Source organism: Raphanus sativus, chromosome 4, assembly GCF_000801105.2.
Source record: "Raphanus sativus cultivar WK10039 chromosome 4, ASM80110v3, whole genome shotgun sequence".
NCBI classification, from domain to species: domain Eukaryota; kingdom Viridiplantae; phylum Streptophyta; class Magnoliopsida; order Brassicales; family Brassicaceae; genus Raphanus; species Raphanus sativus.
The window spans coordinates 46941393-47081926 of record NC_079514.1 but is presented as its reverse complement, the minus strand read 5'-3'; the positions used below and the strand labels follow the sequence as shown (position 1 = coordinate 47081926).

At 31.5% G+C, this 140534-nt stretch overlaps 18 protein-coding genes, 3 long non-coding RNA genes and 2 other non-coding genes across 44 annotated transcripts in view; 6 read left to right on the top strand and 17 right to left on the bottom strand.

Annotated features, from left to right (window-relative positions):
- The window catches only part of LOC108851203 (uncharacterized), a 3643-nt gene extending 317 nt beyond the window's left edge, over positions 1-3326 (bottom strand). Inside the window, exons 1-8 of the mRNA XM_057008367.1 lie at positions 2412-3326; positions 1874-2310; positions 1736-1775; positions 1478-1591; positions 974-1099; positions 568-911; positions 383-464; positions 1-301 (exon numbers count right to left, since the gene is read on the bottom strand). The exon at positions 1-301 is cut by the window's left edge and continues 317 nt beyond it. Of these exons, the coding sequence (XP_056864347.1) occupies positions 1-301; positions 383-464; positions 568-911; positions 974-1099; positions 1478-1591; positions 1736-1775; positions 1874-2310; positions 2412-3326 (2359 nt within the window). The remainder of the gene's footprint in view (positions 302-382; positions 465-567; positions 912-973; positions 1100-1477; positions 1592-1735; positions 1776-1873; positions 2311-2411) is intronic.
- Positions 3327-9794: 6468 nt separating this feature from the next.
- Positions 9795-12943, top strand: LOC108851201 (uncharacterized). Its single transcript, XM_018624612.2, has 9 exons — positions 9795-9931; positions 10093-10296; positions 10371-10661; positions 10762-10938; positions 11072-11362; positions 11455-11652; positions 11750-12088; positions 12193-12396; positions 12491-12943. Exons 1-9 carry the CDS (start codon positions 9886-9888, stop codon positions 12781-12783), a joined length of 2043 nt encoding a protein of 680 aa, XP_018480114.2. The 5' UTR covers positions 9795-9885; the 3' UTR covers positions 12784-12943.
- Positions 12944-13525: 582 nt separating this feature from the next.
- Positions 13526-16875, top strand: LOC108849180 (protein LONG AFTER FAR-RED 3). Of its 3 annotated transcripts, XM_018622696.2 has the most exons (14): positions 13526-13685; positions 13768-13931; positions 14070-14171; positions 14275-14347; positions 14616-14722; positions 14801-14924; positions 15012-15206; positions 15285-15370; positions 15469-15672; positions 15763-15861; positions 15933-16007; positions 16098-16229; positions 16305-16420; positions 16534-16875. In XM_018622696.2, the coding sequence occupies exons 1-14, from the start codon at positions 13607-13609 to the stop codon at positions 16706-16708; spliced, it is 1731 nt and encodes a 576-aa protein (XP_018478198.2). In that variant the 5' UTR covers positions 13526-13606; the 3' UTR covers positions 16709-16875. The 3 variants fall into 3 exon arrangements, with proteins under 3 accessions (XP_018478198.2, XP_056866021.1, XP_056866020.1); XM_057010041.1 differs by lacking the exon at positions 16534-16875 and having other exon boundaries at positions 16102-16229; XM_057010040.1 differs by lacking the exon at positions 16534-16875 and having other exon boundaries at positions 16084-16229.
- A 71-nt stretch (positions 16876-16946) lies between these two features.
- LOC108851200 (putative F-box protein At1g47730) lies at positions 16947-18161 on the bottom strand. The gene has a single exon (XM_018624611.2). The coding sequence runs from the start codon at positions 18159-18161 to the stop codon at positions 16947-16949; it is 1215 nt and encodes a 404-aa protein (XP_018480113.2).
- Positions 18162-25087: 6926 nt separating this feature from the next.
- LOC108835405 (uncharacterized) lies at positions 25088-31412 on the bottom strand. Of its 7 annotated transcripts, none has more exons than XR_008945447.1 (10): positions 31173-31412; positions 30966-31000; positions 28225-30695; positions 28056-28156; positions 27925-27975; positions 26198-27847; positions 26065-26115; positions 25714-25989; positions 25601-25645; positions 25088-25515 (listed from the first exon to the last, which is right to left on the bottom strand). It is a non-coding gene; the product is annotated as an uncharacterized LOC108835405 (long non-coding RNA). The 7 variants fall into 7 exon arrangements; XR_008945448.1 differs by having other exon boundaries at positions 25601-25726; positions 25796-25989; XR_008945444.1 differs by having other exon boundaries at positions 25601-25989; positions 26198-27338; positions 27424-27847.
- A 440-nt stretch (positions 31413-31852) lies between these two features.
- On the bottom strand, positions 31853-37767 carry LOC108836715 (sedoheptulose-1,7-bisphosphatase, chloroplastic-like). Its single transcript, XM_057009227.1, has 7 exons — positions 37612-37767; positions 33416-33481; positions 33147-33331; positions 32769-33072; positions 32595-32695; positions 32437-32508; positions 31853-32228 (listed from the first exon to the last, which is right to left on the bottom strand). Exons 3-7 carry the CDS (start codon positions 33171-33173, stop codon positions 31968-31970), a joined length of 765 nt encoding a protein of 254 aa, XP_056865207.1. The 5' UTR covers positions 33174-33331; positions 33416-33481; positions 37612-37767; the 3' UTR covers positions 31853-31967.
- Positions 35411-42351, bottom strand: LOC130511730 (uncharacterized). The gene is made up of 2 exons (XM_057009221.1): positions 42296-42351; positions 35411-42223 (listed from the first exon to the last, which is right to left on the bottom strand). The coding sequence occupies exon 2, from the start codon at positions 40626-40628 to the stop codon at positions 37800-37802; it is 2829 nt and encodes a 942-aa protein (XP_056865201.1). The 5' UTR covers positions 40629-42223; positions 42296-42351; the 3' UTR covers positions 35411-37799.
- Positions 39913-40019, top strand: LOC130512074 (small nucleolar RNA R71). Its single transcript, XR_008945635.1, has one exon. It is a non-coding gene; the product is annotated as a small nucleolar RNA R71 (small nucleolar RNA).
- A 779-nt stretch (positions 42352-43130) lies between the features above and the next one.
- LOC108855255 (uncharacterized) lies at positions 43131-51868 on the bottom strand. Of its 8 annotated transcripts, none has more exons than XM_057009224.1 (13): positions 51658-51861; positions 51339-51516; positions 50018-50107; positions 47352-49655; positions 46948-47271; positions 46152-46860; positions 45932-46069; positions 45648-45775; positions 44402-44640; positions 44103-44306; positions 43939-44031; positions 43753-43854; positions 43131-43435 (listed from the first exon to the last, which is right to left on the bottom strand). In XM_057009224.1, the coding sequence occupies exons 8-13, from the start codon at positions 45703-45705 to the stop codon at positions 43262-43264; spliced, it is 870 nt and encodes a 289-aa protein (XP_056865204.1). In that variant the 5' UTR covers positions 45706-45775; positions 45932-46069; positions 46152-46860; positions 46948-47271; positions 47352-49655; positions 50018-50107; positions 51339-51516; positions 51658-51861; the 3' UTR covers positions 43131-43261. The 8 variants fall into 8 exon arrangements, 7 of the variants coding, with proteins under 7 accessions (XP_056865204.1, XP_056865205.1, XP_056865203.1 ...); XM_057009225.1 differs by having other exon boundaries at positions 45991-46069; XM_057009223.1 differs by having other exon boundaries at positions 45914-46069; positions 51658-51860.
- Positions 48162-52265, bottom strand: LOC108851199 (uncharacterized). Its single transcript, XM_057008366.1, has 4 exons — positions 52257-52265; positions 51658-51777; positions 51397-51516; positions 48162-49655 (listed from the first exon to the last, which is right to left on the bottom strand). Exons 1-4 carry the CDS (start codon positions 52263-52265, stop codon positions 48162-48164), a joined length of 1743 nt encoding a protein of 580 aa, XP_056864346.1.
- On the bottom strand, positions 52082-52153 carry TRNAM-CAU (transfer RNA methionine (anticodon CAU)). The gene has a single exon. It is a non-coding gene; the product is annotated as a tRNA-Met (tRNA).
- A 153-nt stretch (positions 52266-52418) lies between the features above and the next one.
- Positions 52419-54361, bottom strand: LOC108855767 (LIM domain-containing protein WLIM2b). 4 transcript variants are annotated; one of them, XM_018629663.2, is made up of 7 exons: positions 54242-54361; positions 54097-54140; positions 53766-53936; positions 53547-53646; positions 53414-53448; positions 53238-53327; positions 52419-52850 (listed from the first exon to the last, which is right to left on the bottom strand). In XM_018629663.2, the coding sequence occupies exons 3-7, from the start codon at positions 53901-53903 to the stop codon at positions 52611-52613; spliced, it is 603 nt and encodes a 200-aa protein (XP_018485165.1). In that variant the 5' UTR covers positions 53904-53936; positions 54097-54140; positions 54242-54361; the 3' UTR covers positions 52419-52610. The 4 variants fall into 4 exon arrangements, with proteins under 4 accessions (XP_018485165.1, XP_018485163.1, XP_018485164.1 ...); XM_018629661.2 differs by having other exon boundaries at positions 54092-54140; positions 54242-54360; XM_018629662.2 differs by having other exon boundaries at positions 53766-53942; positions 54242-54360.
- A 391-nt stretch (positions 54362-54752) lies between these two features.
- On the bottom strand, positions 54753-55946 carry LOC108855768 (60S ribosomal protein L35a-1). Its single transcript, XM_018629664.2, has 5 exons — positions 55814-55946; positions 55674-55709; positions 55313-55541; positions 55195-55239; positions 54753-54926 (listed from the first exon to the last, which is right to left on the bottom strand). Exons 1-4 carry the CDS (start codon positions 55840-55842, stop codon positions 55198-55200), a joined length of 336 nt encoding a protein of 111 aa, XP_018485166.1. The 5' UTR covers positions 55843-55946; the 3' UTR covers positions 54753-54926; positions 55195-55197.
- Positions 55947-56892: 946 nt separating this feature from the next.
- Positions 56893-59570, bottom strand: LOC108849337 (proline transporter 2). The gene is made up of 6 exons (XM_018622879.2): positions 59202-59570; positions 58462-58781; positions 58182-58371; positions 57962-58086; positions 57664-57879; positions 56893-57370 (listed from the first exon to the last, which is right to left on the bottom strand). The coding sequence occupies exons 1-6, from the start codon at positions 59290-59292 to the stop codon at positions 56993-56995; spliced, it is 1320 nt and encodes a 439-aa protein (XP_018478381.1). The 5' UTR covers positions 59293-59570; the 3' UTR covers positions 56893-56992.
- Positions 59571-66927: 7357 nt separating this feature from the next.
- Positions 66928-70730, bottom strand: LOC130510853 (uncharacterized). The gene is made up of 2 exons (XR_008944646.1): positions 70346-70730; positions 66928-67507 (listed from the first exon to the last, which is right to left on the bottom strand). It is a non-coding gene; the product is annotated as an uncharacterized LOC130510853 (long non-coding RNA).
- A 7155-nt stretch (positions 70731-77885) lies between these two features.
- LOC130511399 (uncharacterized) lies at positions 77886-79971 on the top strand. Its single transcript, XM_057008365.1, has 2 exons — positions 77886-77990; positions 79054-79971. The coding sequence occupies exons 1-2, from the start codon at positions 77886-77888 to the stop codon at positions 79789-79791; spliced, it is 843 nt and encodes a 280-aa protein (XP_056864345.1). The 3' UTR covers positions 79792-79971.
- A 12558-nt stretch (positions 79972-92529) lies between these two features.
- LOC108853255 (uncharacterized) lies at positions 92530-94419 on the bottom strand. The gene is made up of 2 exons (XM_018626692.2): positions 94039-94419; positions 92530-93713 (listed from the first exon to the last, which is right to left on the bottom strand). Exons 1-2 carry the CDS (start codon positions 94342-94344, stop codon positions 92709-92711), a joined length of 1311 nt encoding a protein of 436 aa, XP_018482194.1. The 5' UTR covers positions 94345-94419; the 3' UTR covers positions 92530-92708.
- A 9297-nt stretch (positions 94420-103716) lies between these two features.
- Positions 103717-105278, bottom strand: LOC108851658 (uncharacterized). Its single transcript, XM_018625116.2, has 3 exons — positions 104959-105278; positions 104409-104892; positions 103717-104297 (listed from the first exon to the last, which is right to left on the bottom strand). The coding sequence occupies exons 1-3, from the start codon at positions 105220-105222 to the stop codon at positions 104101-104103; spliced, it is 945 nt and encodes a 314-aa protein (XP_018480618.1). The 5' UTR covers positions 105223-105278; the 3' UTR covers positions 103717-104100.
- A 4943-nt stretch (positions 105279-110221) lies between these two features.
- LOC108852086 (uncharacterized) lies at positions 110222-112543 on the bottom strand. 4 transcript variants are annotated; one of them, XM_018625574.2, is made up of 7 exons: positions 112448-112543; positions 111840-112056; positions 111628-111691; positions 111152-111333; positions 110979-111039; positions 110800-110855; positions 110222-110499 (listed from the first exon to the last, which is right to left on the bottom strand). In XM_018625574.2, exons 2-6 carry the CDS (start codon positions 111975-111977, stop codon positions 110839-110841), a joined length of 462 nt encoding a protein of 153 aa, XP_018481076.1. In that variant the 5' UTR covers positions 111978-112056; positions 112448-112543; the 3' UTR covers positions 110222-110499; positions 110800-110838. The 4 variants fall into 4 exon arrangements, with proteins under 4 accessions (XP_018481076.1, XP_018481077.1, XP_056866019.1 ...); XM_018625575.2 differs by lacking the exon at positions 112448-112543 and having other exon boundaries at positions 110795-110855; positions 111840-112305; XM_057010039.1 differs by lacking the exon at positions 112448-112543 and having other exon boundaries at positions 110795-110855; positions 111191-111333; positions 111840-112288.
- A 5440-nt stretch (positions 112544-117983) lies between these two features.
- Positions 117984-120071, bottom strand: LOC108849080 (eukaryotic translation initiation factor 6-2). The gene is made up of 8 exons (XM_018622583.2): positions 119924-120071; positions 119663-119708; positions 119483-119579; positions 119299-119384; positions 119164-119208; positions 118821-118951; positions 118496-118606; positions 117984-118404 (listed from the first exon to the last, which is right to left on the bottom strand). Exons 2-8 carry the CDS (start codon positions 119670-119672, stop codon positions 118147-118149), a joined length of 738 nt encoding a protein of 245 aa, XP_018478085.1. The 5' UTR covers positions 119673-119708; positions 119924-120071; the 3' UTR covers positions 117984-118146.
- A 3911-nt stretch (positions 120072-123982) lies between these two features.
- LOC130510727 (uncharacterized) lies at positions 123983-124691 on the top strand. Its single transcript, XR_008944467.1, has 2 exons — positions 123983-124391; positions 124538-124691. It is a non-coding gene; the product is annotated as an uncharacterized LOC130510727 (long non-coding RNA).
- Positions 124692-135071: 10380 nt separating this feature from the next.
- On the top strand, positions 135072-139622 carry LOC108855262 (delta-1-pyrroline-5-carboxylate synthase B-like). Its single transcript, XM_018629032.2, has 20 exons — positions 135072-135234; positions 135455-135526; positions 135801-135904; positions 136018-136120; positions 136209-136370; positions 136434-136711; positions 136796-136946; positions 137027-137191; positions 137268-137345; positions 137428-137517; positions 137591-137677; positions 137763-137849; positions 137939-138035; positions 138117-138220; positions 138306-138381; positions 138536-138686; positions 138822-138890; positions 138982-139048; positions 139136-139206; positions 139304-139622. Exons 1-20 carry the CDS (start codon positions 135175-135177, stop codon positions 139410-139412), a joined length of 2181 nt encoding a protein of 726 aa, XP_018484534.1. The 5' UTR covers positions 135072-135174; the 3' UTR covers positions 139413-139622.
- LOC108855260 (uncharacterized protein At2g39795, mitochondrial) overlaps positions 139547-140534 on the bottom strand; it is a 1621-nt gene continuing 633 nt past the window's right edge. Inside the window, exons 2-3 of the mRNA XM_018629030.2 lie at positions 139984-140348; positions 139547-139910 (exon numbers count right to left, since the gene is read on the bottom strand). Of these exons, the coding sequence (XP_018484532.1) occupies positions 139751-139910; positions 139984-140348 (525 nt within the window). The 3' untranslated portion in view covers positions 139547-139750. The remainder of the gene's footprint in view (positions 139911-139983; positions 140349-140534) is intronic.

Here is a 140534-nt window from a genome sequence, read left to right as displayed (position 1 = left end):
GAACAGTTAACTTCCACGCTTTCAGGTCGAAACACACAACAACCCAGTCTTTGTTCCCTAGATCAAACGGAAAGTAGTGATGAGTGAAAGGTGCCATTGTCGGCTCGTCCTGACCAAGATAGTGAACAAGATCTTTGGGAAAATTATATGACTCTTGTGATCTTGAACGCTCAAACTTTGGATAATGCTTCAACAACAACACAACATATCTGGTGTCAAGAAAGTTGGGACTTCTCTCACGGCTACAATTCGGTGCACTGTTGTATGTGGTCCGTACAAACCTCACCAAGATATCAATAATCTGTATATTTAAAAACAAAACAGGATTCAAAATGTATATCCACGATTGTAGCTGAGAAAACTGAATATAAAGAAGACATACCCTAGCTGGTAAGGAACGGCTGAGTTCTACGATTCCCGTGATGTCCTTGGAAGTTACTGCCAGCCCGGCAACATTTATAACACTTATATATTCAAACAAAAACATATTTAACAATAGCGTATTAGATATCCAGGTTTTCAAATTATTACAAAATATATAATATAAGAGGCATTGAGGTAACTTACAAGTTGTTGCTTAGTTTACCAACGAGCTTTGTGTATTTGGACATTACCAAATCAGGGCAGGAGTATGCAGTAAAAAAAGGGTCGGCTTCACGAGCTCGGGCAAGTGTATCATCCCCACTTTCAATCTCTTGTACATGTTCACCTGGAACCACCTTACTGCGTTTGCTTTTAGGACTTAGTGGAGGATGTGACGGGTCGTCTGTTGCTTCTTCTTCCCTATGTTCTGGAACTGTGTCAATCATATCTTCTGTGGCTACCGGAAGCGATGGATATGGAGATGGAGCCTGTAAAATGGCGGTTGTTGTGATTTCTTCTGTGGCTACCGGAAGCGATGGAGATGGAGCCTGTAAAATGGCGTAGGTCATACCACATTCATGCTTATTATATTGACAATGAATTAACATACCACAGTTTTCGAGCCACCAAAGTTAGTCTCAATATTGTCTGAACCATAGTGGACATTATGAGATCCTTCTGACAGCTCTCCAATGATCTTACGTGAAACATTGGCCCCATTCACCTCTGCTCTTGACTGTAAATTGACACACAACATATTTAAATTGATTAACATATTTAATAACTGAGGACAAACATACATAATGAAATTTATTGGCTAAATATCCCCAGATAATAACCTTGGTATCGAATTTGGTTTTTGCACGGTTAACTGAGATATCAAATTATCAAGATAGCAGGTTGATACATTGATTATCGAGTTTTTAAATATTATTTACAAATTTAAATTCTCATAACCGGCACAATAACAAGTCAACATGTTCGAAATCACTTATTACCCCTAACATATTAATTAATTTTCATGTTTGAAATCACTTATACGAAAAACATAGTAAATCCATTTATTGTGGTTAAAATCACTTATACCACTAAAAAATTAATTCATTATACATACCGAGACCATAGAAGATTCTTTGGTGTGGCTATTGGCTGATAAGAAGTCAGCCTCGAAGCCCTGATCATTGTTATTCAAGCGTGAAGTAGAATTAGCTACCCTCCCATGAGACCCCTGTCAATCAACCCCAATCCAAAAACAAAAATATATTGTTATACATATCCGGTTTTACCATCATATGATGGTTGATACCAGTTACTATATATTGGTATCGGATATTACAATCGCAAACGGCAAGTTCTAGTATTTTTCAATTACCTCCAACACTGATGTTGATCTTCTGTCGCCATTGGGTTGACTGTTGTCACCATTTTCTTCCTCATTTACCTCAGTGTTTAGGTTCCCCCCAGGTTCTGTGTTCTGAGGTTTGGGTTGGCCTCACCGTCCATGGAAGACCGCATGATATCATCCTTGAAGGTTTGAAGCTGATTATTGACTGAAACCATGATAGTGGTCTCCAAGGAGTCCACTTGAACAGCCGTTTTTTCGGCAACTGATACAGCTTTGGCCACATTCGCATCAACTCTTTGGAGCTCCGTTTTGAGAATAGACATCACAATGCCTGCAATACGGTTGTCGTCGTCCGTTTCCTTGTGTGTAACCGGGTTATTTTTCCGCTTCTTCTTACCCACCTCCTTTGCTATGTCACGCAATCTCTCAACGTCAAGTTTGGTAGCGCCACCTTTGAACATCGTAGCCGTGAAAGAGTAACCTTCTGCTAGAAGCTTCAGAAGATTATCTACTTTAACGTCGCACACCTCGTCTGCCCATACAAGTATAACGTTATCTATTGGTCTATCCGGATCATCAGGGATAATGCTTCTAACCAAAACCTGAAATATTAAAGCTTAACTGTTAACCAACAACACAAATTTAACAAAAATATCGAGTGTTTGTTATTACTAAAACGGAGGACTCAAAAACATCAACTTACATCAGTTTTTTTGTCCTCTTTGCGAGCATGCCCGGGGCTCAGTGTCTTTTGTTTGTTCCTCTTCTTCACGATATCATCTCCATCGTCGCTGCTATCGGAATCAGAAGATGCACAAGTCTCCAAGACAACTTCGGTTAGAGATGGTACAGCCTCTACCATAACCAGTTGTAGTGCCAATGCAAACCCTTTCAGTGCTATTGTATCATTGGAGAAGGCGACCTCGTCTCTTTGCTTTATACTACCCATAAGCATTTCAAAAGCTAGGCGACCCCACGGATACGAAAAGAACTGGTCGAGATCTTTTGTTGCCTCAGCATGTTCTTTCATCATCTTCATTTTGAGGTTTGTGGAGAGGAGGACCGAAGAGACTATCGCGAGACAAGCCACCTTAATCCTTATGTCTGAATCGGTTATCGTTTTTTTCCTTAGCATCTTTAGGGCCGTCGAAACCCGAATCTCCTCTCTGTTCCCAAATAGCTCGGCCCAATAAGGTTTCTCCTTCATCTTCGACTTTGACTTCACCTTCGTCTTCTTCGGGTATTCACCGCAGTGGAGACCGGTTACAATCGCGAACTCGCGAAGAGAAAATTTTATCGGTTTCCCCGCAAACCGAAACCAAGCCTCATATTTTTTCTCCACCTTCAACTGTCTAGACAACATGTATCTAGCAAATCTACCCGAGAAACCCGGTTTCTCCGCGATGTCAACAATCTTACCAAAGGGAGACAAGCGCAATCTCTGGATCTCATCTTCTTCCAGGGAATCTAGTATGTGATTGATAGCCGTAGAGGATTGGTAGGTAAGAACTCTGACACCTACCGGTTCATCGCCCGCCGCAAACATCATCTCCGGAATGGGAAGGGGAGGTTCCGCAGGATCGCGAACTGGTTCATCGCGGTTGGGAGATTCGTCCATTTTCTGGACTTTTTTTCTTTTGGTGAACTTCAAAGTTTGAAGGTGAGAGAGTAATGAGAAGATGTGAGAGATGGCGTTATGTTCTATGGGAAACTCAAAAGGTTTTAGCATCTTTTGAAACAAAACCCTTCGTAATAATTACAGTCTCCTGCATTAAACTGACAACACGTAAAGTTCAGAGGCTGCTGCAATAGGCTGACCAGGAATAATTAAATAATGCGATTATTTACATTTTTATAACATTAGGATATTGCAGTTCGATCAAAGGTTCTCTAAAATATAATCAGGCCCACTTAACAATTTAAAAGCCCGTAGTATATAACCGTTACACGGCCCATGCTTAATTTGTGAGCATACGATGGCCCATTACTGAATTTGTGATCATTATTTTGAAAATAATGATCTCATCTTCAAAAATATCTTCTTCTCTCCTTTCTTAAAAATATCTTATCATCTGCGAAAATATCTTTTTGTTAATAAAATATTATAAAAGCACTAAAATATCTTCCTCTCTTCTCTTATGTTCATCACTTCACATCGCCAAAAATAACCGGTTTTCAATCTCTGTTGACTTTTTCAATAACCTGTTATATCGTCAAAACTGCCGGTTGCAGGTTACTCAATTTTGCCATACACGTGACTTCTCAAGGACAGAATCGTGAAGCCGTGCGTTAAGTTACATGGTTCTCCAATTAATAAAAAATTTGCACACTTCTGCAAATACCATCCAAAATTTTGATATTGAGCTAAATAGGCCTTATATATAATATATTTCAAAATAAAATGAATCATTCACAACTTGAGATTTAGTTTTAGAGTCTCTCCAAATTATCTAAGAATTTCTTAAATATTTATCTTGTTTCCTCTCTTATTTTTTTTTTTGGTAATCCTCTCTTATTTTATTTGCTTTCTTGATTTTTTATTTTTCACGAAAAAACTTAATAAAAACTTAAAGTGATACTCCCATTATATAAAAATTCTTTACAGAAACCAAATAAAAGTAAATATCACGTGGAGGAGACTTGGATTCCTTGTTTATGAACAAAAAATTCAGTCTTACCTTGTTTTTGAACAAAAATTCCGTCTTCCTTCCTTTTTCAAAAAAAAAAAAAGATTCCGTCTTCCTTATTTTTGAACAAAGATTTCGTCTTTTTTTTTTTGAACTTTTGATGAAAGTACGTGCATGCATCTCTGTACTTCTTCTTTTCAGTCTTTTTAATTAAAGTTGATGGGATTGGCGAAGCCACGTCGCCCATCAATTTAAATCAACACGTGCCTCTATTAATGGAAATAGAAAAAGTCAAAAATCAGGAAAAAACAATTCCAACGACGTGTTCACTAGTATTCACATATTTCAAACGTTCTGAAACCAAAACGTCTACTAAGTCAAACAATAATGTTGTCCATTTTTTCTCTTCTCGTTTTGGGTAATTTTACCACGTATAATTGCTTCCTTTCAAAAGAATCGTTAAAGCTTCAGTTTGACCTATAATCTATATGTACTATTTGACCAAAAAAATAATCTATATGTACTAATGAATAATTCATCTGCATATATTAGTTGCATATATCCTATTTTCTCAAAAGCCCCGCCCATATTTTAAACAAATAATAATAATTTTCTAAATTATATTATATTTTAAAATAAAGAAGTAAAAATAAATAAAAAATAATAGTAATTTCCAAAAACAAATTATTTTAATATTTTAACACCGTCAGCGAAACACTAAACCTTAAACACTAAATCTTAAACGTTATACTCTAAACCTTTGGGTAAACCATAAACCATATGGTTTAGGATTTGTCCACGCGTTTAGAATTTAGGATTAAATATTTAATTTTTTAAGATTTAGTGTTTAGTGTTTATTATTTAAGATTATGATTTATCAAAAGGTTTAAAGTTTATCTAAAAATATAGGGTTTAGTATTTAGTATTTAAAATTTAGTATTTAAGATTTATGGTTTAGTGTTTTTCTGGCAACCATTACTATTTTTATTCATTTTATTTTTATTTTTTATTTTAAAATCATAATATAATTTGACAAATATTTTATTTCATTTTTAAAAATATTAAATATAAAATAATAAAATATTATTAGTTGATGAATCTATGGTTTAGCCTAGAGAGTGAACACAAGAAAAACTCTTTTAAACATATATAAATAGAGTGTGTTAAAATACCTTTAAATGATTTAATTTATATAATTTATCCATCCCAAAGTATTGGATACAAATACAATAAATTTACTACATTTTGTTAGCTTAGTAACCAATGCAGATCATATATATATATATAGATATATTAAGAAGATAACTATATCCAAAACATTGAGATTTATGAAATCAATCATTTTTGACATAAATATTAATGAATATCTTTTTTTAATAATCTGAAGATGAAAAGATATGCATATTATTATAGTAGTTAAAGTCTAGAAAACAAAACAAATGTTTCCAGACTAGTTATGACCTCGGGTGTGGTTGGCACCATTGGTCAGATTATCAGAAAACTAGTCGATTGGATCTCGATACTTCTGGATTATAAAAAAATAAACTTGTTTTGACCTTTTCTCGAAAAAACTAGTTTTGACCATATCTCATAATCGTTGTATCAGTTGGCATTTGGTTCAACGTCAGTAAATTGATGGTGTTGATAAAAAATATATCAAATTTCAATGACTACAAACGGAATATTAGTTTGAGGATAACATCGAGATAGTGAGGTTATTTTGCAGGTGAATATTCAATATCTCGCATTATTTGCATTGATATGTTTATTAACATACGTTGAACATTTTCTTACTGGTTAGATGCTAAGCAATTCGGTATATAAAAGCATAGAGCACAGAGTGATCGTGAACCCTGCAAAAGAGAGGTTGTCATTGGCGTTTTTCTACAACCCAAAGGGTAATGTTCCGATCGAGCCACTGAAGGAAATAGTGACCGTAGATTCACCAGCTCTCTACACCTCCACGACCTACGATCAATACCGTCAATTCATTCGTACGCAGGGTCCACGTAGCAAATCACATATCGAAGAACTTAGATCCCCTCGATAGTGGAATGTGCTTAGGCAAAATCTATATAATGAATTGATGTCTTTTTGTCTATATAATGAAGCCCGCTTTTCTTTTTGTGTTAAATAATGAACTATTTATTGTGTTGTTATGTACTTATGTGATAATGGTTACAATATACCTGAATAATTAAATGTTATTTTCTTATAATAGTAAACTACGTACGCTCTTATTTTTTATCTTCCTCTTTTATCAATTTTCTATATATTAAAAGATAAGCATTTGTAATTAATGTGTTTACAGTATATTTTTTGAATATGCTGATGTATCGCCTTCACAATCATTTGACATTTAATGCGTTCACACACTAAGTTTTTTAACAATACTCGAGACAATTTAATGAGTTCGCATTCTATTTTTCCAATAAACTTTTTTGGTTCATACATTTAACATTTGTAATACTGAATTGAAATTATTTAAAATTCTCTGTATACAACTACTGAAAAATATCATTTAAAAAAAATCATTAAGTTTCGCATCAACTAAAATACCGTCGACATTTTCTGCACTGTTATTTTTTATCGCTCACTTACCAAACACTTCTTATTGTACCGTCAAATTTGTTTTCATCTCTCTACAGAAACTAATTTCATTAAACCTTAAGATTTTAAGTACACACTACCAGTAAAGCTTTAAAGGTTTCCAGATACCTCAATATTCGAAGTTTCTTTTTGTTGGTAGCTAGAGTGGAATTCACACCTTTTGATATATTTCATAAATTGGAGAACGGAAAAGATAACTTGGAATTGTGGTAATTTAAATATTTACTTTTACATTATTTAATTATTAATGTCTTATATTATTATTTTTTAGATTTTGAGAATTTAAATATATTTGAATTTTTGTTAAATAAATATATAATTAATATGTATCCAAACTCGAATCCGAACTGGACCCACAATAATTCAAACCAAATCTAAACCAAAATATAAAAATATGAATATAATTTAAATTTTTAACTCTAAAAACCCAAAATCCAAATAGAACAACTGAATCCTAACGGATATGTAAATGTATATCCCCAAAAAAGCTATACAGCAATATTTTAATATAACATCAATAAATAATTTAATAAATTATTTCATTCTATGCACATCGCGGATTGTTACCTACAATTTTTGTATTTGGTGATTGGAGTTAACTTTCATATTTTGTCCATACGGAGACAGAGTTTCCATGTTGATTAAAAAAGGTTTAATCAAATTTATTTATGTTGGTGTCAAAAAAAACTATATTTCCAGCTAACAAAAAAAATTCATGAAAGGATAGGTAGAACAAGAAGATAACATTAAAATTTTATTTTAATTTTCTACTGTTTGTGTTGTTTGATTTGTTTACGTTTTTAGGAACTAAAATTAGTACGCAAAAATCACACAATTTTCAAAGTCATCTTCCTCCATCCCTTTAACTCAGTAAAGACATCGCATAATAAGTAGATTTCTTTATCAAAGTCTTTTTTATAGTTTCTCACTATATATAATAATATTATAGCATTGCTAGTGGGAGTATTTTCCCCCCAATAATAATAATTAACATAAATTAAATAAATATAATTAAAACAAAAATATATTTAAACCAGTTACTAAATAACACATAAGCACAAAGTTTCTCATGGTTTTCTGACAAAGTTTCTTAACAAAGAACTGATTCTCTTTTCTTCTCTTTATTTTTCTTGCATTTTATATTTTTCTGTTTTTAATAGATGAGAGGTTGGGTAATAAACCATAACTACTCATGCTCTGAGTATACCAAATAAATAAATTTTAAATAAAAGTATAAATCAACTTTCTTGATTCCCCAAAGAACAAAGTCTCATATTCTTATCTGTCACCTTTTTTTTAAGAGAGAGTGTTCTCATATGTCACATTATTTTCTATTTTTATTGTTTTTCGAGTATTGGGGGGGGGGGGGGGGTGTTGGGGTATTGAATCTGAAATTTGAAATTTTGAAATGATTTGATTTTTAATGAGTTTGTAGATGATTGTAGGAGAATTAAAAAAATTTGATTTGATTTTTGTTAAAACATTCTAGAATCTCATTTAAACAGTGAGATTTGAATTTTTATTTTTATAACTAAGAAACTCTCCTTAAACACTCTAGAAACAATTAAAACTACTATAAAATCTCCAACTTCAATTTTGTTCAATAACAGTGGATTTCATAATGTTATAAAATATCAAGTTTAATAACACTGGATTTTAAAATAATTTTTAAAATTCACGTTTGAATAACAGTGGATTTATCATTTTAATACAAATCACTTAAACTCCTAATTGATTTGGTGTTTAGACATTCTCTCTTACAAATGTTAGCACCTTTGATAGAGGTGTCTAAGTTACAAATGTTAGCACCTTCGATAGAGGTGTCTAAGTAAAAGTATTTTCACAAATTAATAATTAAAGAATTAAAAAGTAGGAAAGAGGGATTAGAACTTGTATCTTAAATAACATGTTTTAAGAATTTCTTTTAATCCTAATAAGACACATGTCATGCTTTATATAATTCATTTTGTTGCAAAAACTAAAATTTAAATACAAAATATCTAAATATTATACAAAATAAAGCTGTTTTAAATTTTGAAAACTAGTCATAAAAATTAGAAAACTGTTTTAAACTTGAACGGCAATCTGTCATTTTTTAAAATTGATATAATATATTTTATAAATAAAAAATCATGTTTATTTAATTATTTAGTTGTTGTTTTATGTGTCTAAAATTATTAAATAATTAACTAATTTTTATTAATAGTAAATATTATCTATTTGTATTTATTAATTAGTAAAAACTATTTACTGACTTTTTATTACTAGTAAATATTATCTATATAGATTTATTAGTAAGTTTATCTTATAGAACTAAAACAAAATAAATTATTTCATATTATTATTATTAAAATGATATCTTCCATACAAAATTTCTAAAAGATTTTCTTATATCTATTAATTAATTAAAATGTACTAATTTCTTCCCAAAAAAACTTTTATGTGATTTCTTATATTTATTAATTAAATTTCGTTTTTATTAAAAATCCACAAAAACTTGGGGTTTTTTTTTCATAAATTGATTAAAATTTTACTTTTGGTTGGTGACCTTACTGAAAATGAACAAAAATAATGAAAAGATCATTTGAAGTTTGAATAAAAATGTATTTGAATTTCTGTTCAATGTATTCCTCATCAAAATTGGAGGATATAGATTTTTTATTCATAAATAAATCAACAAAGAAGGTACAAAATCTGAAGACCGAATAATTCACATTATGTTTTTCCTAAAATGTGGTTAACCAAAAGAAGGTTTACTAAAAATCTTGATTGACAAATAAAGTGATTTTAAAGAACAAAATTTAAATATAAATCTTGATTGTGTTTTTCTAAAATCAAAAATCAAAATCCATTTTAGAATCTGCAAATAATCAACACCAGTCTTGTAGTTTGCCAGTGCTCTCGTCTCCATAATATCCCTAATTTTTCTTCTTCTTTCTGATGGAACCCAAATATTCCTTGGAAATTATGACCAAAGCACACATCAGTATGATATCTGTCTTGCTCGAAACTGAAGCTTGTTTGATATTTATTTCCTCTTGTTTAACAATCTAGATCGGGATGAATGTTAACAGTAATTTTTTCCTATTGTTTTGTTTCTCTCTCTATATATTGTTTGTTCTTATTGCTTTTGTGAAACATTGGCAGGGGCTAATATAGGAGTCTTCTGGAACTTGGACGACAGTCCCATCCCTGACGGTCTCGATCCTACTACTCTTTTGGAGTATATCAAATCGGCTTTGGAAAATATTGGCTACCTTGGTAGACTTATTCAGTTTAGGGCTTATAGCAAGGATAGGTCTGAACTTGATTCGTTCTGTGAAGCTGCCGGAATACATTTACGAGACCGAGGTGAATTACATTTTTTTTCTTTCTCTGGTTTATATATATATATATCTTAATACAAATCTTTTTTTGATATATAGTGTCCAAAGTTGGATATGCTGAAGTTGACCATATGTTGGTGGACCTCCATACCTGGGGACTGTACAATCCGGCACCCTCAAACTTGATGGTAATCTCAAAAAACATCTCAGAAGGAGCGGAGCTATTTGGCGTGCTTGAAGATTTGAAATCGTTGAATTACAATATTCTTGTTTCATCTATTGGTGACGCACCAGAAGACATGGTTTGTTTGTCCACGCACCCGTTTGGTGGAGGAAAGCCTGTCGACCAAAGCATAAGCTTACATGGTGTCTCCAACAAGCTGGCACATGGTAAGCTAGTCGATCTTGTTTGCTTCTGTCTCTTTTATTTTTCTTCTTCTTCTTCTTGATGATATTTGGTGATTTGATTTTTTGCGATCTCTGTTGGCAGTGGCGAACACAGGCGTCTTCTGGAACTTGGATGACTGCGAAATCCCTGATGATGTTGATATCTATCAGAATGTCAAATCAGCTCTTGCAAATCAAGGTTGCCATGGTCAAATGTCAATGTGGGCTTATTGTGAGGAGGCCAAGGAGCCCATCCCTGGTATCACCCTTGTATCCCCAGGTGAGTTTCGTCTTGGTCCTTTGGTTTTAGAAAGCAATAGACTATATTTGTCTTTATTTCATTTTTTTTTTAGCAACGTCTTTATTTCATTTTATATTTATGTATGTAAGCTAAGAGATCTATGTGGTTTTAGGCGATGAAACTGCGAGATTCAAGAAAATGCTTAGGGACATTCTTGTCTGGACGTTGCAAAATCCTATCCAACGTCCGAGAACAACAGTACCCAGCTTGATGGTTATCTCAAAAATCTCAAGGAACATTGAATTTGCCCGCGTTCTTAATATGTTGAGTGCGAGAGATTACAATGTGCTCCTTACGGTTCCTGATGAGAAAGAATATCTATGCTCCGTATGGCTCTATCCACGTCTACTACAATACCTAACAAAGTTTCCCATTTGTACAAGATCGGACAAGAGCTTGCACGGTAAGATCTTATCTCCCTCCCTTTTTCTAACATTTTCTAGACTTTGTATTGTAATTTGTTTACGTGTTCTGTGTGTTTGTGCAACTTCGCAGATATCAAAACATGCATCTTTTGGAACATTACGGGCTGCACAATCCCCAATGATATTCGTCTCGATGAGATAAACCAGAACATCAAATTAGCTATTAAAAATCAAGGTCATCATGGTGAAGTGTCGATCAAGGCTTATTGGCATGGGACAAGTGGCTTATACCAATGGCTCCACGGAACCATCAACTTAGAAAAGAGATGTGAGTTTCTTTATCAAAGTCGCTAACCTGTTTTCGCTTCTTTCTCTTTGATAATGTCTATATATGTAAAAAAAAAGCGTGTTTTTCGTTGATGTAGTGTCAGGTGATCATTTTATGAAACTTGATGCAATGTTTGTGGACATCCTTTTATGGGCAGTGGACAATCCTGCACCATCAAATTTGATGGTAATCTCCGAAACCATCTCACAAGCAACTGAGCTCTCAAGTCTTCTTCGACATTTGGAATCAAAAGGCTACAATATTTTAGTTGCACATGCTGAAGAAGCTGCTTCACCAGTGCTACCTCCTGCATGCTTGGAATGGCGTTTGGATACCATATTTGCTGGAGGGAACCCTATCAACCGTACTAACTACTCACGAGATGTCCTCAATATGATTCAGAATGATCTCTCCTTTCGGAGGAATGACTGCCATGGTAAACTAGTCGTTTTATTGTTCATATGCCATAGTTATTTATTTTGTGGTTTATTAATCTAAATCCATTCTTTATGCGTGTTCAACTTTTTGTGAAACCTGTAGAGGCTAATACAGCCATCTTCTGGGACATCGAGGACTGCCCAATACCTGGTGGTCTGGATCCTCTTATGTTTCTTCAGAATATTAAATCAGCTCTGAATCATGGTTGTCGTGGTAAACTGTCAATTATGGTTTATTGTGACAATAATAGGAGCCTTGATGACTTCTCCCTTAGTGATACCTCACCCATCACCTTGGTACACACAGGTGAATATTCCTTCAATCCCTTAGCACTGTTGTCTTTTATTTTATTTTTATATGTTAGTAGTCGACAAGTAATCTAAACACCTATGTTATTCAGGCGATAAATATGCGAGGATTAAGAAAATGTTTACGGATATTTTTTTATGGACATTGGAAAATCCCCAAACATCAAGCGTGATGCTGATCACGAAAAGCCTCTCGTGGCACATTTCAGATGTTCTTTCTGATGCTTTTGAGTCAAGAAATTACAATCTTATATTCGCAGATCCTTATGCCGTTGGATATGTAGACTCTGTATGGCTTTCGACAAGCTTATTTGGTGGAGGCAAACCTATCGACCTAAAGGAAAGAAAGAATCATAGGTCCCCCATAATGCTTTCATCAGTCTGATGCCTGCTTTTGAAGAATTGCTTATGTGGGTAGTGGAAGGTTACAACTACCAAGGGAGACTGTATAGCTGATGCATGGTTCGACCATAATGCTTTTATATCAGTCTCACTTTGTTTTATGTCCAAAGTCTTTTGAGTTTATGTATGGATATTGACGTGACAATATCAAGTTATAGGATATATATATATATATATGATATGGTCAGCTTTTCCTATCGGTTATTCTTTTTATCCACTATTAGCAAAACATACTTTCATTTGCGCCTTATATTAGAAATCGAATCATTATTTCCAAGAATCATCAAACGTAAACATGTACCTAATATTCAATGATAAAGTTGATAAGTAGACTATAAAACCTATCAAACTAAGCTATCGCATTCGGGTACTAAATATACTTATGATCAGAACCATAGAAAGACAATATAAGCTAAGGTCGAAGACACGTAGATTTTAAAAGAAATCTGAGAAGAAAATGATAGATGCTTAAGCATCATCTGAATGATGCAATTAATCATTAAATTCGTGAAATTTGTTGGAAAACGAAGTCATTGATGTCATGTTGACCCTCAATATTTTACCTGTGGCAAACAAAAATACAGAATAAATATGAACATAGGGATTAAACCTCTGTTTATGTAATAACTTTGTAATGTAATTTGCTTGGTAAAAAAAAATCGAGAAAGGTCTCGCGCAGTTCAAGAACAGATTATAACCAAACCGAATCACTTATTCCGGTTATATTCGGTTAAGAGTTTATTAGTTTCCCCCCACCCATTCCTCGCTGCCGTAACCGTTTAAGAAAAAACTAACACCGGCGACAAATGAACCGCTTCGTCGTCGTTTCAGCTGCCGTCTTCCTCCTCATCTCCGTCGCGTATCTTCCTCTCCTCAACGAACTATGTAATAATAACCCTCGTCGTTAAAATCACAACAATTTGACTTTGATTACGAAAGTTCCCAACTTTGATTGTTTTTTCAACAGATTGGTCAACTCTAACATCTCTTATACCACCGGTTCGAGTCGTCGCCGACTTGCTAGTCACGAATGGAACAATCTTCACCAGCGACAAATCTTTACCCTTTGCCGATTCCATGGCCATTCGCAACGGCAGGATACTCAAAGTTGGAACCTTTACCTCTCTCAAGGTTCACTTCACTCTGTTTCTGACTCTGTTCTTTAGTGTTCAAGTGGTTAATGAACTTGTTTTCTGCTGCTTTACTTTACTAGCGTGAATCTTGAAGTTTGATTAGAATGTTATATACTCATGATTTGGTGAAAGGCAGGAACTTTTAGGAGATGGGACTGTGGAGGTGAATCTGGAAGGGAAGGTCGTAGTGCCTGGACTTATTGATTCACATGTTCATTTGATCTCTGGGGGGCTTCAGGTGACAGCACATACTTGTATATATATATATACGGCCAAGTAAAGACATTGTTGATCACTAACAGTGTACTCTTTTTTTTTTATGTTATTTTGATTGAGCAAAGATGGCACAAGTTGGACTCAGAGGAGTGAGTCAAAAAGAAGAGTTTTGCAATATGGTGAAAGAAGCAGTGCAGAGTAATCTCGTTGATCTTATTGTAATGGTTGTATCTTAAATCCCGAGTTTTCGGTTTTTTTCGGTTCTAGAGATTTAGGACCTGTTCGGTTATTTCAGTTTTTGGTTTGGTGTTGGCAGTAAATTTGTTCACAAAAATAATTTGGCTCCAAAATTTCGGTTCGGTTTTTCGGTTTTTGAGAGCCTAGTGGGTACATTCATTTCATTATTGTTTGTTTTATTAGTAGTGTGAGATTGGTTTGTTCATTAATTATGCTGATTTTTATTCAGATGCAAAAGAAGGCTCATGGATTCTTGGTGGTGGATGGAACAATGATTTCTGGGGAGGAGAGTTGCCCTCTGCGTCATGGATTGATGAAATCTCACCTCATAATCCTGTAAGAGATGAAAAATATGCTGTCAATATAGTTAAACATCACTGCCTTATATTAACTTGTTTCCCTGTTGTTATGTAGGTTTGGTTGGTTAGGATGGATGGTCATATGGCTTTGGCGAATTCTCTCACGCTTAAGATTGCTGGTGTTACCAGTTTAACCGAAGATCCAGTTGGTGGAACTATAATGAGACTGCCTAGTGGCGGTAATGATTTGAATTGTACAGAAGCTTTCTGTGTTGTGGTTTGTATACTAAAATCAAATGGTATTTGCTTTTTATGAATGACCACAGAGCCTACAGGTCTTTTGATAGATTCTGCGATGGAGCTTGTGACTTCCTTTGTTAAAGAAGTCTCGGTGGATGAACGTAGAGAAGCACTTCTTAGAGCTAGCAAGTATGCTTTGACTAGAGGCGTGACAACTGTTGTTGATGTTGGAAGATACTATCCTGGCACTACAGATGAGCTCTCCTGGAATGACTTTCAAGGTGCAGTGGAATTGAATGACTACTCGCTTGCTTACTTTGGTTTTGTCCAAACTCTTTACCTTTTTTTCTATGGTGCAGATGTCTATCTATGGGCTGATTCAGCGAAGAAGATGATGATAAGGACTTGCTTGTTTTTCCCAATCACCACATGGTCACGTTTATCGGTATATGATTTTTTCTTCTTCAAAAGCTTATGATAAATGGAATGAGTATGTGTACAAGCAGTCTTGTGCTCAATCTTCGTTGAACTTCATAATTTTAGGATCTGAAGCTTGAGAAGGGAGCTGTACTGAGTGAATGGTTGTACCTCGGTGGCGTCAAAGCCTTTATTGATGGCTCTCTAGGTTCCAACAGTGCACTTTTCTACGAGGAATATATTGACACACCTAACAATCATGGGTTAGAAGTGATGGATCCTGAGATACTTTCAAACCTCACAATGTCAGCAGACAAGTCAGGGCTTCAGGTGTTTCCATATGTTTACTTCTGTCCCCTTGCATTCCAACAAATTATATAGGTTTTGCTTATTGTCTTTGTCTTTGTATTGTTGATAAAGGTTGCTATCCATGCTATAGGAGACAAAGCAAATGACATGATTCTAGACATGTACGAATCCGTTGCTGCAGCCAATGGAGAACGAGATAGAAGATTTAGGGTGAATATTATTGATCTTTAAATAGTTTCTTTCTATTTACTTAACATCTCTGAGATTACTGCTACTTACAGATTGAGCATGCTCAACATTTAGCACCAGGATCTTCTGCTCGGTTTGGTCAACATCACATTGTAGCCTCAGTGCAAGTAAGTCACTTCCCACCCAGCATCATCAGGGCATTTAGACTTCAGAATTATATACTTAAATCTTAATATATTTAAGGCTCTCTTGAACAGCCAGATCATTTGCTTGACGATGCTGATACTGCTCCTAAGAAACTGGGTTTTGATAGAGCTGAAAAGGAGTCTTATCTATTTCAATCTCTCTTAAACGGGAATGCACTTGTGGCATTTGGTTCAGACTGGCCTGTACGTTTCAAATAACCTCTGCGATATGTTTTCAAACTAAGAACTAAAAGCTTACCTCGTTTGTCTTTGCTTTAGGTGGCAGACATTAACCCGTTGCACAGTATCAGAACCGCGGTGAAAAGAATAGCTCCCAAGTGGGATCACGCTTGGATACCATCCGAATGCATCTCTTTTACCGATGCCTTGACTGCGTAACTGCATTTTCCTCTTCTCTGCCCTTGTTTGAAGTCTTTTTTTTTCCACTTAATTAAGTAACTGCATTTTCGTCAATCATTGAATCTTCATATCATATGCAAAATGGCAGGCATACGATATCAGCAGCAAGAGCAGCCTTTCTTGATCATCACTTGGGGTCTTTATCTCCAGGGAAGCTTGCGGATTTTGTAATATTGTCGACAAGTTCGTGGGACGTGTTCTCCAAAGACGGCTCTGCTTCGGTTTTGGCAACGTATGTAGGAGGCAAGCAAGTGCATCCATGAAGTGATGAATGAGATCTCTGTGACATTAAACAAGGTTTTGTAAAACTAAGTATCTGACAAGTTAGCTCTCTGTTTTGTCTCTGATCCTTGTGAATATATATGTATGGGATATTTAAATAATGTTGGTAATAATAAAAACGACTGGGCACAATCATTTTAAGCAATAACCTCTTACTTCAAAATTGCATAAACTAAAAATGTAATTAGCTATATAGAAAAAGATGAAAAAAACAATTAATCAGTAAGACAAAAGAGTTTCAATGTGATTGGGGAAAACTTGGAGCCCACGCATACGCCCCTCTCCAAGTCCATGGAGTTTCCTAAATTCATCATCCACAATTCCTCTATATTCAACCTTCCTAAACGTCTTTCTCTTCGGATGAATATATATGACATGAAAAGATTCGAATAGCTTGGTCTGCACGTAAATCAACTCACCGGACTCATCACTGCTACCCATCAGTTTAAAGTTTACCCCCAAAACCTGATCATAGTGAGAAAGAGGTAAAAAGATATGATTCGACCATTTGAGCTTCTCTGCATCCTCCAAAACCCACATTGAAATACTATTCCCAATGGAACCAACACAAGCAAACCTTCTTTCATAAGTTATTATCCTCATCTCCCAATATCCATCCCATGGAAGTCTTATCACATACAGCTTTTCAGATCTTACATCAAACCTCATGATTGCTCGTCCTGAGCCAGAACCACCACCAAGTTGGGCTTGATAGTATAGAACACCGTCGATACACTGTCCATAAACAAAAGGCCGATGAGTACAATTGGTTCTTATCCTTCTCCATGAGTAGTTTTTGTTGGATGATCCCAACGTCAAAACCCTACACTCATCCGATGCTTCCTCACCCAAAGGCATGCACACTACTTTGTGTACACAATCTATTGGATCGTATCCTAAAAAGGCGATTATACCCTTCTTCCAGCTCGTGTCTGGTCTAGGTAGATACAAAAACTTCCTCACGTTAGGGTTAGGGTTCCACACTATGGGTTTTGCTGATTTCTGAAAGCAGATCAAGCCATGAACCGACTCAGTTTTTTGTTTAGAGATGAAGGAAATATGTTTTGGGTAGTCCATATGGTAGCTATGAATAGGCTGATCAGAAGAGTAATAGGAATAGGACTCGTTAGGAATATTCTGATCATTATGTTGAGAAAGCGAGAAGACAAAGAGCTTATCACCACGTCCTTTGAAATATAGTAGGAGCCTCGGTTGAGTTTCGAAATTGCTGATGAAATATGGGTCGGTGGTGATTGTGGACCAAAGCTTCGAAACAGAACGAGACCTAGCGACAGCTTTTGCAGGCAGCTTTAAGAATATCTGGGAGATTAGATCGAGAGGTAAGGACGGTGTTGGTTTTACCGACGGTGAAGATTGTCGTCTTCTTCTTCTTTTTCTCGTATTTTTTGGGGCCTTCTCTACTTGTCGCTTCATCCTTTCCCCAAAACCCTTATTTGTTTTGCTACTTCTCTTCACGATGTTGTTCCTCGCACTTTTATGTCTCTCATTTTTTTCTTCCTTTTTTCAAATATGTGAATTCCATTAAAAGTAAGAAAGGTTTGTAAATTTTACAAAAAGGTTTTAACATGCTGGGGTTGAGTACCTTGGCAAAAAAGTTAACATGCTTGGATTTATCAGACAACTTGAGTGGTTCCAACACATATGACGAAGTGTTTAGATCAATTAATGAAGAAACATGCATTTTACTATACAATTTTCAAATAGATGTTTAATTTAGTTTTTCCATTTTTGATATTATATATTTACTTTTTTTAAAAAAATCTTATATTATAGATTTATTTATTTAATTACATTTTTTACTTTTATATCAAATGATATATTACATTAGATTTTTAATGTAATGGTTCTGTTTCTTATATTATATTTACTTATTGTTTAGCTTTTTTTTAATATTGTATATTTACTTATTCCATTATTACGATAGATGTTAAATATATTATTTCTATTTCTAATAATGTATATTTACTTATCATTAATTTTTATACATTTTTCAGAAAGATATTTAATTTAGTTTTTTTTTTCATTTCTTAATTGTATATTTACTTATTGTTTATTTTTTCTTATATTGTATATTTATTTATTCTAATTTTTTATATTAACTAATAATATTATGATTGATGTTTAATGTAGTTTTTCATTTCTTATATTATTTATTTATTATTTTTTATATTGTATATTTACATATTCTAATATTACGACAGATGTTTAATTTAATATTTTTTGTTATATTGTATATTTATTTATTATTATTTTTATATACTGTATATTTAATTATAAAAATATTTGGAAATAATAAAAATGTAAAACTATATATTTCACATATATGTTTAATGTAGTTTTTCAATTTCTTATATTGTATATTTAGTTATTATTTATTTTTGTTATAATGCATATTTAATTATTCTAATTATTTTGTTTTATATAAAATTTTAATATTACGATATATATTTAATGTAATTTTTATTTCATATATTTTATATTTACTTATTATTTATTATTTATTCTGATATTAAAATATATTTAATGTAACATTTATATTTATTATATCCTACATTTACTTATTATTTATTTTACTATACATTTTCAGATAGATGTTTAATTTATCTTTTCCATTTTTGATATTGTATATTTTTATTATTTCTTATATTGTATATCTACTTATTCTAATTCCTTTTCACTTTCATATCAAATGATAATATTATGTTAGATATTTAAGGTAATATTTTTGTTTCTTATATTATATTTTATTATTTTATTATTTTTCATATATTGTATATTTTCTAATATTACGATAGATGTTTAATATAATATTTCTATATTATATTGTACATTTAGTTATTATTAATTTTACTATAATTTTCAAAAAGATGTTTAATGTAATATTTATATTTCTTATATTGTATGTTTTTTGTTATATTTTATTTACTTATAAAAATATTTGGAAATAATAAACATGTAAGACTATAAATTTTTCAGATAGATGTTTAATTTTTCTTTTTCATTTCGTATATTTTATATTTACATATTACTCTCTCAAGTTCATAATATATAATGTTTTGACGTAGTGCATAAAGATTAAGAAGTTTACTTTTATATAAAAAGATACTTCGAAATATATAGTTTAAATCATGAAACAATCATAGAAAAAACTGTATATTTAATTGGTAAAACAGTTTCCACTAAATTTTAAGTTAATTTTAAAACTTCAAAACGGTTTATATTGTGAAACAACATAAACCTTCTAAGACATCATATAATTTGAAACGGATGGAGTATTAGTTTTTTTTTAATTGTTTATTTACTTATTCTAATATTACGGTAAATGTCTGATGTAATCTATTTTTATTTCTCATATTGTATATTTTATATTTGCTTATAAAAATATTTGGAAATAATAAAAATGTAAAACTATATAATTTCAAATATATGTTTAATGTATTTTTCAATTTCTTATATTGTATATTTACCTATTCTTTATGTTTCTTATATTTATATTTACTTTTTCTATTCATTTATATTTTATATCAAACTAGATATGAGTCCGTTGCGTTGCAACGGTTTTGTTTGATGTTTTAATTTAATAGAAAATATAAAATAATAATCATTTTATTATAGTTTTATGATTGATTTGCATATGTTGTGTGAGATTTATTTTATAACTAAAAATAATTTTCATACATAAGTTCAAGTTAAAATTTGTATTTTATAATAATGGTATATAGATGAATTGTTATCAACTTTCTACTTGGATTAGAAAAAACATTATACTTAAATTTTTGAATTGAACCCAACCTAAAATAAAAATTGATTGAAAAATAAGAAAAACTGAAAGTCGAATAGCGCCAATCAAGTAAATGATAACATTATACATTTTCTTATGTATTAATCTAATGTTTTATTAAATAATTTTTAAAATTTTTATTTTGTTAGAATTTTTTTAAAAAAGGAAAAAATATTCTATTTTATAAATATCCTTTTATTTACAATAAAAACAATATTAAATACTCCTTTACATTTTTTATTAGGATTTTAGAAATAGAAAATTACTGTTATATACAATTATCTTGTCTTTAGAAATTTAGAAATAAATAAATTGGTATAAAATAATTATTTCTAGTTACTAATAACTAGTTTTAAAATTACTCTTTTTACAATTTCTATCAATACTAATTTTACACTTCTTTTTTAAATTAATAATTTTTAGTATAACTCTTCAGAGGATAGGTTTAGTCCGACTACGAACATCTGATTTCTGCATGTTCTTGATATATCCGATCATATCTGTAACAAAAGCATGTTATATAATAGGATTATTTCAAGGAAAATTAATTAAAAATAGGCAATAAGTTGAAAGAAAGAACAAGATATATAAAGAAATAGTGACCAAAAGAATCTTACCATATAAATCGTATGTTGAGTCTTTCACCTGATCTAAATCTTCATAATTTCGCAATCGAAAATTTTCAGGCGGTATCTGAGGTATTTGTTGAATCTCACATGCAACTGATGTTCTCTCAGTCAATCTTATTTGAAATTTATGATCTGAAACTCTATAGTTACTATTGCAATCTTGCACATTAAAATTGCAGATTTCAATGACTGCTCCTTCACGTAATCCTTCTCCAAACTTTTCAATAAGAGAATGATGCACATAACCTTGAATAGTATTTTTCTATTTAACAAACAAATTATTTTTAATAATAAAATTATATAAGATTTTTAAACTAAAAAAGTTTAAAAAATTAACCTTCTCATCGAGTAGGAGAAAATTCATTCCCACAAGCTCATTATTCTTATTTAAATTTCTGGCCTCCCACTTTCTAGATTTAAATAACTTGCTAGCCATTGTTTTTTGAAAATTCCTGGTAAATAGTCATAATAAATAAGCATAGTTGAAACACAGAAATAATAAGCATAACATCGTCACCCAACACAGCATAAATAAACGTATTATATAACCATAATCACAACTAAAAGTCATAAAAATAGGACAAACACAACAATAACCATAATCACAACTAAACGTACTAAAGAAGGACATGCCAAGTTCGGGATATAAATCCTAACCTTGTATATTTCTTGAAGCAACGCGTATTTTTGGTTGTCTGAACAAATATAAGAGAGCTTAGTTCTATATATAGATGTGAATAATCATTGTTCCTCTTGGTTTATAATCTTTTTAATTAGGGTTTATATTAAGTAAAATTAACATTAAAAACTCTTTGAGTTTAAAAAAAAAGGAAATTTAGCATTTGATATTTCTTTACAGTTGTTTTTTATTTCTTTTATATTTATCTTTACTTTTTATTTACTTTTACTTTTTAAATCATTTTTATATGTAAATATTTTTTTTGGGTTATGAGCTTCTTAATTAGAATTTGAATACAGAAAAATTAGCATTAAAAAGTCTTTTACATTTTTTCTTTTCTATATAATAATATATTTTTTTGGTTTATGACCTTTTAACTAAGATTTGAATAAAAGAAAATTAGCATTAATCAGCTTTTTACATTTTTTGGTTTAATAAAAATTGTTTTTTAAATCGTTTTTAAATGACAATTTTTTTTGGTTATGACCTTTTAAATTAGGATTTGAATAAAGGAAAATTAGCATTATTTAATATTTCTTAACAGTTGTTTTTTATTTCTTTCATAGTTATCTTTACTTTTTATTTACTTTTACTTTTTAAATCGTTTTATATGTAAATAATTTTTTTGGGTTATGAACTTCTTAATTACGATTTGAATACATGAAAATTAGCATTAAAAAGTCTTTTACATTTTTCTTTTTTATATAATAAGATTTGTTTGTCAAAATTAAAATTAAACGATATTTATAAATCTGTAGATATATATAAGAAACTAATGATTTTACGATTTAATTTGATTATATGATTTAATTTTTATAATTTTCTAAAAATATGTATATATTTTTGAAATATTTTTAATTTAAATGATATTTCGAAATTTGAAATGCCATAATTGAATATATACTTATTTTAATGATAATTTATGAGTTATTTCCAATTTTTTAAAAGTCCAAAATATAAATTGACAATAAATGTAATATATGAGTTATTACCATATTTTAAAATGTTTACCAAAAATATAAATTATATTTAATTTTTTATTAATATTATAAATTTTCTTTCTTCTTATCAATATTTTAATATAAATTTGATTTAACTGAACATTAAAATTAAGATAAAAATAATTTTTTATTTTGAATTATATTTAAGAATGTGCATGTATATATTTAAAATTATAATCTTAGGTATATTTTTCTATCTATTTATTTTAATTAAATATATTAAATAAATATGTAAAATTAAAATTAAATAATATTTATAAAATCTGTAGATATATATAAGAAACTAATGATTTTACGATTTAATTTTATTTTATGATTTAATTTTTATAATTTTCTAAAAATATGTATATATTTTTGAAATATTTTTAATTTAGATGATATTTCAAAATTTGAAATGCATAATTGAATATATTTATTTTAATGATGATTTATGATTTATTACCATATTTTAAAAAAGTCCAAAAATATAAATCGACAATAAATATAACATATGAATTATTACCATATTTTAAAATGTTTACCAAAAATATAAATTAACATTAAATATAATTGTTCATGTCATATTAATCTATAAGACATGTTATCAATTTTAGTAGTCATGTCACAATTATTAATCTAGGTATTTTCCTGCACCATGTGTAGTGATAAATTTTTTAAAAGTTAAATTTTATATTTTAAAATATAATTTATTAATATTATATATTTTATTATTTTGAACAATAATTAATATAAATATAATCAATTTTAGTAGCCATGTCACTTCTCAAATAATGTCTAGGGGATATATTTTCAGATAGATGTTTAATGTATTTTTCTATTTCTTATATTGTATATTTCCTTATTATTTTACTTTTTTGATATTTTATATTATGTATTATAATATTATAATAGATGTTTAATGTAATATTTTTATTTCTTGTACTGTATATTTACTTACTTTTTATTTTACTATACATCTTAAGATAGATGTTTAGTTTAGTTTTTCTATTTTTGTATATTTAATTTTTATATTTTTTTTTCTTATATTGTATATTTAATTATTCTTTTTTTTTTTTTTTATATCAAATGATAATTTTATGTTAGATTTTTAATATAATATTTATATTTCTTATATTAAATATTTACTTATTGTTTAGTTTTTATATTGTATATTTACTTATTCTATTATTGCGATAAAAAATTTAATATAATATTTATATTTATATTTTTATATTACATATTACTTATTTTTTATTTTAAATATATTTTAGATAGATGTTTAGTTTAGTTATTTTTTATTTTTTAATTATATATTTACTTATTGTTTTGTATTGTATATTTACTTATTCTAATTTTTTGTATTTGTATCAAATGACAATAGATGTTTAATGCAATATTTATATTTCTTAGATTGTATATTTATTTATTTTTTCTTATGTCGTATATTTACTTATTAATTATTTTCTTTTTTTAATAATAATATCATGTGTGGCATATTTACTTATTAATATTTACTTATTAATTATTTGGGTCATGCTTTTAGTCCTTTTTATCAGTATAGATTGTATTAGAAAGTCCTCTATCTCTATAGATATTTGTGTGATGTCTTAGTTTTTGTTGGAGACATGTTATGATGATATTTTTTTCTTGTATTTTAATGTACTGTTGCTACTCTTAAGTAAGAGAATGATAAAGTTCTTCTCTTAGCCTTAACCATTTGCAGAGAATTCAATTAATTTTAAGTTCTGAAGCAATTTGTTAAAAAGAAATAGAAAAAGATTCAAAGTTTCAACCAACAAACAAGAAAACGTAAGGAAATGTCTTATTATCGTGTTTTACTGTATTTTTGATGATTTTTTTTTTTTGCTTTTAATGATGTCTTAATATGTGAGTTGTGCGAATCTAGAACTGTAAATATGTGAGTTTCCTTTCGTGAATTTCATCCGTGCATTCTTCTAGGTACATTCAATAATTCCTTCTCTTATAAACTACGATAGAAACTATTGGGTTTCATCAAGCATAACCCAAAACAGAGAACATTCAAAATTCAAGGAAACAACTCACACAATCTGCGGGAGTTTCGCCTGTTTGATCTACAAGAGACTCAAATATATAAAAGTACCAAACTAAAGATATACCAACACCGTTTAGAGATATCACTAAGGGTTAAGAGCATAACACAAAATAGAAACATTCATCAAGATTCAAAAAGAACTACTACTAACGTACAACAACATGATGAAATTTCTCGCCTATGTTGATCAATCAGAGAATCTAAGATACATCGATTTCATAAAAGGAGAGATCATATAATACATACAAGCACCAAAAATAAGAAGATTCTAACACGTTTGGACTGACAAATGAGGGTTAAACGCATGACCTAAATAAAAAACATTCAAGATCCAAAGAAACTACTATCACAATTTGCAGGAGTTTCTCACCTACGTTACATCTCAGTTTCATAAAATAAAAGACCTTCTCATACGTACAAGCACCAAATTAATAAAAGAGATTAAACACTGAAACACAATGTAATATTCCAATATTAAAAAAAAAGAATCTACTTGCTCATCAGTGGATATGTTAGCAGTCAGTTTGTAGAATCTCATGGATGCTAGATCAGTTAGAGAAACATTGTCAAGATAGCTTAATAAAACATATACAATTTTAAAATGGAGCTTTCCAATTTCTTGACCTGTGCACAGAATTCACTTAACTTTGTTTATAGTCATACGCAATAATATCAATTTGTAAGAGAAAAAGTGAAGGTAAACATATACCTGAACAAGCGTCAATGAGGATATGAACAGTTTGTGAAGCCCAACCTAAACATATGTAACTAGTTATGTTTCTCCTACTTGTGATTTTCATAACCGTATTGAAAAGTAAATACCTGACAAGGAAATCTGATACATTTGAAATCATTTTAAAGTTAGTGTTTACTCTTTAGTTGATGCAAAAGGCTTCATAGTTACCTTGTGAATTTGTATCCGGGAAGTGGTAAAATAAGAGGAATATATCCCTACAGCTAATGTTTTGGATTGGATTTACCTCAGTAATGGCTCTGAGTTTCTTGATATTAAGTCTGATATTTTTTTTTTTTTGGTTCTGCTGATTCAGTGGTACGTCGAATCAGCTTCTTTTGTACTCATTTCAGGGAATTCAGAACCTAAAGAAGAAAAAGATAATTTGTATCACGAGTTGAAGAGAGAAAGTAATGGTTGCGAGAATGAAGAGTGCTTACTATCTTTGTCTACAGTTTCTTCGTGTTGTCTAAGGCCTGCTGCTCCGTTATCTGTTTGATTAACACCATGATGTTTGTTATGGTTCTTAAGTGATTCAGAGTAAAAGGAAGAGCACAAACGGTGGTTAAGTACCTGCTGCAGTAGGAGCTTTATCGGCTGCACCCTTCTGTTGATCTGCATCTTCACTACCAGGATTCTCGACTTCATCTGTGTCGTTCATGTTGCTAAGAATCGGAGACAAAGATATAGACTTGATAACAGAGAAATTTTCAGTCGCTGTAAAAGCTCAATTCAACATATACAATTTATAGAATCTAACACAGTAATCATTAGCCCACTATGCAGAGTTGTGAAGATGTCACTTCACATGTTTACAATGGTCACTGAGGGTTACCATTCAAGAAATAAGGAATCTACGACCACATTCAGCAGGAGTCTCTCTCATATACGTTGATCTATAAGTGACTTTATAAGAAACAAGATACTCTATAATACACAGAAGCACCAAACTAATTTAGAATAATAACCTTTCTCTGAGCAACATACATATAACTAACGCAGATTAGTATGGTCAATGAGAGTAGGAGGAGCATAACACAAAAACAGAGAACATTCAAAATTCAAGGGAACTACTCACACAATCTGTAGGAGTTTCGCATGTTTGATCTACAATATAAAAGCACCAAACTGAAGATATAAAAGCACCGTTTAAAGTTAGTTATCATTGAGGGTTAAGAGCATAACACAAAATAGGAACATTCATCAAGATTTAAAAAGAACTACTACGTACAACAACATGATGGAATCTTTCACCTATGTTGATCTATCAGAGAATCTAAGATACATCGATTTCATAATATGAGAGATCATATAATACAATAATACAAGCACCAAAACTAAGAAGATTCCAACACGTTTAGACTGACAAATGAGGGTTAAACGCATGACCCAAAGAAATAATATTCAAGATTCAAAGAAACTACTAGGACAGTTTGCAGGAATTTCTCACCTACGTTTCTCTACAAGATACATCAACTTTTATAAAAATAAAAGACCTTCTCATACGTACAAGCACCAAATTAAGAATAGAGATTAAACACTGAAACACAATGTAATGTTCCAGTATTAAAAAAGAATCTACTTGCTCATCAGTGGATATGTTAGCAGTCAGTTTCTAGCAATCTCATGGATGCTAGATCAGTGAGAGAAATGTTGTCAAGATAGCTTAATAAAACATATACAATTTTAAAATGGAGCTTTCCAATTTCTTGACCTGTTCGCAAAATTCACTTAACTTGGTTTATAGTCATACGTAATAATATCAACTTGTAAGAGAAAAAGGGAAGGTAAACATATACCTGAACAAGCATCAATGAGGATATGAACAATTTGTGAAGCTCATACCTAAACAAATGTAACTAGTTCACTTCATGTATGTTTCTCCTACTTGTGATTTTCATAACCGTATTGAAAAGCAAGTACCTGTCAAGGAAATCTGATACATTTGAAATCATTTTAAAGTTAGTGTTTACTCTTTAGTTGATGCAATAGGTTTCATAGTTACCTTATATTGAATTTGTATCCGGGAAGTGGTAAAATAAGAGGAATATATCCCTACAGCTAATGTTTTGGATTGGATTTACCTCAGTAATGGCTCTGAGTTTCTTGATATTAAGTCTGACTTGTTCTTGCGAACTGTATTTCTTTCTTTTTTTTTTGTTCTGCTGATTCAATGGTACATCGAACCAGCTTCTTTTGTACTCATATCAGGGAATTCAGAACCTAAAGAAGAAAAATAATTAATTTGTATCACGAGTTGAAGAGAGAAAGTAATGGTTGCGAGAATGAAGAGTTCTTACTATCTTTGTCTACAGTTTCTTCGTGTTGTCTAACGCCTGCTGCTCCATTATCTGTTGATAACACCATGATGTTTGTTATGGTTCTTATGTGATTCAGAGTAAAAGGAAGAGCACAAACGGTGGTTAAGTACCTGCTGCAGCAGGAGCTTTCTCGACTTCATATGTGTCGTCCATGTTGCAACCTTTAGCAGCATCTTGATACTCCTAAAGATCAATATCCCCTGACTTAACACTGGATACGAGAAATTAATGAATATGTGATTCAAGAGATAAGAAAAGAAAAATAGGTTCGAAAGTTACCTTTGATAACTGAAGTTTTAAGAGTCTGACAGCTAAAAGAACATGACTCGGTTTCACCTGGAAAGAAAAAGCAAAGTTCAGATATAGAGAAAATTGATAACTTGTAGTAAAAAAAAGAAAGAAACGGTTGAAAATTCTTTAAAGCCATTATGACGATCTCATAGCCTTTGTCTATAACTTTTTTTCAAAGCCGTGGTTAGAAATCTGATGATGTATTCAAAAACAGTCTTTGACTGAAGACCTTTTTTGCAAGCCGTGGGTACAAATCTGATGATGTATTCAATAACAAATTCAATCACTTGCAAGCCGTGGGTACTATGTGATGAATACAGTCTCTGTCTAAAGACTTTTTTACAATCACATTCTCTGTCTAAACAGTTGTCTTTTTTAAGCCAGTGGTAGTTTTACAATCTCTTTATCAAAAAACTTTCTTGCAAGCCGTGGGTACTAATGTGATGAATAGTCTCTGTCTAAAGACTTTCTTACAATCACATTCTCTGTCTAAACAGTTGTCTTTAAGCCGTTGGTAGTTTTACAAACTCTGTCTAAAAGCTTGTTCATAAGCCGTGGGTACTAACGTACGTGATGAAGACATTTTCATTCACAAACTCTGTCTTTTAATAAGCCGTTGGTACTAAATTTTCTCACACTTTGCATCCTCAAGTATCCTTTGCTCATAGAGCTGTGGTTAAGCAATGGACCTGGGGTTTAGATTTAGAGTCTTTGTCTGAAGACTTCTCTCAAACCGTACAATACCAACGGGACTCGAGACATTACTTTTCATGACTTGTGGTCGTTATTTTCCATCCAACAAGTTCACGCAACGGGACTCGGGACACTTAGTTTTCATGTGGTCATTATTTTCCATCCAACAAGTACAAAACCAACTCATAGCCTTTGTCTTAAGACTATTTTGTAAGCTGATGGTCGTTTATACATCCATCAATTTTCATAGCTATAGACATAGCCATTTTCTGTGTAAAGACATTTCTTTTAAGCCGATGGTTGTTTTGTTAAAGCCGTGGGTACTAAGGTGACTTGTGGTCGTTATTTTCCATCCAACAAGTTCACACAACGGGACTCGGGACAGTTAGTTTTCATGGCTCGTGGTTGTTATTTTCCATCCAACAAGTACAAAACCAACTCATAGCCTTTGTCTTAAGACTATTTTGTAAGCTGATGGTCGTTTATCCATCCATCAATTTTCATAGCTATAGAAATAGTTGTTTTCTGTCTAAAAAACTCTTTTTTTTTCTTAAGCCGATGGTTGTGTTTTGTAAAGCCGTGGGTACTACTATGGTGTGTGTTATTTTCTATCCAACAAGCACAAAACCAGCTCTCATAGCCTTTGTCTTAAGACTATTTTGTAAGCCGATGGTCGTTTATTAATCCATCAAGTTCCATAGCTATAGAAATAGCCATTTTCTGTCTAAAGACATTTTTTTTAAGCCGATGGTTGTTTTGTTAAAGCCGTGGGTACTAAGGTGTGTTTTACTTTCCATTCCCAAACATCTCTTAAGACATTCATGCACTACCAACCAACAGTTTTTAGGGAGATGGATTTAAATTTCCGTTGGGACTAAGCTTTAACGCAACAGGGACTCAGGACACTTGGTTTTCATGACTTGTGGTCGTTATTTTCCATCCAACAAGTACAAAACCAACTCTCATAGCCTTTGTCTTAAGACTATTTTGTAAGCTGATGGTCGTTTATACATCCATCAAGTTTCATAGCTATAGACATAGCCGTTTTCTGTCTAAAGACATTTCTTTTAAGCCGATGGTTGTTTTGTTAAAGCCGTGGGTACTAAGGTGTGTTTTATTTTCCATCCCCAAACATCTCTTAAGACATCCATGCACTACCAACCAACAGTTTCTAGGGAGATGGATTTAAATTTCCTTTGGGACTAAGCTTTAACGCAACAGGGACTCGGGACACTTAGTTTTCATGACTTGTTGTCGTTATTTTCCATCCAACAAGTACAAAACCAACTCTCATAGCCTTTGTCTTAAGACTATTTTGTAAGTTGATGGTCGCTTATCGATCCATCAATTTTCATAGCTATAGACAGCCATTTTCTGTCTAAAGACATTTCTTTTAAGCCAATGGTTGTTTTGTTAAAGCCGTGGGTACTAAAGTGTGTTTTACTTTCCATCCCCAAACATCTCTTAAGACATTCATGCACTACCAACCAACAGTTTCTATGGAGATGGATTTAAATTTCCGTTGGGACTAAGCAGCTTCCACTGCAACAGGGACTCGGGACAATGTTCCCAAAAATAAGAATCTGGCAGAAACACTATTAGATAAGTGTCTGCCTATGATCTTTTTGGAGTTTGATAAAACTAAAAAACAAAAACTTAAAGACATAAAGAAGTGGAAGAACTTATCTGTTTTATGTTGCCACTTCTTAAGCCGTAAGTTCAACTCAAAGATTCGCACTTGTCTTCAATGATGATTTCTCCACATTCTGTAAAACAAAAACAGAGAGATCTGTGATTCTCCTCTTGTGCAAAGAATATATAAGCAATCGCCACAAGAAAGAAACATATGTATATAAGCCATTTCAAGTCAAAGATATAAATAACATCCTGTCCATAACATAGCATCAAGTGGCCCAAATCTAAAGCAAGATCAAGTTCTAAGTTATCATGTCAATTGCTACAATCATCTCAACGCAAACTTGTCAGATCGCATAAAAACAGAAAAACAATTTGCGTAGACAGGGACGAGACGTTACCTCAACGATTCCAATTCAAATGCTTTCCGGGATCACTACAACAACAATTAAAAAAAAAAAGAATGGAGCGGTTAAGGAAACTGGAAACCCTAAAACAAAATCGTGAAAACCCAATCGATCGCATCGCATCAAGCCCTAATTAAATAAGGTATAAACGGAACCCAGCGAAATCAATTCACGATCAAGAGAAAACGAGAAAGAACTTACTGTTTTACGGATGTCGTGAACTTCTCTGCTTGTAGAAATCTTCGACGGAAGAGTTTATCTCCACAAAATTTCGAGAAATATATTTTTTCGGAGAAAACCCTAAGAAACGAGAAACCGTGAAAATAAGAAAAAAAAAGAGAAACTGTGGAAACGTTGCCTCAGAATCTCAGATATATGCTTTTAACTATGTATCGCAACGGATACATTTTAATCGGACGGTGACTCTGTTTCTGTCATGGTTTCAAACACGCGATTTCATTTTCTCCCCAAGTTTTTTTTTTTTTTGTCAACTCCCAAGGTTTTGTTATTTTTTTTAACACAAAAAGGCTTAACGGGTTTTTAGATTACATCCAATAAAGCCCATTAATTTAAACATTGGATTTTCTTTACGTCTGATTCTTGTCACTCTGGTTATATTTAACAACTTGAAAGTCGATCCTTATAAACCAGAAGATTCCAAACTAGCTTTCGAGCTTTTCTGAAGGAAGATTGCGTCAACAACTAACCTGTAAAGTTAAAAATTCTAGAATCTTCATTTGTTCATTTCTGTTAGTGTTAGTTTTTGTCACTATATATGCATACAATGAATGAAATTGTTTTTGAGTCTTTCTCATCTGAAATGAGCAACATGCGTCACTGGTGGTTACCAGACGTCAACATTACTCAAATTGATTTTCGAATAATATATGGAGTATATATATATATATAAAGTAAATTATCCCGTCTATGGAAAATAAACATGCTTTCAGTTTCTTTTAAAGGGCTTGCTTCTAAGCTGTAGGTCCAAAGGGAACATTATTGAGTCTTGATGTTCCGTAAAGGGCTTTTTCGAAGCGGATGATCTCGTTCTTTGAGGTTTGAGCCATAAGCAACTTGAGTTCTATCATCGAGATTGACGATGGTCTTGTCCAGCACAGACTTGTATCCATCACTGCTGAATCCACCAGCATTCTCAATGAGCAAGCCAAGAGGAGCCACTTTGAACAAGAGTCTCAACTTTGGCTTAGCCGTTGGAGAAGTCACGTTCGTGAAGATTCCTTTCTCCTTAACAATTATCTGCATGCCACACACAAAAAAGTTAGTGCTTAAAGTCAAGTTTCATTCACAAGTAGAAATCTAGAATAAAATAGTCGATTTAATATTCAAGGAGTAATAAATATTTTTGAGTTAATCTTGATACAATTTTCTTTTTAACAATTTAAGGTTATGCCACTAATGTTTATCTCGCTGTGCGGAAAACTAGCCCTGCTAGAGAGGAACGAACCTGGTTAACGTCAGGAACCATTCCACCTGTGTATCGCAGTGTGTACTTCTCTTTCACGTAATAATCAATCAGCTGATGTTCACAGTGAACAAGAAAAACATTCAGAGATTTGTGTATAGATTTGTGATCAGATAAAAGCAGAACCAAAAGCAAAGAACCTTGCTGTATTCAGAATTGTCAAACGTGGCTCTCAAGTTTCCCGGTGAGAACATTTTCCCTTCATTAATCTCTGTTGTCTCCTTAACATGCTGCCATTTACCTGAGAAACGTTTTGAGCTCAGTCTAAAGCTACCAAATAGTGAATCTTGATAAGACCAAAAGCAGAGGAGTACCTTCATCTAAGACGCAAGAACTCATGAGTTCCTGGAAACCCTTTAACAGCCAAAACATAAGTGGTCTTGGACCATAGATTCCCATAGCTGCAGCCACTTGATCTCCTCCCGTCACTCCGGTTAACTTGTCACCAGGCCAAACCCCAAATATGGTTCCCACAGTGAAGTTTGTCTCCACAATGCTCGATCCATCCAATGGATCAAATGCTACGCTAAACCCACCTTCCACTGGACCTCCCATGTCTTGAAGCTCAGACACTTCTTCAGAGCAAGCGTACTTACACACATGCGAGTATTGCAAAGCCTAGAAAATAAAAATACAAATCAAACCCTAATGATCCTTGTGACATAAGTTACTCAACATGTGATGAAAATAACCTCAAAGAGAAGCTTATCAGCGAGCATATCGACAGCAAGTTGTTCATCACCAAAGGAATACACAAGCTGTTCCACCACAAGAAGATGTCCTAACTTTGAAAGCTATTGTCCTCAACGCTTCTCCCATACACATCATCAAAGTTCTCAATCCCTTGTCAGGCGTTGAATTGTCTCAAAAACTCTTCCTATACACACCAAACTCAATAATTCAATCATTAACACGGAATTTGAATTAAATTTATTGAGTCGTTTTGTTACTCTAGACTTACCAAGCTTTGACCAATCTCACATTTGGTCACAGTTGTAGTCAGTGCCGGTCCGGACACATGAAGCGCCTAAAGCCCAAGAAAAAAACCATGCCCTTAAATATAATTACAATTTAATTGTATTTTTAAATATATAATCAAAATAATGTGATATATACTATAAAACCTAATTTGTTAAAAAAATAAAACAAAATACACAGAAATAAAATCATATTATTCATCAAATAATATTTTTATTGATGAACTTTGGATAACTAAATATTTATGTCAGGGGGTTGCTACTGTTTTTTGTAAAATTTTCCATAAAGAACATAAATTGTATAATATAGCAACATATGAAAGTTACATTTACATCAACTTATTTTTCTTTTGTTAAGAAAAATATAGAAGTTGAACAACTGATAATTTAAATTTAAATAGTTCGCTATAATAGATATATTGTACCACTACAAAAAAAAGATCAGTTTAAATCATTTATTTTTAATATTTGTATCATTTATAAATGATGTAAAAAAAATTTACATCACTTATATAAGTGACTCTGAAAGTGGTGATGCAAATAATATACATCATTTTATTAATAACTGATGCAAAAAATAATAATATTTTAATCACTTATTTTAAATGATGCAAATATATATCATTTGCTGGAAATGATATTAACTCTAAATCGATTTAGTTAAGTGATGTTAGTATTAGTATCAACTAAACTAACCGATTTTAATTATATACATCATTTATTAATAACTGATTTAAAATTAATATCAATTTTCATAAATGATTTGAATAGTTGTATCAATTATAGTAACTGATATAAAATTAGTATCGTTTGCAAATAATTGATATGATAGTTGTGTCAGTTTTGGCAAACGATTTTAATAAATGCATCATTTATAAAAATTGATGAAAAATATATTTTTATAAAATCATAAAATTAAATTTGCATCATTTGTAAATTGATGTTAACATATATCAACGAAAAGTTTATATATTTTACTATTTTAAAACCAATATTAAATATAGGCTAAATAAATAACTAAATTTAAACTGGATATTAGAATAACAATAATAAAAAGTAGAAACACAATTCATCCATAATGCAAATACGTGAAACATAAACAAACTAGAGTTAATTAATAAGAAGCTATGTTAAAAAGTTGTAATTACAATCACTTGCAGCATCCCAACGTTTTGAAATCCATCAACATCATCATTCCATTTCCTAGCATAAAATTATGACAATTGATAACATGACTTCTCAGGTCCATATCAAATGAAGTAGTATGTGAGATGTCGAACCAATCCTATGTGATTTCAATGTACTGAGAATACAAATCTATGCTTAATCTAAGTGCAAACAGGTTTTGAATGATGATGTGAACTAGAACTATGCTAAAATGCAATAAAAGAACAAGCTTTCAATCAATCTAGGACAATAGGACTCATGGGGCTAGGCATTTGATTTCAAGTGATTAAGATTCAATCTAAGGGTGGCAAACTTTCAATCATGAGACTTCCTTAAGTCTAGAACACTTAAATAAGCAAGCTCTATGGTCAAGAAAAATGCTCATTTGCTTTAATCAATTAGACATCAAAGGTCTTTGAGCCTAAAAGATCTAAGCAATCATTAAGGATGAGTCTACTAACTATCTAAACTCCCTTAACACAATGGTCTTTGTGTAAGGTAAGTTTAGAGCAAGCTCTACTTGGTTCAGACATTTCATCAAACACCTTGTGGGTGGGAAATGTCTAGAGCTCTAGAATAAAGAGGCCAACTTTAATCTAGCATTAAGAGAAGTAGACAAGCAAGGAAACAAGAGATCTAATACTAAACACCCTTAGATCTTCACTTAATCACCCTAATCACCCTAGCCCATGAATCCAAAAGGTAACTACTCACTAATAGACATGAATAACCCAAAATCCATGGATGATTGAAGGTTAATCATGTTTAGTGGTCAAGATTGATCAATAATCACAAGAGATAAAGATGAAAAGAAGCTCAAGATTAAGTCTTTCACCAAAATAGCTAATGTGATTCCAAAGAAAACAAGATATCATAACCTTTAGGTCTAAAATGTATTTATACTAGGCTAAAACTCGAACCGGGTCAACCCAACAACCCTGGGCCGACCCAAATAGAAGCTGGATAAAGTCTGTTTTAAACTTCGGCCGCAGCCTCCTTAAGCCCGCGAAGACAGCCCGCGAAATGCATGCCCAGGCCGCGCCCCTCTGCTTCCTGCGATGACGGCCCGCGAAACTCTCTGTCGAACTCGTCGAGTCCTCGTCGCGGCCTGCTTTAGCCCGCGGTGGTTGCCTGCGGTCGTCATGGTCGCGGCCTGCCTTAGCCCGCGGTGGTTGCCTGCTACCGCACCATTACCCACCATTTGGACGTTTCATGACTTCTTAAGCTCCAAAATCTGATTAGTACTTCTCCAAACCTGAAAACACATAAACACCATGCAATGCAACCTAGACAAACCTAAATACTAACTTAAATAATCAAAATGAATGCAAAATGGATGGTTAAAACCATGAAATACACAAGACATCAACTCCCCCACACTAGACCTTTACTTGTCCACAAGTAAACTTTCAAGATCAAGAAGGTGAAGAGGTTTGAAGGGGGGGGGGGTCCATAGCCAAAAGAAACACAAAAAACACTCAACTTGACATCCTAAAGAAACATAGCAAATAGCATGACCAACTCTCTTATTACACTCTAGCTTCTCTAGGCCTATCAAGATACTCCTATGCCTTTACACAAGATGCAATACTCATCAACCAACAAGTCTTCCTACCAGCTCTCACATTGATTCACACACACATACACAAGGTGGATTCTCACAAATGGGCACATGATCTCAATCATTTGGCTAGGTAAACAAATGGTTTAAAGTGAAAGAAGAGAAGGGTTCAAATGCATCATTTTAAAGTAGTTATCACTCAAGAACAAGGAGCTTGATCATTATGCAAAATTTATCTAAGATTAGAAGCAACTCATGCATACATGGATCCATTCTCATCATTCTACCCTTTTCCTAAGTGATTACAAGTTCTATCCCCATTCACTTCATTCTATAACCCAATTGGCAACTCATTTTCATGTCTACCCCAATGAACAAATTTCTCTTTTTCTTTTCTTTTTACTTAGCCAACTAGGGACAAACTTTACTCAATACTTAGCTCTTACTTCTCTTTTCCCTTCCCCACTATCTTATTGATTCTTCTTATCATTTTTTTTTTCTTCTCTATTTTTTTTTATTTAGGGGGAAGGAGTCAAATAGCACAATCTAGAGCTTTCTTTTCTTTTCATTCTAAAGTCCCTAAGACTTTTCTTTTCAATCTACACTCTTTTGCTCATCTTTCTCAACTTTCTCACTACCCAAACCCAAGATACAAACTCATAAAGGACATAAACCCAACCATCATCCTAGAAGCTAGCTCAAATAATGATCCTATGCTAGCAAGAGATGAGAACAAATCCATGTCGCCTCTAATACTCTCAAGATTTTGCACATGACAAGCTATCAGAAAAGGCCTCACTCATGCAAATCAATGTTGGCTTCAAAGAAAGGCAAGGGCTCAAGGGTGAGGGAGTTCCATTTGGGTTAACAAAGAGTGGTACAATGGAAAAAGATAACCCAAATGTGTATGAGAACCATGATCAAGTATGCAAATGCCCATAAGCGAGAGACATTAAGTTCATTTAAGCCTAAGTTCAGTTTGGAGCTGGTTTTCAGAACAATGTCAATGGCAAGCAAGCATACAAGTTTCAAGAAGAGTTTTCAAGGCTCGAAGCGTGCAAGGTTTTAAAGATATGCTTAGGCTACTTGATATGCTTAACTAGGGTGTCACTTTCAGTGCAAATAAGTGTTCTTTACAAGGAATTATCAACAGCTGCTCCATATGCAAGTGAATGCAACCTATATGATCTAGACTCAATTCTAAGAATGCAAGTAATGCAACTACATGATTCTTTATGCATTTTTCAAAATTTTTAATTTTTATGGTTTTTCTATGCATATATGAATGTACAATGCAATGCATGAGACTCACAATTAACAAAGCAAACATGATCAAATACTTGGTACCTCCCCCACACTTAAATCACACAGTCTCTGTGTGAGTAAGAGAGAAGGAGATACCGAAAATATGATAAAGGCAATGATATGTACAAAGAAGGGTTGGAGTGATACCTCAAGTGGAGAGTGAAGTGTGGTAATGGGTGTCTAGAGCTTGAGCTTTGAGCTGGCCTAAAACTTCTGCCACACTTATTGAAAACATAAAGAAATGAAATAGCAAATATATATACAAGGATAACCATGGGAATTCCTCCCAAGTGAGCTTGTTTTGAGTCACTAGCTTGACTACCTTTTCTCTTGTACTAGTGAGAAGGAGGATCCTTCCCACCTTCAAGAGTGATGGTGAGGACCTGAGAGAGTAGCTCTTGGAGCTTGATGGGATCATTTTGAAGCTGAGGAGTGATGATGGCCCTTGCACTTGAGAATGGCTTAGACCTTCCCTTGCACTTGATCTTATACTCAATAGCTCCATCCTTGAGTTTCATTGGGTGGAGAGTGAGGGTGTGAAGAGTCTTCTCAAGAGGTGGAGGGTGAGATTCCTTCACAATCTTCTTCTTGTTATGGGAGGCCTTTGTGGCTTCACTCACCTCTTCCTTTGGAGCACTTTCCAAGTGCTCATCACACTTCTCCTTAGGGGACTCTTCACCAAGAACCTCATTCTCAATACCACTCAGCTCAGCCTTTGTCTTCTCAATGGAGGATACTCCACAAGTTATTGTGCCACAATACTCAGGTTTCAACTTAGGTGATTGAAGAGGGTAGGAGACAGCTTTGTTCACATTTAGGAGTGTGACTTTGTTGTTGGCGAAGTCTATGCAAGCTCCCACTGTTGTGAGGAATGGAGTGCCAAGGATCAATGGGACTATCTTCCCAGTTTCCATCTTCAAAACAGTGAGGTCTATAGGGATGGTGCATGCTCCAAGCTTCAAAGGGAAATCCTTGATGATACCAATTGGGGTTGTAGATGAGGAATCCCCAAATTGGAGCGTGGATGTGTCTTGTAGCATGTGCTCAATCCCTAGACTCTTCATCACCTCAAGTGAGATCACATTCACACTTGCACCAGAATCCACTAGAGCATCATCAAAGTTAAGCTTTCCAAGGGAACAAGGCAAAGTGAACATCCCTTGGTGTCCTAGTTTAGGGAGGGACTTGGGTGGGATTGGTGGATCAAGCTTGAGTGTAGAGATGTCCAGGAGCTCTGCTACTTCAGCTTGGTGGTCTAGAATGTCTTTGATGAGCATCATCTGGACATGAGCAGCTTGCATGTTGTGAATCTCTGGAAGCCTTACTCCAATATCACTCAAGTCTTTTCTGAATTTGGAGACCACCTTCTTTTGAGCTTTGGTGAGGAATCTCTCTGGAAAAAGGAGCTTGTCATAGGGGGATAGCTCAACCTCAGTGTCTTCCTGCTTCACCACATTCAGCCTCTGATCAGATCTTCTCTCAACTGGTTTCTCAGCCTTGTGCTCTCTGCTCTGCTCAACCTTTGCTGCAACTATCCTGTCAGCTTCTTGCACAATCTTGGACTCAGCTGTTGCAACAACCACATGCTCAACCTGTTCAATTTCAGTTCCAAACACCAATCTTTCAATCTCATCTACCTCTCTCTTGTAGTTGGCGACCTGAGAAGTGTCACTAGAGAGGAGAACATTGCAATGTTCTCTTGGGTTTGCCTCTGCTTTCCCTGGTAGGGTTCCCATAGGCTGCTTGGAGGTTGAAGGCAAAGAAGCAACCTGGCTCTCTAAAGCTTTGACGTGAGAGGCAAGTTGCATGTACTTGTTGTTGAGGTCAGAATAAGTTCCATCAATCTTGGCATGAACAGCCTTGAACTCATCTCCAATGTCTTTAGCAAATTTCCCTTGAGCTTCTAGGATTTGTTTGAACATAGATTCCGTGGTTGAACTTGGAACTTGAGCTTGAGAAGAGCTTCCTCTAGCTTGAGTAGGCTGGTTGCTTTGATAACCACCTTGTTGGTTGTTGTAGAGGGGCTTTTGCTGGTAGTTGTTTTGGTATTGAAAGTTGGGCTCTTTCCTATACCAAGTTCCATTGTTGTTGATAAAGCACACCTCTTCATGTCCTTCCAAGCCATCAATCTTCTTGATCTCAGCAACCTGCTTTTGTTGCTGTTCCCCAACTGATTTCATCTGATCCAGCTTAGCTTTGTTGGCAAGAAGTAGGTCCAGCTTCTCTTCCAAAGACTTGAGCTCTTTCTTGGTCTGCTGATCATCACTTCTGTTGACTCTATCATGATCCTCACTGTATACTGAATCACTCTTGGCCATGTTCTCTATCAGCTCCTCTGCATCCACCTCGTTTCTGCCAAAAAAGAATCCATTGCTGGCTGTATCAAGTCTGTTTCTACACTGTGGTATAGCTCTCCTGTAGAAGGTACTCAACAAGCTTTCTTTGGAGAAGCCATGGTGTGGGCAATGAGCTTGGTAGCCTTTGAACCTCTCCCATGCTTCACTGAAACTTTCTAAGTTCCTCTGCTGAAACCCAGAGATCTCATTCCTGATCTTAGCTGTCCTGGAGATGGAGAAGAACTTGTCTAGAAAGGCTTCCTTGCACTCATCCCAAGTAGTGATAGAGTCGCTTGGGAGAGACTTCTCCCACTGTCTTGCCTTGTCTCCCAGAGAGAAAGGAAAGAGCCTGAGCTTTAAAGCATCTTCTGACACTCCATTGGTCTTGGACAAACCACAGTAGCTATCAAACTTGTCCAAGTGGTCAAAAGGATCTTCAGTAGCAAGACCATGATACTTGTTGTTCTCAATGGTGTTGAGCAGTCCTGACTTGATCTCAAAGTTGTTGTTCTCTACAGCAGGTGCTCTGATTCCCAACATATGACCATGAATGTGAGGGCGATCATAGGTTCCAATAGCGCGAGCTTGGCGCTGTGGGTGTTGTGGTCGAAGGTTGGCAGCTCCTTGACCATATCCCTCTTGGGCAGCTTCCAAGGGGATCTCTCTATCTTGATTCGGGTTCTGATGGTGAGCCATATCAAAACCCAATCTGTTGAAATGAGCCTGTTGCTCCTCTTCTCTCCTTCTTCTTGTATTCTCTCTTTCCAAAGCCCGGATGTCTGATACTAGAGGAGTGAGGTTTGTAGTCCCTCTACTTCTCAAGTTCATACACCTGAAATGAAAAAGAAAGAGGAAAAAGCAGAGCCAATATCACAATAATAATAAAAATGACTTAGTCTCAAGCAAATGACTAAATCCCAATGTCAAAATCACAATAGAACTTGGCAACGGCGCCAATTTGATAACATGACTTCTCAGGTCCCTATCAAATGAAGTAGTATGTGAGATGTCGAACCAATCCTATGTGATTTCAATGCACTGAGAATACAAATCTATGCTTAATCTAAGTGCAAACAGGTTTTGAATGATGATGTGAACTAGAACTATGCTAAAATGCAATAAAGGAACAAGCTTTCAATCAATCTAGGACAATAGGACTCATGGGGCTAGGCATTTGATTTCAAGTGATTAAGATTCAATCTAAGGGTGGCAAACTTTCAATCATGAGACTTCCTTAAGTCTAGAACACTTAAATAAGCAAGCTCTATGGTCAAGAAGAATGCTCATTTGCTTTAATCAATTAGACATCAAAGGTCTTTGAGCCTAAAAGATCTAAGCAATCATTAAGGATGAGTCTACTAACTATCTAAACTCCCTTAACACAATGATCTTTGTGTAAGGTAAGTTTAGAGCAAGCTCTACTTGGTTCAGACATTTCATCAAACACCTTGTGGGTGGGAAATGTCTAGAGCTCTAGAATAAAGAGGCCAACTTTAATCTAGCATTAAGAGAAGTAGACAAGCAAGGAAACAAGAGATCTAATACTAAACACCCTTAGATCTTCACTTAATCACCTTAATCACCCTAGCCCATGAATCCAAAAGGTAACTACTCACTAATAGACATGAATAACCCAAAACCCATGGATGATTGAAGGTTAATCATGTTTAGTGGTCAAGATTGATCAATAATCACAAGAGATAAAGATGAAAAGAAGCTCAAGATTAAGTCTTTCACCAAAATAGCTAATGTGATTCCAAAGAAAACAAGATATCATAACCTTTAGGTCTAAAATGTATTTATACTAGGCTAAAACTCGAACCGGGTCAACCCAACAACCCTGGGCCGACCCAAATAGAAGCTGGATAAAGTCTGTTTTAAACTTCGGCCGCAGCCTCCTTAAGCCCGCGAAGACAGCCCGCGAAATGCATGCCCAGGCCGCGCCTCTGCTTCCTGCGATGATGGCCCGCGAAACTCTCTGTCGAACTCGTCGAGTTCTCGTCGCGGCCTGCTTTAGCCCGCGGTGGTTGCCTGCGGTCGTCATGGTCGCGGCCTGCCTTAGCCCGCGGTGGTTGCCTGCTACCGCACCATTACCCACCATTTGGACGTTTCATGACTTCTTAAGCTCCAAAATCTGATTAGTACTTCTCCAAACCTGAAAACACATAAACACCATGCAATGCAACCTAGACAAACCTAAATACTAACTTAAATAATCAAAATGAATGCAAAATGGATGGTTAAAACCATGAAATACACAAGACATCAACAATTAGTGTGTCATCTAAGTACTTGTCGATAATGAAAAAAATATAGAATCATCATTTTACCTGATTAGGATTTCGTGGAGTTGGAATATTGGCAAAAGTTGGATTTGGAATATTAGCAAAAGCTACAGCAAAACTTGCAGCCCATGCTCTTGCCTAAATATATAGTTTAAAATGTTAGTTTTATGTTTCAAAGTATAGTAGTGAAATAACAAATTATATTATTACCTGTTCACCGGTTGAAGTACCAATAATTTGCTGGATGAATGTAGTCATTTCCTTGACTTGATCAGATAGTTCTTTTACCTGTGACTTCAACTCTACAACCATTCCAGAATTTTCTATGTCTTGTGTAGTTACAGTTGAGCGTCTCACCAGCTTCGAAGGTGTAGGCCCACGACCAAGACAACGAACTCGTCCTGGACGTTCTGGACCAAAAACTTGAGCATATTCATCATCCAAGCTAGCTGGAACATTGTTTGTGGCTTGTGGATTTTGTCTCAATATATAACGTTGTAAGTGCTTCCTAAAAATGTAAGCAAATAATAAATATCCAACAAAATCCTTATATACTAAAGCGCAAGTCGTTTAACCAATAAAAGTATGACATCAGGCAAAACTTTTAAAAAAAATCAACGGTTATCAATTTTAGAAACTGCGAGTCCCTAAATTTTCTCATATCACTACCAACACTTTCATATTTCAAGGAACTACTCGTGTAACTGTAACTTACCATTATATCTCAAGTAACTTTCAAGCAACTAATTTATTCTCTTCTTTTTACTTTCCATGTTTCTTCTTCAAGCAACAAGTTTATGCCTAGCCTTTATTCAGATTATTTGCGTTCGTTCTCAGATTAATATTCTCTATTTTTATACCTATTTTTGCATGATTCATGTTGAAGATGGTCACGTACTGCTGTAAATTTTCAGGTAAAAAAACACACAGAGCTTTGTCAGCAACTTGATAACAGTAAGTATGTCTAAATCTACTATATATAAATTGAGTAGTTACGTTTGTTGTGGTTTAACAATTTGACAAATATGTTTTTAGCATTAACATATTCTTACAAATTTTATGAGTCTATTATATACATATTAACAAAAGTTTGTTACAAAAAAATTCCATGTCTTTAAGATATCAGATGTTCTGTTTTTATCAATATTAAAAAAGAAAATTTAGTCACAAGAAAAATTAGTCACATTTTTTTTTGATAATTCTGGTATCTGGGTAGCCACATTCCCAATTATCCCTGAAAGAGATCCAGACGAAAGGGATGTTAAATCCGTTGTGGCCAAGACTCGAACCCGGATGACGGACAGTACAGCTGTACCTCTTTTGCCACCAAGCTACAAGCGCTTGGTTAAACTGGAGAGGGAAGATTAGAAATGTCACATTCAAACTTTACAATTTAAAGCGTTAATAAAATTATTATGATTTTTTAGAAATACATGTTTGGCCAGTTTGGGAGCAACTTTTATAGAAAACATGAACTAAACACCAACATATAAACTTACAATTTAAAATGTGCATGCAATTAATTTAAATGCATGCAAATTATAACAGGTTTGGATAATTTTAAAGACAGAGATTTTTTTTGTAAAGACGGTAAAATTGACCCATGCGTAGCATGGGTAGTAACACTAGTCAATTAGTAAATACAAAGTGAATTGAAACAGACTAACCGCTCGGTTTTGGGCTTCTTCACAGACAAAGTTCCCATTAGATTTTGTACGAGTTACGATGAAAAACTCTGCTCGGCTTGGTGTTTTTCCAGTCTTGATTTTCTTAGAAAAAATAAATTTATAAACAATATAAAAGTTAATATAATAATATAATAAACTTGTTTATATTACAACTAAGTTACTTACGATCTCATTTCTTCTCCTAGGAAAACTCTTTCTTCCACATACATGAGGCATTGTATGTTTCTTTTGATTTTCTGTATTCCTCTCTTGCATTTTCTGAAATCTCAGAAACATTATTAGTATTTGATAGACACTTAAATATAAAAATAACTAACAAAGAAACTAACCTTCCATTTTTCAGTAAATCTCATGTGAACTAAGTGACCCCACTGATTCTCAGGAATATGCTCAGGTCGGTTCTGCAACGTTTCAATCAGATTATCTCGTTTGTACTCTTTCCAGAGGCGTAATTTAACGTCTTTGCATCTGCTACCTAATGCACCCATCACATATGCTTTTCTCATCGTCGGATCGTCAAACCAGAATTTGGACTGAAATAACAAACATACAACAATTCATCAAAAATAAATCATCTTAAACATTTTACTGTCTAAAACTTAATATAGATGAATGTATGATATGTAACCTGAATTACTTCCCAGGCCTTGTTTTTTATGTGAGAGTTAACCAACCTCCAATCACTGTAATTAATTGGCAGCAAATTTACATCATTACTTAATTGACCTAACCATGATCCTAGCAAACTTCCTGATTCTCCAATTGGTTGGCCGCTATCTTCGTCGAAATGCACAATGACTCTGCTGTTTTGCAATTTCCAGATATCTTTAGATGTAACCATTTTGCCTTCTATGTTTCCATTGATATCTTGTTAATCAGAAAAAAAAGAATTAGTGTATAATAAACCGATATATAATATATATCTCGATCCTAACCATTCTAAGAAGAAAAGTAGATCCAGTCCAACCATTATGTAAAGAGCAAATATTGATTCTAAATAAGGCACTCACTCAAGATTAATAAATGACATGCGTTTTCGTTTTGTTATAAGTCGTCAAATACAATAGTGTGAACAAATTTGAATCCTCTAATATTATAAGATTTTCAGTGGAATACCTTTATCTTAATTAGGGGTGGGCGTTCGGGTACCCATTCGGGTTTCGGTTCAGTCCATTCGGGTTTCGGGTTTTCGGGGTCAAAAATTTCAGCCCCATTCGGATATTTATAAATGTCGGTTCGGGTTCGGTTCGGATCTTTGCGGGTTCGGTTCGGGTTCGGATAACCCATTCAAATTATTTTTTAAAATTTTAAAATTCATTATATACTTTAAATTTTCAAAATCTATAAGAAAGATAATATATTACATATAAATTTTAATAAAAATATGTCAAAATACCTAAATTTAACATATATATTGGTTTTCTTTGAATATTTGGATAGATAATTAATATATATTTAACTATTTTTGGTGTTTTTAGTATACTTTAGCTATTTTAAACATTTATTTTTTACAATTTTCATATATTTTTGAGTATTTTAGAAAACTTAAAGGTATCTTATATATTTTGAATATTTTTAATATACATTATATCTAAAAATAATTTATATATTTAAGTATATAAATCTATTTCGGATACATTCGGGTACCCGAAATACTTCGGTTCGGATCGGGTTCGGTTTCAGTTTTTTAAATACCAAAATTTTGAACCCGTTCGGATATTTAATCAATTTTGGTTCGGGTTCGGTGCTACTTTTTCGGATCGGGTTCGGTTCGGTTTTTCGGGTTCGGATTTTTTGCCCAGCCCTAATCTTAATCACCTGCTGTGAGAACAAATTTCTAAATAAATTAAAGAGATGATCTTTATTTATATTACCTATAACTTCTATTTTCCATTTGAAGCTGTTGCATTCTGGAGCAAGTGTAGGAGGCATGTTGTACTCAGCTTCCAGATGTGGTAAATCTTATGCTTCTTGTGTTTCTGAATCGATGAAATCCATAGTCCTAAAATGATTGAAATTCAGGAAAATAAGACAGAGTATATGTAAGCTAACAAAAAGTCAAGTAAGCTCATCACAGAGCAAAGAAAAGAGAAAAGTTTTACCAAAAAAAAAAAAGAGAAAAGAAAAAAAGAAAGACAACCATAGAATCTGAAAGTACTGGAGGTGAGGATCCGATGGTTTGTAACAGAGGACAGTCACTAGCAGGTATTTGCTTACGAGAGTATGAGCTGATGCAGCAGATGATACTTTGAGGTCTAAGAGAGTGATGTTGATGCTTGATCTTCTCTAGATATTTCTGCAGTTATATGAACATTTGTTGTAAGCCATCAAATAAAAAATGTTCATGAAAATAAAAGATTATGGTTCTGAGAATAGACCTTGCAAACACCTTCTTACGTAGAAACAGAGATGCCCGGATCAGATTCTTCACCCACTTGATCTGAAGCATTTGAATCACCCATATCATACAAATCCCTAGGTTGAACATGAACCGCAATTTTCCACTCTTTCTCCGAAGGATCATTCACATAATATACCATTCTCACCTGAGACGCTAATATATATGGTTCATCTTCCTCATTATCTCCACTGTGTAACAAGCGTGAGAAATTTACCCTATGATGACCATATACATCTATTTTATATCCTCTTTCTGTACGAGTGTCTGCCCACTTACACTTGAATAACACAACTTTGAAGACTTCATAGTAGTTTAACTCAATAACTTCAATCAGATTACCGTAGTAAGCAACTGTCCCTGTTCTTGGGTTGCAATCACGAGCACTAGCATAGCTCATTGTTTCAGCAGCCACATAAACACCACTATTTTGAGTTTTCAGTTCAGCCTCTCTTTCTACTGTCCGGAATTTAAAACCATTGACATTATAAGCTGTATACTTTACAACCTTTTTAGATGGACCCAGAGCTAAACATCGTAAATCATCAGTTATCTCTTCTAACTCATTCATCTCCACTTTTTTCTTGATCCATTTTGCAAAATTAAGATGCATTTCACGATCAATATCGATAGCACGATTCCTCTTGCTCTGATGAGATTGTTCTGCTAACAACTCATTTTTATACTTCCTAGATAGACAATCAGCCAAATGTATATGTTAGAGAATAACAAAATTTAATTAAAACTTGTTGTTTTTTTGAAAAAAAGAAACTTACTTTCGTAAGTGATCAAGTAGTTGACAGTTAACCAATATATGTCGATGTGCTTGCTGCCTCTCTATATGATTAAGAGAATACACTCGTCCTGCTCCAATAAACCTTCCAATATTTGGGAAAATAAGTGGTAGTTCAGAATTTGGTCTTATGCTAGTCTCAGCTAGAGGTCGATCATCAGCACGGCTAACCCGAGTAAATCGTGTCTCTATATCATTCAGATACATTGAGCAAAACGTTATACACTCATCAGCTAGATATTGTTCACAGATAGAACCTTCGGGCTTAGCGCGATTCCGAACATATGATTTGAAGTGTCCAAGAGTCCTGTAAATAATATGAATCAAGTATTTTTAAAAGTTGTGTGTATATATATATATTTATGAACAAACAATGAAAAAACGCACCTTTCAATTGGATACATCCAACGATATGGAACTGGCCCACCAAATTTCGCTTCTTCTGTGAGATGTACAATCAAATGTACCATCACTGTGAAAAACGATGGAGGAAACAACATCTCCATACGACATAAAGTCACCACAATACGGTCTTGTAATTTATCAAGCTCTTCGATATCAAGGACCTTTGCAGATATATCTCTGAAAAACTGGCAAATTTCGACAATGGCTAATGTCACATCTGTTGGTAGGACATTCAGAATTGCCACCGATAATAAATCTCTCATTATCACGTGACAGTCGTGACTTTTTAAGCCTGATAATTTTCGACCATCAACATCAGCACAACTTGATAAGTTAGAAGCATAACCATCAGAGAGTCTTACATCTTTTAAGACACTTAAAAAGGTTTCTTTCCCCTGACTGGTCAGAGAAAATGATGCAGCTTGATACTTCCCATTATCATCAGGCCACAACTCAGAACGTATACCAAGCTCACGGAGATCTTTTCTAGCATTTAAGTTATCTTTTGACTTTTTTTTGTCATCCAACAAAGTGTAGGCCAGATTGTCAAAGACATTCTTCTCTATGTGCATGACATCCAAATTATGTCGCAGCATTGTAGATTCCCAATAAGGCAACTCAAAAAAAATACTTTTTTTCTTCCACTGCTGAGTACTACCTCTTCCAACATCACTTCGATCTCTCTTTCTTCCAACTCCAACTAGACCATTTTCTTACCAAGAGTAACATTAACTTGTTCTAGTTGGTGAACAATTGTAGAGCCTGTCAACCTGACTGGTGGAGGTCTGGTTTCTATTTTCCCATCAAACTATGCTCTATTTTGACGAAAGTCATGATCTGCAGGAAGAAAACGACGATGGCCAATGAAACAATTTTTTCCCCATGACGTAATCGTTGTCCAATACCATCATAATTACAACTTGGACAAGCTGATGCTGTGTATGTATTCCAACCTGACAAATTTCCAAAACCAGGAAAATCACTAACTGTCCACGTGAGAGCTGCTCGCATTTCAAATGTTTGTTTTGTGGAAGCATCTAGCGTTTCAATCCCATCAGACCATAACTCTTTCAACTCTTTGATGAGTGGCTGCAAGTAGACATCAATATCATTACCAGGCATGTGTTTTCCAGGAATAACCATAGAGAGGATCATTGATGTCTGCTTCATCGACATCCACGGGGGAAAATTATAAGGAAATAACATCACTGGCCAGATGCTATAGCTACTGCTCATTGTACCAAAAGGGTTGAATCCATCAGTCGCCAAGCCTAATCTGACATTTCTTGACTCTGAAGCAAATTCAGGATATTGTTGATCAAATGCTTTCCAAGCCAATCCATCTCTTGGATGTCGAAGCTTGCCATCATTGTTACTAGCAGTTGCATGCCATCTCATGTGGGTTGCAGTTTTTGATGACATAAATAAACGTTGCAGTCGTGGCTTTAAAGGAAAATAACGCAAAACTTTTGCAGGAGCTTTAGTTTTTTCTTTCTCTGAGCCAGAAACCGTTCTCTCTGCTGATTTATTATCTTTCCAACGAGAGACTTCACAAACTTTGCAGATCTCTCTTTCTGCATCTGCCTCCCAATATAACATGCAATCATTTGGACATGCATGAATTGACTCGTAAGTCATTCCTAATTTGCGAATAACCTTCTTCATGTCATTAAATGAATCTGGCAATTTGGCATGCATAAATGCTTCTTTCATCAAATCGAGCACCATAGATATCCCCTTGTCACTGATCCCACACATACATTTAATATGGTACAACTTCAGTATAAAGGATAACTTCGTGAAGTTACTGCATCCTGGATATAACTCTTGATTATAATCAGCAAATAACTCCTCGAAATCTTCTCCTCTTCCACTAGTTTCTCCACCAGTTGATGGTATATCAGTGTTCATTGGCTGCCCAGATGATTCATTTCCATGTTCACCTTGCATATTCATATTAATACCAGGAAAAAGATCATCCAAGAGATTCGAAGTTGAATCTAACTGAACTCGAGCAATATCAGAAGGTACTCTTGCATTCTCTGTAATGTGTATTTCCTCTCCATGTAATATCCAACTTGTGTATGAACTTAAAAAGCCAAAGCACATCAAATCACCTTCCATATCTTCTCTTGACTTAGGTTTGGTTAGAGAGCAACGGTTACATGGACATTTCATCATTTGTGCATTTGATCTACCAAATGCAAAATCCAAGAACTTATTTACTCCTACTTTGTAATCTTGAGATAAACGTGGTTTCTTTATCCATGATTTATCCATTGGAATCTGAAAACATATTCACACAGTTAAAATTTAAGTTTACAAATCAAGCATAAAAGTTCTATAAATTAGTCAAACAATAAAATCAGGTATAGAACTATATCGTTCATTTAGTTTATAAAATACTCAGAAACTTTGAAAACGTCTTGATCAATCTGATCAATGTATATTCCTCATTAGCATCAATTATTAGCATAACTGATAAATAAAGTTGTACAGCTAAAACTCAAAAAAGAATATGTGTTTACTTTATAACTTAACACAACAACTTTGATTTTGATTCTAGCTAGGGATTGCTGATTAACAACTTTTCCCAAAAACATTGTAAAACCTTTTTCTGTAAATCCAAAAGATGAATGTCGATTTACCTTATAATTAAGCACACCTTTGATCTTTCCCTAACTGACAATTTTTTTGTAAAAAAAATTGTAAAAGAGTGAGGATGATCGTAATGCACCCTGGGAAGAAGAAGCCAAACAAAAACACGTCAACAGTCAGTGAGTTATTCTTTTTCATTTTAAAATACAGAACCCATGTATCAATTTACCTTAACTAATTTATGCAATTTTGATCTGAGATTGATGAAAGAAAATTTTTCAATTGAAATGAAAATGTGATCTTCTATCTCGTTGAGGAAAAAGGTCAAACAACATAGAGGAAGAAAAGGTCAAAAAGAATTATAATTCAGTGTATATTATATATATATATATATATATATATATCTAAACCATTTTTTGCTGATAAAAAGCTAACAAAAAAAGATTCTTTGCTTACCGTATTATCTTTTGAGATATATATTAACTATACAATATTGTATTAAATAGATGTAAAAGTTATGTAATATTTATAATGTTGAGATAATAATGTTAGCATCAATTTTAATTGACGTGAGTTTTGTACTCCCTCCGTTTCAATTTATTTGTCGTTCTAGACTTCGGCACACAGATTAATAAAACATTTAATTTTGTATATTTACTAGATAAAAACATCACTACCAATACACCTAATTAGATTTCAACCAATAGAAAAATAGATTAGATTAAAAAGTTAATAAATTTTGCATTGAAATCATAAAACGACACTTATTTTGAAACGAAAATTTTGCTCCAAAACGACATATAATTCGAAACGGAGGGAGTATTATTTTAACAAATGATGTAAATTAAAAAGTAAATGCATCGATTATTTAATTGATATTAATCTGTATAATAGTATCAGTTTTGTTTAAGTGATACAAAATAACATAAATTGTATCAATTTTAATGAATAGATGCAAAATAAATTAATAATGATATCATTTACTATAACTGATGCTAACTTATTATTATTTGTATCATTTATAGATAAATAATTTAAAATACAATCACTTATTTTTGTGATACACTTTAAGTGATTTAATATGCTCTTTTTTTTGTAGTGTACATAGCTATTTAATAAAAAAAAGAATGGAAATGATTACTTTGATCATTTAAAATTATTCTGAGAAAAAAAAAGAAAATAGGAAGAAGAACGTTTAGTTTAAAATATAACCAAGGTTTCCTTAATTAAATGTTAGAAAAGGTAAGGAATAGAAGAAAAAGGGAAAGAATAATTAAAAAGAAAAGTAAAAAAAGGACAGACGATCGAACTCGTCACCTGCAACACGTATTGAGAAGGAATTGAACCATTAGGCTAAGATAAGAACTTTACAGGAATTTGGCGCCCTCAATTTATATATAGAGTTTGGCGCCTAAAGCCCAGGCTTTACGGGCTTTAGCCCAGGGCCGGCTCTGGTTGTAGTACCATTGTTCTTAGCCTTGGTGACTTTCAATTGCGATCTTGGTGCTAGTCGTAGTGAATGTCTGAAGAGCGAGCTCGACTTCAGACGCTGCTGATATCAAGTTACTCTATTAGAGTTAGGAACACATTCGTTATATTGAACCAATCAAAACGAACTTTTCACACTCGCATGTGTTTGTGTGTGAACTGAAAATAATATGCATAGTTGTAGAAGATATATACAACTAACCTTGAAGCTGGAAGGAGGAGGAGAAACCAATATAGATGATCGTAGCGAAGAGACGCTTGGAAGGACGATCCCACGTGAGTTGCATGTGATGCAGTCTCCATTGCTTATGTTTCTGAAATTCTGAGGGTTGATCAAAAAAGAATAAGAACCAGAGTTCTCTACAGAGGATAATGGTGGAAGACAAAAGATAAAACTCAAGTGGTGTAGGAGAAGATAAAGTGATCATTTATTGTGTGGTAATAGTCTTTTTAATTTTTTTTTACCAGTTTGAGATGATATTCTTCTCTCCAATAGAAACGAGATGAATCATAAAGATCGGTTAGGTCTAGTTACGCTCTAGATTTCGATTCGGTTATTAACCGTTACCTAATTTTTTTTTTCTCTGTGGATAATAAGTTCAAAAATAATATAAAATCGAAATAATTATCAGAGCCAGGTTTCGATCCTGGGACCTGTGGGTTATGGGCCCACCACGCTTCCGCTACGCCACTCTGATTCGTTGATGATAGTTAAAATAGTTACATATATAAAATTCAATTATAAGATATTGTAGAAATACTATCACGAATTTAATTATATGACTTTATATAGTTTCTAACAAGACCCATTTAAGATATAGCAGGCCTGTTACTCTAGCTTTAATGGCCCAAAGTAGATTTTTTGTTCCCCAAGGATTAGACTTACACCAAAAGAAGCTAAACCTATTTTTTTTTCTTCTCGTCTCTTTCTGTCACATGTTCTGCACTCAAGAATATGAAACATACTGAAACTGATGTTTTCCAAAAGGAATTTATCAGACTTTTTTTCATAGATAACAACACAAAGACTTCAGGAGACATCAATAGAAACAAAGAACACACACTCAGTGACTCACACACAAAGAGAAAACAAACTTAATCGGTTTGGCATTAGCTTCAGTTTAGGTCACTAAAGAGAGGAAGGGATAATTGAATTTAAGATTCAGGAACCGCTGTTGCTGGTGTACCGGCGGCTACTGCGGCGGCTGCAGAGCGTTTGATGGAAGCGGATTTGATCAAGTGGTTGTAGCTACCCTTTTCCTTGAAAAGCTGAGCGAAATGGTGCTTGCAGTACAAGATTCCTTCAAGAGCTGCGTAGTTTGAAGGCGAGATTGGGCAGCCTCCATGTGAGCACTTGAAACAGGACTTGTGATACGTCTGGCTCTCCACTGTTACCTGCAGTTTTTTCAGAAAAATGTTTATGACCAACCAAAGAGATTCCAAAGGGTTTTCATATCAAGTCATGATATCAATATCTCACCAAGTAGTCTACACAGGTGGCACTAAGATTCTAAGCATAGGAGGATCCTTTTACAGCAAAAACTAAAAGCAACAAGAATCTATATTTCCAGGGTCTATGCATCTGCTCAATAAACATCATGATCCTTGATTCCTTGCAGGTTTCTAGTAATTAAGGGTGGTTTTGTACTTAATCTCAACATGAAACAGCAAGAAAAGGAGGATCCCTATAAAAGATCAAAATATGTTCTACTGTTATGTCTCCCCCACATAATGCATAGAGAACAGAAAGGTAATATTAAGGTTAAGTCATGCAAGACTAACCTTTTCGATAGGATACACAGTTTTACTGCAAGTAGCACATTTTTCTTGTGTACCAGAGAACATACCAGCAACTCGGCTAGGAGTCCTTGTCTGACAACAAACAAACGAAAAAGTTCAATCTGAGTAAATGCATTTAAAGAGGTTCTGTAGAAAACAGATAAGGAAACGTTTTATACCAGCTCAGGACTTGATTTCTCAGCTGGTTTTGCAGCTGTGTAAGGAGAGAAAAGTTGCAAGACAAATGTAGATTAATACTAAGAAGAAGCTTAAAGAGTAGATGGAAACAAGAAGAAGAAGAGTAGAACATACGTGACTGAAAGTTCTTGGTGAAGCTACCAGACTCCTTGAAGAGCTGCTCATAATGAGGCTTACAGTACAACACACCTTCCATCGATGAATATCTACTCAGCTGTAAAGAAAACATACTTGAAATCAAACAGAGACACAAAATGATACATGATTTGAGAAAGAACATTGTAACTAAATTCATTCCTGCAGACAAAAGCAGCAACACAAAAAAAGATATACCTGAAGCCTGGATTTGCAGTGAGAGCATTTGAAGCAGGACTTGTGGTAGCTAACTCCATCAGCTGAGAGAAGCTCCACAGGGTACACTGTCTTCTCGCAAGCCTTGCACTTCTGTTGAGTTCCTGTGAATGACGACATCCTTCAACCCCTTTTTGCCTTTACTTCCTACTTCTTCTCCTTACAGAATTTTCAAAATCAAGAAACAATGAGGTACAATAAAAAGAAAAGAAATTGCATTGATCACTAAAACAAGGTTTTATTAAAATGGAGGTTTAAGAGATCAGATCAAAAGGACACAAATATTAAGAAATGACGGATCTATTAACCTCACTTTGCGCTGGAGATCGTCCAGGATCTGATCCTCCCCGGAAGAAACTACAACATATACACAAAAAGAAGAAGGGCCAACTTAACCAGAAGAAGATTTGAGAGAGATACCAAAAAAAATTCAAGGTTGCAGGGAAGAGAGCTGTTACCAAAACTAGTGTGACGATCAGAGCGATGATGAAGAATAAAAATGGGAGATGTGGTTAATATCCCTTTTTATGTTTTTTTCTTTAGACAAAGACAGACAGTGGTGTTCCACTTTGGTTTGTCATTTTTATTTTGTAATAATAACAGCAAAAAAAAAAATCAAGTGTTCTTATCTTACAGTATCTTCTTACCAAATAAAGGGATTTAATTATCTGTTTAAAATCATTATTATCCTGGAATATGCTAAATTGAAAATATCTAACGCATATCCATTGCTGTCCACACTTATTATATAGTCCTAAAAAAATAGATATGCGACAACTAGTAAGTGTCTGCTGGAAAAGAAATGCTTTATTTTTTTGCCATGTCATAATCAGCTGAATGTATATAACTTGAAGAACGAGGTTTAACTAAACATCATAAAAAGAAGGGTTGACCACTTCAATTTCTTCAACACTTTTTGATATTCATAGAAAAGCATATCAACGGAAAAAAAATTGTAAAGAAAAGAAATTGGGGAACTATTTTGTTTTGCAACTCCATCCAAATTAATGTTTAACATCGACAGAGTCTATGAAAAAAAAAAGTTGAATAAAGGATAAACTATTAGCTTATTTCTGAGGAAATGAAAATTGGAGCCTCCTTCTGATAATTGTGAAATTAATTTCAGGTCTTGAATCTATCCTCCTGCATCAGGATACATGTTGACTCAGACAACATATAAAACAAGAATCTGGAAGAACAATAATAATACATTACAGAGATGACTCTTAAAAATTTCAACTACAATATCCAAACTTCCAATATATAAGTACTGCCTAGCATGATTAGGGCCAAAAACAGGCTAATCCAATCTAATTTAATCTCTTAGTGTAATAAAAATGTATACTTATGACTTAATAGTTAATAGTGATAACTAAACTTAGGGAATTAGATGGGTGTGTATATTATTTACCTCTCATATGTTGCTTGGGTACATGAACACTCTAACTCTAGCTCCCTGTAAAATAAACACAAATGATGAGACACAGACTTGGGCATTTAAAAACCCCACTCTAAGGAAATGAAGTTACCATTGACTTTGGTGGTAGGTTTGAAGTGAACTTGGCACGGACAACACCGCTGTTACCATGTGGCCTAGCGACTTTGCCCCAGATGCAACGGTAATGAGAACCGTTCTTCTTTGTCTTGGCCTTGTAGATGTAAGCCATACGCTTTCCCTTGTACCAAGTAACCTCCTCAGTTGTGTTCACTCCTTCAATCTGGATCAGAGATGTGTTTGGGTATTGGTTCGACTTCGACCTGAAAATTTACATTAATAATAATAAGTAATCATAGCTTGGTCTGCAAGCAACTGCAACATTACCTCATTTCAAGAACACTAGATAAATCTTTCACACTAGACTAAGACATGATCAAGTTGTGCAAAAGTACCTCTTGTAACCTAGGACTGTTCCTCGAACATACAATCTGCAAAAAGAACAGCAAACAAGCACAGGTTTTGGTCAGATGAATAAAACCAGTTTTAAATTCGACAGAGCGAGAAGTCTGATTATGTAAGGAAAGCTAATTACCTAACTCTCTCTCCTTGGCGTCCCTTCATTTTCAATCTTGACACTGTGTCTTCTTCTACCTCTTTGCGTCTTTTATGCCGGCGAGAGAAGTACAAAGAAGAACCCTAGCTTTCGTTTATTAGGTTAAACATTATATATATATGTGGATCCATAAATAAGCCCAGTTTGAAGCTCCATTGGGCCTTTTATGGGTTATCTGATTCTGTTTGGACTAACACTCACTGTTTTATTACAGTTGGCAGAGGAATAAGCCATTTCGGGAACCATTTTCTCAGTTTTACCAAGTTTTAGGATTCTGATGAAAATTTTAACTATTTAAATATAAATATTTTAGAGGAATTTTTAAGATAGTCCTAAATTTTTTTATCATAAATATAATCAATCATTAAAAGACAAAAATAACCAAAGAGATTTCTTTAAAAGGTAAATAGATACTTATAACTTTATAGTTAACTGATTTAGATTTAGAACTCAGGTTTAAGAGGTTGAGTTTTGTGATGGGTTTAAGATTTTTAAAATAAAAAAGTAAAATTGAAAGATGTTTTCAATAATCAAAATAAAATTTTGACAAAATAAAAAGAAGATCGAATTGAAAAACGTAATATTCAAAAACAATTAAAAAAATATTACATATTTAAATAATTATATTTATGTATATATATATATATATATATCTATAAAATAAAGGTAGAAAACTTTTTTATCTCTTTAAAGAAAATTGTTTTGGTCATTTTTTCTCTTTATAGACTATTTTGGTAAAAAAAAATAGTTATTTGAGAGAATTATCCGATATTTTATTATTGTTATTAAGTTGGTAATATTAGATAGACACAGTTTTAAACTTAATGTATTAAATGAACAAATAACTATTGATTATAAATTTGATAACAAGAATTTGGATATTAAAAGATTCATCAAATAAGTTGGTGTATTTTTAAGATTTTTCCATTGTAGCTGAAAATAGCAGGAATTATATATCAATTTTTAAAAAAAAAATTCAAATCCTAATTACAAGAATTCTAGCTGAAAATAACAAAGTTGTTTTTGTAACTGAGCCAAATTATCAAACTGAAAACCCGGGTTATAAGATCTCTTTTAATTTGTAAGAGAAGCACAAGTAACAATAAAAGGATCACACCTATATATAAATTACAACATAAACAAACAAAAAGAAGAAATTCAGACATCAGCAAAAACATGGAAGTTCTTGGAGTCAACAGCAATGAGTCTAACAGCAGCAATAGCAGCAGCAAGAGACATTAGCCCAAAGAAGCAAACGTTAAGCCAATGCCATAGCTTCTGAGTAGGGCTAAGCTTATCGTTCATCGCTACAGCATACATGTGGTTTGCTAATATGAAGGTGAGAGGGAAAGTACTTATAGCTCCCGTGAGGCTCATGAAATCTCCAAGAAACGGCAAAAGCGCTGAGAGAAGAGTGCTCACCGCGATGTAGCTTCCTCGTGCTACTGTTCTAAACAACAGATTCTTCAAAGCTAATGGACTTCCTTTGATTCCATATTTTGTATCCATAAACTCATATGTCGGACTTGCAAAAATCTACAAAAAAAAAGAACAAGTTTCTTATAAACATAACCGATCAAGATCATAGCGAGATGAAACATTAGTCGTGAATTATATTATACATATTATTTCGATCAAGATAATAGCGAGATGAAACATTAATCTATAACCTTCAAAATATTAGTCGTGAATATATATATCATTCCGTCCTCAAATAATTAAAAATATTTATTTAGTAACTTTTTCAAGCCTTATAAATTTTAAGACTGGCCCTCCATTAATGAAAAAAAAAACTATATATAACGGTGAAGGAAGAAAGATTAACTTACGTGTAAAGCGATAACAGATTGGAGAAAGGCTGAGATGTTAGCCAGAGCTTTAACCCAGAGAGGTCCAGTAACGCTGTTTAAGAGATAAGTCGATGTCGAGGACCCGTAGGCCCAATAACCAATGAATGTAACGGCATACATAGGCAATACACCAGCAGTGAATTGAAAATACAGAGCCTTCATCATGTTTTTGACCACCGGTTGCTTCACTGTGGCCTGATCATGCACAAAGATTAGTGTCAGTAACAGAGGAAAAGATTTGAGCATGAATAGATCGGTGTTTATCCATGTGACTGACCTGTATTTCAGGGAGCATTCCCGTGTTGAATGCAAAAACTAGATTTGCTGCTGCTCCTGTTATTGTAAAGATTTTGTCTATTGATGATCCTTGTATGTTGTAATCTCTTGAAGGTTTGTTTACTCCTGCAAAAAAAATAAAAATAAATCAACTTATAAGTAGATCTTTTGGTTTATATTGTTACATTTTTGAGGTTTGTAGCATCAAGAATGTTACTTACCATCTTTAACTGATAGAACTATAGCAACAACAATGTAGATCAAGCTGAGGATTGTTGAAACTCCTAGCCAGATTCCAAGAGCTGATAAATGAGGAATCCCGATTGCGAAAAGCGCACATACAACACCCGCAATGGCAATACAGTGAGGCAGTTTCATTACACTGTCATCTCTAAAAAGTACATAAACAGCCTGCACACAATGCAAAAATCACAACAATGAGGGGAACTAACTTAAAATGTTTTTGCAATAGCGTTGCTAATTTGTTATTGTCGTATATACCTTTAAAGCGGAACCGGCAAGTATGATGTAGCCACAATTAATCATGAAAAGATTGACATATTGCAATCCCCATGTGACACGATACATCTTTTTACCGTAGATGAAGCCCGCGAGATCTCTATAACGAATGTGTCGTTTGCCACCAAACTCATGAAGCTTGGCTATAAGAGAGTTTGCGTAAAGAGAGATTGCGGTTGCAAGAATGAGACCAACGACACCACCAATCCAACCCAAAGGAACCATGACTGTCCCCGAATACCCCAACACATAGGCGCTGTTTATACCGGTTGTTAGTACAAATGCTACCTGAAACCATGAATCTGTAGAATTTCTCCAACAGTTAAAGCTCACACACAATTTATCTATCAACTCATATAACTAACTCTCAATGTCAATTGTTACCCTCTAGGGAATATAAGCAAAATAAAATAGTCATCATTTCTGTTGATTGATGTTAAAGTTTTTCAGCAGCTCAAAAATAGATAATAATTGCTTTGTATAACATCAGTGACATATATGTGTAAAATAAAGCGACAAAAAGTTCATTTAAAAAACTGAGCAGCAGTTCCCAATTGAGTATACACTTTCCAAAGACAAAGCAAAAGTGTTCTCTAGATCACGCAGTAAACGACAAGTTGATTCATCGTAACAACCAAAAAGAGAAGCAAAACAGTACAAAAATATATATAATAATAAATAAAAATATACAAAGAGAAAGATAAGAATTGAAGAGTCCGAACCGCTGCTAATCTGATGAGCAGTCTCAGGGATTTCTAGATCGAACTTTTCCACTGAGACGACTTTACGGTTCCTAGCTTCACTTGTATCCATGGTTTCCGACAAGAATTAACCAGTTAGTTCTTGTCTCTCTTCCTCCAAAAACCCTCCACTTGCTTTTATAATTCCTTGTTTAGAATTGATGTCTTCCTCCTCAGAAGACGGCCTCTTTTAATCTGCTAGAACAAGACTCGTGACAGACAAATATATTCCATAGAAAAAGTGTGAAATGGAATCGTTGAGGATGAAAAGATGGATTCTGTTTTCTTCCAAATGTTTAATCTTTTTTGAGTCAAATTTGATTGATAGTCAGACAGATGGATACGTTTCTATGTGTGTTTATTGTGTATTTAATTACTTGGCACGGGATCCTATAAAATGGGCAACTAAACGATTTGTCAGTGTATTTTTTTCAGTGGATTTTTCATGAAATAATTTTTTTTCTCAAGTAGAAAATGATCTTTGACATTAAAATACAGATATCAAGGATCTCGTAATTGGTTTATTTTTGGACAGTCAATGGTTTGTTGTCTTGGTATGAACAGGTTTTGAAAAAGCAAAACACGTTTTCTTGAATTTATTAGATGCTAGTATTACGATTACGTAGGCTCTTTTCTTTCAAATAGTCTATTCCAAGTAGAGTGAAACTTCTATAAATTAATAATGTTGAGATTAAACTAAAACTATATTTTTTATTAATTTATAGAAATTATTAATTTATCTATATATTAATTGAACCAAAAACTCAATTTGAAATTATAAATTTATACTAATTTACAGAAATTTTTAGTGTATATAAATTTATCGATTATTAGTTTAAAGAGGTTATACTGTAATTCTTTTAAAGACAGTATAAACTTATTGGAAAAATCGAAATCTTCGAATTGGGAACTACTTATACTTTAAACTTTCAGAATATTTCAAAAACACCTTAAATCTCCAAAGTAACATTTATATCAAAAGAAACCTTCAATATAGTTTATTTGTACATCAGGTCAAAACGGTAATTGGTATTGTTCAAAACTAATGACATATCAGTTTCTTTTGATTTTTCTAAAAAATATTTTATTATTAAAATAAATATAAGATACAGAAATATTTAAATAGTCATAAAATATTTAAAACAAATCACAAAAGTCACAAAAATTCACCCAAAAAATAAATTACTTATTAATAAAATAAATATAAATACATAAAAGAATAAAAATTCATAAATAAATTCAAAACAAAACACGAAAGTGAATAAAAATTCACAAAAAATCAAAATAAAAATATTCACAACATTTTTAAAAATTTATTTTAGTAATAAAATAAATAAAAATATATAGAAATTTCATAAAAAAAAAACAAATCGTAAAAAGTCATAAAATTTAAAAAATAAAAGATTTGCGACAAATATTTATAATATTTTATCAATAAAATAAGTATAAAATATAGAAAATATAAAAAAATCGTTAAAATGAAAAAACACAAAAATAAAAAATTACAAAATCAAGAACAAAATTATATATGGTTTTATAAAAGCGACTAAGGAATATCTAAATAATATACATACTTTTGTGAATTTTTATGACTTCTTATGATTTGTTTTGGATTTTTATGAATTTTTATATTTTCTGTATTTTTAATTTTATTTTATTAATAAATAATTTAAATATTTTGTCATTTTTTATTTTTGTGAATTTTAATGATTTTCATGATTTTTTATTGTTTCTATTTTCTGTATTTTTCTATTTATTTTATTAATTAAATAATTAATTTTTGTGAATTTTGATTTTTGTGAATTTTTGGTTAATGTTTTGATTTGTTTTGAATTTGTTTGATTTTTTTGAAATTTTATGATTTTTTAAAAAAATTCTGCATTTTTATATATATTTGTTTAGTAAAATATTTTTTTTTGGGTGAATTTTCTGATTTGTTGTAAATTTTTAGTGAGTTTTATGATTTTTATGAATTTATATTTTCTATATTTATTTTAATAATAAAATAATTTTAAAAAAAAAATCAAAATAAAAAGAAAACCTACACATTATCGATTTTGAACAATACAAGTGTCACTTTAAAATTTTAAGTGCTTGTGTAGTATTTCTGGAGTTTAAAAATGTAAGTGGTTGTTACCTTAATTGTTTTATGCGATTTTCGGTAAGTTTATAAAAGCACCTCCAACAATAAAAACTCCAAAAAAAATTTATACAAAAATATTAATATTTTAATGAACTGTAGTTAGATAGTTAAAAGTTGATTGTAAAACAAAAATTCAACTAATCTGTTGTTTACAAATATCATATAAAGTTTTAGTGGAGTTCTAAAATATTTTAATATTAGGGCAACCGTATCGCATAGAACATTTTCTAATTTCTTAAAAAAATGAATAAAGTAATATTGTTATCCTTAATTTAATTTTTATTTATTTTTAATAAATCAGACCACTAGCAATCATACTTCTTTGGAAGAGTTTCTAAAATTTGGAAAAAAAAATTATGTTCAGAGATGCCATTTGTCACCTCACTCTTCCTTTTTGCATTTTTATAATTTTTCATTAACAACAACTATGCTACATAGTACCACTAAAGATAACTTTTTGGGATTGTGAAAATGCATATCCAACTATATATTATCTAATTAGTACGAGTTAAGTCCGCATAGATTTATTTTTGAGGTTTTTTTCAAAATGTTTTGTTAGAGATGTTCTGAAGAATTTTTTTGAGCAATTTGTTCTAAAGAACTTGTTTTAATTTAAAACTTCGAAAGAACTTGAAAAGTCAAAGAATAGTAGGTGAGGAATAATATATTACTGCTTACATATACTTTTGTTCGGATTATTTCTAACTAACAATAGTGGAATTATATTCCTTTGACTTCTCATGACATTATCTTTAAAAAATTGAAATATTCCTCTCCTTTTTTAGCAAGTAGATTCGTAAGTCTATAAACCATATCTCTTATGTGTTGGCATAATCCTGAAGTCTTATTTTTCAATTGGTTAAACGCAAAATGAAGGTGCTGTTAAAGCATACTCAACTAATAAGTTTCAAATATTGTTACAGCTTGTATCTCAACTTAAATGAAAGTTTATTCAGAAATCCGAATATCACAGTTTTTTAGCTGATGCTAAATTGCGAATATAATGGAAAGTAAGAAACGAATTTTAAAATTGAAACAAGCCTTTTACGCAACCTACATGGCTTGACTTCGTGGACAAAAAATCAACACTAATGCAGACACTTTATTACTTCTTTCAACATTATGATTTATGGTGGGAAATTTCAGTCGACTTTTGGATTTGGTTTTCGTCGACTTGGTAAGTCTTCCTAAAATAAAATTACATATCGCGTTCACATGCATTCGACGTTCATTATTGACAAGATCAACAGAGCCGGACTTAACTTGATAGCATATGTACAAAACATTTGAATGGGCCCCCATTTTGTGGGGCCCAGAGTTTTAAAACATTTATTCATATGTATATATATTCATTTAATTATATGTAAAATATAAATGGAAATGTAAAAAGTGATTTAATTATTAGTCTATAGAAAGTTCAAAAATTTATTATTTATACAAATTTAATAGATTTTGGTTACTATGAAGAGTGAAACTTATAATAAAATTGTAACGCTCCGATCCGCCCTTGGTTAATGGACCACCCACGCCCGCTCTCTCAGCCCGTGGGTCCCATCCCATACGACGGTCGATCGTTAATTTTTCAAGGCTCGAAATCATCGTTTACTGACCCTACAATCACCACATGACCTTTCCCCGTGCTTTGGTCTCACTCACACGCTATCGCGAATCACTTTCCGATAGGTCACCCATCATTCCACTACTCCAGCTCAAGCACGCTTAACTCTGGAGTTCTTTCAGGATGTGCTCCGGAAAAGGTAAGTCAACTTTGGTGATATAGGTAGCCAAATCAATTCTCTTAAGCCTTTTCACATATCACAACTCGGGATGTTACAATTCACCCCCTCTCAAAGAACGCAATGTCCTCGTTGCGCCCCACGACAGGTCTCAAGACGCCTCTCAGGTCAGAACTGAGACAGCTAACCAGCTCTGATACCACTTGTAACGCCCCGACCCGCCCATGGCTAATGGGCCACCCACGCCCGCTCTCTCAGCCCGTGGGTCCCATCCCATACGACGGTTGATCGTTAATTTTCCAAGGCTCGAAATCATCGTTTACTGACCCTACAATCACCACATGACCTTTCCCCGTGCTTTGGCCTCACTCACACGCTATCGCGAATCACTTCCCGATAGGTCACCCATCTTTCCACTACTCCAGCTCAAGCACGCTTAACTCTGGAGTTCTTTCAAGATGTGCTCCGGAAAAGGTAAGTCAACTTTGGTGATATAGGTAGCCAAATCAATTCTCTTAAGCCTTTTCACATATTACAACTCGGGATGTTACAAAAATGTTTTTTTTTTTGAAAAAAAGGCTACTTATAATAAAATGTTTCATGAGAATTTATCTAAAATACTATAAAATACCATTCTAATAGTATCTTTAACCAAAAATATCCTAACATTTCAGTTTATGGTTTACTATTTTGTGAGTTAGTTGATTTTATATTTTTTGAAATATTTTATAAATGATTCTTGAATAATTATGAAAAATTTAGGAGGATAAGTTTATTTTTTCATCATAAACTTAAGGTATTTATTTAGTATCAATTTCAAACTCTATTTTTGTTAAAAGTTTCAAAAAATATTAATTTTAAAATAAATAAAATAAAATAATTCTTTTTATATTTTGGATGGAATCCCTAATTCTCGAGGACCTGCTCTCGATCAAGATTCTAGCAATACGTTGTGTTCTACTTTTCACTTCACAGTACATTGTCACGAGTGTATGCAATATATGACCAATATAAAACGTTATGTTTACAGAAACAACAAATGTACATGTACATATTAACGATTTAAAGAAACTCTTTCACCTGGGATTTTGTTCAAATGCTCCACTTAATCGGTTCAAATGCTCTACTATTCACCGACTGTCCACAGGTAATGGCTTTTCCATGCCTCCTCACTTAATCTGTGGGTTTTATCTCAACCAACGGTCGGTCTAGTTAATTTTTTGAAAGTTCAAAATCATGTTTACTGACCTATAATGACCGCATGACTTTTCTCCGTGCTTTATCCTCATTCGTACGATATCTCGAATTACTTCCCAATAGTTCACCCATCTTTCTACTATTCGATTCCAAACACGTTTAACTTTAGATTTCTAAATAGATGTGCTCCCGAAAAGGTAAGTACATCTTGGTGACATAGGTAATTAAATCAATGCTCTTAAGTCTTTTCATATATCACAACTCGTGATGTTAAAATTCATCATCTCTCAAAGAACGCAAAGTCCTTATTGCACCTCACGTTAGGTCTCAAGATGCATCTTGGGTCTGAACCGAGATAACTAACCAGCTCTGATACCACTTGTGACGCCCCGACCGTCCACAGCTAATAGACCTCCCACATCCGCTCACTCGGCCCGTGGGCTCCATCCCGTCAAAATATCGGTCCGTTAATTTTTCTGAAGGCTCGAAATTCATACTGACCCTGAAATCACTACATGATCTTTTCATGCTTTGACTTTACTCGCACGATATTGCGAATCACTTCTCGATAGTTCACTCATCCTTCCACTACTCCAGTCCAATCACGCTTAACTCTAAAGTTATAAATGAATGTTCTCCCGAAAACTTAACTGCACTTTGGTGATATAGATAACCAAATCAATTCTCTTAAGCCTTTCAATATATCACAAATCAAGATGTTACAATTCTTATAACGCCGACCGCCTACGGCTAATAAGCCACCATCCACCCACCCCCGCCCCGACCACCACCGCTAATAGGCCATCCACCAAAATCTCGCGCTTTGACCTTTTAACTATCCCTTGTTCCATGCAATGCAATATCGCAAAAGTACAATAAATAATCCTGAAATAGACACAATAATGAGAAAAATCATGCAAAACACGTTTCAAATTCAATCATGCTGCCAACACAATTATGAGAAGAAAATAGATAGTCTGAGACCTTGTGGTCGAGTAGTAAAAAGAAAGGTTAAGATGCCCACACATTTCAAATTTAATCCACATATTTCGCGAAAGTAAGTCTCACATTGTTCATAGCTATCTATACGGATATGTACCCTTGTTTACGATCCATTTACATACCCAAAGAAAAAATCTATTCGTAGACTGTACTTTCTCTTGTAGATTAGTCTAGATCCTTCATATGTCTGAGATCATGTATGCTAATTAAAAAAAGCAAAGCACCTAGACCTAATTGGTTGAAGAAGTCATCTGGTATTTACTCAATGTTACCAGATCGTCATTATGGATAGAAAATATAAATTCTGTAAAGTAACACAAAATAAATTAATAATTTTACCTATTCCGAATTGGACCAATGTAAATATGACAATATTCGATAGTATAATAAATATAATAATTTTTCGAAAATATTTACGCAAATATATGGTTTCAGTATAAACATAAATTCATAATTTAAATATATAAAGTTTATAAAAATTAAAATAATATATTTTATATTTTAATTTTTGTTTTTAGTGAAATCTATCTTTATATATTCTGTATATTTCTAAATATATTGAAGTTATTTTTTTCATTTTACGCTTAAAACACATTTACATTTACAATACATATTTTCTATACACCTAATAATCGAATTAGAACAAATCATTTTTTTATCTATAAAATTTAATAAATACATTTACCTTAAAATCAAAATTCATCTTATTTTTAGATAAGAACATACTTTAAAATAGATAAATCTGAAGAATATTTTTTAATTAGTAACTTTTATAAATTATGAAAATATCAGAATCCAAATGTTATAAATCTATAGAATTTTTATTGTATCTCACCAAATCACCATGTTTTTTTTCCATTTAAACAAAATCTATTCTATTAAAACAAGAACATGACCATTGATAAATGTTATGTTTAGTTATATATTTTATTTATTTAAGGGATTATTCTATCAAATTAAATTAATATTAAACAAAAATATGATTACAAAAGAAAATTCAAGTATAAAAATTTAAATTTTCGAAAAATTTTACCGCTCTTTGAAAGGGAGGGTCAGAATCTAGTATTTAAAAAAAAGAGCGGGGACAGGATAAGCAAGTGGTTCTAGTTTCTTTATTTATTTATTTTGTAATTTTAAAAGTGATTCATATTAATATTAAATGGTTGAGAGACTTGGGCAAAAAATTTACCAAGAAAAATGCTCTTATGCAAAAGAAGTAAGAACACTAGAGACTGAGACAGACTATACGGATATCTGATATATATGAAGTTTCTAACGGTCCAAAATATACAAATGCTGATCTAGAAAAATAGCAAACGGTGCATTGACCATTAGAGACAATTTAGCTTCTAGACATATTTTCTTATAACAAGATGTGTATTAAATGTTTCGCTCCAGTTTCCTTTTGATCAATGTTTGCTAAGCAGCTCCATTCATGAGCACTGTCTCACAATCCTCCAGGGTATTTTGCAATAGGATTGTGCAATATGATGGCAAAACTGTAAGCAAACTCCTCTGTCTTCCCCCAGCCACAATAGCCTAAGCATATTTAGCACTATGAATTGCATCATATGAGTATAAAGTAACAACATCTTTGGTTTAAAGAGATTTTAAAGTGGAAGACAAAAGATATGAAATTTCTCTATATTATTTTATTTGTTAACGTTGAAAAAGAAACCTCTAGATTACATATACAAAATCCTAAAACAATCAAGGAATATTTACAATTTACGTCCATAATTATTACATAGTTTCAATAGATCTAAATACCCCTTTCAAGTTAGGAGCATAAAAATCCCGAATGTCCAACTTGAGCAAGATCAATTGAAAAGGACGTTATCTAAGCGCTTTCATAAGAACATCTGCCAATTGATCGGTTGTTGGTACATGATTCCTGCGTAAAATCTATTCTTGTATATCATCCCTAATGAAGTGACGATCTGACTTCACATGTTTTGTCCTCTAATGAAACACATGGTTAGCTGCAATGGAAAAAATATTTACTATCATAGTACAAATCCATAACACTCGAGTGTGCAATGCCCATAGATGATAACACATCTTTAATCCACATCACCTCTATATATCAAGATAGAAACCATAACTCTATATCCATTTTGGCTGATGAAAGAGCTACCACTTCCTACTTCTTTGACTTTCAAGATACATGAGAAGATTCAAATTGTGTTAACCAATCATTCAAAGACCTCCTGGTAATAAGACATTTAGCCCAATCAGAGTCACACCACTATGTGAGATGAAAATTGCAATCAACTTTTAATAAAATTGTCATTCTATGACACTTTCAAAAAACGAAATAACTCTTAGTGTAGTTAACTAATATTCTTAGACATATATGACTATTATAAGATTCATATTTATATTTTGAAATATTGATTTACATACTTTCTAGTCTTCTGGTTATTTCTATATTTCTATATGTTTTAACAAATTATGGTATGAGTAGTTAATATAATTATGCATATAACATCTAAATTCTAAACTAACCAATATGATTCTGCTCATGCGCCCTTCTTCTTTTTTTTTTTTACTGATTGGTGTGGGTGATGGAAAGAAAATATTTCACTCTAAAATCAATTCAAAGAAGTTGGTGGGATAGAAGATACCAATTAAAACAATACTGGTTCAAATGCCTAAAACAACAATTGTTACTGATGATAGGTTTGAGAACCCCATCTTATTGATCACTAAGGATATTTCCAATGGTGCACTATATTTCTCTAAATTTTATTTTAAAATAGAACTACTTTATAATATAGTGAACTATAGAAGAATGATATCATTTTACTCTATTCTAGAGTGAAAAACAACATTCTTCTATATTTTATTTTATTATAGAGTAACTATATTATAAAGTAAATAATTGAAATTGTTATCACTTATCTTTCTGATATTAATGAAGTGATGTAATACAATCATTTTTTGTAGCGTGCTTCTTCTTTTTTTACTGATTGGTGTGGGTGATGGAAATCAATTGAAGGAAATTGGTGGGATAGAAGGTACCAATTAAAACAATACTGGTTCAAATACCTAAAACAACAATTGTTACTGATGATAAGTTTGACAACCAGATGTTATTATTGATCACTAAGGACATTTTCAATGGTGCACTATATTTCTCTAAATTTTATTCTAAAATAGAGTTACTTATAATATAGTGAACTATAGAGGAATGATTTTGCTCTATTTTAGAGTGAAAAAATAATATTCTTTTATATTTTATTTTATTGTAGAGTAACTATATGATAAAATAAACTATTGGATCAAATCTAATTTTATAATAGAGTTATTCTATTTTAGAATAAAATATATAAATAATTATAGAGTACGATGGTCTAACTTCTACCATCTAGCTTTCCTCCCTGAAGCAGAGGATAGTCTAAAACATGATCAAGGAGGGTTGGTTCACTTAATCTTCGGAGCTGGCAAAATAAAGGAAGCAGTTCCTCCAAAAATGTAGAACCTCTAAGTCCCACATTTTGTGATGATAACATATATGTTTCGCTATTACCGATCGTGTACCATACTTTAATCTTTCCATGTAGCGTTTTAACCACTTCTAGACATAAGCATTGGTGCTTCGATAGTTTCTTGCACGTTTTTATATTAATATAAAATTACATAAAATAGAAAGAAAAAGCAATAAAGCACTAAACATTTTTTTTGTTCATTGGGAAAAGTTATGTACATGCATTTGACATTGATCGGGATCTTACATCTAACAGAAGATTGACCCACGGTAAAGAAAAATAAGTGGCTGAAATCTTTTTAAAAGGGATCAGTGGAGAAAAGAAAGCTTAGCTAGTGAATACCAGCATCGATTAGTTACTTTACACTATAAATATAGCATTTTCCTATAAAAGGAGGACAAAATCATTGTATTGGAAGTCTCTTTATACTTTCACAAATCATCGAATAATTAGAATAAATTTTATACCAGTTGACATATTCTCATTCGAAATACAGCAAACATAGCCTTATAAATTACGCTAACTGAATCATTATTATGTTCTTTTCTCTATCCCGTTTTCAATATTAGCTAATTTTATATTCCAAGTTGTATCAAACTACCCTTACAGAAAAAAAAACAGAAAAACTACCCTTACAGAAAAAAAATTATTAGACAACTAAAGTTGGAAAACAAGATTATGCAGAGAAATTAATAATATATAGCTATTACATCGTAACATATTGTTTTCAAAGTGTTTTTGTTAGGCTCATAAGAAAAAGAAGTTGCACAGAAATGAGCAGTCACGCACCATACTTATCTGATAGTCATTTCTTAGAAACCAAAAACAATTTTATGACATGTTTGAACTGTTCATTTTAAAAACAAATTTCTATTCAGACGTTTTTGTGTCTGGAAAGAATAACCAAAAACCAACGTTCAATTGACTTAGTGGTAAAATTGTTGCTGCTGTAATTTTCGCCGTCCAAATTTAATTGACGTTGCGAATAACTATTTACAATGTTGGATTTCTGGTAATTTTAAGACCAAAAAGAATAACAAGGAAGTTTAAAAAAAAAAAAATAACCAAGGAAAAGGAGAGTCACGGCAATGATACTAACTAATTTACCTCGTCACATCGGATTTCACCCATTTACATTGTTATTGTTGATGTTAATACGCAGAATTAATTTATTATTTTCCAAACTTAATATCGACACGAATGGTGTAAAATCAAAATGGATCCGATTCTCACTAGTGTGAAAACTAATTTACGGGATCCAAGCACTTCTTGATCTAGGATCTCGAACTAGCTAGTAAGTTAACTTGAAATTAGTTTTGAAGTAATACAAGATACTTTCAAGTTTCAATATTGTGCAGTTCATAGGTAAAACAAAAACACAATTTCGACAAAGAAAATAGAATACTCAAAGAAACATATTCGCGGTTTATAATATGCAGATATGATAACAACAACAAAAAATCTTAGTCTAAAAAGTAAATATTTGTATTAGCAAATCAACAAAATACAGATAGTAAGAGGTGTGGAAAAAAGGAAGAAAAGACAGAGTTTTATTACTTTAAATGACTGGTTCCACCCGCCTAAGAATCTTCTGGCGGTGAAGTCTCCGGTAGTGAGACCCTTGGACCAAAACGGAAGCTACCAAAGAATGAATCCAATGAGATCGCATGATCCGGAAAATGAAGCAAGTCGTCTTCTTTACATCTTACGATTGAGGAAAAGAATAACTATTGGGGAATAATTCAGCTTAATTTGGATCAATGCGATCCCTTTGGATCCTTTCTCTAGTTGCTGTGAAGCACGCTCTCGCTCTCTCGCTCTCTCGCTCTCTAAGTGGGTATATGGTGTTTTTCTCGAAGACCATTGATATAAAAGATGGCAATGTTCCTCTTCTTGTATAAATAAATAGATAAAATACCTTTTAAAAATTATTAACTTCCACCTTCTAGACTAGTCTTTAGACCTTTTAAAATTATTACCGTTTCCACGTTGAAGGTTCCTTTGTATCTGACCTAAAGGAGTAAAAAAGACGTATACTGTTTAGACGAATTCTTATGGCTTTAATTAACCCATAATTTATACTATTTACACCGCTATTATTATTATATTTTGATATTTTAAGTTTATGCATAAAGCAACTAACATAGTCGGATATGAATACAGAGCCCAGTGAAAACATTAGCTTTAGCCTCTTAAATTTTATGGAAATCTTTTACAAAAAAATAAGTTCCAAAATTACAAAAATAAGAAATTTATTAAAGTTTATAAAAAGATGTTTATAGTCCCCCAAATCTTAGATCCAGCTCCGGTAACTAGCAGTAGCCTACAAATGGTAATTTAAGGCAAGTAAATATTCAATTTCATTTTTTCTAAAATAAAAAATAGTTTTACCTTTTTTTTTTTTGTCAAGGATAAAAAAAAAAAAAAAAAAAAAAAATAGTTTTACCTCTTTGCGAAAACTCAAACATTGTAAATATAGTTTTTCCCAAGAAAACTGAACCTGAGTGGTGAATTCATATTAAACACTTCTTTAGTAATAAACTAACAGCTCATTGTTGACAATATTTAATTCCTAACAGCAACATTCTTTTTTTAGAATAGATTATTTTTTGGATATATGAAAATCTAGATAAAAGCTAAAAAGACAGAGGCAAAAAACAACAACATACGTCTAATTTATCAAACTATTCAATAAACTATATATTCAAAATAGCATAACATAAAAATCATTATTTGTGCATTTATATGAAATTGTCACAAAAGATTTTTTTTCTTTTCTGTTGAGAACTAGACAAAAAAAATTATTTATACCACAACATTGCCATAGTTTGCCTCCAAGTTTTTGCTATCTCACCTAAATATGTGTGTGTAAATGGTATAGTTTTTAAGCATAACTAGATACGATTTTAATCTCACCTAAATATGTGTGTGTATGTGTAAACTATTGAATATCTATTATATATGTGTGTGTGTTTGTGTGTAAATGGTATAATTTTTAACTATAGCCAGACTTTGATCCGCACGTCCTCACGGATGTATTTTTAAAAATATGTCTCACGGATGTATTTTTTAAAAATATTATGTTTTTTTTTGTTATACCACTATTATATACTCCCTCTGTTTCAAGTTATATGTCGTTCTAGAGGAATTTTTTTGTTTCAAAATAAGTGTCGTTTTCGGTTTTCAATGCAAAATTTATTGACAATATTCTATTTTCTATTTTTCTATTGGTTGATACATGGTTAGATGTATTGGTAATAGTGTTTTTATTTTGGAAATATGTAAAATTAAATGTTTTCTTAATCTGTGTGCATAAAGTTAAAACGACATATAATATGAAACGGAGGGAGTATCATATATGTGGCATCAGATAGTTAGCCATATTTTTATGTACCATCATATAAATAATCATATAATTAATAGTATTTTATACGTACCATCATATAAATAATCACATATATTATATTTTTAAACCTAATGTGAAATATAAAGATCATAATTTAAGTTGGTGTTTGAATTAAGTTTTGTATTATTTTCTTATATATATTGAAATTTTTTTTATGATGGTTATTGGAAAATATTTTAGTAAAAAATTAATTTTTGAGTATATGTATATTGTTGAATTAATTTTTGATATAAATCAATTTTAAATTATTATTTTGATTTGAAATATGTATATAAAGTTTAAGTTTTGTTTTATGATTATTTTAGACATAATATATTTTTTGATAATTAGATTGGCTATTTTTATATATTTAAAGCTAACATAGATTGATAGTTTCTCATAATATAATGGACTTCCAATTTTTCTTAATAAATTAAGCTTGTTATTTTTTAGGCAACTAGATTGAGCCATTTTCTTATATTTTAAATCTGACGCAAATAAATAATTTCTCATTATTTGTTTTGGTATTGTTTCATGTTATTTTGAAATTTCAAGTATTTTCTGCTTTTATACGTACCATCATATAAGTAATCATATAATTAATAGTACTTTATATGTATTTTTATACAAATAATCACATATATTATATTTTTAAAACTTAATATGAAATATTAAAACCATAAGTTAAGTTCAGGTTTGAAATTAGGATTTGTATTGTGTTCTTATATATATTGAAAACATTTTTTACAACAGTTATTGGAAAATATTTTAGTAAACATCAATTTTTTAATACACATACACACATATATATATATTCGAATCAGTTTTTGATATAAATCAATTTTAAATTATTTTTTGAAATATGTATATAGAGTGAAAATTTTGTTTTATGATTATTTTAGACAAAAGATGTTTTTAGGTAATTAGATTAAATTATTTTAATTATTTTCAGATAATTTATCATAATATAATGAACTACCAATTTTTTTTAATAACTTAAACTTATTAATTTTTTTATTAATATATTGCTATCCATGTTTGCAAACAACATTATACTCATTTTTTACTGTTATTCATGTTTCAAACAAATCTCAGATATAGTTCAATTTTAATAATATAGATCTATAATAATATAGATAATAAAATACATTTTCTATATGAACGAAAATTTTGCAATCTATAAAATGTTTTTCATTCTCGATTGATGACATAATCTACGGTTCGACTCCATTTGACTTGATTCGTTTGTTATTTCCAAAAAAAATTGTATAATTAATGTTTATTGTATATATTTTTGATAACCTAACACATCCAAAAAACATAATCAAGTAGAAAGAGAGAACAGTTTTGCTTTGGATTTGTTTATGGCGTCGAGTTACACATATCCAGAAGAAAATTGAATAATATACTAGAAGCCTAATTTTAAATAAAATTGCAAACATTATAAAAATAATAATAAAACAAGAAAGGAGGCAAGTAAACTTAATACAAACATACAATCTGATGTCTAACATCAACCCCAAGTTAACTACAATGTTTTTGGTCCGCCGGATCTCAAGTTCTTAATTATTTATCATGATTTTATTATCCACTAGGGGTTAGTTGTGCAGAAAATTTATGTGTGTTTGTTTACCATATGTATTTATTTGAAAGTGCTTAGTTATATATTATATGTAAATAATTATTTTTGATATTTTTACTTCTTATTTATTTTTATCATCTATTTTAGATTGAAGTGTTTGATGTTAGGAGATACAAACTCAATCTTGTAGAGATTAATTAATTTGTTATGCTTTGTTTTTGCGATGTAGATCTGTTTATCTATTTTATTTTAGGTCATATGGCTAGTTGTGCTCTAATATGTTTTTCATGTTGTTTTGTATTGCATCACTAGCTAGTTCAAAATGTTCAATATTTTTCTTATTTTTCTCAGCATTGAGTTTGTGCTTAAATTATTTTTGTAATTCATGTCACAATTTTTAAAAAAAATTCACAATATCATTGATGGATGCTCCAAATTTTTATTCATATAATTTTTTCTGGATATTTAAAAATTTAGATATTTTTATATTATGTATATTTTATATATTCAACTAAATTTTAATTATTTAATTATATTGATGTTTTAAAAAAAAATAATAACATTTGTTTTAGTTATGTATTAATTTCTGGTTGTGAATTTTTACTATTTTTTGTTTCTTTAAGTTTGATAACTAAAAAAAAGTTTGTTATATTCACTATTTTTAGGCTTGAGTTTGATGGAACTGAATATCTTAAATAGATAATTTATTCTATTTCTCATGTATATTTTTGTTTATTTTTGAAATGTTTCTAATTATATTACATGTTTTCACTATTTCTTATATTCTGACTAAAATTGTCACCAAACTTAAGTCATACTATGTATTTTTAATAAATTCAATCTATTAGTTATAATTTTATTACTATTGAAACTGATTTTTATATAATATATATATATATATATATACATATATTTGTATTGTTTTTGTTTGAGATATTCTTAAAAGATTTTCCTAACTTTAATTTTCATGACCAAAGAAGAAGAAATATATTTTTTAGATTCTCTTTCTTACGGATTTAATGAAACGTGAAAATCATTATCACATATGAAACTTTCTTTTACCAAATTATTATTTTTGATAGACAGATATCAAAACTTAGTTGAATAAAACTTAATTTATCGTTTAAAAATTAAAATAGTTTATGTATTTTTGATGTTCTATTAAAAATTTGATATAGAATATAAAAAGTGAGACAATAACAGAATAAAACTATGTTAACTTGTTAACTGGAGTTTATTTATGAAAGATGATGTATCACTCTCTAAAAAGAAATATCAACTTTATTGATTTATGATGATTATATTTTCTCACTTTTCATTAATAGTATTAATGTTATGGTTTAATATTCTCTTTTTCACTTTACAGAGTAAATGAAATTTATTGAGTTCAAAAAAATTTGGGAGAATTTTAATTTTTACCACATTGTTTTTACTATTATCCATGTTTACCTTCATTAAAATGACATTTTCATTAATATTTTTTCCATTAAAGAAGAAAAACTATTATACCCTTGATTTATAAGTACATAATATAAATTAAAAAAAATTATAGGTTTTCATATTCAAACTTTTTGATAAATTTTTTTTCTTTTGGTTTTCTCTTCATTTTTTTTTTAAATTCGAATTTTTAAGCTATTTTCTTATTTATAGTTTAGGTATTTATATATATATTTTTTTAAAAATTAAAATCCTCTCCCTCCAAAACCTAAGCCCTCAAATCTAAACCCTAAATCTATAATAGTTAACCATATGAGTATAAATGTCTATTTACCTCTTTGAAAACTAAAAGTAAATGTAGTTATAGTAAACATAAAAAATGATACTAAAAAGTTGGTAGTTTTAGCAATTTTCCAAAAAAAATTGGAAAATACACTTATATGAGATCTTAATTTGAAAATGATACTGTTTACTAAGTTTTTGAAAAAATACACTTTTGTATATGCAAAATTACTAAATTATCCTATCTAAATATTTTATTATAGTAAAATTATTATCACATAATTTAATGAATATTTAAACTAACAGTTTGAACAAGCATACCTTAATTAAAATAATAAGAAATAATAAATTATCTTTTTGGTCTAAAAAAAGAAACGAATAGAATAGATGTTCGATGTCAAAAAAAAAACATTTTTTCGCACATTCACTTCTTTGTTATCTATTTCTTTTTTCATTTTTGCAAGTTATATTTTGTTTCTTTAGTTCAATAGTTTCTTCTTCCTTTTGTTCAAAGGCTTGTTAATTATTCATGTAATTCGATTTGTAAGTTCTCATTCGATTTGTCATATGTATACATTTGGCCTCTCTAATTTTTTTCTTCTCAATCTTTTGTTGTTTTCTTTGGATTATAAAATAAAATCCGGGGTTTTGATATTTTCAAAATCAGATTTAAGTTTAATTCTGGTTGTTTTTTGTTCCTAAAATATTTCTGTTTTTTTTTTGAAAGATTATGTTGCATATTGTTGGAGGTTTTGGAGAGTATAGAGTGAATATTTTGGACTTTGTTGTGTATGACGTGATTCCTTGTATGGAGAATTGGAATTGTTGGTAACTTGTTTTTACAAGGTTAAAAATTAAAAAAAAAAAAGAAGATAAACTTGATAAAATCACAAACACATCATAGTTTATCAAGAAACACATCATAATTGTTTTTTCTTCTTAATGTTATTCTTATTTTAGAATTCTAATTATACTGTTATTACCAATTTCGAATTTATAATTTATTCAAATATCTTATATGGACAAAATGTACTTTTACATTCAATGAGGTGTAAATTAAAAAGAAAAATAAAATGTGCAATTTTGAAAATTTAAACTACTAATAGATTATTTTTCAAAATTTCACAAAATTTGAATAGCCTTTCTCAAAAAACCTAGACAAACTATCCCATCTTACATATTCCCCAGATGTTGGGTGGCCCTATTAATTATTTTTTTCTGTCGTTTATAATCCTTCTGTTTCATATTAAGTTTCGTTGTATAGAAAATATTTCTTTGCATAATAAGTATCATCTTATCATTTTAATGCATAATTTATTAATTTTATTTTTTATTTTATTTTTGTATTGGTTGAAGTGTATGGGTAATAATGTTTTATATAGAAAATATGCAAAATTAAATAATTTCTTAATTTATATACACAAGTTTAAAGAGACACTTAAAATAAAACAGAGAAAGTAATATTTTTTTTTTTTGAAAAGGAAAGTATTATCCTTTTTCTTTGTTTATTTGAACAAAATCGTTTTATTTGTTCGTCACTAATTCAAAAAAAAAAATTATGGTGGGGATCATCCCATGTTCCTATTCGCTTTTGACACCAACCATTTCATAGACTCTTTAAATATTAATTTTTAAAGTTAATAAACTGATATAGAACCAGTGTATCATTAGATTTTTCTATTCATAAGCAAAATGAGAGGAATGGTTCCAAGGAAAGGATAAATCATTTTCTTCTAAATTGCCGATACATAGGCACATATGCAATCATAGGATCAGATTTAAGTCAAAGATATGGTCATATGATTGACACCTAATAAAGAAATATTAAATAAATGGATCCAATGTTTCTACATCGCCTTAGGGAATCTCCATCAGAAATAAAGAAATATTATATATGTGTATAATTTGTATCATTTTTCATAATACCATCAGAGATGCTCACTAAGCATCTTAAATCTTAATGATTAAGTTAGCTCATAGACATCACATGCTTTACATATTTTCCTTCACATATTTCACATGCGAAAGTAACACATACAGATTCTTTATTTACTAAAATAACAATTTGGCGAATAGGTAACCACTATGGATATGTATTATTGGAGGATGTAATAAATCCATGATGTTATGTGTTTCTAAATGAATCAATCCACAGAGTGTTGTACTGTAACTATCATAGACAATAATTTCATAAATGTTTTTATCGTATTTCGAAATTCCAAAAACGTGAACAATCTTTAAACATGTCATCCCTGCTTGGCTTGGCCAGGAGAGGAAAAAGAGCATCAGCATGTGGCCTACTGTGTTTCCTCTAGTGGATTAATTTTTAAAAATTAGTTTATTAATAAAAATATACATATATGATATATCTTGAGGTGGGAAAACAAAGAATCTACAATAAATCAGTGCACATGGAGAGTCTATTCTACATAAGGGAGGTATTCAATTTCATACCAAACAAGGATAATCTTTGGCTTTTCCATCTGTTCGAACATGACTCGAGTTACAGCATATATGTGAGTATATGTATATAGTAAAAATAAAAATAAAAAATTTATTTGGCAAAATCATCTTTACATTATAACCAAACAGAATTTGTTTGAGAAACGTGAAAGTTGGAATAGAATAATAATTTTAAAGAATTACTAGATTTTGATCCATGCAACCGTGCGATGTTTGTTTTTATTGATATAAATTTTTAATGTTAATCATATATTTAAATGTTATTATAGCATTTTAAATACAATAATTTTGTAGTTTATATGTTATAGTTAATCAATTGTTTAAAACCGTCATTTGTCGCTTTTTATTATATATTTATCATATTGTATTTGTATTTATTTATTGAACAAATTAATATATGCATTAAACAACATATTAAATATCATTTTGTTAAAAATAATATTCAGCTTTGATCCACCGACTTTTAAAATCAAATTTTATATTAGTAATATTTTTTACGTTTATTCATTTCAGATAATATATTATTATATATACAAAATTCTAAGATATGTCAATTTTATTCATGTATTATATTGTTTTTGAATGTTAAGTCGTTATGTTATCGTATTATGTTTTTTTATGAATTTGATTAACATAAATATGAATAAAATGAAAAATATCAAAATAAATTGTGATTAACGTAAATCAAAGATTATATATAAATCAAAGATTATAATAAATTCTTAACTAACATTAATTTATAATAATATTAGACTACTAATAATTGAGAATAAATTTATAATACATTTTATAAAAATATTTAAAAATTTTAATAAATTTTGTTAGATTTTTTTGTCAACAGATTTTTATAATTAGAAAAATAAGATAATTTTATAGATGAAGTTTTTATATAGATGTGATATCTTAATGATGTCATATTGTTAATTAGAAATAAATGAAATATGATTTTCTAGGGAAGATCCATTTTTAAAAAATTACACATGAAAAAAAATTATGGCTTCATTTTTAATATAATAGATAATATTTTTTTTTTTTTTTTTTTTAATAATATAATAGATAATATAATAGATAAAGCATTTCTTATGGCGTTTAACTTCTAGATGTTTGGTTACAAAGAGTAATCTTCGGCGAAGACATATCATTAATGAGACTGAATGTCCTCGGTGTTGTCAGGGAGATGAAACAGAACACCATATCTTCTTTGAATGTCCATATGCAAAACAACTGTGGAGAGCTTCTGGAATCTCGAATGATATCATCAACAGCTCTACTACAACTCTTACGGCTAAACTAGAAGAGTGTTTTAAAATATCTACAGCTTCTTCTCTAACTCATTTTCAGGATTTACCAATATGGATCCTCTGGCGTATATGGAAAAGTAGAAACATGCTTCTTTTTCAACAGAAGCAATTTTCATGGAGTAAGGTTTTACAACAAAGTCGAAGTGATGCACGTGAATGGGAAGAACATGGAAAATATATGGAGTTACTTTCAAGCACAAGAAGGCATCGGACAGGAACCTTACAAACAAAAGAATGGCAAAGACCAGAGACAGGGTGGTACAAATGCAATATAGATGGATCATTTATCAGTTCTGATTTACCAGCACAAGCAGGATGGATTGTACGTGATTCGCGAGGAACTTTCAAAGGAGCTGGGCAGAGCAGAGGACATAAGGTTACTAATGCGTTTGAGAGTGAATTTCAAGCTCTTATTATGGCAATGCAACACTGCTGGTCCAAAGGTTACACAAAGGTTATTTTTGAAGGAGATTGCAAGAAGATTATTGATATTCTACAGAGCAAAACATTACATTTTGAAGGATACAATTGGACTCGAGAAGCTCATAGATAGAAATTAAAATTTGAAGACATCCAATTTCGATGGGTATCAAGATCAGGAAATACAGTAGCAGATAAACTTGCTAAACGATCCTTGCCGGGGTTTTAAGCTTTTGCTATTATGATTATGTTCCATCTTTTGTAACAGACAATTTATATTCTGACTTTGTAAAATCTTACCATAATTAATAAAGTCAAGAGTTATAAAAAAAAAAATAGATAAGTGAGACTGTGCCAGTCTTCTCAATCACATGATTTGTGTTTGTGCTTTTGTGACTACTAAGTACCTTTTACTTTGTCAGGTAAAGGATATTCATCTGATCAGTAATATATTTTCAACACTACGTACAAATTATGAATGGACCTTCAAGAAATAGACTAAACTAAAAGACCTAAAACATTGTTGACAGGTAATTGAATTAGTACTTCCTTCTGCCATCATTATTAGACTTAATCATCACCACGCCAACCTATATTGATAGGGAAAAAGACTTTTAAAGCATTTGGTCATAGCCTGTACCTGGAATCAATCATTAGAATTCATAAGTCGTTAGGTTTTATAAACTTGCATAATATGCATCAATACACCGATTATTTTTTTTTTTTTGTATAATGGGTGTTAGTAGGATGTGAATTTCTTATTATTGCTAAAATTCTTAAATTTAGTCTTATCAGTTAATAGATTCTAACGTTCTTACAAAGATCTAGTATTATTGGTTTTATAAATGTTTAATGATTTACAATGTTATTTGAAAAGTTTGGTTTTAATGATTTAGGGAGATTATTGGAATCAGAATTTGGAAGGAGTTTAGTGATTTTAAAAATTGACAGATTTTAACAGATTTTATTAATTATCATGGATTTGAATAATATATTTTTTCAAAATATTTCTCGTTATAAGGCAATGTATATAATCTTTCTAGAACTTTTCCAAAAATAAAATCTCGAAAAAATCATATATATATAAACATCAATTGATACAATGATACACATTTCTTATTTTCCTTATGTTTGGTGAGTTCATGTTCTTATTGGTTTTCTTGTGATAATAATCAGTCTTGTTTTCTTTGACTTTTGTGATTTTCTCGAAACACTATTCTAGTTATCGTATGAGTTATATTTCTTCACCATTATTAAATCAAAGAGTTGTTTTGTCAAATATGAAACTATGAAAAATATAATGAATTACAGATCAGATCATGTGAGTTTGTTTGCTTCACCATTATTGAGTTTGGTTTAGTGTGTTTACGTAGATAAATATTCAATATGTGTATGTTTTTCTTACTTCACAGATTTCAGAAATCTTATGAGTATGGGTGATATTTTCAAAGTCTAGTCTCATGAGTAAAAATATAAGGAATCCACCTTCCAATAACAACAGAATTTAATGGAATAGTAAAATCCATAATAACAAAACTTTATGAATAACAAAAGATTTGAGTGGAATTTAGAAGTCATCAAACCAATAACAATGAATTTTGGATACATCTTCTAGATTATTAAAATCATTACAATAGCAAATTTTGATAATTTTTTTTAATATGAAAAAAATTTTAAAAACTCTTTACAAATTTAACAAATTCATTGACTCTTGCAATCAACCAACTCTATATAAGTTCTACTCCCACTAAATACTGAAAATATCGAATATGATATATATATATATATATATATATATATATATATATATATATATATATATATTGTCTTAACATTCAAATTTTTCAAGAAAATATTTTTTTCTTTTTTAAAAAAAGTAGGAAAATTATAACTAGAATAAGTTCTAGACAATTTTTGCATCATTTTTTTCTTGTAATAAAAACTGTTTTACTACTCAACTTTGGATGGTGTGCCACACTAGCATAGAACAACTCTAATACCATCTCCAATGGTTTACTCTATTTTCTACTCTAAAATAGAGTTGGAGTTTGCTCCAACGGTACTCCATTTTAAAGTAAAAAATAGAGTGATGAACAAGAAAAATAAGTTACTTTATATTTGGAGTAAACCTATTTTTATTCTATTATAGAGTGAAAAATATAGTATTATTGGAGTATTTACTCTAAGTTATATTTTAGAGTAAAAAAAAGAGTGGAGTTGGAAATACACCAAAATAAAATACCAGTGCAGCGCAACAATAAAATTAGAAACATAAGATATGAAAGCGACAGAGAAAGACCAGAAATAGCTTCTAAAACAAAACTAATTATTTGAGCTGCAAGGAAAAGTTGAGCCATTCCTCTGAACTAAATTTATCATTTTGTTAGGCAACCAAATTTTATGATCACTATACTAGTGAAAAATAGAGTGATGAACAAAACAAACAATTTACTTTATATTTGGAGTAAAACTATTTTTTCACTCTATTATAGAGTGAAAAATAGAATACCATTGGAGAATTTTTATTCTAAGTTCTATTTTAGAGTGAAAAAATAGAGTGGGTTGAAAATTACGTAAAATAAAATATCAGTGCAACACAACAATAAAATTAAAAACATAAGATATGAAAGCGATAGAGAAAGACCAAAAATAGCTTCTAAAACAAAACAAATTCTTTGAGCTCCATGGAAAAGTTGAGCCATTCCCCTGAACTATATTTACCATTTTTAGGCAACCAAATTTTATGATCATTATACGAGTAGAATCCATCCAAAATCAATAGGAAAATTTTGGAAAAGATTTTAAAACTTAAAACACATCTACAACATACAACATCCAAAATTAATATGAAAACGACAAAATTTGTTGGCAAAATAAGATTTTAGTGAAAATTTTTTGGCGCTCCATACAATCTACAATAATGGAAATATTTAGTGGAAAACTACTGTTTAAATTCTAATTAAAACTAGATTTTGACCCGTCTTTAAAAACGATATTATTTCTTTTGTAGATTTATTTTATAGTAAGTTACTATATAATATCTTGTAAGAAGAAGCATAATATATTTTTATTTATTTTTTGGTCAACATTATTTTTATATTAACTTAATTGTATATAGTATTTTTGTTAATTAAGAATTACATATATTTTTTGAAGTGAAAACTTACATATATCATATTGTTATACTTGTTAAATAAATATTTTGGCATATTAATAGGTTCGAAATGTTAGATTATATTTACTGAAATTTATGGTTACAAATTTGTTTGAATATCCTTCTATATTTTGTTTCCTTGTGAGAATTTAATTTATTTTTTATCGATTATTTTGTAGAACTAAATATTTGGTTGGTTTGCTATACAAAATATATTGAATGAAGATATAGATTGTCGATATTATTAGAAAAAAATGTCAAAACAGAACAGAAAAACAAGTACATTGTCCATTTTCCATAATTGTTTTTGGTCTGTTTTGGATTCAGATACCCCCAACTAACTTTAAATATTCATATCAATTATTTTAAGAATCAGAAAAATATGTAAAATTATACAAAATGTACATAAACAAGAAACAATCATATGAAAAATAATTTGGTTCACTAAATATTAGTGGAACAAAATTTCATTTTGATCTCCGGAGAGCTAAACACAAAATATACGGTCAACGATCATGTATATTGTAGTTTCAGTTAACTACATAGATATATGCTGCTTGTAGACCTAAAATATACCTAGTGGTAATCATTCTACCACCGCAGAATGAATCAAATACGATTTTTCTTAAGATCTGAACTACAGTAGATTTCATGAACTAATATTTTCTATATATATCTACAACACAGAACCACAAAATCTGCATACGTACCAATATCTACGAAAATAATATTTCATTATCTATTACTATTAGAATATTATATCAGATGGATTACATAGTCTATCATCATATCTACAATCTATGGGCAGCAGAATGTATGTTCTGCCAAATTTAAAATGTAAATATTCCTTAAATCTCTTTAAAATATGTTAAGTGAATATATTCTAAATTTTTATTTTCCCAAAGTTTTGTGTTTCCTAAATATTTTTTAAAAACGTGATCAAAAATTGATTTTGTCCCTTTTTGTTTATTTTCTATTTTTTAACTTTTAACTTTTTAATTAAATTAACAAAAAAACATTTTGGACTTAGATTAGGGTTTTAATTGGGTTTTCATAAAAAATATACTAAGTGTAAAACTTATACCTCAAATTATGGCTAGGGACAATATACTATTTTTTGTTCTATATTTACAAATTTCCCATATTACTATGATATACAAACTGTGATGATATATTTTAGGGTTTAAGATTTTAATAGTATTGATTTTGAGGGTTAATGTTCAAGACATTAATTTCTCATAGGATTACACATTTGGCCAGTCTGTAATGTAGGTTAAACCTTCCACATGTACTTTATATAATATTGACTACTATTGAATACATCTCCATAATTTTAATTTTTAAAACGTATCTCAGTAATATTCACATTTAAGATGAATATTGTTGTAGATCTATACAAAAAAACCAACACGAGATATAGTAATGAAAAGAAAACTGTAATTTTTTTAAAAAACACACATACACAAATATATATAGATATATATGTCTATATAATTGGTAACATGTTTCGAAATACATTGACAAGATTTTTTTAGTTATATCTATTCTATTAATTTAGAATCCTAATTTTTATCTACTATTGAAAATTTGGGCCATTTCATTAATAACATAACAAATTAAACACATTTGATTAATAATTTAATCTACAATTTTAATAACAAGAATATATTTTTCCCTCTTCCACCTATTGATCAACTCAGTTATAGTTTGAAATATGTTTTGAATTTAAATACTAAATATATTATACTATTGTACAATTTAATTGTTATTGTTATTCTATTATGACATGCATTTATAGATTGTTACTAACTTCCCTAATATTGTCTATTTTTATAAAATAATATATTATTTAATTTCGTAATTAGTAATATAATATTCTTATAAATCAAGGTTAACTACTATATTATTATAAAACCAGAGAATAAAAACAATTATACCATTTTTATAAACTCTATAATTATATTCTGTATTATATAAAAATAGAAGTGTTACATGAATTAAATATGAAAATTATATTAAATAGGTAAATCAATAAAATTTATTTTTAAATTGTTTCATTTAAATAAATTGGTTAAATTTTTTAAACTATATAATATTTTTATACAAAAATAAAATTTATTAACATATGTTGAACTTTTATACCTACAATCATATATTATCTTTTTATTTATTTTGAAACTCTCATCAATATATTGCTTAAAATGTATATATACAAAAATATAATAGTATATAATAACATTTAGTTCATATACTATTTAAAAATATATTATTAGAAAACTATGAATTATCGAAAATAATATATGTTAAAGTATATTTTTAACACACAAAATGTAAATATAAATTATCGTAAACATATTTCTTTTGTATAATATAAAATATGTATCATAGAAAATGTATAAATTAAAGAAAAATATATTTTGAAAAAGGTTATCTATTTGATTATTTTATATTTTTATTTAACTTGAAAATATATTAATAAGTAATAAAAATTAATAACAAAGAAATATGTATTAAAAATCACTCTATATTAGTAACACCGAATAAGAAATATAAACAATAATATTATAAATTTACACAATATATAATACTAAAATATAAATTATATATTTAAAATATTTGTAATAACACCAAATACATTTATAAAATAAAAATATATATGCATGAATGTGCGGGTTAAAATCTAGTATTCTATTAATTTACAAACTTATTCTATATCTACTTAAAAAGTTGTCATTTAATTTTGGACCAATTCACGTATCATTGGAAATATATGTATTTAATCTATTAAATTATAGTCTTATTTGGACTTAACCTCCTAGATACCTGGATATTAATTTTGAATTATCTAACATTAACTACCTAACTCTTATGAATTAATTACATTTAGTTATATCAGTTAAATATGATTAAACAAATATTACGGGTGCTTCATCTTTTCTCTTATGCTACAAAACATAATTCATTTAAGCCCTGTTTCAAAAAAAAAAAATCTTTGATGCACAAAGTAAATGTAAACTTTGATTCACATAGAAATACATATCCCACAACTATATACATTTTGGTATTAAAACTGTAATTATATACTATATTAATTTTATAGTATATATAGTTTATATATACTTGATCATTAATAAATTAATGTGCATTATATACATTTTGGTATTAAACTGTAATTATATACTATATTAATTTATAGTATAGTTTATATATACTTGATCATTAATAAACTAATGTGCATTATAATTTTAATTATGATTTTCTATCGAATAAAACACCTTTATAGACTATAATATAACTTTGTGTAGACTAAAATGTCGACCATAAATTTATATGGATTAATATTAATGAAACCAAAACCCATGTCATACGCGAGTTCTTTGTAAAGCTAAATGCAATTATTAAAAAGGGTTCCTCTTTAATTGTATTGATTTTGCTATGAGGTTTAGAGTTCAGTTACATATTGATGTTTATTATACGGTGTTTAATCAGTTACCATAACCCTAAAACCTTTTACCAACCTGAACACGGATTACTTTGCTCCAGAAGGGACCAACTAGATAGGTCTGGGCATAAAATCCGGAACCCAAAATCCGAACCGAATCCGAACCGAAAAACCCGACCCATTATCCGACCCGAAATATAAAATACCCGAACGGGTCTTGTAGGGTGGTATAAAAAATATCCGAACCCGAAGTGTTATTAACCGAACCCGAACGGGTAACCCGAAAAACCCGAAACTAATAGTTAATATAAATATTTTGAAATATATATATAAGTATTTTAGTTATTAAATTTAATATTCGTAGTAATATGATATGTAATAATAAATATTAACAATATTAAAAATATTTTAAGTACACAATTAGTTATAAATAAGTAATTTATAATCTGTTCATTGGAATAACAAGTCCACTCTCTATAATATAATGTATATTGTTTACAAATAATGTTTGTTTTTATACTTGATTTAATATTTTATTGTTATTTTAGCAATTTTATGTGTGATAAATTAATTTTTATTAATTTAGTTGTTTTTCTTTAAGTTTTTATTTTTTTTTATTTTGGTTATATCCGAACCGAACCGATATAACCCGAATGATATATGGTTACTTTATGGGTTTTAGGATGCAATATAATTTTTAACCGAACCCGAAGTGTTATTATCCGAACCCGACCCGTACTAATGAAATTTTACTGTGGGACCTAGGAACGTAAACCCGAAAACCCGAAAATCCGAAAAACCCGACCCGAACGCCAACGGGTACCCGAACGCCCAGACCTACAACTAGATATGTAAACATTATGATATAATAGAACATAATTACACAAATGAATGCTTTTATTACTGATTACAAATATAGAAGAAGACACATTGCAACAAATGGAGTCGTGAACTTTTTAGGTAAACAGTGATAATTTAACAGTAGATTTTCTCAAGGCCGGTCCACTATGATTATAAATAATGTCCTTTATTGGTTACTTAAACTCATTACCGATCATTTTTAATCATTAGTATTTCTTTTTTTGACTAAATCATTAGTAATTTTTAACCGTTCAACAACATATTTTTCAGAATATAGGTATTAGAAAAATGAAATAATCCTTTTGAGATATGATATTCTAGACATAAAAAATGTGTAGTAATACAAGGTAAAACGGTTTGGAATGGTTTATCAATTGTGACAGAAAAAATATCATGTCCAATCCATCAATTTTGCAGTAACAGAAATACAATAGCAAATAGACATAACATAACGAAACTATTATAACCAAAATATTTTTGGCTCTAAACCAATGCTTACGTTGCTATGTGCTCTAGTCTCTAGACCAGCAAAGGATTGAATTCCGATAGTAAAGCTAAGTTTTGTTACCGAATATAAAATCTTGAAAACAGATTTTTTTTTTCATATAAAATATCATAATTTTTATCTTTTAAGTTGTAACTAGATCTATACCCGCACAACCCTTCGGGTATTTATTTTCAATTGTATATATATACATATTTGTTTTATATAATTAGTATATATTTATAAGGTTACTTATATATTTGAATGTGCATATAATTTTTTTCTAGTACAATAATTTTAATATATATTTGTTTTATACAATTAGTATATATTTTAAGGTTACTTATAAATTTAAATGTGCATATAATTTTTTCAAATACAACAATTTTATATCTTTCATGCAGTAAATTAATTAACTATTTTAAATCATCACATATATATATTGCTTTTTATTATATACTTTTCCTGCTGACTTTGCGTTTGATTATAAAGCCAAAATTTCAAACATATTTAAAAATTATTTTTTATTTAATTTATTATGATCATTACCCGTAATTCAAAGAGATAGATTTCATTTAGCAATTTTTTTGTTCATTTTAGATAATAAATTACAGTATATATAAAACTTTAAGATAAGTTATTTTCATACATGTATTATATAGTTTACTAATGTTAAACCGTTCTACCAACATATTATATCTTTAGCATAAATATTTTATATTTATGAAAAATATATTAACTTATCAATTTAAAATAATTTTATCATATTTAGTTCAATATAATGTTTTTATTTTAAAATGGTAGATATTATTATAAATAGATAAAATATGATATGCTTTTATTTTTTTCATTTTATAAAAGATAGCTGTCTATATATATTAATGTTTAAAAAATTTCATTACTAATTACGAAACTAATGAAATATTTATGTACAATTTTGATAGTTAAAATCTTGTTATAATTTTTTTCAACAGATTTGTTAGAATCTTTAAATACATATATTTATATTTTAAATTAAAAGATATCAAAATATATTATAATTTAAAGTAATTAGAAATATTATATTATATTAGTATTAAGGAAGTACATTTAATAAAATTTCTAAATGATGGTCCAAATAAAATTCAAGTTCTATAACTAATTTTTTTAATCCAAGTTATATTTTGATGAGACAAAAATTATATGTAAAATCACATAGAGTTATTAATGAAAGCTTAATAGACTACATAAACTTACACAATATTATTAATTGTAGTATTTAAATCAGCTAAGAAAAAATGTAAACTTTACAATATATATATATATATTTTGGGTCTAAAGTTGGTAAACTAATAAATTAGTTAGAGATTAGTATGAATGAGGGATATTCTGTCTAAAATATTTTCCATCTTTCTACATATTTAAAAGAAAATATTTTAAGACTAATATATTGACAATATATAAATAAGATTTCTGCAATATCTAAATTTGAAAACAAAATTTTTTTTTGAGTTTTTTAATAAAACAGTCTTAGTGTTGTTACCATATATTGCGGAGATTATTTTTATTAAGATTATAAATATTAGATCTCAGAATTTGATTAATGCAAATCAAATTACATTATTGTTAGTAAGACATATTATTATTAATGAATAAATGATAACTGATTTCTAGTGAGGGTTCATTTTAAAAAAAATCACACATCAAAAGGTTCATGTGATTTATGTTTTAATATATAAAGATTTATTTCTTCAAAATATTTGATCAGATAAATTGTAAGATACCTGATGAACTGCACAGCGAAAAAGCAGCCATGGAATTCTTGTTGGATTGGTTGTCGTACAAATATATACAAAGATGGCAAAAATGATTGGTTGTGGGAAAAGAGTGAAATCCTAAAAAGAAATTGAACAAGCAATTATATTTCAATAGAAGTGTATAATCCTCAAACCACTTCTCTTCTTTCAATTTAAAAAAAAAATTCATTTAATATGTAAGATGTTATATATAAATATGTTATCATATAAAGTGTATGTATTTGGAGACGCACGAAAGGATGTAGAGCAGATGGTAGGGTTAAATGGGGATGCATGGTTTGTAGTTGTAGATCGATGAAATTATGAAAGTGAGATATACATATAAGACAGCAAAACAAAAGTGGGTCACTTAGAAAAGATCCCAACGTAGAGAGCATAATATTAGATGTCTCTTCTTTGTTAGGCACCAACCCCAGTTCCGCACACCTCTTTGTTGTTATTTCCATTTCCTTATTTCGTACTCACCATGTCACAACTCATTATTTTTAATATATCAACTTTATGAACCCATCCTGATAGTTATATAAATAATTATATTGATGTTATAAGCTTCAAAGCTTGATTTTGTTTATCGGCTAACAAGTTTTATTGCTTCGAGTTTCGTTAATTTTTGCTACCCAAAACAAGAATTGTGGTCGGAAAATTTAAGTAGACATTTGGATTAAGTACTTCGGAACATATTTTAAAATTTGTTGTGGCTCAAAAACGTAAGTTCGGTTTTCACTTGATCCAAGACTTCGACCAGCAGCTGATAAGCTACAGAATAATAAAAAAGAGTACTCATTGATTGACCACCTCCAGCTCCATACATCATTTCAACCTCTATATACAATTTAAATAAAAATAAAAATAAAATGAGCAGTGAGCACATCGACGTTGAAGAGTTTTGAGTGGAGAAACGAAATAAGGACAATTTGAATAAGAAGGCACCAATTCTTATGGACCTACTTGCTTTGCATCAATGATGCTTTCAACTCTCAACTCTCAACTCGTGTTGATTACATGGTATAGAAATGCGTCACTCCACACCACAAGTTTTTGGGCCTTAGCTCCACACCACACTTCAATTAGGGTTATCTTTTTATTACTAGTAGTTTGGTAATACAAATGAGGGTTTTATTTTTGACCCAAAAAAAACAAAAACAAATGAGGGTATTATATCCAATTATGATTTAATCAATTGAGAAATGGTGATTATCAAAACTTGTAAATTTGTTAAAATCAAGGGAATTTGATTCATGCATTGAGGAACTAACAAAGATTAATGTAGACTATTAGTAAACTGAAATTAGCGAGCATCCTTGAACTTTTAATCGGCAAAGAGAAATATAAATTACATGCCAATATATATGCAGCTATTACCCAAATGCGAGTTTTGAAGAGGAGATATACATATTGTTGGGTGCTTATTACGGGTCTCATCATATTTCAACTTTCTGCATCAGATATTCTTTCCAGTCCTATATATGTGAAATGGTAAGAACGAAATCATCGCAGGCATGGAAATCCTCCCAAATCTATGGTCACCGTGGGGAAGCAAATTTGTAAAACCATCGTGAACTGATTATGCTTGCTGCCAAGGTAAAAAATAGAAGACACAAGGAGGCGGTTTTCGCTAAGAAAAGTTAGGAAAATTTGTAAGAGTTTGAAGTTATACAACTCTAAACCACTTGATGTAAAAATGACACTTGATAAATATAATTTAAAATGAGGAAAAAACATTGGTCAAAAACGGAATGACAATCTTAAATGTATCATTCAAAGCTAGCTAAGAATTACGGGGACCATGCCTCATGTAGTGTAACAAAGATAACAACTGTATTTAACTCCTCAACTACACTACATATACGCTATTCAAATTTTATATATATGACTACGACAAAACTTAGATAACTATAATATACATAATACATAGAAGTCGATATGTCAAGGTTCAAATTCCTATTGTCGAGATTGAATGAATAGATTTTTATTGCACATAGAGGCAAATTTTTACTTACATGATCGGTCTCTTTGGTGGAGTTTCGCGTGACATATCGAGTAAACCTTTACTCTCTTTTTCAAAATTATTTGAACCTAAAAGCAAGTGTCGAGAGTTGATACGAAGGTATTAAAAGCACATGTCAACATTAGTGTTCAGTAAAAAGAAGACAATGTCGTTGTCTTCACAATTTAGTTGTCCAAATTTAAGGGCAAGAATCAAGAATTGATAAGAAGGTATGATGACTCAACGCTGTATCGTTTTCTCCTTGTCTAATTTCATACCAGTTACTTGTATTCACGTAACTTTCTAAATAAACCCATAATTTAACTAAAAATCGCATTTTAAACTTTGAATATAAAAGTTACACATATTTATAATTTTAAATTATAAACTTTTCATTATCATTTCTAACTTTTAAACTAACAACTTTAACATATCTTCTTCTTTTTCTTTTGTCAGCAACAACTTTACATATCAAATTTTGAATTTTACTTCATATTTAAAAATTGTTGGTTAAAATGACATGACAAATAGCCATGATGCAAAACACACACACGAAAATCATGTAATTCAATAGAAGCGTGAGACCTCTGGAAACAAAAATCTGTCGACTCTCACTCTCAAGTCTCAGTCTTCCCCGTTAAAAGAGAGAATCAATGCATAGGTGATCCATCCAAATAGAGCCGATTTTGAAGAAAAGCCAATGAAGCGCCGGACTAGATTGATTTATTTTAGAGGCTACGAGTGATAGATGATAGTTTAACAACTAAAATTAGGATATTTTGGGGATGATTTCAGAATCAGTAGTTACATTTTTAATATCTTCACACTTTATAAGATAATGGACCAAAAAATGTTTTTTGCTTATAGACCATCAATTACCCGGGTCGCTCTGCATCCAAATAATAAATCATAGTTGCTACTAAATCAGATAAGTTTAAAATACTAACGCATCATCAAAGCCCAAAAGGTAAGTTGGGTCTTAATTAAACTTACCCTACTTGAATATGGGCCTTAAACCCGATTCATTGGCTGCTAAATTTCTACAATTTCTCCAGCTGAAACTAAAGTTATCTAGCAAGTCTATATTGGGGCAGGACTTTTGTGGACTACGAAATTATATACATATAGCAAATGATTTGAACATCCCTTGAATGGAAAAAAAGTAGACTTAACAATACCATTGTCAGAGAAGAAGGAAAAAGGCTTGCTAGCTATTCTTCATGATGTTATATACAAGCACTTTTCTCCTATTTTTTCTGATATTTACAAACACATAATATGAAGATCAATTTACAATTGAAAAATATGTTAAAACGTCTTCATATTTTATCCCTTAAATTCCCCAAAATCCTCAATAGGTGTGACTCTAGAGGACTTGAGTTTCCATGGAGCTGTGCTAACCTTCAATGGAATCATCATAGGACTACTATAATCTCCGAAATTAAACCCACTTTCTTCATTTTCCTTGGTACACAAGTCACCTGGAGGCAAGAAGAAATCGGAAGACAAACCCTTCACATTAAACCCCACTTCTTCAACCTCCCAGCTCTCTTCCATTGTAGTCTTTGAATGACTCTCTAAGTTATCATCAAGCCTCAAGAATGATACTTGTGTCTTTCCTCTGTGAGCAATCTGAATCCCATCAACGCTCTTATAACATTGGATCATTGTCTCAGAGCTTGTTTCCCATAAGACCACATCTTCTTCTTCAGGACCAGTCCTGATCCTTACGAGATAAGTGTCCTCTAGTCGGACCAAAAGTCCTGTTCTCTGACTAAAACAACCCCATAATGTATGCTTCACCGTCTCCACACCTCTTGTGCTTCTTGATTTGAGCCCTGACGGCTGTGTTTCGAGCTTAAGCACGAAGCATTCTTCATTGTTAACTACCTTTTCTCCCACGCAAACCGATCCCGCGAACAGATTTGCTGTGGTTTTAGGATCAAGCCCTTGAAGGAACCTTCTGAGAGGTCCAGAAGGTTCATTAGAAGCAGGGGAATGTGCGAGCCAAGGACTTTGCCTCCAAGCTACGTTACCATCGCAACCAGCACTGACTTTACATCCGGAAACAACAAGCTCTAGACTCCATTGACTCCAACCTTTCTTCCATAGCACGAAACCTCCCATCTCTCCTCCGTTTCCGTTGTTGATATTTTTAATCCTCGCCATCTTCTTCTTCCTCTTTCCAATTAGGGTTTTCGCTGCACAGAACTCGGTCACTCCCATTTTAACCTTTCCAATGGCGTACATGCTCTCTACTCCAGTCAAAGCTACCTCTCCTCCAGCTGCTGCAGTATATTGCTTCACTATGTACTTCGCCATGGCTGATTCCTATTATAATCCAAAACAGAGCAACCATGAGAAAAAATTCGCTCAAGTAACCTTTTATTTCATAAAGTTTTGGCAGTAAAATATATGAAGTAAAATTTCTTATAGCACAAAAGAAATTATAACGAAATAGGTAAAGAAAATAATTCCTAAAATAACATAGAAAATTCTTCATAAATATTTAATTAATAAGATTTTGCAATTCTTTTTCTTTTTTTTGTGTTATTTTTGGAACAAAAATGTGTTTGAATGCTATGTGAGACTATTTATAAGACTAAAGATTTCCCCTCAAAAATCAGTAAATAAGTATATTTATTTATTTACTTACGATAGATTGGTTTTTGATGAGTTTGGACATGGGATGGTCAAGAACATCATGATCGGAGGAGACAGGAAGAGGAATCAACGGAGCTCCAACGAACCCAAGAAGCATCTGAATCTGAGCGTCGCGGCCACCGAAAAGAGTGTAGAGGCTGCTATTGTTATCCGGCGGTGACCGGAGCAAACTAGACTTGACACTTCGCCAAGCGCCGGTCTTGTTGTTCTCCAAACAAAACAACTCCTCCGGCATTGGAACTTCCAACACTGTCTCTAGACCGTCTTCTCTGTCGAAATTAGGACAAAGTGTTCTCATCTTTCACTCTTTTAATATATAACCGAATATTGTTCTTCTTTGTTTACGAAAATATACGGAGAAGAAAGGGTTCAAAATATAGTATGAGAGATTGAATGGTATAAGCTAATGAGTTGGCGATTTATATATAGAGAAATAGAGATGACCAACCGACCGAAGCCGATGTCAAATTATTTGTGTATTGTCGTGTTCGCACGCTTTGTCTCCCTTTGTTCTATTTAATAACAACTGAATATTAAACGAAAGAGAGACCCATTTTCTTTTTGGCGTCGAGGAAAAAATACGTTTTAAGTTTTTTGTCCTTCCCGCTTAACAATTTATTCTTCCATAAAAAGGCTATAAGTTAATTCTTTGATTCTTTTTTATGTTTGGTATCTCGCCCAAGAAAACCAATCTTATATGATTTGTTTGATCCAAAAATGGTGTGTTTGTTGGATTCATAACAATGAAAAATCTAAGAATTAGATTTCTTAGATTCTTGAGGCTTAAGAGAAATCAACATAAAAATTAAATGAGAAAAGAACATCTAGAGATTTTATTACTCAAAGATTGCATTACATAGATTATGAGAAGTGTAAAGTGAATCTAAGAGTTTATAAAATCTTTACAAGAAGTGTTCTAAATCTAAAAATGTGGAAGAGTCCCTTTCTAAGAAGAAGGAAGCTCCTTATTTATAGAAAGTGAAGTCTAGGGTTTCCTAGTCAAATGGGCCTAACTCATTGTCTAATTGGCCTTGTAGGAGGATGTAAATCCACCCCCAACAGTAAGTCCCCCAAGTTCGTAGAGAGAGAGATGAAATCGATCTCTGTGAATTTTACGAATAGGGTTTATTAGACAATGAATTAGACACATTCATGCCGGTGACGATTTAGGCGAGTTTACTTTGAACTTGTGCCTAATAAGAGGCGAGTTTGTTTTGAACTCGTGCTTAGTGAAAGACGAGTTTACTAGACTCATGCTGAGACAGAGGCGAATTTACTGAGAACTCATGCCTTGTAGAAGGAGAGTTTCTGTAAACTCATGCCTAGCCAAAGACGAGTTTTTGTAAATTCGTGTCTAACAATAAGCGAGTCAACTGCAAACTCGTGCCTAATAAAAAGCAAGTTCAATGTAAACTTGTGCCTAAAATACACGTTTACCGAACTGTTGCCAACCCGAAGTCTCGTGTCGAGATCGTGTGTGCCGAACAAGTTGTTGGCTTGTGTGTTCGTCAGGCTATGATGACGTTGAGAAACGCGCTGGCTGTGCCGTTTGTACTGCTTCCAACGAGCTCGTAGTTGAGAGCCGTCTTGCAAGGCATACGGGCATGATGGTGGCAACCGCTTGTTGGTTCTCTTTGGCTCAACTATCTCTGGTTCATGAAAAGAATGATCATGATTAGACCAATATAAACCAAAAGATATAACCAACTTTTGCATAATTAATAAGCAAACCAGCAAACTTGATTTTGCTTAATGCTCGGCTCTTGCACATGATGAGACGAATAATTGTTAATTATTAGTACCATAAGCTACCAACAATGAAGCAATGACACGAGTCATCTCACAAAGGTTATATGAGAATGAGCAGCTTAGAAATTGCTTAATAATTTAAACCACAATTATGATGTCCACTGCGACACATATGTGTAATTTAAAAGTCATTAAAGCATGTGATAATTAAATAAGAGAACTTATCTTTGTAAACTAGGAACAAGTGTCCGAGGTTGCCGAACTCTGTTTGTATCTTGGCGAAGAGATACATTTGACACGTGTGCTGACCAAAGAAGCTCAACAAGCTTTATATCTTTTATTGTAGACGCTCTTCGAGACCTCGCTCTCGTCTGAACAACTTCTTTTCGGAAAAACTTGACTTAACGAGAGCGTTTCATCATCTCCTTCTCGTCGTAAGAAACAGAGGCAGCCCAAGAAGTCAAGCCAACGATGATAAACACAGGAACAAGCTCGAGGAGCTTAAGCATAGACGTCACCGATGAGCTTGAGCACAGACGTCACCGACGGGATGGCATTCTTCCTGAGATCAAGTCTCGAGCTTTGACGAGAAGGAGCGCATAGACTGACCCAAAACCAGATGGTGATCGTCGACAAGACTAACCACAAGTTTAGAGACGTTGAGCCTTCTTTGCATCTTAACAAAGCTGAGGACGAGACGCCGAGAACGAGGTCGGGACGCCGAGAACGAGATGCTGAGAAATAACCAATTGAGGCTCCTTTTTGATGGTGTTCGGCATGATGACTTGTTTCAACTAAAGCTTGTCGTCGAGGTTCGTCGATCTCAACGCTTCATGTTCCCAAGATTTACTCTCCTTCGAATGGGCCGGGGAGCTTCTCGTCTCGTTCCAATCGTGTCAAGGGGAGATCGCGAACTTGATGGTGATGCTCGTACCGGCGTGGCAAGCTCTTGGTCGTGACCCTCCATTCTGCTAACCCCACTGATCCGAAATCACACTCACTTACTTGACGGCTAGAATTAGGGTTTTCATCTTGTATTCTCGCCGATTGTACTTTTCCGACCGACAGCTTCCGAGCTCCGGTCTCTCTTTCTTACCGTTTGTTTCCTCTTTTGTATACCGACTGAACTCTTTCTCATCTGAATAAAAACGTCTTCGACTAAACCCACAATCGAAATCTGTCTACTTTAGCATAGAACCGTTTTCCGATCAAACATGATTTTATCTCAAAAGTCAATGTGAAATCTTATTATTTTCTTTTGAATTTGCTTACCTTAATTAGCCGGCTCATAATACATGTCTTTGTTGAAAAGAAACTAACTATAACTTTACTTTCTTATTAATCTTTTTCTTTCGAAGATGTAAACCAAGAAATGTAGATTTGGCAAAGATCATGCGAGCCCTTTTACCCGTTTGTTCTTTTGACTTGCAAGTGCAATGTTTTCTCATTCATATATTGAATAAAGTTCAATGCATGCCGGTTTTGTATATATAACGTATTAATTATTCTTGTTAATAAGTTAACCAAAAGTTCTATAAAAACTTTTTTGTGGTTCTTACTTTTGTAATGATTACTATTAGCAGATATTTATTAATATATATATATATATATATATATATATATATATATGTGTATAATTAAAAATTCGCTCACAAAACCAACCTTTTAATAATAGTGTGCTTACATTTAAATGATAACCATAGTACTAGTAATTAGTAATAAGCTTACAAAATTTTCTTTGCGCTGTAAATTTTTTTTCTGTTTTTTTTCTTTTACGCTATAAAATTTTCCTTTACGTAAACCCATAATTATACACTATAGCGTAAAAACGAACGCTAACGTGATGCGAAGTATCTTAAGATTGTATGTTTTGGCAAATTGTATTCCCTAAGAGATGTGATCATCTTAAGATACACGTACGTGGACGTGATTTCTAAGTTGTAAAAGATGAGATTAATTATTCAACATATATACATAATTTTGTACTATTAATTAAGTAGAGTTAACTTAAAAATGTATGCGCAGAGAAACGACGAGAAATGGATAACGAAGAAACGACACTTTGATTGGGAAATGAATTATCGGCCCAAACGTGGCTGACGGCGTAGCATAAGACCGAATATTATTTCTATTTACTTTGATTTGATTTGCCGTTACGGCTACATTAACGAATATATAAATATTTGTGTCTATTAGCTGCATTCATCATGCAGTCATGCATCAATTGAGTTCGATCTTATATAATACTCCCTTCCAAAATAGATAAGGTTTTAGGATTATGCATAACTATAAAAGAACTTCTTTTTCATCTTTAAAATATCACAAAAATATAAATTAAAAATTATTCAACCAATCATAAAACATGCTATAAAATAATATTGGTTATACAGTTTTTGATAAAGTTAAAAAATATATTAATATATAAAAACATTATCTATTTTAAAACATCAAAAACTCCCTAAAACATCATTTGTTTAGAAACGAAGAGAATATAATCTCAGAGGCGGACGTACGTGAGCGGATACGGAGTCACGTGCCCCCTACTGTTTTTCATTTTTTCTTGAGTATTTGAACTAATTTGATAAAAATCTGTATAGTTCAGTTGGAAAATAGAAAAAGTGCTCCCATCTAAATTTATTCTTTTTGCTGTGCCTCCAACTTAAAACGTATCTAGATCCGCCACCGTATGATCTTAACCATATTTTTGATTGTTTTTCTACAAGAGCATTGTATCGTATATTATATATCATTGCATTGTTAGTGAATAATAATGACATGCAACGCTGTTACTGCGCTGTTATGAATCTTTTTGCAGATATGCAATTTGTCATCATGGATCATTATCACTTCTTGATACTAGAACAGTTCTAACAAATGCTATAGAAAATCCGAATCAAAATCTAGATGATGATATCTTAAAGATTCTACAGGTAAGGTTGTTATGATAGTTCATGTCTTTAAGTTCAACGTATGCGACTTCTTTATTATATATGCTGGAAGTTGACAATAAGTATTCCAACATTTTTTTTTTTTTTTTTAGCAAAAAAAAGTTGTCAAAAAAGAAAAAATGTTGGAATACTTATTGTTCTGCGAAACAGAATCCGGTCAAAGACTCGATCATTTCAAAATCAAAATGTCAAAACTCTGAACAAAATTCAATATGGTTATCATTTTGGTATACCATTATTAAGTTGTTTCTTTAGTATAATTTTTTCATAACCGTAAGCTAAACTTTGATGTCAAAAAAAAAATTAAACTTTTATTAATCAAATTAATCAAATAAATACATTTTCAAAGTACTTAAATATTAAAAAACGAATTAAAATAAAATTTTAATTAAATATATATGTATATAAGTTTAAGTCGATATTTTAGAATATATTAATAAAAATAAAAAATAATATATTTAACGTTTTTACATTAATATAAAATATTTGATATAAAAACTGAATTCAAAATAATTATATAAATAAATACATTAATAAAAAGAAATAAATATATTAATAAAAATGTAACTAAGATAAAGAGCAGACAAAAAGTTAAATATTTTTTTAATGAATTGTACATTTAAATTTACAAACAGGTACTTTCAAAATATCGACTAAAGTTTTCAGTCGATATTCAACAATTTTCATTGTATGTTAACTATTTTATAAAATATTTAAATATCTTAAATTAAATATTTTCAATGTTAATCATATTTAATAAATAATTTAATACTTTAAACAGTTATAATAAGGTACACTTATATACTAATATTCTTACGATACTTATATACTTAAATTCAGTTATTACTTTTAATTTATAATGTTAATTAAAAATAAAATATTCTCATGCATAGCATGGACAATAACATTTATATATTCCTGTGATATACACAATTAAATTTCAAATAATTCTATATATAAATATATTAATAAAAATAAAATAAATATACATATATAATTTTTAGTCGATATATGTTTGTAAATATATCCAAAATTTATATATATATATATATATATATATATATAACATATCAAAAAATCAAAATATATGTTTGTAATGTTTTAGGCAACTACAGAGATTACAATTTTTTTTAGAATTTTTTATGACCAAATATACACGTTTTGGGAAAATTTTCATTCAATATAAGCGGCTAGAGCTTCCATGGGCGATTTCCGGAGCGACCTCATTGATTGAAACTGCCTTTGAAGTTTTGATCTTCTCTTCATCTATAAGTCCATTGGCGTATTGATTCTCTAGTCTGTGCGTGGGTTCCGTTAATGTGGATGACCGTTGCTGCTAGGTATAAGTCGAGAGTCTTATTGCTCTTGACGGTATCGAGTCTGTTCGCATTTTGTGGCTTCGGGATTATGGTGGGATTGAGTGTGTGCTCTATATCGTCTGGTTCCTGTTTTCTGATCATGATAGTCCTTCTCGCCGTGATCAAGTCCGTGGTGTCTTGGTGTTACAGATCGGGATCGTTGCTGCTAGGTACAAGTTGAGAGTCTATTGCTCTTGACGGTATCGAGTCTGTTCGTGGTTTGTGGCTTCGGGATCACGGTGGGATCGGGAGTGTGTTCTAGATCATCTGGTTCGTCGTTCTGTTAGTATTAGTTTTCTTGATGTGATCGAGCTAGTGGTGTGCTGCTTTACGCACAGTTGTGATCGGAATTGTACTTGCCCTAATACCTTTGTATGGGGTCTTCACATCGATTTGTATCGGCCCATATGGCTGATGTAAAAGGAAAAAGAATCCTCTATGAGGATGATGATGAGCCGATAAGCTCTCTGATCGGGAAGGTTCTCAAGTCATAAAGGATTACCATCTTTCTCTGATCGGTAAAGTCCTCAATCCTAAGAAACAAAATGTGGAGAAGCTACTCCTGAAAATGCCATCTTTACAGGGAGTGCAGAATCGCATCACTGCGAATGATTTGGGTAATGGAAAGTTCTTAATAAACTTCAGTTCTGAGGAGAATCTCAAATCGGTATTAAGGAAGGGGTCATTTTATTACAACTATTGTATGTTTGTCCTGGTGCGATGGGAGCCGATTGTCCATGATGATTATCCCTGAATCATTCTTTTTTGGGTTTGTTAGTTTGGATCCCTCTCCATCTATGGACTGCTGATAACATGAAGAAAATTGGTCGCAGACTTGGTCATGTGGATACCATTGAGCTTTCAGAAGGCCGTATGCTCATTGATAATGATTCTAGGCGTCCATTAAAATTCCAAAAGGAAGGTTAAATCACCAAAAGGCGATGGAGTGGCCATTGAGATCAAATATGAGTTGCTCTTTAAGCATTGCACCTTATGTGGACTAATGTCTCATGAGAAAAGTTACTGTCCTAATGCAGAACCTATTATTCAGCTTCAACCGGCGAGACCAGGAGTCTTTGACCGCGTACAACTTCCACAAGATCACTCTAATCGACGGGCTTTGCTGAGAGACTCCCAGTCGCGTGATCAAAGGGAGTATAAGGTTGCAGACCGTGAGTTGGTACGCCATGGCCATCGCAACGATTCACAGGGAGAGCATAGATACAATGTGAATCATTGTCATGAGGCTCCGCGAGACAATACTGGATACAATGGGAGGTTCTATGATCAAGAGAAAGAGCCTATACAGAATTGCTTCAGGGGTGTAAACAGATACCCATCACATTGGGATATGATCATTCGAGGGCATGCTGATAAACTAAGAGGAGGTGGATACGGAGACTCTCGTTATGAACTGACGAGATATATTCTCTTCTAATTTCATGCATTTAATATTTGATATTTATAGTTAAATATGTTAATCAAATTAATCAAAATTTGGTGCAATCCACTTACGAGATATTTTCTTTTATTTTTACTAACAAGATATTCCAAAAATAATCTTAACTTATAAGCATAATATTTTTTGAAAATATATTAAAGAATATTCTATTTTAATTTTTTCGTGAAAGCTATGTCATTTATAAATGTTTAACAATTTACTATATATATAGATATAAGACATTCATAGCAGAGAAACGAAGTCACTGAATTTTTATGAATTTTATATGCTTTCGATTTAGTAAATTTATTTTATTTCAAAATATTAATACTTTATATTTTTATGATGTTAAATTTTGATGTTTTCAATTTAGTAAATTTATTTATATTTTAGAATGCAAATTGGTGTTATATATGCATATATTTTTGGTTTGCTGATTATGGTTTTGGTTTATGTGCAGATGAACTATCATAAATTCATAATGATTTATCATTTTAAATCACCTATGATTTGATCATTCTTTATTTTCTTTAGTTTTTTCTAGGAACTAAACAATTGTCTCGTCTATAAGTCTTAAGTAAATTCATTATTTTCTCATTTCATATTATTTTCTTGGTTTTGGTTTATGTGCAGATGAACTATCATAAATTCATAATGATTCATCCTTTGAAGTCACCTATGATTTGATCACTTTAGGTTTCGGATGGTAAAAGCAGTACAAGCAGGACAAATCAAGCAGATCAGACAGATCAAGCTGGACAAGTGCAGATCAAGCGGATCGTGCAGGAGAGATGCAGATCAAATGGATCATGCTGGCAGATCAAACAATTATTATAATTTTTTTATGATAAAAATAGTTCAAATAAAATAAATTATAAGTTTAAATAATAAAAATTATAATAAAATATATCAAAATACATAATATAAAAAGTACATAAACAAAATAAATCTTGCACTAAATCCATGTTACTACAACTTTGAAATCAAATTATGAAAATATTACACACATTATGTAAATATAATAATTTAAATAAATGTAAAATTATATAACGAAAATAGAAGATAAATACATAATCAATGATAGTTTTAGTATTATTAAAGTTGTGAGTAAAATATAATGAAAGATTGTATTTATTAAAATAAATAAAATATTTTAAAATTGAATATTTGCAGATCTCCTGCAAATACCATCAAATGTTAGCGGTTGAGATCTGCATGCAGATCTCCCGCTTTTTCTACAAAGATACAAAAAATATTGAACTGCATGCAGATCTTCCGCTAACTGCATTTTAAAACAGAAAAAACGTGAATGGTAATTTAAGTGCGGAAAAACTGCTTGTGCGGGAAAACTGCATTTGTTCTGCCTTTCCATTCGAACCCTTATTTTCTTCAGTTTTTTCTAGGAACTAAACAGTTTTCTCATCTATAAATCTCAAGTAAATTCATTATCTTCATATTTCATATGATTTTCTCGGTTAGATCTAATTGTGATCAACTAAATATCACAAATTTAGTTCATTGGAATACGTACGAAAAATTAGTCGATCAAAAAATTCAAAACTATTTGATATCAACTCTTCAAAAACTAGATTGGATCAGTAATTTTTCTTGATTTCTATTTTCAGTTTTAATAATAGTAATGATGTGAACACCATATAAACCAGAATCGGTGTTGCAACTTTTTTCGTATTTTCTTTTGTATTTCTCATTTCTTTCAATCATGTTATTTAACATGTCAAAAGAATTTGTAATGTAGACTACGATAAATAATTCTCAGTTTAAAACGTAAATATATATGATAAATATTCAAGTCGCCACTGTTAAGAATATAATGACATTTGCTTGCTGATTTAACTTATTTTATTTATATGAAACATGAAAGTTCAATAATACATATAACATGAACTTATAAATATTTAACACATTTATATAAGATTCGCAAGAGAAAATATCCATGTTTCCAAAACAGGTCAAAATCTAGTCTTTGCTTAAAAGAAAAAACATGGACTCAATGTTTCAAGAGTATGATGCAGGCCAACCCAAACATCTTACCCTTTTGTCTTTTCTTGTCTTAAACTAAAGAAGCTTGTCATTTCTTTCAAACAAATACTATATTGCAAACCCTTCTCAAACACAAATGCTTCCAGATGCAATCTTTTTCCTTCACCACTATGAATCAATACAAACTTTGCTCCATTTATTAAAAGAAACCAACCAAACAAATATTACAGATACTTTATTGCAACCCCATAGATTCCAAAAGGAGCAGACAACACCCTGAAGTACTCTCAACTCTTCCTCTATGCTGTTGCACCGCAACCACAACTACAAAGACATAACCTTAACCCAAGGAAGACCAGCTGAAAATTCCTCCCAAGGCCACCAAAAAAATGTTCTTATTAAAACCTAGTTTTGTTATCCCCTAATTTAAAACATAAATTAAGCAATAACCAATAAATCCCCAATCCACCTCATCCCACACCATTATTCATTACTATAACCAGTAACCATCTATCTCACAGTAAATCTAAACCCATACAGAACCTGATTTTTTAAATTCAATACATCCATTCTTGTGGAAGATGTATTTCTTCCTTGAGAGAGCCACCAGTTACTTCAGACTTAGTACCACGATCGAGTTTGCTGCCTCCTGCAGAAAGACGTCCTTGTGAACTTGATTGACTCCGACCAGGTAACTTTTCAGTTTTAGAATGTTGCGTCTGGACAACCTTTGTCGGAGACTTAACACATTTACCTAAAATCCAGTTTTTTGTTGTTGTTCCAATTTAGCTTCTAGAAGTCGAAAAATCTAACAAAACTTATCAAATTTTAAGACTTAAACCCACGTAATATCGGTTAAAGTTACCTGCTTTCTTCCTGGAACCAGAAGGGTTTGTGCTATTCCGGGGAAGGAAAACGCCGGTACCAACAGACGGCTGTTTGACGGCGGTTGGACCGGTGAAAACACCGGTACCAGCACACGGCTGTTTCACAGCGGTTGGAGCGGCGAAAACGCCGCTAACGGGATAAGGAGGATACGCGAACAGAGCGGGTTGCGTCTGCCTTAGCCAGTAGTAATAGTAGTAGTAGTAGTAGTAATTGTAGTTATAAAACGCCGCGTTTTGAGGAAACGGGACGAATGAGTTAGGTTTAGGGTTTGGGCGGCTCTTAGGTTTTGCATCAAAATTTGCAACTTTGATCTTTGCGACGTCTCCAACTTTCACAGAGTCTTTTTCACAGACCGGAGTTTCCGGCGGTGAAAGGGTTTGTGAAAAAGGACCGTCGGGACTTTTGTTTCCAGAGGCTGTACAGCTTCCGAGTCCACTCCGAGTTGACTCAGTCGAGTTCACCTGAATCGAGAGCGAGACTATGAGTGTTAAAGTAACATTTGAAAAAGAGTAAAGCTTTGAACAAACCTCAGCATTGTCGACGGGAGGAGGAGAAGGGAGGCGCTGAGTGAAGAGAGCGAGTCTGCGAGTCAACCCGGCAAGGAAGTCATTTTCGTCTTCTTCTTCGTTGGTCTCATTTTCCGTCTCCGTTAAGTCCTCTGGAGAGGTGAAAGCGAACTCGTAAGGGAACTCGTTAGGGAAGACGAGGGCTTTCTCCATTGGTTGTCCGAAAGCGGAAAGACACGGCGGATGGATGTCAGAGGACGCGGCGGCTAGTGGCGGCGCGAGCATAACGACAGCGGGTCTCTCTCTGTTTTTGTGTAATTAAAAATTGTTGGAAGGAGGCAACAGAGGGTTCTCTGTTTATAAAGGTTACAGAAGGGTTTTAATGTGACAGCTATAAAAATATTATAATATTTTCTTTTGTACCCTTATGTTTATTTCATTTTACTTTGTTATTAGTCCGTAATTCCTGGTCGGCATTAGATAACCCAACTGGTTTGACCACAAGATGTAAAAGCTCAAATGAGAAAACGAGAAATCACAGGTGTTAGTGGTCTGGTCACAGTCACTATATGTTTAATGTGGGATCTCCACTAAAATCCAGCCGCTGCTTCGTTGTCTGTAACGTACAAAACATTAGTAGGAATTAGAGGAGGAAAATCTGGTTTACAGTATTTATCTATTGATTTCATAGAAAACTGAAATCCAAACTCTATTTAACTTGTTTGGATTGGTTTGCTGCAGTATCGGTTCGGTATGACTTTGGCTTGGTTGCCCATTGATCAACCGGTTCGACTTTTATTGCGGAAACAAATACGTTTAGCCATTGAGCATGCTTTGTGTATATGGTTATTTAATGTGTATTAGACATCCTTTAATTTATCAAATGACATCATTTTAGATAATTTTTATAAAAATTAATGATTATTTTTTGGAAGGTTTGAACTCTCATACTGGTGGACAAATAAGAGCATATTAGCGGCTATCAAATAAATATATAATCATTTATTTTTAAATTAACTTTAAAAATCATTATTTTAAAAATTTAAACTAATTATTATTGATTTAAATATTTACTTTAATAGTATTATTAGAAACTGAAATATATTGTAAAAATTAAGACTTTTGTATTGTTTTACCTTTTGGATCAAAACTAAACGACGTTACTTTTAATAAATTCTATAAATTTTCAAAATGAAAAATTAAAAAATACTATATAGTTCTCAGAATCGTGTTTATATATACTAGTTAACTAAAAGACACAATCCTTAACATATGCACCTCTTCATTAAATTCAGTTATAACTAACAATTTTTCATGTTAAAAATATTTAAGAGATGCAAATTTTTAACTAAGTGTTAAAGGTTACAATGTTTGGTAGTTAATTATTGCAATGGTTGGCTAAGGAATGCAACAACTAACACCAAAATTTATAATGATTTATCACTAAAATTAAATAATAGATTTAAGTAACTTTTATGAAAAACACAATTTTTTATAAAGAGAAAATATATAATTCTTAAAACAAGTATTATTTGGTTTTTATTAAGGAAATGTTTAGGACCATTAGATGTTAAAAAAAATTATAACTGTCAGATTCTAACTCTTCAAATTATTTTCTAACAAAATACACAAATTATGAAAAGGTGTGTCTTTTATTATTCAAGAGATGTGTCATTTTAAATAAATGTTCAAAACAAAAAGATTTTAATGATGAAAATGTATGATTGTGTCTATTTAAAAGATGTGTTGTTTAAAATAGATGATTGTAGAAATAAGAGTTGCCAAAAACTTTGATGACATCATCATACATAGCAAGAGTTGTTTATATACATTAGATCATAAAATAAAAAACAATTCTATCAAAAAAAATTTCTATTAAAAAAAATATGTCTATGTCGATTCTGCTATGTTCTATGTCGATTCTATGCCTCCGGTCTGGTTCTCTGGACATGATGAGCATATATAATAGTTTAGATTCATTGTTGTAAAAAAAAATGATGTCATAAGAGGACCAAAACTGGTTTGTTATTATATATATATATATATATATATATATATATATATATATATATATATATATATTGACCGTCAAAAGTACAAATATAGTATTTTTAACTTTAAAATACTATTCATCCTAACATTTATTTGATCATGTAATATTCTTACATTTTAAATTTACAAAATTTATTAAAAGTAACGTTATTTGATAAATTAATGCTTAAATAACACATTTAAAGGTTAATATATAAGCACAATTCTTAGAATTCATGTAGTATTTTTGAATTTTTCCTTAGTTGAGTATATAATATGTATTACTATAAAGTTCGAAAAGAAAAATGCATAACGCTTAAAGTTCATGCAAGTTAAGGAAAGAATCCCCAAGCATGCCTTGATTACGTGGGTCCTAATGAGAGATCGCCTTTAAACAAAGGACCAGTTGAGATGATGGGGCCTAAATGTTAACCCGGAGTGCCTCTTATGTAACACAGCTCCTAAAACTTCACCTCACTTGTTCTTCGATTGTGCTTGCTCAACTACGGTGTGGCTTGCTTTTTTCAATCATCCGACGCTAAATCTTCCATCAGCTTTAATTGAAGTTACCACTTGGGTTCGAGCAGTGTCCATTTCCCCTAAAATCAAGTCTATATGTCACCTCATTTTTCAAGCATCTGTATATATATATATTTTCTTTGGAAAGAAAGAAACGCTAGATTACTGATGCTAGGAATTTCAAAGTTCCTAAAACAAATGTTGTAATATGAGTGAAATGTCGAACCAATTCCAAGGGATTCAAAGCACCAAGAATGCAAGTACTTCCTTAATCTAAGTGCAATCGAAGATTTGATGATTTCTAGAACCTAATAAGCAATAACTTAAACAATAAAAACAGTAAATCAATGAACTTTCTTTTATGAGAAAGGAGAACTCATGGGCATAGGAATTTAGACTTTGGGTGATCAAATTTCGAACTAAGGATGGCAACAATCAATCAAACTAATCAACCTTAAGCTTAGACACAATCTTAAACAAACTCTATGTCTAGATGAATGCTCATTTGCTAACATATTTCAGACATCAAATGTCTTTGGCTGAATAATATAAAAGCAATCATTAACAAACAAGTCTATTGGCTATCTTAACACCCTTAACAACAAATGTCTTTGGTAAGGTGTGTTAAGAGCTTAGGAGAGTTGACTCAGACATATCATCGAACACCTTGTGGGTGGGAGATGTCTAAAGATCAACTTTTGAGAGGCCAACTCAATAGATGCATTACGAATACTCTCCTAGGCAAAGAATAAGGTTTGATTAATACTAAAACATCCTAGAACTAACTTAATCACCCTAAATCTTCCTAACCCATGAATTCAATGGTGGATTACTCACTAAGGTTCATGATCACTCTTAAACCTATTTGAGGTTTCAGATTGATCATTAACAGAATAAGAAATCAATAAGATAAACAACAAGAACAATCGAATCAATGATCAAAAGAGATCAAGAACTTTCAATAGAATGATGTTTACCAAGTAACCAAAGATAATCTGCCTGGTGGCTACAAAGTGATAACTTAAACATAGGTTTAGAGTGTGTAAATCGTAGAGGGCAAAATAGTAATTTAACGTAAAACGCCGTCCACAGCGGCTTTATGACAGGCCACTATGCCGCTGTGGGTAACAAGGCCGCTGGCTCTCGACGTGGAGCGGTATCCTGACTCATGGCCTCAAGGCCGCTGCGCCCAAAAGCCGCTGGGACACTTAGCCTCATTTTCTCCATGATTGTAACGTGGCGGCTTCAGGAACCGCTGCGGGAAACCGATTGAGCGTACGCAATTTTATTATCCAACACTTGGTTTCGCAGCGGCATAATGACACCGTGACGAAAGGCCGCTGTGGACGCAAAAGGCCGCTGCAACACTTGGTGAAATAAGCACACGAGTTGGAACATCACTGTTGCTTCTAAAACACCTCTCAAACCTACCATGATCACCATGTTGCATCTCCAACACCTGATAAGGACATGTGCAATGAAATGCATCCTAGATATGCCTAGATGATGTCTTTGATGATCAAAATGCATGAAAATATGAAGATAAAACAGTGGAAATATGCAAGACATCAATTACATTCATCTGAGGAGCTACAACCGAACACTTTGGTCAAGCAGATTCGCCTACTCATTAAGGCAAAAATGGCAGCCCTGGATATGAAATCAAGATCAAATATTGGCTCAACTCTCAATCACCATGATCACACACCGCCTGTTGGAGAGTCTTTCCTCTACACCTGGTTCAAGTATTTCAGCACCTAAAAGATTCAGCCTTTGTTTCACTTCAGTTTCAATTCAAATTATGTCTTCTGTTGTTTTTGTTTTCTACCTCTGATGTAGGCAACTTTTAAATGGTCTCAATTTTGAAGGGACAAAATAAATAAAAGTAATATTCAGAAAAAAATAACAATTCCACACCAAAAAAGGTGGTTGAACCTGCAAGGTCTAACTCTTCCGTGAAGATAAATGGTGGCTTACATCGTGCGCCATCCAATGGACTTACAGAGTAATCTAGAAAGAAGTTAGACCACACTAGCGAGTTTCACTAACCAAATCTTGAAAGCTTGTTTGAATAGTATGTAATTTTTTTTTTTTGGTAAAAATGTAAAGAAAAACGGTAAATCGCTCCCCGGCGAAGAAATGTTAAATTCGGATTCAAACTCAGATTGTTTAGCAACACTGGAACGCCATGCTACCACCCGACCACTAACACCTGGTTTAGTAACATTGGTTTAGTATGTAAAATTTTATTCCAACCCAAGAAACTATAACGTTTTCTTTACAAATCGGTACTATGTTTTTTGATTAACCAAATCTTGAAAGCTTGTGTGTCCAATCAACAGTAACAAGGTTTGCATCCATTAGTTTTATAATCTCAAATCATATTTGATCTTTTGTTATTCTGGTGTCTCTATATAAAAGCACTTCGTGACAGTTTTTTTAATCTGTATGCAGCTTTTATAGTTTTATTTGATGGCCTGACTTTCTAAACCGTCCCCTCTCCTCCTGATGAACGATATATACTTTTATTACATTCAGCGAAAACGTTCTTTCATTAGCCGAACTCGCTATAACCTAGATGACGGCTCTGAAGGGTTACTCCTTGAGCAACGGAGCAGATAGAGTGCTACATATCGAACTTTGATAAGAATGTGCGTAATATGAAATATACAGATCCAATGTTGTATAAGACCTTCCCAGCATATTAATGAGCATATTCTTTTTAATACCAGTAGGCAGTAACAAATGTGCTTCATTATGATGTAAAATATAAAGTACCATTACAATTATTCATAAAACATCATTTCACATAGACAATATTAGACAAACTTTAAAATCATCAGAAAGAGCTTGTCTTTAGCGTTGCGTTTTACGTAAACAAACAAATCAACATCTCAAGAACAAGTCACTCTTTGTTTATGCAAAATATACTACTCTTTCATTTTGTAAGGGCATTTATGTAGGTTTCATTCAGATTTCATATTAAGGTTAGACCATGATGTCTCTTATTCCCTGCAAAACCATTACAATAATGGATCAGAGATATCTGTATAAACTTAAAAAATTAAAGTAAATTTTACACATTTATTTTTTTAATAATAAAGAGGCCAAAACTAATGTTTCGTAATTTGTGTGGCCTAAAAGAAAATACAAACGCTACACCAACAAAAGGTGGCTTCAGGTAATTTCATAAGCTAATATGTGTATCCACTATATTTAGATTTTCACCGGTGAAGAAAATACGAAAAAGCATGAGATCGTACGTAATACTTATGGAGCTTCTACTTCATTAAATATATATAAGTACCTTACCGGTTGCTCAAATCAGTATTGCGTGACATGCAGTGCATGTTAGTAATAAAGCGACCCTGCATGCACCAAATATAATAATTTTTATTATATATAGAATTAGTAAATTGTGAAAAATAATGTAAAACCGAACCTTGTTAATTAAATAAATCTTTTAACTTTGGATAGAAAAACAACGATACCTTCCCACCAGTTACCTCTTGATGCGCTTTTGGAATCGCCTTCCTGTGCATCTTTCTTGTACTGCATAAGTTAAAGACAAAGAAGAAAAGCAGAATAATCTTGAAATCAATTATACATATAGGGACTACACATACATGTAAAGAATATAATTAAGTTTTTTAACGTTACTCACGTAGGTGTTATGTGTATGATAGTTGCGACTACGACTTACAGTATCTTTGTTAGTATTCGTTGTAGACGAATATTTCTCTTGGCCTCCATAGTAAATTGAAGAGCTCAAGTTGCATGGTGGTTCTGTTTCCTCGTTATGGTAACTGTTTTTCTCCTTTATGTTGCTTCTTTTTCCTCGTTCATCTACATACAGTATTATTATCACAAACTTATATAAGTTTTCGATATGAGAAAAGAATAAATAAATATAGAAATTAATAAATTCTAACTCATGATCTATAATTGTTTAAACCCCATAGGATTCAAGGCCACAAAATATAAACTAATCTTTCAACTACGTGGAAAATAGATTTTCTAACAGTTTGAACGTTTATAGTTACCCACTTGAAATAGAAACCACGACCTGGTTTTCAAAGTTTCTGAAGCTAAAAGGAACATTTTTAACAAAAAAAAGAGAGCCCATGAAAAATTAATTACGTGCAGATTGATACTTCGCATGTCCACCTTGACTTGGAAAGTCCATTTGCCTCCCCAACATCCCCTTTTATTTAGTCACAAGAAGAAAGGATTGGAGAGTTAGATCAGCATAAGTTTGTTTATGAATATAGAGCCCGTAAACAAATGTAACATGCATATGTATTAGAAAGATTCATGTATGCAATCAGATGTAAAATATAGAAATTAGGTACCGCAGAGGGTCGTGGGAAGATGGTTGTGAACAATCCAGTGGTTGCTGAAGAAGATGAAGAAGAGACTCTTGGACCAAATATATGATCGAAAGACGAAGAAGATGACGATGAAGCTGCAACAACCTTTTTCTTGTCCATGCCAAAGTTGAGTAGGTGGATATGTATGTATGTAAGTTTTAAAGGGTTTTATTATTGGAAGATGAATCACAGAAAGGGCCTAGGGATGCCAAAAAGAGAAAGGATTAGATTTGCAGAGAGAGGCGAAGAAAGAAGATAACATGTGATGAGCAAAAGAGAACACGTGAAGATTTGCAGTTGTTTTATGATACTCTTTTAACTGTCGTCTATGCATATATAGTTGAAAACCTTGACTACATGTCTACATGTGATCTGGCTTTTAGATCATTTGTCGCCTATTTTAAATCTGACAATTTTTAAAAAAATCTGACATTTTCTCGTTATTTATTGGTGTTATATATGTCATGTGATAATGAATAAATATGTTCTTAAAAATATATATAAGAAGAATGAGTAAAAATATTGACAAAAAAAGGATGAGGAAAAATATTAAAAACTAACAGGAAAATATTTATAAGTTTGGTTATTACATAGAGTTAGAGAGATTCGATCAAAAACATATCGTTTGATTGAAATTGGCTCAATTACTTTCAGCATATATATTTTTCCAGTTTTTAAGGTGTTTTTGTAAAGCTGGAGTAGCCTTGTATTTATTCTTTTCTTATATGGAGAATACTCTTCAAACGGTTACGCGGTACGTACGCTACTAGAAGTGGTGATCGCATCAACTGAAGTAGAATCCTCGAAATTGTTTCCGTGAATGACATGATGTCGTGCCCACACTAAAGTTGAATATTTTCGAGGCACATGATATGCGAAATGCTTTCCAAAGTATTTGCAAAATAACTTTTCGTTCTAGAACATTGTAGTCCCTTTCCAAAGGAATTTACTGTTTTAACGTTAGAACACACACAAAAAAAAACATTTTTAGTTTACAACAAACACATAAAAAAAGCGACAAAGGATGTTTTGACATTAAAAAAAAGTCCAATAGAAGCCAAAAAAAAAAGTCCAATAAAAGAACAAATAAAACAAAAATCTTATTTTATTAACCAGTGAGCTTGGGTTAGTGGCGCTTGAGAGATAACTCAAATACAGCAAATCCGCAGTTCGATTTTCACTGGCCACTCGGCTGTCTTAAATGGTAAGAATACATACTGCGGGTCTTATAGAATTAGTCGATTGTTTTCGGTCGCGAGATCTTATCAAAAAAATTCAATAAAAGACAAATAAAACAAACAAAACGTTTAGATGAAGGTTTAAAAAGAACTAGCGGATCAACATTTTATACCAATCTACTGGTAATTGATGTAATATGATGAAACTCAAAAGAAGACAAATAATTTTTTTTGTGTTGGAGAATATAAGTATATAAAGGACCAGAAGATCGATAAGGTCAAGTTAGATTCGCTATAGTGATGTAAGATTCATCAATAACAGAGGGCTGACTCTCTTTGTTGTCTTCGCAACTTGCGTATTGTGGAATCAACACAACACGAAAACAAAAGGATACCATATATGTGAGAAATTCACTACAAGAAAACAGCGGTACACTGACGGCCGTAATCATCGGTATTTCCTCGGAATAACGTTATTCCGACGAAATACCGAAGATTAGAGTCTTCGGAAAAAATTCTTTGGAAATTCATTTTTCTTCGGAATTTCTTTGGAAATTTCCGACGAAATACTGAGGGACATGGATTTCCGAGAAAATTCCGAGGAACACTACATCGTCAGAAAATTCTGAGGAACACTACTCGTCGGAAAATTTTGAGGGAATACCGAGGATTTGAGTTTCCGAGAAAATTTCGAAGAACAATTTCTTAAGACTGGTTTGTCGGTATTTCCTCGGAGTTTTCCGACGACATTTAAAAAAAAAAAATTTAAAAATAGTTTTAACAAATATAAATTGAAAAATATTTAAAATTAGTTTTAATAAAGATAAATTTTAAAAATCCAAAAATAGTTTTTAATCACAAAAAGGTTTTATAAATATATAAAAACTTTTAATAAATAGATTATAGTTTAATAATTACAAAAAATAGTTTTTAATCACAAAAGGTTTTTATAAATATAAAAAAACCTTTTAATAAATAGAATATGGTTTAATAATTACAAAAAAAGTTTTTAATCACAAAAAGGTTTTATAAATATATAAAAAAATTAATAAATAGATTATAGTTTATAATTACAAATTTAATAATTACAAAAATAATTTTAATCACAAAAAGGTTTTATAAATATTAAAAAAAATTAATAAATAGAATATAGTTTAATAATTACAAAAAAATAGTTTCTAGTCACAAAAAAAGTTTTATAAATATTAAAAACCTTTTAATAAATAGAATATAGTTTAATAATTACAAATTTAATAATTACAAAATAGTTTTTAATCACAAAAAGGTTTTAAAAAGTATAAAAAACTTTAATAAATAGAATATAGTTTATTAATTACAAAATTAATAACTACAAAATAGTTTTTAATCACAAAAAGGTTTCATAAATATTAAAATGTTTAATAAATATAGAAATGATTTTATAATTCAAAAAATATATTTTATATACAAAAAAACGTTTTCATAATTATTAATTCAATTTATGAAAACACAAAATTAATAAAAACTTAAAAAAAATTCTAAACCAACTCAATACAACAAATAATCACAATCCTAGCAAAAAAGCCACAATCAAACTCCCATTACACAATCCTACCAATCACCCTAACAAAAATCTATCAAAAACTTCTAAAATCATCAAACCTACTTAAAAACCTAACAAATAGAACCTAAGAGAGTGGGATAGAGTCCTTACATGATTTGTGAATGAAATTGAGGAGGAATAGAGAGGATTCGCCGGAAATCGCCGCGAGAGGAGAGGGAGATCGGCGGAATTCGCAAGGGAAAGAAGAGAGAAATGGGGAAGAAGAACTGTCTTAGGTTTATAAAACCGAAACGTCCGACGGAAAATATCCGTCAGAATTTCCTCGGAAATAATTATTTTAATTTTCGTGAAATATTTGGCGGCTTCACTTGCCCGGGTAAATGAAAATATTCCGAGGAACATCTGTCCTCGAAATTTCCTCGGAATATTCCGAGGAAATTCTGAGGAAAACATGTTTGAGGTTTCAAATTTTGTTTTTCCTCAGAATTTTCCGAGAAAATTCCGAGGAAAACATGTTTGGGGTTTCAAAATATCAATTTTTTTTGCTCTATATCATTTCTTATACAAATGTAATGCATACCATTGATGATTCTTTGTATAGATGATCGTAAACCATGAAAACAATAAAATTCCAAAATGAATTGTAAGTATTTTCTTTACCGTTCATTAAAGTGTATAAGTGTTTCTCTTATGTTGTGGGGATTTCGTTCATACAATCGGAAAAGTGTTTATTATAGGTAACACATCAATTTTTGACTTCATAATCGGTTTAAGACACTTAATAAGGCTTATATAAATGTTATTCAAACCGCAAAACGTTGTTTTCGGTTAAAAAAACCCTACTTCCTCGGAATTTCCTCGGAATATTCCGAGGAAAACATGTTAGGGGTTTCAAAACATTAATTTTTTGCCCTATATCATTTCTTATACAAATGTAATGCATACCATTGAGGATTCTTTGTATAGATGATCGTAAACTATGAAATAACAAAATTCCAAAATGAATTGTAAGTATTCTCTTTACCGTTCATTAAAATGTAAGTGTTTCTCTTATGTTGTGGAAATTTCGTTCATACAATCGGAAAAATGTTTATTATAGGGTAACACACCAATTTTGACTTCATAATCAGTTTAAGACACTTAATAAGGCTTATATAAATGTTATTTAAAACGCAAAACGTTGTTTTCGGTTAAAAAAACCCTACTTCATCGGAATTTCCTCTGAATATTTCGAGGAAATTCCGAGGAAATTCCGAGAAACACAAAACCTATAATCAAAACTTGTTTTTCTTCACAATTTCCTCGGAATTTTCCGAGACTTTTCCGAACAACACAAACCCTATAATCAAATCTTTAAATCCTATTCCGAGGAATATGTTTTCCTCGGCATTTAATCAGAAAACACCGACTGATAGTGAGTTCCTCGGAATTTCCTCGGAATATTCCGAGGAAATTCCGAGAAAACACAAAATTTATGTTTTCTCAGAATTTTCTCGGAATTTTTTCGGAATATTCCGAGGAACTCATTTTCCGTCAAAACATCCGTCAGAATTACGCTGTTTTCTTGTAATGATTACTCAAAAGTACAACATTTGACGTTTTCATTTCCAAATTACCAAATTGATTTTTTAAACACTACAAGCTGTAGATTTAGGAAGCGACTTGGTAGAAGAAGAAATAAATAACAAAGGATACCATATATAAGAGAAATTACTCAAAAGTACCACATTTGACGTTTTCATTTCCAAATTACCAAATTGATTTTTTAAACACTACAAGCTGTAGATTTAGGAAGCGACTTGGTAGAAGAAGAAATAAAAAACAGTTGATATGGTGTGAGTTATCAAAATTTATATAGAAAACTGCCAACTAGATGTAGATGTTGAAGAAAATACTCGTATAATAAGATAAGACTCTGTAACATCCGGATGATAATATATAGAAAACTTTGGTTATTTATATCACTAAAATGTGTTTATATTTTTAGGTACACACTCGTTTAAAACTTCAAAGTTAAGCGTACTTGATTTACAGTAATGAAAAGATCTATCAGAAAGTGCAATAAAGATATTGCGTTCTTTAAGAGGGGGTAAATAGTAATATCATGGTTTGTGGTATATGGAAAGTTTTAAAAGAATTAATTTAGCTATCAAAATGCTTACCTTTTTGGACACATGTCCGTTTAAAACTCCAAAATTAAATGTGCTTGAGTTGAAATTGTGAAAGAATAGTGACCTATCGTGAAGTGATTCACGTTATCATGTAAATGAGGCAAAGCATAGAGAAAAATCATGTAGTAATTGCATGTCAGTAAATAAAACTTATAAGCCTCCACAAAATTAACGCACCCGTGATCGTACGGAATGAAACCCACAAGTTGAAGAACAAATGTAAGGTCCATTGGTTATAGACGGTCAGGACAGTTGATCAAAAAAAAAAAGACGGTCAGGACATTACACACTAGTTCTTGGAAAAGAACACATAGATAATGCTGGAGAGTGAAGCATAGCCACATATAAGGTATTTTTTTTTCTTTTTCAGGTAAGGTAATATAGAGAAGATATATCAGCTAAACATATATTCTCTCCTCCTATAGTTCTAAACTTGGACCAACATAGCAACAAGAATCACTTGTTACTGGTTGACATTACATTTGAGTAGCTATAGTGTTCACTGATAAAATATCTGATCATTTACTTCCACGTTACGTAAGCATCGGATGCTATGTTTTGTTATGATATAGGCTACTAACTAGGACCTGTACAATGCTAATTTCGTATAATCTAAATCACTGGATTTAACCAAAAGATACATATATAATTCTACATTTCCGCGTATATTATCCATCCCTGCTTTTTTTTTTTGCTTTCCACCAAAAAAAGACCTAAGAATCTAAAGCATAACACGGTTAAAGATGTGAGGAAAGACCCATGAAGTCAAGCTTGAGTGTCTTGTATGTCATGAAGTAAATCCACTCTGTACTACTCCCGCCCGTCCGCCCACTCCTTCTAGCCGCATCCTTCTTCGCACCAGATCCAATGGAAAGGTAGCTGATCTTTTTTTAACATTAGATATGAAATAGAATGCATTATATGACATTTAGCACAATGCATCAATACTGTGAAAATCCTACCGCTAATGAATGTTACATGAGATGAATATCATTAGGATAAACACGGAAGTGAGGTAAGTGGGGGCACAGAACTCATATAAGGCCAGAAGACATTATCAAGTTTGTGTTTATTTAAGAAAATGGGACATGAGTAAGCATCCCCAAGTAAACTCCTTACATGTCAGTTAAAAAGCTTGTAGGGAGAAATCAACTAGAGAAGGTCATGGTGATAATTTCAATTTGCTAGAGCTAGAAGAGTGCCATATGAGACCATAAAAACTAAGAGATTCATGAGACCATAAAAAACTCATAACTTTTGATATGACAATAAAACACACAATTCTTGAAACAGTAAAGGAAATATTCCGAGCCTACAAAAACCATAAAAGATCTGAAACTTTTAAGACATTTGACACTTGGAAATGTTGTTGTTGTGTCATCAAAATAAAGCAAAACTTAAACATAGGTATCGATCAAAGACTTCCTCATCTCGTCGACAATAGAGCTAGGTTGGGCTTCCCTTAGCTTGAAGATGCTGTCTATAACAGACAGCTCTGTTGCGGTTGTGTCTGAACCGCAGAAAGAAGTCCAATCATTGACGGTCATTCCCGCACCTATAACTTCACTACCACGGTTCACGGTTCCTGCAACGAGCGGGACTTGAAGTAGTGTTGAGAGCTCGTCCAAGTCTTCCACAGAAGTGTGAGGATGAACCTATTTCATTGAATAAAGACGATTTTTTTAGTGAGAGTTTGAATGCTAGTTTCAATCAAAAGGGATGATGATGTTTTGTATTCTCTCTTACAATGCCACCTCTGTTGGACAAGGCACAGTAGCTGCCCACAAGAATGTTGCCTGCAATTGTCTGACGGAAAACTTCAACACCAAGAACATCAGCTATTATCTCCTCAGTTTCCTGTCAATGGACGCAAGAACCAGACATCAAATCAAACAGCAAGAGTACAGAGGCTCCATTTACATGCCAGAATATACAAGAGATCTGGTCTTTTTTTGTAAAAAGGCATTATGGTGAATCCCAAATGGGTTTATATTACGTAATCTCTGTGAAATTTTTGTAGCTCAATCAGTCTTTCAGTTTCATAAGAAAGAAAAAGCAGGACATGTTATACCTTGTCAAGATCGGTGTGAGCAAGAGCAACATGGTCATTGCAGGCAATGCAATTTCCAAGAGCAGAGAGACGCTCCTCGATTCGCTGGACCACAACTTGATCAGGTAGACTGTTCCTCAAGTGTTGAAGCTCTGCCAGAAGATAAACCATAAGTGAATTACAGGAGATGCAATAATGCTAGTACACTACAGACCACAGAATCGTTAACAAGTTGCATAAAAAGACAGCTAAACGTTACTATCTCTATATATATGCCAATTATGTCATGCTTTATCAGCAATTTCAAGAGCAAATCTTACGGAAGTAAGAAAGGGACTGGTGTAAAATGTCAAGAAGAAGTTACCTTGGTCAGTAGTTGTGTGAGGCACAAGAAGCCCATTCTTGTTTCCTACACATCAATAAAGGAAAAAAACACATCTTTAAGTAGGCAAGTGGACAATATCAAAAAAGATTAGAAAAAGGGTAGTGAAAAGCTAACCAGCGCATAGACGGCCAATGATTCGTGTTCCTCCAATAGAGGTCTTAACAATAGGGATAACATCAGCTAACTCCGACTCAAATGCACTGGCAAAAACAATCAAAAAACATAAACACCAAATTACAGAAGAAGCAAAACTAAAACTTCAAAAAAAAAAGAAAAGAAAACATAAACACCAAAGTACCTGTAAAAGTTCTCAGAGCCTCCAATAGCAACTAAGCAATAGGCATTAGTGAGTTTTGAAAAGACACCAACTTCACAGTTGTTCTCAAACTGAAGACCTGCCATCATCAAAAACCCAATCAAAAACCCACTTCCCACCATAAAAAAAAAAGTATAAGCAGAGGCTCTGGAGAAAGCTTACGGGTGGCCATGGAGCGGATAAAGGTAGAAACTTTGCTAAGGTAAACCTGCGTGAACAAGGCAAAGGTGAAAACTTTATCATCATCAAACCTATTTTGAGATCAAATTAAAAGCAAAGATTACATAACTAGGGTTTCCACAATCATAATCAATCGGTTTCTAAGACAGAAAATTTCGATTTGTAATTCCCTGGGTTACTCTAGGTGAAAGATTCTTACAGCAGAGGAGGAAGAAATTAGGTTTACAGATCGAAGAAACTTACTTGGGAGAGGGATGAAACGGCGGAGGAAGAGGGGACAAATGGAGTTGAAAGGTTTATGATGAAGAAAAGGGTTTGCCTTTTTAACACTGGCGGCTCTGGACACCGCTTGGCCCTAATTTAAAGGAGGCTCCTATTATTAAAAAAGAGAGAAAAAATTATCAATTATTAGTTTTATTTTTTTCCAAGCCTTGGAGGAAAAGTAAGTTGAAAGTTAGACTACATTCTCTACCTCTAACAAATTGTTTCTGACTTCCGAATATAAATCACGTTCAAACTTGAAACCTGATGTCTGTTTTTGGTGAAAATATGATCTATAAAAGAATTTCTATGTAGAAAATTCCGGTTTCACTAAGGATTTATTAATATTTTTACATTTGGAAGTCTCTGGATTTAAAATCCGAAAAACGCAGAATATGCTGATTATGAAAAAAAGGTTTACAAGTGATCTTCAGTATGGTGTAGGACCGTATCATCAAATATGGATTTTATAGGACAGTTTATAGTGATACAGTCAAACGTTTATTCTCATATAGTGGTAGAATTGTCAACTGTAGGTTAAAAAATCATCTAATATATTAAAACTGAAGTACAAATAGTACTTACCCTTAAAGTTGCACAAAAATTACAATGGCATACCACTCTTTTTAATTAAAGATTATCTAATTAAATATAACACATACCCAAATAATATTTATTATCTTGCCATATAAATCCAAAATGTGATTCTCTAACATATATTTTGCTTTAATTAACTACATTTCCATATAAATCAAAAACGTATTTATTAACTTGCCATATATTTCGCTATTATTAAAACTATATTGCCATGTTAATCTAAAACATGATTAATAATTTATTCTCATCAAAATAAACTACTTTGCCATTATTATTATCCAAATATATAGATCACGTAGATCCTATGTGTAATTACTCACAATAACTAAATTAAAAAAAATATTATAATTTTGTATATGAGTAACATAAATTTGACATAAACGAAAAAGTTTCGAATAAAATTTTGTATTACTAGCTGTTTTATACGAAATAAAAAAACATTTCATACACATATTAATATATAAAATCAATATGACTCCTTTTAATATTTAATAAATATTGAACATATACTTTTGTCAAAAAATAAGTTGTCCATTTATAGTATAGATATAATTACTAATTTTAACATTTAAAATAGAGAAATTTTCTATATTAATTTAGATTTATATATTAAAAATCACTGGATAAAAGAGTTTTTTACCTCCTTTAAACAATATTCTCTGAAACGTCTTTTAATCATTTTTTTTCTTTGAAGACATTTTGGTGATAAAAACCTTAAAAATGATATTGAGAGAATTACCCTTTTAAATATTAGAGTTTGAAAACAATATAAAATTAGTAGAAAAAACAATAATAAATATTTGAATGTATTAGTAATCATTTGTTTGTGATATAAATACATTCAATACGATAATAATCAAACAATAATCTAATATCGTTTGATCACAGTTAATAAAATCCAGTAGTTACCAATGGTTTATAAGATAACAATGATTTTTATAAATTAAAATAAATAGTCATGTTGGCGTGTATGTCAAACTTTAGACATGTATTTATTAAAAAAAATCTAAAAAATCAGATATGAACTTTATATATATATATTTAAATCAAAATATTTGGAATGTAATCTAATAAAACTTAAAAGTATATCTAAATCTCTAATATTTACATTGCTGTTTAATATATCAAAATAATTGAATTAAAGTTTGTAGAACGTGAAAACAAACTTTTTAATAATTTGGAAGCTAGGCGCATTGAACATGATACAAAAATGTCAAAATAAAATAACATATTAATATACAACATGAACACAAGAATCAAGTTGACAACATTATCAAAAATTAGAATATATAAGAACCAAAAATAAATACCCGTGCGGACGCACGGATCAAGCTCTAGTCTATATATTAAAGAAGAATCAATAAAAAAGTTATAATTTTAGTTTGTAGTAATTAAAAAAGTGTCATACTGAGTTGTCACGTAATTATAATGCTACTTTTGCTTACATAGTGGTTTGAAAATCAGTTGGAAATTTTGTTAGTTCAAAATTAAATTGCTAGAGAATGTTATATAATATAGTATGTCCACTATAGACCATTCATTTATCAAATTGAAATTTATTATATATTTTTTTCCTTAAATAAAATCTACGAAATTATCTAATATAATTAAAACTAGATCTTGATTCATGCGACTGCACGAGTATTTATTTTCTGTTTTTAATTTTTTGTGTTGTATTAAATGATGTATTTGTAATATTTGATTATAAATTTAGATCGAAAATTAATATTTTGCAGTAATAAAAAATTAAAATTTTAATAAAATATTCTTATATAATTCAATTATCCTAATTAAAATAGTATAGGTGTGGGTCATAATGTTTTTGAATTCCAAATATTTGGAATTTCTATTAATATAAATTTGTTAAAAAATAATCTCACTCGGTATTTAATTTTAAATTTTAATTTATGTATGCACTAAATGTTATATTTGTAAATGTAATCATATTAATTTAAGTAATTTTATATTTTGCGTTTAATGTAAAATGTATCACCGACACTGGAGATTACCTAAAAAAATCTAACATTTATATGATTAGATGTATGTGTAAGATATATAACAAACAAAGTTTTTGAATGATACATATGAAAATAGACAATATGGTTAGTATACTATTAAAAATGATACATTAGTTATAAAATTTGTAAGAAAAAAATAATTGTTAGACTTTTAACAAATTTTGACATATAAAATTTAAGATTAAAATTTGTAAGAAAATGAATGTAATATAATATATATTTGATCTCACTGCTAATTTATTATAAATGGGCTTACGTCTTCAATAATTTTCAGATTGGATTTTGACAATAAGTTTTCATAATTACTGTAGACTGATGAGAAAGTCAATAGAAAATAATTTTTCAAAAATAAATAAGGTGATTCAGTTTCTATATTTTGTAGTAGGGATGGGCGTTCGGATATCCATTCGGGTTTGATTCTGGTCTCTTTGGATTTTAGGTTTTTGGGGTGAAAGGTTTTAACCTCATTCGGGTATTTATAATTTCGGTTCATATTCTGGTTTGGATAACTCATTTAAATTGTTTAAAAATTTAAAATTCTTAAAATATAAAGTAAAAATATATATAACAAATAAAATTTGAATAATGTATGCCAAAAACTTAAACTTAACATAAAAATTGGTTTGGTTCGAATATTAAAAGATAATGATGGCATAATGATTTTCCTACCATACCATATGTGATTTTTATTATCATTAAATGTGGTAAATTTAGAATTAGGAAATGTATTTATTAAAGTGAAAAGACGGCATTAATAAAACTACAAAAAATTTCGAAATTGATTTAATAGAGAAGAAAAATTAAAATTTATATTATGACACATTAACTCAACTGAAAAAGTTAAGCATTAAAATAGGAAGTTAAATTTAATTCTCACTACCATATCATTGTAAATAACACTGAAAACTAAGAGATATTTTATATGGATACTTCTATTTTAATAATATAGATATATCTCTATAATATTATTTGCGAAGTCAGTTTCCTATGTGTCGCGCTCACGTTAGTTCTTACGATGGTTAATTACAATGATATCTTTAATGAATCAAATATATCTAATTACCTTATTAAAAATATTTATCTTTTTCCTTTTTATTGTTGTTTCCTTTTCTTTATATAATAAAGAAAATTTATAATATTTTAAAATGAAAAATATATTTTAAATATAATTTGATTCATTAAAAGAAAAGTTTACAAAATAATATTTTATTTCAAAGTAAAGAAAAAAGCTTCCACTAAAAGAAGATAATCTTGAACAAATAATATATTTTTAAAGTAATAGGCATTTTATTTTAAATCAATCTATTTTGGGAAAATATTAGAAAATAGTTTAAATAACAGAAATAAGATATTTAATAAATAGTCAATATTATTATTTTTAGTTTAACTTAAGTTTCCTTTTTCTAATTTTGAAATAATTGGGGAAATTTCATAACTACATTTTGTGTAATACCACAATTCAACAATACCATCAATAGAAGGACATTTTCATAAATACATCAAGCATTAATGGGTGAATTACTAAACTAACCCTTGTTTATTTTTCTCAACCATCGTCTTCTTCTTTACTCTGTAAAAAAATTCTCCGACGAGAACAAAGTGTCTTCTCTCTCACGGCTACGAGCGACGGCGACGAATGCGACGAGATCAAGCGATTGTGACGAGATCAAGCTACTGCGAGGAGATCGAGCGACGGCGACGCGATCGAGCGACGACGACGGGAGACGACGAGATCGTGCGAAGGGGAAGAGATCGAGTGTATTCTCTCTCACAAAGCAAATGAGATCGAGACTCAAAATCTCAAATTGCCGAATCCTCATCAAAAATCACAAGTTGTAAGAGAAAGAGTTTTATAACTCCTTTGTAAATCTGGATTTCAAGTAATTTTAGAATTTTATTACGATACCACTTGACTATATACATCCGATATATTTTGATTAAGTGATGGTTCATTAGCTTCCAAATTTTATTTGTTGTGTAGTTCACGAGACTACTCTCAAAAGAAGCGAGTGATGCTACTGACGAAATGATGGAGAAAGAGATTGCTTTAGCTAAATTAATATAACTTGTTACCTTTTAAGCAGTAAAAGTTTTGTCCTTTTATGTTGCCATTCATGTCTTGCTGTATGTGTTCATTTTGAGATTACTCTGTTTGACAGATCATGTGGTCAATTATCATAACTAGAGGAGGTTCCTTTTTCTAATGTGCATTGAAAGTTTTGCCTTTTGTGAATAATACGTGTAGTTTTTGTTTCTGTTTGTGCATGTGAAAGTGTTTGTTTATGTTTGCTAGATTCATGTCTTGAAGTGTGTGTTCATTGTGAGATTAATTACTCGTTGATTGATTTTTGTTTTCACAGGCTAGGGCTTGTTGGAACTATCAAGGTAACGTTCTTTGTCTCTTTCTGTTAAACTGGTTTGGTAAATTCATAGCATGGAGATATGTTGTTAGAAAGCTAATGGAGTTTTTGTTGTTGTCGTTAATGATGATATGTAGGATTGGGCTAATGAAATATTTAAGAGGCTAGAGGATCAAAAGTCAACCAGAGAAAGAAACAGGATGCACTTTGGCAGCCTGCTTATACATTTATTGTAGACAAGAGGACAAGCCACAAACTATTAAGAGTTTATAAAATCATTTATAAATCATTTATAAATTTTATAAGAGCTTGTAAAACCTTGTACCAACCTTCTATAAAGTTAATAAACACACATAAATATTTTTGTAAGTATTTACAAAAGTTTATAAAACTATTTAAACTTGCCTTGGGGATAGCAAAGAAGCAAATGCCCCACGTGGTGTTGTAATAGAGTATCTGAAACTTCACCTGGATAATAGTTGTTTTAATAATTTATAATTTTTATAACTTTTATAGCTAATTTATAAATCTTTATAAAATAATTTATAAAGTTTATACACCATTATAAAAGATTATAAAAACAATTTATATGGGTATGTAAAATTTTTGAAGCGGTGAAGCCTTGCTTGCTGTCCACATGTGCCTCAGAATCTGCCACATATCATCATCTCTTTACAAAGCCTTATAAGGGTATGTAAAATTATTTGTAAAAGTATATAAACCATTAATAAAGGCATATAATACAAATTATAAAATCTATAAACCATTTATAAATGTTTATAAGGAAGTTATGAAAGTTTATAAATAATTTATAAGGGGTATGTATACTATTAATAAGGGTTTATAAAACGTTATGAAAGCTTATATTCAATTTATAAGGGGTATTATTAGTGTTGTATATATTTATAAATCAACTAAAAGAATCTATAACCATTTAGAAAGCCTTATAAAACAATTTATAATGGTTTGTATAATAACTTATAAGGATTTATAAGAGTATGTAAATAATTTATAAGGGTTTATAAAAATAATTTATATAGTTTATACACCAATATAAAACAATTTATAAGGGTATGTAAAATTATTTGTAAGATTATATAAACCATTAATAAAGACATATAAAACAAGTTATAAAATCTATAAACCATTTACATATGTTTATAAGAAAGTTATGAAAATTTATAAATAATTTATAAAAGGTATGTATACTATTAATAAGAGTTTATAAAAAAGTTATGAAAGCTTATATTCTATTTATAATGGGTATTATTAGAGTTGTATATATTTATAAATCAACTAAAAGAGTCTATAACCATTTAGAAATCCTTATAAAATAATTTATAATGGTTTGTATAATAATTTATAAATAATTTATAAGGGATTAAAAAAATAATTTATAAAGTTTATACACCATTATAAAGGAATATAAAACAATTTATAAATGTATGTAAAATTTCTGAAGCCGTGGAGCCTTGTTTACTGTTAGCATGTGCCTCAGAATCTGCCACATATCATCATCTCTTTACAAAGCCTTATAAGGGTATGTAAAATTATTTGTAAGAGTATATAAACCATTAATAAAGGCATGTAAAACAAGTTAAATAATCTATAAACCATTTATAAATGTTTATAAGAAAGTTATGAAAGTTTATAAATAATTTATAGGAGTTTATAAAAACTTTATGGAAGCTTATATTCAATTTATAAGTTATGAAAGTTTATAAATAATCTATAAGGGGTATATATATACTATTAATAGGAGTTTACAAAAACTTTATAAAAGCTTATATTCAATTTATAAGGGGTATTTTAAGAGTTGGATATGTTTATAAATCAACTAAAATAGTCTATAAGCATTTAGAAAGCCTTATAAAACAATATATAATAGTTTGTATAATAATTTATAAGAGTTTATAAGGGTATGTAAACAATAATATAAGAGTTAATATATTGTATATAAAAGCTTATATGGTTCATAAATATTTATAAAGATTCAGAAACTGATTTATGAAATCTTATAAACTAGTCTATAAGATATTTTATTTTGATTTACAAGAATGTATAAATTGATTCATACAAGTTTATAAATTGATTTATAATACTTTACAAAATATCTACTGCATTCTATAAGTTAATTATAAATATTTATAAACTAATTTATAAAACTTTGTAAATCATTTGAACCTAGTTCCAACAGAGTTTGTACTTGCAAAACTCAGTTCTCGTTAGTCATTATTAACATAATATGACAACATCAAGACTTTTCCATATCTCACTCTTCTATAAAAGAAACGACTGAACCAAACTCACTTACATGTCCAACCAATCTCTCCAACTATGCAACTCATAAGAGAGATACAATTGTTTTAGTATAAGAGATGTCTTAAGAAGATGAGAGAGAAGAATCTATTAAGAAACATACTCTGCAACTTTTATAAAGCGTTATAAATAGTCATTTTTTAATCACATAAACTATGTTCTTGTTGAGATTCCCTCTTGCTTCTTCAAACAGCTCACCAACCTTATCGTTCTTCAAAATCTGAACTCAAGCCAGTCACATATTATTCATAAGCATCAACACTCACTTCCAAAAACAAGATACAAAAATAACATGCTTTCGTAACTCAACAAACTCATGCTCAATCTACACTGCTTCTATAGATATTATACACAAAACAAGATAAAATATGAATCTCAGAAGTACCAAACAGAACATTACAATAACAAAACACCAACATTTCACCTCATATATTGCATATACTAAACCTTGCTAAAAAAAAAAACAGTAGCATTGTATTACCTCAAGAAAGTGAGGTACTTGATATGCATATCACCACACATATTCTCCACAGTATCTTTTAAATCCAAAAGCTCACATCACACCTTTATAATTCCCTTTTAAATCCAAAAGCTCACATCACACCTTTATAATTCCCTGTAACATTACCAGATCAATCAAGAGAAGAAGTAATCATGGAATAAATTTACTCTTTAGGTTAATAATTTCTCATGAATTAAATATATGTTAAGCTCTATGTCTTTTGATTGCTAACAGATGAACAATAAAACTTTAAATGACCCAATTTATAAAGTCTTATAAATTTTAGATTTCAAAACTTCATGAGAAAAACTTCTGTCTTCTTTCTCAGAAACAGATCGATTTTGATAAATCAAGGTACAATTACAAAAGGAGATGAAAATCATCATCTATTATCCTCTTACCTTTGTTAGTGTTTTTTATGCGTCGGGAGAGAGATCGTCTTGTTCGTCTGAGCTTGTAGAGTCTGTAAGTTTCGCTGGAGAACTCGTTAGCCACGTCAGATCTCGCCGGAAAACTCGTCAGCATCGTTAGATCTCGCCGGAAACTTGTCAGCGTTCGTCAAATCTCGCCAGGAACTCTTCAGCGTCGTCGGATCTGGCCGGAGAACTCGTCAGTGTCGTCGGATCTGGCCAAAGTCGTCGAATCTGGTCGGAGAACTCATCACCACCGGAGACTCTTCCCAGATCTGATCACGTTTAATATGAATCTCAATTTTTAAGAAATCGTGGAGAAAAATTGGTAGTTTTAGGTTTAATTAGTTAGGGGTATAATAGTATTTTGTCTACTAAAATTTTAATGGTAAAGTTGGTTAGTGTAAATTTGAAAAGTGGTAACATGAAAGTGGTATTTTGGTAATTTCCCTTATATCTTTTCTGGTTTTAGTTGCAAATTAACATATCAAATTTTTTTTTCAAAATCAAAAGTGTACTTACACATTCTAAGATGAATAGCCAAACTAATACAATGAATACAATTAGTTCAATTTCTTTGAATTCGATTAAAAATAGTTGTACTTTAATTTGAAGAAATATATTTAACACAATATATCCACAAAATAAGTAATTAGACCATTCTAATTTTATTTTTAAATCTAAAATCAAAATTTAGCAATAAGTAATATATTATTGTTTATAGTAATATTTTCTTATTTTATACATATAAAATATAAAATGTCCGTACATAGATAAATCAATACGAAATTCTCAATAATATTATACATATATTACCTAAAAATTTCAATTACGCTTTTTTGTATTATTAATATATATGCACAATGTTTGAAAAGATTATTGTTGCTATTTTCATTGATGTAATTTTGAATAAATTAATAGTTAATTTATACTATTTGATTCTCTAAACAACATGTATTAAATTATAGATATCTTAATTAAATATATATTTACAAATCTAAGACAATAATTAATTAAATGAAATAAAAATTAATCAAAATTATAATATGTAGAACAAAAATATTACGATTGAATTAGAAAAGTACATGTTATCTAATACATCTGAATAATAGCCAAATAGATGAGATATTATATATTCAAAAGCATACATATATTTAAATAACATAATATTATTTAAAATAAATCTTATATTTATTTAAATAACACCATATTATATAAAATAAATTATACATATCAACTACAATATGAATTATAAATTATTTAAAATGCAATAATCAAATATTAATAAAAATTTATAGTTCATTTACTTTATAAATATTATTAAAAGAAATTACACAATTACATTAAGAAATCATTGTTCAATATAAAAATTCTGACTTATAAGATATCAACATGACTTAAATACTTGGAAATCAAAAATTAAAAATCACCTAGGAGCGATGATAGCCAGCTGTCTCTTCTGCTCCACCACCTCGAGGGTGTTGGCCGCGATCGTATCCTATGGCAAAACGATGATAATGATTACAAAACTTGGTTCTCATCCAAAAGAGCTTGGAAAAAAAAAGTCGGCAGCAGAGTAATGTAGTCGACTAGAGCGCATTGGTTTGGTTTCAGTAGGCCATTCCTCGGTTTTCCTTCATTGTATGGTTGGCTTTTCGAAATCGGCTATCAAAAGAGGATTATACAAGAATGTGGGGAGATAACCAATCTTGTCGCTTATATGGCGATCCAAATGAAATTTGGATCATCTATTTTTTATCTGTTCGTAATTATACACCATCTGGATAGAGCTTTCGAAGGCCATTATGCCGCATCCAACACCTGACTGAACTTCATGGTGACAACACTCCTCTCTCCTAGGCGTACTATTACTGACATATGCCTCCTTCAGTTGACATTCCAGATTGTGATCCATGAAGTTTGGTGTGAATGAAAAATCAAGCATAAAACACCTATCATACGGCATTAGAGCTCATACGAACAATAGATAAGACTGTTCGTAACAGGATGACACTTTTACGTTTGAGGAATCCAATCCTCTGTAGCAACATGATGATTAGGTGGCTGGAGAGAAACGTCTAGGTTCGTCTCCGATAAAAATTCTTTTGTCCCAAGTTTTGTGATTTTACCAAATTATTAGTACAATATTTTTGCTGATAAATAAATTTAACATATTAACAAAAAAAAAGAATATCAGAACTTTAACACGAACCAACGAGTTGATCTAGTGGTAAAGAAATATCACTCAAAAATTAATTTTCTTTATGAGATATTATTTATTGTGTGGGTTTCTGATGAAGAAGCGAACCTTTGAAAAGGCGTTCCTCGGAGTGACTCGAGCACTTGTTGCGAGAGGTGCTTTACATACATTATTGGATCTTTTGAATAACAGTCAAGAAGATCTTATCAAAATGGAACATTTTCACATAGGAAATGTAAAAAAGATATTAGACTTTTAGAAAAAAAATAAAAAAGCATTAAAAAGAATTGACTAAAAAGTAAATTTAAAATTGAAATGGATTTTAAACCTTCAACGTAATTTCGATTTTCCAGTCAAACCTATTTTACTTAAATAAAATTAATTTAGATATGTATCTAGGGAGAATTCATTTTGAAAGAAAACTAGAACATGAAAACAAGTGGAGAATTTTTTTTTAATACAGTTTTACTATCTTGAATTTTCGAACAGCATAGCTGCATAGGAGCCGTCCCCATAGTAAATGCTAAGTATCATTTTTATCACATATCTTGCCATTTGGTGGAAAGTATGAATTGTAGCAAAGTTTTTTTTTCTTTTAAAATCTCCTTTTAATGGGAGGGTATATCTATATGAGTACTTATTGTGTAGTAATTTACTACCGTGTGAAATTTTGCCATTTGGTGGAAAGGATGAATTGTAGCAAAATAAGTTTTTTTTTTCTTTTAAAATCTCCTTTTAATGGGAGGGTATATCTATATGAGTACTTATTGTGTAGTAATTTACTACCGTGTGAAATTCTTTATTTGAACCAGATTTAAAAAAGTGATAGAGATTGTAGAAGTTGGAGTTTGATAGACGTACGTATTGATAGATGACAAGAGAATGGACCATTGGCACAGTTTTACTATCTACATGAAGACTTTGTATACGCACGTTTAACATAATAAATTGTTATTAATGTTATTACTGCTTATAAGTTATAACTTCTCTTTTCCTTGAATAACAAACATATAAAATATCACATATGACTATGTCAAAATCAATTGAATTTTGGATTTGTAGCGATAACAGATCATAAGCTGATGATAAAGATTTGTTGTTGCTACGGGTATGAATTATGAAATTTTAATTGTTTTATGAGATGTTGCCAAGTAAGCCTGACTTGTTGTCCTTTCTTTGTGTTGTTCACGTTCACCGTGATCTCTCAGCCTCCAAATTATAAAATACACCCACCAGTCGAGAGCTGATCCACTGCCCCATACCATAACTCTTTTACTATGAACGATCACCACGTCATCAATGTGGATCAGGATGTTTGAACCTCGCTCATGACGTGGCGCCATGTGGTTGGGAACTTAGTTAAAAACGTGTATAAAACATTCATAAAAGATTTTAAATACCGTATAATTCAGAAGAAAAAGACAAAAGAACTTCTAAATTATGATAATTTTATAATAAACAAAACATGTTACAAACTACCATTTGTTGCCAATACAAATGACCGATTTTACAACTACATAATTGCAGTATCTTTTTATAAATTAATATTGAACTTATACTTTAATAATTTATAAGTTATTTGTCCATACAAAATATTATTAAACTAGACTAATATCTACGCGCAATGAATATCATATATACATATTATTTATTTTGTGTTCACTTGTATACTCTCTTCATAAACGCGACCGGATTACTGATTTTACAGCAGCTTTACGTTCCACAGATTTTGCTGCCGTATTACATATTCTTTTAAATATAATCAAATTAATTTATTATTTCATAATCTTTATATAAATATTTTTCATTGTCTATTTATATTTATTTTAAATTGCATGGTGGTTAGGGACCATTTGCTATCAAATCTACAACAAACTAATCATGCATTATAACCCCTGTTCTAAAACGCGGGTGCCTAGCCGCCCAGGCGCCCGCCTAGGCGTTAGACGGAAGCTTACCGCCCCGATTTTGGTCAATTCGGTTTAACTAATCGGAAACCCGATTAATAATTAAAAAAATAAAGCGGACCAAAACCGATTTTATACCAAGAAATATTGTACTATTAAGACAAAAATAAGGCCCATATAACAGGCCCGATTGCTGCCAAAACATTGAATACCTTGTCTATCTATTTATAGCGACTCTAAGAGAGTTCCCAGTCATAACTAGCCGATGTGGGAGAAATGTAAGTGAGTTTTTATTTTTTTTCTCCTAATTCGTGCTTATTTAACAAAAATAAAATAATGCGCCACCTAAGTGTCGAACCCGATACCTGTTATAACAACACATCCATATCAAACCATTGGACTATCTTGTTCTTACGACGATTGTTTACATGTATTTATATATATATATGTATATTTATAATTAAAAAATATAAAAGCTAGGCCCCGCGTATATCCCGTTTAATCCCCGATTTTTTAACAACTCGCTAGGCCCGGAGTCACCGCCCGACTAACGCCTAGCGTATTTTAGAACAGGGATTATAACTTGCAGATGTAGAAAAATTTATAATTAGGGGCTAAAAACATTTTACAATAAATATGAGACTTTGATAAGAAAAAAAAGAGACTTTTGCATTATAAAATTTAGTTTTTAGGTCTAAATGCCTAACTATTTTGTAAAAAGAAACTATTATTAATGGAATTCATAGAATTAAGGGCAGTGTTATCCATAGTCTCTGACTAAATCTTTTATAATTAAATTAATTAAAAAATTAAACCAGAAAAAAAGAGCGAAGAAAGTTTTCGTGCAGAGAAACTTTGAAATTAAAATTCAGATACTTTCCTCTTACGCATTATTATTTTATTCATTCAAATTTTTTTTTACTTAAAATTTAAATAAATAAGTTAACACATTTGTATCAGATACTCTCTCATAAACATCTGCCGTTACTAATGCTCTATGTTAATTTTTCCTTTTGGTCATAATTTGAAATTTACAAATCGATTGAGGGCAAAAAAAAATTATTTTGTCATGTGGCAATAATCTAAAGCTTAAAAACATAACATGGAAATAATATTAAAATCCGAACAAATCAAGTTTATGGGAGTAAAAAATATTAGATTAAAAAAAAATTGTTTAGAATAATCCCCTATACCTTGTTAGTTATCTATCTTATTAAATAACATATGTCAGAATACCTAAGCTTAACATATCAATTGGTTTGATTTAAATTTTTGGATACGAAATCAATAATTATTTTAAGTATTTTTGGTGATTTGAGTATACTTTAACTATTTCAGGTATTTGTTTTTGACTATCTATATATATTTTCAAGTATTTTAAACCAATTTAAAAGTATCATTCTTGATGTTTTATATACATTAAATATAAAAATAATTAATATATAAGTATATAAATCTATTTTTAGATAAATTCAGGTACACGAATACTTCGGTTCGGATCCGATTCGGTTCTCTAACTAACAAAATTTTGAATAATTCGAATATTTAATCAATTTATATTCAGGTTTGGTACTATATTTACGGATTAGTATCAGTTCTGTTCCTCGGATTCATTTTGCCAAACCCTAATAATTACATGAAAAACAAATATCATCATATTTTTTAAAATATACATCCACGGAGGTGCAGAGATCAAAGTCTATAATCATTTATTTTAACAACAAGCCAAATAAATATGTTGATTGAAGAGTGAATAAAACAAAACTAGAGAAATACATAGTTTATCAGAAACACTCTATGTGTCGAATTTATTATAAAGAAAATTTTCTTAAAATAAATAAATTCAATAATTACAAACAAATAATATATTTTATAAAGTGAAAAATAATACCCGCGCTTTCGAAGCGCGGATCAAAATCTAGTATATGATTATAGGAAGCTAAGCCTAACTAGATTTTGACCCGCGCTTTTGAAGCGCGGAATATTATACGATGAAAAATTTCACTAATAATTTAACAAATATTTTGGTAAATTTTAAAGAGTGTGTATTTAAAATATTTTTGCATTTAAATCAGTATTTTTAAATTCAACCTGATTGTGATATACCGGTTAATCCGGAGATCTGACAATTCAATTTATGTTTTTAAAATATTCATATTAAAAAATCACTAAAATCCGAGACTAACCGATTGAACTGATGGATGACCGATATGTAATCTAATTGGATTTAAATTGTAATAGCTTCATAATTTGTAATCTTATAATCGAAATTTTAAAGTTCACTATTTTGCAATTTATGATAGTGAACTTTAAAATTATGACGTTTCTACAAAATTTTAAAGAGAAAATAATAGATATAAAATAACTAAGATTAATTATTGTATTATTTGGAAACATTGATAGTAGTATAAAAATATATTGTTTGGAAACACTGATAGTAGTATAAAGAAATAAATATATTGTTTGGAAACATTGATAGTAGTATAAAGAAATAAGTATATTGTTTGGAAACATGGATAGTAGTATAAAGAAAGGAACATAAAGTGATTTAATGTATGTTTAACTGTAAAGTATAAAAGTGTATTTAATTTAAAAACTTATAAAATAAATGTTAGGTCCAACATAATGTTTCTGTTTTAATAAGATAGATTAGTGAATTAATTACGTACCTTAATTTCTGAATATAAACTTGGTTAAGTATTCAATTATAAAAACTTGGGTATCATCACTTAATTAGTGAGAAAATACAAGGTTTTGTTTTTAACTATTTTTTTTCGCAATATTTGGTCGACGGCTCTTTAAAAACTCCCATTGGCTCCTTCCCACTTGATACTCCTTCTCACCGGATTACACCACATTCCTCTCCTCACGTCCGACCGAGTTGACTCGCTCTCTCTGTCTCTGGTTTCGATAAGCAGCAATGGCGGAGACCGATCGTTCCCGCGCTTTCACCAAGAACGTTAAGCGTATCGTTGTCAAGGTTCCCAAACTCTCTCTCTGTCTTTACGGGTTTGACTTTTATCGTCGTCCGATATGAATCTGGGCAAAATGTAGAAAACATTAAAAAAAAAATCTTCTTTTTTTTAATTGCAAAGATTGAAACTTTTTCTCTAAAGTTTTTGCCTTTTTGATCACAAACATGCGTCTTTGAGTGGGTTTATGAGTTAATTCAATTCTGTGAGTTTGTTATTGTGGGACAGGTTGGGACAGCAGTTGTTACTGGTAAAGATGGAAGATTGGCTCTTGGCCGCTTAGGTGCTATCTGCGAGCAGGTTTCTTGATTTTAAATTTAACATTCAATACACGTGTTCTTGATTAAGCTCTAATAGTGTTTTCAAGGACTTTTCCTGTGTATACTTGTATCTTTAGTCTTCTCTGCAAATCGGATTCAAACAAAATGATTTTTTTTTTCTTTCAAAAAATGGGTTTAAAAATCGGTCAAGACAGCATCTAAATATTAATTCTTTACAAGGCGCCTAACCACCGCCTAACGACTTCTTGATCATATCTTTAACTTGTTTTTTTGAAAAAAATGTTAATTGGCAGCTTGCGGAATTGAACTCGGAAGGATTTGAGGTCATTTTGGTGTCATCTGGTGCGGTTGGTCTTGGTCGTCAAAGGCTCCGATACAGACAATTAGTCAACAGCAGGTTCTTTTGGAAACATCCCTTAACTTTGCTTCTTGTGAACCAGCTCAATTTTTTCTTATTATTTGTTGTTCTGTTCTGAATCTTCTTGGTTTCTATTGGTTGGATGATTGCAGCTTTGCAGACCTTCAGAAGCCACAACATGAACTTGATGGGAAGGCTTGTGCTGCTGTTGGACAGAGCAGTCTCATGGCTTACTATGAGACTATGTTTGACCAGGTGATGTGATCTGACTTTCCTTCTTTTATTTTTTTCTTTTGATTGTTGGCTACCATTTTGAGTACTAATGGTGTTTTCTCTTGGGTAGATGGATGTGACGGTGGCTCAAATGCTGGTGACTGATAAGGATTTTAGAGATAAGGATTTCAGAAAGCAACTTAGTGAAACCGTCAAAGCCATGATGAAGATGAGGGTTATTCCTGTTTTCAACGAGAATGATGCTATTAGCACTCGTAAAGCCCCTTACAAGGTTTGTTCAACTTCTACTAAGCGTTACCAATTGTGACTGTACTGAATCTTTTAACCTATGCAGGATTCTACTGGTATATTCTGGGATAATGACAGTTTAGCTGCTCTACTCTCACTGGAGCTGAAAGCTGATCTTTTGATTCTTCTAAGTGATGTTGAGGGTCTTTACACTGGCCCTCCAAGCGATCCTAACTCAACGTTGATCCACACCTACATCAAAGAAAAACACCAGGAAGAGATCACGTTCGGCGAAAAGTCCAAATTAGGACGAGGGGGTATGACTGCAAAAGTTAAAGCTGCTGTTAGTGCAGCTTATGGTGGCATTCCTGTTATCATCACCAGGTAAAAAGACCCTTCGGTACTCATAATCTGAATCTAGAAGGGACTGATCAGTGATACTTTTCTTGTTTTTTGTTTGTTTTGAAGTGGCTTTGCAGCTGAGAATATAGCCAAAGTCCTTAATGGACTGCGTGTTGGAACTCTGTTCCACCAAGATGCTCATTTGTGGGCTCCGGTTGTAGATACTACTTCTCGTGAGATGGCAGTTGCTGCAAGGGAGAGTTCTAGAAAGCTTCAGGTAATGTTAATGTTAAGGCTTTGATGCAAGTGTGTGTTAATTCAGAGATTTGACCTTGTTTTGCAATTTTGCTTAAACAGGCCTTGTCGTCAGAAGATAGGAAAAACATTCTACTCGATATAGCCAACGCCCTTGAAGCTAATGAGAAAACAATTAAAGCTGAGAATGATTTAGATGTTGCTGCAGCACAACAAGCTGGATATGAAGAGTCCTTGGTAGCTCGCTTAGTTATGAAGCCTGGCAAGGTAAAGACTGTAATTCACTGTGTGATTAAATCTATGGCACCAGTTATTTACATTGTTTGTTTCTTGTGCTTGATAGATCTCAAGCCTTGCAGCTTCCATTCGCCAGCTAGCTGAAATGGATGATCCAATAGGCCGTGTTTTAGCAAAAACTGAGGTAATCTGAGGACGATAACATCTATCCTCAAACTAGGATTCAAATACATGGCATGAGTTCTTGACAATTTCTTGTGTAACAGATTGCAGATGGTCTTGTTTTAGAGAAGACTTCATCACCATTAGGTGTTCTTCTGATTGTTTTTGAGTCTCGACCTGATGCACTTGTTCAGGTATGTCGCTGGACATCATCGGCCTTTATGGTCTTTAGATGTAAAGACTGATTGCTATTAATGAACCAAACAGATAGCTTCACTTGCAATCCGAAGTGGAAATGGTCTTCTGCTGAAGGGTGGTAAAGAGGCTCGTCAATCAAATGCTATCTTACACAAGGTACATCGACCTCATATTCATAGATTATGTAGTCATCATCTTGATTCCCAGAATATGTGTGGCTAATTTGTGGGGAAAACTATAGGTGATCACTGATGCAATTCCGAAGACTGTTGGTGGTAAACTCATAGGACTTGTGACTTCGAGAGAGGAGATTCCTGATTTGCTCAAGGTATTAGATATATATGAATGACAGGTTACCTGAAGTGATTAGCTCTTTTTTACTTAATCTGGAACTTACCGTTTTTATTTATGCTACAGCTTGATGATGTTATTGATCTTGTGATCCCAAGAGGCAGCAACAAGCTTGTTTCTCAGATTAAAAACTCAACGAAAATCCCAGTGCTAGGGCATGCCGGTACGTTTTAGAACTTAACTAAAGTTTATATGTTGGATTGGGCCTAGAGAGAACACTTGCTTACGTATTTGGTTTTTGCAGATGGTATATGTCATGTATATGTTGACAAATCTTGTAATGTGGACATGGCAAAGCGCGTAGTTTCAGATGCAAAGTTAGACTATCCAGCAGCCTGTAACGCAATGGTTAGAGACTCTTCCCCTTTTTAAGTAATGTTCACTTAGTACTTCTTGTCTCACCTCGTCTTCTGTTTTTATCTCGTCCTAACAGGAAACCCTTCTCGTACATAAGGATCTAGAGGATAATGGTGTGCTCAAAGAGCTTATATATGCTCTGCAAGCCAATGGTAAGAATAGTAGTTTGCGAATACGTCTCAAAGTTGGTGTGGTTTATTGGATCTATCAAAATCATTTGTTTTAAAAACTATTAAGTAACTAAAAATAAGATAAGAAGATGGGTGTGTTTGTTTTTAACTTTGAAGTGTACGCATCAAATTGTAGGTGTCACTTTGTATGGTGGGCCAGGAGCAAGTGGTAAACTGAACATTCCGGAAACAAAATCATTTCATCACGAGTACAGTTCCAAGGCATGCACTGTTGAGATTGTAGAAGACGTACATGGTGCTATAGATCATATCCACAATCATGGAAGGTAAAAAAAAAATTAATGCTTAATCCAAGTTATTACATCACAAGGTCTTTCACAGAGGGCCTACTTTGCATGTTGTGCTGGAAAATAAGTGTGGTCACTTACTTTTTTTTGTCTTGTTTTGTCTCGTGAGAGCAGTGCACACACTGATTGCATAGTGACAGAAGATGGTGAAGTCGCAGAGATATTCCTCCGCCAAGTGGACAGGTAATAATAGCTTGTGTTGTTGGAACCTACAGTCCATAGAATGTTTGTGGTTGTATATATTGGAAACTAAACTCTTTTAACATTTTGACAGTGCTGCTGTTTTCCACAATGCAAGCACAAGATTCTGTGATGGTTTTAGATTTGGACTTGGTGCTGAGGTAAGAGAGAGAGAGAGAGATATTTAGTATAAAATTTATAAACAAATGAACAGAGAATTAGCTGATGTTGCTTGTTTTTATGTGTAGGTGGGGATAAGCACAAGCAGAATACACGCCCGTGGTCCAGTTGGAGTCGAAGGGTTATTGACAACCAGATGGTACTATTTGAATTTCTTTTATCTTTGCTCTGTTCGTTCATTGATCTCTTAAAAACTCTTTGTGGGGTTTGAATATTTGTGGTGGTGAATGGCGCAGGATAATGAGAGGACAAGGACAAGTTGTGGAGGCAGACAAAGGAGTTGCTTACACTCATAAAGACCTCCCTGTCTTAAAAAGGACGGAGGCAGTGGAGAATGGGTGTTAAGCTCTGCTAATGTCATGCTATACAGTTGTTTTTACTACTATGAGTGAAGTCTTTTTTTTTTTTCGTTTAATTAGGATTTAGTGTTCCTTGTGAACTTGCACCAACACAAGAAGAACCATCCACATGTTCTCTGATAATAGTAAAGTGTTTATCAGAAAGAAAAAACTCCTAATAAGCCAATGTAACATTCTGTTTTTACTTTTTTTATCATTTCTTTATGCAAAAGAAGATTAGAATGACTCAAATTCGAATTTCACTTTCAAAAGACGATTTAGATGTCAGTAGAACACAACTGAAACCATAAAAACTACTCTTCTTAGTGTGTCTTCAATCTTCACTCATTCTTGGATGAAGTTTTTGAGATTCTTCAACCATAGCAAGTACTCTCTGCTATCTTTCTTCATCATGTACTCATACATCAAATCCGTCACGCTTGGTTTGATTCCTCTGGCCTCGAGGAACTTGTGGAATGACTTGCGCATATTCTCATCCAACTCTCTGCAAAGCCAAAAAGAAAGGAAACTTGAGGTTGTTTTGTGCATCATAGTTAGTTATAAAAAATGTTACTGACTGAAAATCAGGTCCATCATATGCCAATTGTTCTTCTTCGGAGGAAGAAGACTTCTCTGGATGGTTCACAGACAAACCATCAATGACAATCTCATCAGGGAAAGCAGTGCAGCTAAACTCAAGGCTGAGACCACTCTTCTTAGTCACAGTGACAACTAGCGGAATGCTCGTCTCGTTAGCTTTCTCATTACGACCATCTTCATTGTCATCAACATCGTCTTCATGTTCGTCCATGGAACCAGGCATGCTTACTTCTACTCTAATCTGCTCTCCATTGTACTCTCTAGTCAACGTTACAGTCCTGTGACCAGGATTATCTTCAATCTTAAAAGGAAAGTCATCAGAACCTGGAGTCTCTTCTTCACCCTGGTGCATAAACAAACATATATTAATCATCCAAGGCTCTCAAAAGCTTAAATCAGAGAAACCCAATTCATGAAACCAATGCTTCGATCAAAAACTTGAAAACTTTATGCAACTTAATCAGACAAAAACCCAACCAATGATTTGATCAAAAAGTTCGAAACTTTATGAAACTTAAACCAAAACCCA

Bases quoted from the DNA above. Each gene is read 5' to 3' on its own strand.
- LOC108855768 (XM_018629664.2), bottom strand. From the start codon at position 55,842: ATGAAGGGACGCCAAGGAGAGAGAGTTAG. The intron at 55,542-55,673 runs GTACTTTTGCAC...GTAAATTTTCAG, and splicing joins ACAGTCCTAGGTTACAAGAG to GTCGAAGTCGAACCAATACC. The intron at 55,240-55,312 runs GTAACTTCATTT...TTTATTTTACAG, and splicing joins ACCTACCACCAAAGTCAATG to GGAGCTAGAGTTAGAGTGTT.
- LOC108851201 (XM_018624612.2), top strand. From the start codon at position 9,886: ATGGAACCCAAATATTCCTTGGAAATTATGACCAAAGCACACATCA. The intron at 10,939-11,071 runs GTGAGTTTCGTC...ATGTGGTTTTAG, and splicing joins TATCACCCTTGTATCCCCAG to GCGATGAAACTGCGAGATTC. The intron at 12,089-12,192 runs GTAAACTAGTCG...TGAAACCTGTAG, and splicing joins TCGGAGGAATGACTGCCATG to AGGCTAATACAGCCATCTTC.
- LOC108849337 (XM_018622879.2), bottom strand. From the start codon at position 59,292: ATGGATACAAGTGAAGCTAGGAACCGTAAAGTCGTCTCAGTGGAAAAG. The intron at 58,372-58,461 runs GTATATACGACA...CATTGTGTGCAG, and splicing joins TTGCCGGTTCCGCTTTAAAG to GCTGTTTATGTACTTTTTAG. The intron at 58,087-58,181 runs GTAAGTAACATT...TTTTTTTTGCAG, and splicing joins AGTTCTATCAGTTAAAGATG to GAGTAAACAAACCTTCAAGA.
- LOC108852086 (XM_018625574.2), bottom strand. From the start codon at position 111,977: ATGGACAAGAAAAAGGTTGTTGCAGCTTCATCGTCATCTTCTTCGTCT. The intron at 111,692-111,839 runs GTACCTAATTTC...ACTAAATAAAAG, and splicing joins TCTTCCCACGACCCTCTGCG to GGGATGTTGGGGAGGCAAAT. The intron at 111,334-111,627 runs GTAATTAATTTT...TACTGTATGTAG, and splicing joins TGCGAAGTATCAATCTGCAC to ATGAACGAGGAAAAAGAAGC.
- LOC108855262 (XM_018629032.2), top strand. From the start codon at position 135,175: ATGGCGGAGACCGATCGTTCCCGCGCTTTCACCAAGAACGTTAAGCGT. The intron at 135,235-135,454 runs GTTCCCAAACTC...ATTGTGGGACAG, and splicing joins TTAAGCGTATCGTTGTCAAG to GTTGGGACAGCAGTTGTTAC. The intron at 138,382-138,535 runs GTAAGAATAGTA...ATCAAATTGTAG, and splicing joins ATATGCTCTGCAAGCCAATG to GTGTCACTTTGTATGGTGGG.
- LOC108849180 (XM_018622696.2), top strand. From the start codon at position 13,607: ATGAACCGCTTCGTCGTCGTTTCAGCTGCCGTCTTCCTCCTCATCTCC. The intron at 13,686-13,767 runs GTAATAATAACC...TTTTTTCAACAG, and splicing joins TCCTCTCCTCAACGAACTAT to ATTGGTCAACTCTAACATCT. The intron at 14,723-14,800 runs GTAAGAGATGAA...GTTGTTATGTAG, and splicing joins AAATCTCACCTCATAATCCT to GTTTGGTTGGTTAGGATGGA.
- LOC108855767 (XM_018629663.2), bottom strand. From the start codon at position 53,903: ATGTCGTCATTCACAGGAACTCAACAGAAGTGCAAGGCTTGCGAGAAG. The intron at 53,647-53,765 runs GTATATCTTTTT...TTTTCTTTACAG, and splicing joins ACTGCAAATCCAGGCTTCAG to CTGAGTAGATATTCATCGAT. The intron at 53,328-53,413 runs GTATAAAACGTT...GTTTGTTGTCAG, and splicing joins AGAAATCAAGTCCTGAGCTG to ACAAGGACTCCTAGCCGAGT.
- LOC108851200 (XM_018624611.2), bottom strand. From the start codon at position 18,161: ATGAAGCGACAAGTAGAGAAGGCCCCAAAAAATACGAGAAAAAGAAGA.
- LOC108836715 (XM_057009227.1), bottom strand. From the start codon at position 33,173: ATGCTCGCTGATAAGCTTCTCTTTGAG. The intron at 33,073-33,146 runs GTTATTTTCATC...TTTATTTTCTAG, and splicing joins CTGATAAGCTTCTCTTTGAG to GCTTTGCAATACTCGCATGT. The intron at 32,696-32,768 runs GTACTCCTCTGC...AACGTTTCTCAG, and splicing joins TTCTTGCGTCTTAGATGAAG to GTAAATGGCAGCATGTTAAG.
- LOC130511730 (XM_057009221.1), bottom strand. From the start codon at position 40,628: ATGAACTTGAGAAGTAGAGGGACTACAAACCTCACTCCTCTAGTATCA.
- LOC108851199 (XM_057008366.1), bottom strand. The intron at 51,517-51,657 runs GTTAGTTGTATA...TGATATCAGCAG, and splicing joins CTCCTCCTTCCAGCTTCAAG to CGTCTGAAGTCGAGCTCGCT. The intron at 49,656-51,396 runs GTAAAGCCTGGG...ATATGTTTTCAG, and splicing joins CCGGCCCTGGGCTAAAGCCC to ATTCCAATGGATAAATCATG.
- LOC108853255 (XM_018626692.2), bottom strand. From the start codon at position 94,344: ATGAGAACACTTTGTCCTAATTTCGACAGAGAAGACGGTCTAGAGACA. The intron at 93,714-94,038 runs GTAAGTAAATAA...GGATTATAATAG, and splicing joins TCATCAAAAACCAATCTATC to GAATCAGCCATGGCGAAGTA.
- LOC108851658 (XM_018625116.2), bottom strand. From the start codon at position 105,222: ATGCTCGCGCCGCCACTAGCCGCCGCGTCCTCTGACATCCATCCGCCG. The intron at 104,893-104,958 runs GTTTGTTCAAAG...CTCTCGATTCAG, and splicing joins CTCCCGTCGACAATGCTGAG to GTGAACTCGACTGAGTCAAC. The intron at 104,298-104,408 runs GTAACTTTAACC...ACTGGATTTTAG, and splicing joins TGGTTCCAGGAAGAAAGCAG to GTAAATGTGTTAAGTCTCCG.
- LOC130511399 (XM_057008365.1), top strand. From the start codon at position 77,886: ATGGAGAGTCTATTCTACATAAGGGAGGTATTCAATTTCATACCAAAC. The intron at 77,991-79,053 runs GTGAGTATATGT...TTGGTTACAAAG, and splicing joins ACTCGAGTTACAGCATATAT to AGTAATCTTCGGCGAAGACA.
- LOC108849080 (XM_018622583.2), bottom strand. The intron at 119,209-119,298 runs GTTAGCTTTTCA...ATTGATGTGTAG, and splicing joins CATTGGCCGTCTATGCGCTG to GAAACAAGAATGGGCTTCTT. The intron at 118,607-118,820 runs GTATAACATGTC...GTCCATTGACAG, and splicing joins CTCACACCGATCTTGACAAG to GAAACTGAGGAGATAATAGC.
- LOC108855255 (XM_018629023.2), bottom strand. From the start codon at position 47,965: ATGCTGCGACATAATTTGGATGTCATGCACATAGAGAAGAATGTCTTT. The intron at 47,272-47,351 runs GTGCGTTTTTTC...TATTATTTACAG, and splicing joins TGGATGTATCCAATTGAAAG to GACTCTTGGACACTTCAAAT. The intron at 46,861-46,947 runs GTAAGTTTCTTT...TTGTCTATCTAG, and splicing joins CTACTTGATCACTTACGAAA to GAAGTATAAAAATGAGTTGT.